We start from the raw sequence: 144,179 nt of genomic DNA on the forward strand, positions 1-144,179 counted from the left end.
TTCTAAAAGATTTCTTGATATTGTGGAAAAAAACACCAGTTTCAGTTCTGTCACTAACCGAAAACTTGGCAAAGTTACTTCTCTGGGCTTCATGGTTCTTAGCTTTTATAAGGATCTGAAATGGACCATTCCTTATGGTCAAAAATCTGTGCTTTTAATGACATGGTTTGTAAGCAAATTAGGGAATAGAGTAAATAAGGACAGAAAAATAAGGGAAATCATGACTTAAGAAATAAAGAGAAAGGCATGAAAATCCAAATAGTTTTTGACTGAAGTGTATGATAAGCCATCAATAAGCCATCTTCTAATTCTGCATTGTTTTCTACCAATATCATCAGTCCTCCAACACCAAATGTCCCTTCTATATCCTGCAAAGCAAACTGATCCTTCTTCCAATGGAAGTACCTCCAATTTACACTTTCTGGATCACAGAAGTTAAACATTATTTCTGCAGAAATCTATGATAGTTTTCAGCAGTATTCTTTAAAAGAAAAAAAATTTAAATAAAGTTTTCACTCAAAAGAAATAAAATATAAAGACCATAACAGCTCAAAATAAGCTAACAAAACATTGAGTAGATGACCCATATGTTATGATTGATAGGTACAATTACTTGGCATGACTGATAGGCAAGATTCATTCAAAAATATCTTAAATTGCTTCAAAGTTAAGTAATGAAGTAGTCATAAGAAATGTCAAATTACTAAAAACATGAAAAGGCTTTAATCCATACAAATAATTATACCTGGCTATATGCTTAATGGTTGTTTTAAGGGCTTTATATTTATTATTTTAATCTGTTCTTGAAACAAATCTTCACAGTAGTTATTGTATACTTTCATATGTAATAACTAACTCGTATTGAGTTCTTTCTATATAGTAGGCCATATCCTGCTATTCATTTAGACCTCATAATAACAATAAGAGGCAAATATTATTCTCCCCCTTTCACAGACAGTGACTCTCCTTACAAGTGACTTCTATAGTCTCTAGAAAAAAAACGCAAATGAACTCTGCTTTACAACTAATTTACTCTACCAGTGTTTTCCAAGTTGTGAGTCTAAAATAAATTTAACAGATTATAATTGACTTTCATAAAAAGAATACCATGTTTTGAATAAATTAAGATACTTTTTCAAATATACATGTATATATACATCTATGCATAGGTTTATATTTATGTTCAACATGAAAAAATTAGATTTCTCACTGTGAACAAATATTTTTCAAAAACACTACACAAGGACTGATGAACAGTGGTAGAACCCTTGCCTAGCATGTGCAGGGCTCTGGGTTTGATCCCTAGCACTCCAAGAAACAAAGAAGCAGGAAAAATAAAAGCCACACTAAACATTAGATCTAGTAATGTTAAAAGAAATAGTAATGTTAAAATCTAAAGTTGAGGTAATGGGAAGAGACTGGGGTCTCAAAAATAAACATTAATTCTGAAAACAAATTTAAAAAATCTTCTCCAAAGGCTATGACTAGCAATGATAGAAATGCCAATACCAATAAAAAACCAAATCAGTCATCTTTATACTTTGTTTCACTTAATCCTCACAAAAATCCTACGACAGATACTATTTTTCCCACCTTGTCCAGATGGGGAAACTGAAGTATAAAAGTCTAAATAACTTGGCTAAGATCACCCAGAAAGTAAAAAGACTAGAACTGGAGCTTTTATTAAGCCTGGCTGAAACCTAAACACAAAGTCTTTTTCAAATCCTATGCTTGCTAAGAGGAAATAAGCACTACTCTCAGTGTATATTTCCAGGAATAAATTAGTATTCTAGAATACAAAGTATCATGTAAAAGGGAAATGCTAGAACATACTAATTTACACAATCATTTGAATCATTCCAAGTCCCCTGAACAGATGATTGCCTACCTGGTAGAAACCCATCACAAAAATAACAACTAATTTTAAAACCAATATGAAAAGTTTCAAGGAAGATCATAAAGGGCAAAGAAAGTACAAAGCTTTAGTCCCCATGATTTTTTATAATAACATGGTTACTAACAGGCTAAACTAAAATATCCAACCATAGTATACCATTTTACTATATTTTAATATATATTAATACATTTTAAATGTACTTTAATAATAATAACCAATCATTTTTTTCTTTTCTTTTGTGGTGCTGGGGATTGAACCCAGAGCATTGTGCATGCGAGGCAAGCACTCTACCAAATGAGCTATATCCCCAGCCAATAATAAGCAATCATTTTAAAGTGATGTTGAAAAATGTTTAATGAGGGCTGGGGTATAGCTCAGTGGTAGCATGTTTTCCTAGCAAGCACAAAGCCTTGGGTTAGATCCCCAATGCCACTCCAAAAAATAAAAAAAATAAATAAAAAATAAAATGACATGGTAAGATTTAAAAAGATTGAAACTATTTCATTAAAAAACAAGAAGTATCTTTCACCATTTCTGTGATGAAAAGAAATCAGAGAGTGAGTCTGGATAGGGAGCTTCGGAGATGGCAAGTTACACAAATCTATTCACTTGCCAGGGCACATGCTCTTTGGTAGGTAGAATAGATTCCTGTCTCTATTTCAATTTTTCTCTTCTTTCTTAAAAGTTTTCCTGCGTATATAGTTAAATTTACCTAAGTTACGTGCAAAATACTATTGTATGTCTCTCTAGATATACATTTGTACATATAATCAGCCCTCTGTATCCATGGGTTCTGCTACCATGGATTTAATCAAGCATAGATCGAAAATATGCCAAAAATAATACTGTGCCTATACTGAGCAAAAACACATTGTTTTCTTGTCATTATGCTGTGAGCAATTCAGTATAATAACTACACACACAATTCAATATAATAACTACACCTTCCAATACCAAACTCACGGGCTGTCTGCAGTGAACAGCTAGAACTCTCTGCTGTCTGACACCAACAGCTAGAACCTGTTGAGTATTTAACACATTTTACCCAAGTATCCCATAGTTTAAGTTGTAAACTATGGAACAAAATTAGTTCTCATCAGATCATTTCTTTTTCACAAGAGTAGTTCAAGTTAAAGTGCAGCAGCCTGTTTTGGTTTCTTTGTAACAAAGGGGTTAATTAACTCCAGAAGTCTTGAATTAGCTAAAGGAGAAACCATAGGACTGATGCTCAGCGCTCACAGGCACTCTCAATTGCAGAGCACTTTGCCAGTGTATCTCTGCAAGTCCGTTAGGTAGTCAGGACAGGTTTTACCTTGAAGCTACAACTGGGGCTAGGAGCTGGCTCCCAATGGAGCAATAGCACAAAGCTAATAGCTAAACCTCGCCAGCCAAAAACTTTATGCGGTCATGAAGGAAAACTCCTCATTTGATATTTAAGCCCAGAGACACACTTACATCTGCATCTGAAACAAAACACTCCAAATTTGGAGTCCAGGAACCTCACACTGCAAAGTGCTGGACAGTTACATTCCTATGCCAAAGTCAGGGAATGAAGCCAAGATACCCTAGAAAACTTCCTCTCAAAACTGAAGGCAGAAGATTGCTGCACCTCCTGCAGAGAAGTCAGGCTAACCAATTCTCTTGGTTAGTCCTGGAGTTCTTTCTGGCTTTCACTTTCTCCCCAGAGATTGGCCCTCTCCCATTCCCCCCCCTCGCCACCCCCCCCCCTTAACGCTTCCGTTTGTAAACAAGACCTTCTGGTCCTCTAGACTTGAGGCGGAGGCTGTACCCCCGCTCCTAGTAAGACAGATCATCAAAAGCAGCGTCAGAGGGATCAGAATTTTCTCCTCTAGCACTTCTCACTCACCTCAGGCCCGGAAGAGTTTACCGCGAGTACTTCACTTCAATGTCTGCCTCCTGGCGCTTCAAACTCCACCACAAGATTCAAAACGAAGCCAATGGCTCTTTTCATTGGCTGCCGTCCTCGTGACGTCACTACGTCTGAGGTTGCCTCTTGGCGCCAGGAGGCTCAGTTGTGCAGCAGGTTGGAAAGGCTTTTCTGTGCGTTGTGGTGTCAACGCGCAGCAGTTTCTGGAAGCGGTGGCCGAGGTGGGTGGGGCTAGACCGGAGGTGCAGGTGGGAGGCAGCCACAGGGATCTTCACTTGGCCAACAGATCAGCAGCAGCAGGGCCGGGTCTCAGAGTTCAGGGTGTGAGTGAAACATTTTACTGGCAGGGGTTGGCGTGTGCCCTCTGCTATATGGAGAGGCAGAACCTGTTGGGTGTGGATTAATGGGTTTTGGATATTTATTTTCTTCTTTTCCCTCTCTGCTTAGTGAGGCAGGGCTCATGCCCTCCTCAGCACGTTCCTTCTGGGTTTTCCCAGCAATTTTCTCTTGTCAGAGTATAATTCTTGGGCAAAAGGGTGTATTCTTCCAATTCTTTAGAACCTCTTTCACTTTCTCAGCATTTGGGTGCCAGCCTCCAGGTTGCGTTATTTTATTTTTTTTTTTTTTTTGCATTAAGCATTGCCTTTTGAAACAGGATTTCCATGCAGAGGAAAACTGATTAATGATGGTAATTGTTAGCACTGTGAGGAAGTAGTCTTTACAGGCATTTTTGTTGTTGTTGTTGTTCCCACAATTAAAAGACTCACCTCGCCAATTTTGTGTCCTTAATTGCTAAACTGAATTTTGCGGTAGAGAAAAGTTCAATGAATTTGCTTTGGACATCATACAGTTTACTCCTGAGTCTAGATTTACTGATTGGGCTTGGTTCTCTGACCACAGGAAACTTAAAACAATCTTAAATAATTTAAAGTGCTGGGTTCTTAGATGAACACAGGAGGACTCTGGAAAGTCTAGTAGGACACTGTTACAGAAAATGAACTCCCTTTGCAGCTTTCCCTCTTACATTTAAAAGAAAGTATTCTAGGAAACAGCCAAAGAGGAAAATGAGTCATTTATAGCCCTTTCTCCATGTTGATCAAGTTAGTAGGCAATCAATTCATGGTTAAATTTTAAGGCTTTGTGCCTTGAACAATGAATAAATATATAGCTACTGAATACAGTAGAAAAGAATCATATGCTGGCTATAGTATTTTTTAAAAATCTATTCGTGTACTTGTTTTTTCAAAAAATCCCATGCAAACTGAGAAATCCAATCATGCCTAATTTCGACTATTTGGAGCAATTTAATCTTAGTAGCATTATTATCCTTGCATGTTCAAACATCTGCCCAATTTATTTTTGTGTGTGCATGTGTGGATTCATGGATTAGCATCCCTTTCTCTGGGGAGATGTATTATTTATGGACATAGCTTTAAAACAAATACGCTCAGCCTGCCTGTGTCATTAGGTTTTTGTATTATTTTGAGTATTTAAAGAGCAATTACATTTGACAAATGACTCTCATGTGCTGCTGAGCCATGGGGATGCATTCTCAGAAATGCATTTTTAAGGCAATTTTAAAAGAATATTTTTTCTGCTTTATGGCTTATCTTTCCTTAATGATTTGAATTGCATTTCAAGGTAGCAAATGCAAGAATCTATTCTTTGCTGGCTTGGTATTCTGTTCCAACACTCTCGCTCCCAGCATCTCCCCAGACGGCTGGAGTTCAGACCATAAACTAGTGCATGAAGGTTAAAACACGTAAAAGAGATGGAGTTACCCAAGAAGATGTTGGAAATGGTTCACAGTTGTAGGAACAAAGTGTGCAATGTTGTGCAGAGTTAACAAATCAATTACCCAAAGAAAGGGGGTGGGATTTGAAAGAAGCCACATTTGAGTGGCACCTGCTCATGGCCAATCATGTTCAATAACTTGCTATTCAGCTCCTGCATAACCCCACAAACCCCTTGGTTTGCAATATTCTTGGGGGGGGGGGGCAGCAGATTGCACGCCTGCTCCCAATTTGAAATAAGTTATCACCAGACCTGGGTCTACCTCGGAGATTTCTCTGCTGTATTCTACAGCATCCCAGGAGCATAGGGACCCTGTCCAAAGACATAACCTACATTCACTTCATTCGATTATTTAGGATGAAAGATTCCACTTTTGTGATCAAGTTTACATTCAATGCAATAACTGAAATAACTCTCTCTGCTCTCTCCCCAACCTCCCAAATCCAGATTTTTGTCTATGTTCATGCTCCTCAGTGAAAAGAAAATTTAACAATAATTTTAGTCACTTTTTGTACTTTTGATCCTCAATTTTATTTGAGACCCAAGTGGCGGTGGATGAAGCATGCCTTATCCAAAATGCACGAGGTCAAAAGAGTTTTGGATGTTTTAGGGGGCAGATGGGGTGACAGGGATTGAACCCTTGGGCACTTGACCCCTGAGCCCCATCCCCAGCCCTATTTTGCATTTTATTTAGAGACAGGGTCTCACTGAGTTGCTTAGGGCCTCCCTTTGGCTGAGGCTGGCTTTGAACTCGCAATCCTCCTGCCTCAGCCTCCCAAGCTGCTAGGATGACAGGTATGTATCACCATGTCTGGCTAATCATTTTGAATTTTGAATATTGTTCAGCTTTTAGAATTTTTGCATATACATCATTAGATATCTAGGGATTGGGACCCAAGACTAAAAACAAAAGTTCTTTTGTTTTGTTTGCATCTTATTCACATAGCCTAAATGTAATTCTGCACACATATTTTATACACCTGTGACCTGTCTCATAAAGTCAAGTGTGAAATTTTTTCTTTGTAGCATGAAGTTGAAGCTTAAAAACTTCCCGATTTTGGAGCATCACCAATTTAAGATTTGGGGATTAGAGATACTCAACCTGTAATAAATTTTAATTCCATCCTTCCAATGCAGGGAATTGTTTTTCAATGTAAATTAAGTGTATCTTAGGCACTAGATGTGTTTCTGGCTAGGTGCAGTGGCACATGCCTGTAATCCTAGCATCTTGAGAGGCTGAGGCAGGAGGATCAAGAGTTCAAAGCCAGCCTCAGCCAAAGTGAGGCCCTGAGCAACTCAGGGAGACCCTGTCTCTAAATAAGATACAAAATAGAGTTGAGGATGGGGCTCAGTGGTCGAGTGCCCCTGAGTTCAATCCCTGCTAATAATAATAATAATAATAATAATAATAATAATAATAATATAACAGCAAATTATAGCTATGGTCCAAAATGGACATTGGAAATGTTCTTCCAATATTACATTACAGAGAAGAATAGTTGGTTTTTATTTCTCTGGGAAATGGTCTGCAACCTCAATTTATCTTATCAGCAAAGGTGATCCGTGTCAAAATTCAGTCTAGCATTTGGTTGTGGGCTGTGTAATCAAACTTCACATTTCTTTCATTCTCTTAGGAGTCTGAACCCTTAGATTTTTTTTGGGGGGGAGGATTCATTGAATAGGAAGAACATCCACTCTGGAGCCCAAACTCACAGAATGTCTGAATTCTTCACTTTGGTCTCCTCAGCAAGATGCCACAGAGAGCCTTGTATCTAATTTCCTTATTTAACATCACAGACACTGAGAGGAAGATGAACAACACAAATGCAGTATTTCTAGGAAAAAAGCATCACAAATTGGTCTTTTATTATATGAATACAACCTGTATGCTGCGCTCCATGAGGCACTTGTGGATTCAAAATAGGAACTCCTTTATTATCTGAACTCCCACAAACGCCACCCTTGCAGCCCTTCCAGTAACACCACACACAGGAGACTCCTTCCGGCACCTCCCCAACTAATTCGAACTCTCAAGGAATCCCCCTGAAAACTCCAAAGTAGCAAGATGAGGCGGAAAGCAGGGATCTAATATACAATTAAATACACAGCTTAACATAACCATCATCATCTCAATGGCTCGCTGACTGGCACCTCTCAACCACTCCCTTGTGGCACAAATGCCATGAGTCATTCCCACTGGGCTGTGGCTCTTAGCACCTGTGATTGACAGAAGCAGATCTCCATGTAATCTCTTGGGTGACCTGAGCCTTTGTTCTTCAGAGATGAGGGACCCCTTGATCCATGCCATATCGCCTGGTGCCAATGGAACTGGGGACCAGGGTTTGACCGCAAGCATATTTTAAATCATTTCCTTTCGTGAGAGGGAGACAGACAGGCCATGTGTGTTTGTCCCCTAGCCCCCACGCTGGCTCAAATGGTGAGTGTCCTTACCCCTCCATGGGTTCAGCCTGCAGGTTGCTTAGCAAGGAGGCTTCGAAGATTGGAAGATGTCAATCTTCCCAGGACACAGACAGGGAAGCTCCTCTTGCAGTAGCTCTTCATGGGAGGGTCTCTGCTCCTGGATGTCCCTTCCAAATGTTTACCCCTGAGAGGTCCCCTGCACCCACTGACCCCCAAAAAGACAAGCAGGTAGGCTAGTTGGCAGCCTGTCACTCTCTGTGATTGCATGTCCTGTTTGGAGTGGCCAGGAGACTTCTTCCCACCAGAGGAATCCGGTGAAAATTTTGGACTTGGGTGCTCTGAACAGAGGAGTTACCCACAGGACCATGCAGTTGGTGCTCTGAGCAATCTTCTCGTAGGGGATTTTATATATTTACATATGAATATGTGCAAAATTATATGAAAGTAATAAAATATAAATATGTTATACAACTAAATACATTAGTTATACAATCATGTATTATTATAATAGAATTTTATATAAATAACAAAATGAGATTAACACAATTGCATATATTAAAAATGCAATTAGATATTGCATTTGATGTTTTTGGCACTGGGGAGATAATCCAGGGGTGCTTAACCACCTAGACATACCCCAGGCCCTTTTCTGTATTTATTGCGTTTGGAGATAAGCTCTCATTGACTTGCTTAGCACCTCACCAAGATGTTGAGGCTGGCTTTGAGTTCCTGATCCTCCTGCCTCAGGCTCCCAAGATGCTGGGATTACAGGCGTGCCCCACCACATCTGGGTATATATATTATCTTAATGGTAGAATTGTATATATAAAGAATAAAATGATATATTAATGCAATTTCATATATTAGTAATGAAATTATGTGTTATCTTAATAGACTTTTACATAAATAATAAAGTGTAATATTAGTTTCATCACATACATTAAAAATATTATAGATTATCTTAATGCAATTATATGTTGTATTAATTAGATTAAACACAATACTAATAATACAATTGCATAATATTAAAACACAATTATCTTGCCATAAAACAATAAAATATTCATTATTCAGATATAGAGTCATATATAATTGCATATGAGGTTATCATATTAATCATATGTGATTATCATGCAAAAATTCTTTATAATATTAACAACTTAATCAATGAAGATATTTTCTTTGTGGTATTTATTTTTATGCACTTTTTTTCTGAGGTAGAAACTGCAACACTTCATGAAAGCAAGCTCACTCCACCCAGAATCCACATCCCTGAACCATTTCCAAGGCACCATCAAGGTCACACTGGGGCAGACATGGATTCTCCTGAGAATCATGCAGTTACTCACTTGGGGTGTTCAGATGGAAGAATTGGAATCCTTCTTCCTTATTTCTCCTTTCTATACTTCCCTCACCCCAATTTCCTCATCTCCCCGCTAAATATCCTCTGAAGGTATCCCTGAGAGATGAAGGAAAGGAGGACATAGGTACATATTAGGGCATTTTTGTAAGATTTTTTTTTTTGCAGGAGGGTACCAGGGATGGAGCTCAAGGGCACTTGACCACTGAGCCCCGGCCCTAGCCCTATTTTGCATTTTATTTAGAGACAGGGTCTCCCTGAGTTGCTTTTGGCCTCGCTTTGGCTGAGGCTGGCTTTGAACTTGCCATCCTCCTGCCTCAGCCTCCCGAGCCACTGGGATTATAGGACTGCACCACCACGCCTGGTCAGAATGTCTTTTTAATGCTTAAGAGAATTCCATTCTGTAGCTATAGTACATTTTCCTTATTGTGTTATTTGTTGTTATTCTTGATATCAACATTATTCAAAGCTATACTATCACAGAAAACAAAGTCACTTAGAACATGTGCTGAGTCTCTCTGCATTAGCATCTTTGGGATCCATCTAGTGACACAGACATGGTATCATTCAACCCACAAAGAGATCAGTTGACACCTGTGTAGCAAATTCCTCATCTTCTCATTATTGCCCCAGTCACATAAAACCCTTTTTTTTTTTTTTGCTAATGTAAGAAGACCATAGTATAAAGGACCACTTGAATGTTCCAGCTCGACTGACATGTATGTCTACTCCTACAAGAAAACCAAAGGTGGTCTTCTCCTTCCTCTGGCAGAGGTGACTTTTAATGGCTCAGGGTGCCCATAAGCCATATCTACAGCTGACCACGTGCATGTGTGCAAGCGATCTAGTACAAGAAAAAAGCATATATGCCACACGAGGATAAATTGCATGGATTTACACTCATGCATGAATATATCTATAATTACATATGTGCACATATAATCATTGATAACCCCGTTTGTTCCAATGATTCAAAACGAAAGGTCAGTCTAAGGCTAACTATAACAAAAAAGGATTTCCTGGTAAAAACATGTTCTTTCTGCCTTCCATAAGCCAAAGCCAATGGATAAAGCAGAAGCCATTGGTGTATACATCAGGGAACAGAGTCTCACCTCTTGTGGGTCTGGAGGTTATTTTCAAAAGCCATTAAAGATACTTTGTATCACTTTATGCAGGTCCTTTAAATAGCTTTCCCAATAAGAAGATGGGACAATGATTTAATTCTCATCTCCCACATCTGGAGGCAATATTTTGGGAGGGAGGAGAGCGCGTGGTCTGGATCCCGCCTGAATTCCATGTTCTCAGCTGCTTAACTTTGGATAATTGACTGACCTTCTTCATTGATTCCCCATAAGATTTTAGGATAGGAATATCAATAAGACCCATAAGTGATATCAACATCCTATGCATATTTATCGGTTTCTATTTTTTCCACGCCTATACATCCATATTTCAATGAGAAACACCTTTTAGCAAAGAAATAAAACAAAACCCATCAATCAAACACCAATTCCATGCCACTGGTTCCATGAAGCAACCAGAGATGACCAGTAGGTGGCGCCCTCTTCTCTGTAGTGGTTACTCACTACACCAGAGAGTAACCTTCTGAGGCAGGAAAGGAGGCAATTGCAGGATAGCAAGATGGTGTGCCTGGGAAGAGTGTCACCAAGGATCACCCTAGCGGCCAGACGTCCGGTGTCCATCTTCCTGCACACTCGCCCCTGGCCCTCGCAACGCAGGAGAGTGCACTGTGGAGTTGCATGGCCCAGGAGCACCCTGTACTTCTGAAGAATCCCTCCCAGCTCCCTAGGCATCGCCTCCATCCCATCTTGGATCTTTTCCTCCATCAGTGAAGAAGTGGAGCTTTGGAGAAAGTCCACAAAGACGCACCTGGGTACACTCCCTTTAATTCACTGCACATCGTCCCGAGAGTATCACACCTGGAGTTGGCAAGGGGTCAGCCTGGGGTAATGGCCACTCTGCAGAACCCAAGGTGGAGATTTTTTTTTCTTTTTTCTTTTTTATTTGCAGGACTGGGCTTTGAACCGTAGACCTCGGGCCTGCAAGAAATGGCTTTATCAGGAGCTAACCCCAACCGCCCTATTAAGTTAGTCATCCCTACTGAACCCACTTGTAGAAAAAGATGGTGATGACTTTGAGATGATGGGACGTGGTGTATACAAAGGTATCTATACATATAATTTTTATACATATAGTTTATAATATGTAAATAGATAAATAGATAAATAGATTTTATACATATAGTTTTTAATATATAAATATATAAATAGATAACACATAAAATACATTCTATATTAAATATATGAGTATATATGATTTATAGATATGTTTATGTACTACATATCTATATATTTAATATAGAATGTATTACATATTACATATCTATACATTTGATATATAATATTTTATATATTCTGTATCTATATAAATGTATTTCTATATTTTATGAATTTATATGATATATAAAAAATACAATATATGATATTTATATAATATATAAAATCCATCAATGATAAATTTATCTAATATTTAAAATATATTATATATTTAAATATATAAATATATTTGTATATTTATATTTTATATAAATAATATATTAAATATATAATATAATTAATATACTAAATACATTTAAATATATAATTTTATTTATATATATTTATATATTTAATATATTGTGTATCTACACATAAAATATGGGAACATTTATATTTTGATATGTACACATTACATATGATTATATATGATGTATAAATGTATTATGATTATAATTTATACATGTAATACATAAATATGTATTATATATAATATGATAATATGATGCATTATATAAAATATATACAAAATTTAATGATATATTTTAATATATAATAAGTGCTATTATATATGAATACATGTTCATATATAAATATTACATATTGCTCAACTATAGCAATATAATATATAATATTGTACATTACATATCATATATATTATACTTCTGTAGTTGAGAAGTACATATAATGCATATTATGTCATATGTATCCTATAAATAAACATATATATATATATATAAAATATATATTTTTTTTCTCAACTGCAACAGTTACAAGCAATTGAGAACCAAAATAAGGATTTAGTTGTTTTGCATCACAATGAACTCTGATGTCAAAGTAATTTCTTTTCTCCTTTTATTAAAGATTCCACTTGAAAATTTATTATGTCTTATAATATATTGTTTTCCACTAAAGGAAAAAAATTTGCCTTGCATTAGAAAGTACTATGATCCTTTTTGATTCATTTTTTAAAGCTAAGAGAGCAAATTCCACTACCAAATGATTTCTTAGAATTCTTTTAACTTCAGTGCAAACGAGGGAAGTGGGTTCAAGTGTTTTTTTGTTTTTTGGAGGGGAGGATTAGGTACCAGGGATTGAAATCAGGGACCCTTGACCACTAAGTCCCATCCCCAGCCCTATTTTGCATTTTATTTAGAGACAGGGTCTCCCTGAGTTGCTTAGTACCTCACTTTTGTTGAGGCTGGCTTTGAACTTGCGATCCTCCTGTGTCAGCCTCCTGAGCCACTGGGATTGTCAGCATGTACCATTATGCCTGGCTCTTTTTCTTTCTTTCCTTCTTTTTTTCATTCATATGAGTGCAGAAATGAAAGGGTGATTATTTCTGCCATATGCAGATTCTCAGAATGTGACCACCCTCGCCCCAATCAAGTTTTTAAAAGAATCAAGCTTTTAACTCATTTGTGATTAAACGTGAGCCTGAGTTTCCTCAATTCACCTTTTGCAATAACGGAAAGAGTCTGGCCTCTCCCGCCTCCTGAATACCTCCTCATGGAGCTAAATGCTCGTGATGACACTTGTGGTCATTACAGATGTAGCCCCCTGAAGTATAAATGAGAACACTCTCCTTTGCTCTTTAACAGGTGGAACTGAGAAAAGCCACTCGCTGCCTTTCAGTTCTTTATTGTGCCCAAGGCATCACAAGCTTGGAGCTTGTTATTGCAGAAACCAACGAGGAAGGGAAGGAGGGTGATTGATGTTTTATTGAGCACTACACCAATCGAGTCAGCTTTGATTAAAAGTGTGAAATGCAGAGTAATACTCCATTGTGTATAAATGCCAATTTTTTTTATCCATTCATCTATTGAAGGGCTTCTAGGTTGGTTCCACCATCTAGCTATTGTGAATTGTGCTGTTATGAACATCAATGTAGCAGTATCCCTGTAGTATGCTCTTTTTAGTTCTTTAGGGAATAATTGCTCTGCACTAAAAAATGACAAAATCATGGAATTTGCAGGGAAATGGATGACATTAGAGCAGATTATGCAAAGTGAAGTTCGTCAATCCCTAAAAATCAAATGCCAAATGTCTTCTTTGATATGAGGAGAACAACTAAGAACAGAGCAGGGAGGAAGAGCATGAGAAGAAGATTAACATTAAACAGGGACAAGAGGTGGGAGGGAAAGGGAGAGAGAAGGAAAATTGCATGGAAATGGAAGGAGATCCTCATTGTTATACAAAATTACATATAAGAGGAAGTGAGGGGAAAGGGAAAAAACAAGGGGGAGAAATGAATTACAGTAGATGAGGTAGAGAGAGAAGATGGGAGGGGAGGGGGGATAGTAGAGGATAGGAAAGGCAGCAGAACACATCAGACACTAGTATGGCAATATGTAAAACAGTGGATGTGTAACTGATGTGACTCTGCAATCTATATGCGGGGTAAAAATGGGAGTTCATAACCCACTTGAATCAAATGTATGAAGTGTCAAGAACTATGTAATGTTTTGAACAACCAATAATCAAAATTTTTTAAAAAGTGTGAAATGATCATTTGCACTGGTAGATTGCAGAAATCCTAATCGTTACTACATCCCTGGGACACTCCTCATATATACTAGAAATACTAAAACAATGGCAATTGTATCAGAGAAGATTGTGTATAATTGAGTAGCATAGGCAGTTTTTGCAAAGATATTTGCATATCTGTGGTTTTCTCGTGGGTTTCCGTGAAATGCAATTGAAGATGTGGATATCGGAACACAGGAGATCATCAAGAAAACATTCTAATGCTGTTAGAGATCTAAAAGAGAGTGTCACCGTGTTTTACAACATGGAAATTCAGAATTTGCACCTGCTTATCTTCAAATATTACCTATTTGGGGAGATCAAAATGCACTCAATATTCAGGGGCGATCTCAAATAATTTATTTGTCAGAAACCCAAGCTGCAGGGTAGATTTCAACGTATCAAATATCTTGCAAAATGTTGTATTAATGATACCAATAAAGCTTACCTTTTTGTATTTTAGTTAGTTTTGGGTACTGGGGATGAACTGAGTGGTGTCCTACCACTGAGCTGCATGTTCTTTTTATTTTATTTTTACATTTTAACGCAGGGTCTTGCTAACTGTCCAAGGCTGGCTTCTAACATGCGATCCTCCTGCCTCAGCCTTCATGTCCCTAGGATTACAGCGGTGTACCTCCAGCTCTGGCCTCCAATTTTTAAAAGCCACTAGAAATACAGACATAAATGTAGAAATGCAAGTACAAAAATACAAAGTGTTACAACAAAATGAGACCTACTATCTCCCAATTGACAAGTCTTGGGGAAAAAAAAGAAATTTGTTCTTCTCAGGAGAGAGCACTACTGAAAAATTTCCTACTTCTTTTTTTTTTTGTAAGAATCAAACCAGCCATTCCAATTCTGAGATCATGTGAGTTCAGTTAAAATTAGAGCAAAACCTCTGCACACATCCTAGTTTTATCATTATTCTCTCGACCTCATTTTAAAATTCATTCTATCAAAATGAGTGTTCGTTCTTGTAATTACTCTAAGTTGCCTGTCAGTGATGACCATGTGACATCCCTAAAAGCTACGTCCATGATCCTGTATAATTAATGCAAACATAATTCCATCTGGGTCTTGTACAGTTTGTCGGAATCTAGTTAAATGTCAAATGTTAACATTTCTGCGGAGAATGGTATATTTCTACTAAATCATGAACTTAAGAGAGCCTCTAAGATTGGGGTAAGGAGACAGTGGATGCCATCTTGTATTTCTCTCCACAAGGAAAAAGAAATAATTCTGGGCTTAATTCTAAGAGATTGACACTGAGTTAATAATCGGCTCCAAATTGTCCAGTTCATTGGGATTTCTATATTATTTTGACCACTGTCCCCTTCAGGATGAACTTCTCTGATGGTGTACAATCTCAATCGTACACGATTACCACCCATGTGGAAGGTGAGGGCAGTATTAGAAATGGGAACTTTCTCTCCAATATCCTGAGGAAGGACAGGAATGGACACTTCCTGTTCATGGCGGTCACCAAAGACAGTCAGTTGACATGAATACTTCTATGGACCAGCCTCACAGCATCATGGGTGGAAGGAGAACCCTCCAAAATCCTTGAATTCTTTCACATGCCAAAAAAAATGTGTCACATGATGCTAAATATTTGTCTTTCAATTCCACATATCCAACATGGTACGTTGGGAAATCAAAATGAGGTCATTATTGCAGTTTTATTTCAATAATAAGAAAAGTTTTTAATAAGGTTCTATTATGTGCCTGAAAGTTTACTACCATGTCATCCATATATATGGGGATGATGGAGCTGTCCATAGATCTCAGATGAGATATTCAGAGAGAAGATATTGGATCTGAAGGTCTAGAGCTCATTAATAGCTATCATGAGATTAATTTTCACATCTGATTGACTGATTGATTGATTTTTAAATTTATTTATGGTCTTGGGAAATCAACCCTTTGCCTTCCAAGCAAGCCATCTACCCACAAGCTACACCTTTAACCCAGTGTTCACCTGTATGGCATCCCAAGGTTCTTCATATTGACTATGGTAATCTGTTCCCTAATGACTGAGGTGCCATCTTGTATTTTACACCAAGGTGTAAAGAAGAGGAAGGAGCTTAAACAATATATCTTGTGCCACGTCGTAGCTGTGACAACAAAGTCTACCATTTTTATTAACTCAGATACCAAAAACCTAGAGCCTTCATTTCTCCCAATCATCCAATTTAGACCTAGCAATTTCTATGCATGGACAGAGGCCGACCTGAAAATTAGAAGCAAGAACTCTTCATTGGCTTTAATGTTGTCTTCCATGCCTTAAGAGCCAGCTTGAAGGTATGGCTAATTTATAAAATTCTAGAATTATATTTATAAATCCAATAGAAGCAAAAAAACATACCTATCCCAATACCCTTTGAAGAAAGTGATAAATGATGCCAAATTCAGTTCAGGTACAATGAGTCTCTTAGTTTCACCCAAACTCCATATGGAGCCTCTGTGGCAAATGTGCTCAATGATTCTTATTTCTCAAGTCCACTTCCCAATGGCAATTCCAACGCTAAAGGGATAAGGTTACCCCCCAAACTCTGCATGTATTAGAAATGGTGGAACTAGCTAATTTCTCCAAGTTCTCTGGGATTTTTTTTACTAGCGACATCAGGTGGGATTCCCTACTTCAGATGAAGAGTTTGCATTGAAAACCATGTAAATATGCTCAGCACAGAGGTCTTTGGTTTTGCATATGGACTTTCAAAAGCCGCCACCTTGGGAATAAAAGCAACACCAGAAAAATAAAAGAATACAGAAGCCCAGAACTAGAAGAAGAGACACACTAGTCAACCAGACAACGTCACCACTGGCTGGTCTACTGTCCTCTCGGTGGCAATACCAAAGACTGTGAGATCCATTCTCTTTCATTCTATTTGTCTTTTTTCTCCCCCAAATTCTTGTGATTCCTTTTATCTCTGCTTCTAATTTATATTGGGAAATCATTCTCATCCAATCATCAATATGGTCAACATCACCCATGTCATCATCACCAACATTACCAAAATCATCTTCCTTCTCTCACCTCCCACATTGTGGAGGTCCTCATTGTTATCATCACTATCATCAGCATGGTCCACACCATTCACTGGCACCACAATTATCACCATCGACATTGCCAACGCCGTCATTGACTATCTCACTGTTGACATCCTTATCATCACCATCACCACCACCATCACCACCACCATCATCACTGTGACCACATCACCACCATCACCATCAGCATCACCACCTCACCACCATCATCATCACCATCACCACCATCAAAATCATCATCCTCATATCTCCATAATCAATACATGTATCATCATCTTCTCTACCACCACCATCATCATCACCAACATCACCACCATCACCACCATCATCACCATCATCATCTTCATATCTCCCTAATTGTTGTTAGCTTCATCATCATTTTCTTCACTATCACCATCTTCATCACCCCCATCACCTTCATCAGGCCTTTTCATTTCCTATTTTAAAACAAGGTGTCACCAAGTTGCTCAGGCTGGCCTCAAACTTGTGATCTCTTGTCTCAGCTTCCTGAACATCTGGGATTACAGGTATGCAGAAAAAGGTACACTCCTTGTGCTATGATTGTCAGTTATCTACTCTCTATGTTCTTAGGAGTAACTTACGTGTTAATGCATCATTGTAAACATAAGCCATAATCATAATTTTCTCCTCCTCCTCAACATCCTCACAGGGATCATCACTGTCCATGTTGACACTGACATGCTAATTATCATCGTCAACAGGGCTGATGCCTTCAGTAATGATCTAATGCTCAATATCTTTACTCTCACCATCATCACCATCACCACCATCATTATCATCATCATGATCACCATCATCACCATCACCATCACCATCACCACCATTATCACCATCACCATCACCACTATCACTACCATCAGCACCATCATCAACTGCTTTTCAGTGGTTTTATTGTTTCATCTCAGTAATTCTCAGTATAGGTGGGATTTGTCAAATTTATTTCCACAGTTGAATGAATTTTTAAAACTATATAACATCAGTGAAGTTCATTTGTAGACTAATAAAGATATTAACTTCCCAAACATCACACTGAAATTATTATTCATTAATAATTTATACTGTTTTTTTTTTCCCTGTACAACTTAAGTTGAACTAATGTACTTGAATCATTCCAAATTAAGGTATAATTTCTTCAACAATCCCAGTGTTTCTCAAAATTTAGAATACATAAAGGCTCCACTCCAGTTTATTAAAATCCAGATTTCTGGGCTCAACCAATAATAAAGATTCTTGTATTAGAGTATGAATTCAAAGTTGAAATTCAAGATCCTACATTAAACAATGCCAAGGAAATACAGATGCAGGTGAGTTGTAACAAAGATTTTTAGAATCATCAACATACATAAATACATTGATTAGATTGAAAAATAATTAAGTTGCCATAACATGATAGTTTGCTTTTCCAACTTACTGTTTATTGATCCTAATTGTATTATACTAGAAAAATAAATTGAAGACTTTAAAATTTATTCAACTTTTTAATACTGAGAAATTAGGAACAATGTAAAGGGCGATATTTTGGTTTCATGAGTCACTAATTCAAATATTTGCACGTATTCGATTTTTCTGCACTAAAACATTTTAAAAAAACAAAAAAAAAATGTTGATTCTGTTCAGTAGGCCTTTAGAATCTAAAAGGGAGGTAAGTTACAACCATACAGAAGTTAAGTCATGTTACTTAGAGTAAATGATTAAATGGTAAGTAATGAGAAATCAGAGGGGGTACTAGGAGTATGGGGGCAGAGAGGGGGAGGTAAGGCAGACCTTAAGACCAGGTTACAAAAAGGCTGGAGGAGTCATTATTTATTTGAGTGATTATACTTTTGGACTGTCAGAAAGACATGACATCTCAGCAATGTAATTTTGTCTCAGAATCTAGAGATGCCAACTATAATTAAACCCAGACATATATACAATCAATGATTAGTATAAAGGGGACAAAGCTCTATCTCTAGTTTTAGATCTAAAACTGTACAACTTTTTAAATTCAAAAATTTAAGCAAAGCTCATCTGTCCTCAGTATTTATCAGAAAATTACCACTTCTAGGGAGGAAAAAACCAAATATATTGTAGAGTTAAAATATAGTTATAGTAAATTTAAGTAAAAACTTAATTATTTAGTTTTATACTGAACAAAATTGCAGGAATTGAAGGGAAACAGTTATTCCCATTCCCATTATGTAGGTGTGTTGGTCAGTTTTTCATCCCCAAGATCAAAATACCTGACAAGAACAACTTGGAGGAGGAAAGATTGATTTTGGCTCATGGTTTCTGAGGTTCAGTCCATGGTCCACAGCTCCAAGGCCGAAACATCAGGTGGAAGAGTATATTGGAGAAAAACTGCTCAGCTCAAGGAGGTGGCAGGAGTGGAGAAGTGGGGGAGGAGGAAGGGGCCAAGGCCAGATACAGTTTTTTAATCTTTTTTATTTTTTGCTTATAAAACCCTTCCCTGAACCTTGCTGCATGGGGGATCATGATTTTACCACAAAAGCTTTTGGGGTACATTCCAGATCCAAACAATAACATCATACCAGATAATGTAAATGCATAACCTTACAGGGGCAGGATGATAAAGTAATTATCACTGCCGAGATGGGAGGCAACAGGCAGTGTTAAGAACTGTGTGTCTGTGTTTGTGTAGGGGGCTGGGGATGGAACCTCTGCCATTGTGCACATTAGGCCAGCACTCTACCACTGAACTATATCACCAGCCCTGTGTTTTTAAAATAGAAGATACAATGACATAAACAATAGGCTGTTTTTTCCCCCACTGACACCTTGAAATTATAGTATCTTAACATGCATTTAATGTGAAATCATGCATTGTTCTCTGTGAGTAATATTCTATTGGAAATATTTCAAACACTAGTTCTGTTTGGCAAAAGCATTATGCTGGATGAAACAGTCACACATGCACATTCATAACCTGTTTTAGCCTTGATAAATAATTCAGTTTGGTTTTAGTTTCTATTTAAGACCTAAAAATAAAGCTCTTTCTTTAATTAAATTCCATTTATATCTATGTTTAAATGGTCTTCTACCAAATGACAACCTATCATATTAAAGTAGAAGAATACCAAAATATCCAGTATTTACTAGAATCAACAAAGCCTAACTTTTAAATTTCTAGATTTTGAGGCAGCACTTTTTAACTTTTTATATGAAAATAAATTTGGTCTTACAACAGTTGAGCACATACTATTATTGAGAGTTTCCCTGCACCTTTCACCCATATTCCTCTTAGTTATAACCATGGTACATTAACACATAACCATGTATAAACATTTATATAACCAAGGCACATTTATCAAAACTAAGAAACTAACATGGCACAACACTGTTAACTCAACTACAGACTTCATTTGAATTTCTGCAGCTTTTCCATCTATGGCCTATACTATCCTGGGCTACTATACTGCTTTTATCTTCCTCCTAAGTCTTCTTTGATCTTCAATGGTTTCTTAGTCTTTACTTCTGGATCTTTTGTACTATCTAGATGAAACATTGTTTACCAAAGTTATTTAGGTTAAGTCCTTTATTCCATGTCCCTTCCAGAGAGGTTATTTTTGTAAGACATTTAGATCCATTTGTTAGTCTGCTTTCCATACTGGTTAATTTTTAAAATTTGCATGCAAGAAAAATTACTTTTGGGTTATACAGTTCTATGTATTTTTGAAAAATGCAGAGTCATCTAATTCAACAGAATGGCACCAGACTAGCCCATCACCCCCAAGACCCCTTATAAAATGGGGCAGGATTTTTATGCAAACACTTTACTCTTCAAAAATCAAATATAAAATTGATTATAATAATTATTTCTAGACTAATATTTTTTCACATTCACTACATTTAGTTTTTATCACAAAATATCATATTCTACTTAAAGGAATCTCCATTTATCAAATTCTAAAATTCTCTCTTGAAGAGATATCAAGACTTAATCACTAATGACACATATAGATCAAATAAACACACTTAGAATCCCAAAATAATTTCCCAACACATGTGATTTCTCTCTTGAAACAGTTATTGCAAAAATATTTTATGCTAATTCAGAGAAAATAAAATCATTAAATACATACAAAAACAACTTCATAATATAAATCACAAAGATAATATTTTTTATTGTCCAGTTCTCTGAATCTCTCACATCACTGCTCTTTCCTTGAGCTAATATTGACAAAAGTTGATTGTCACTCTGTTCCCCTTTCCTTTAAAAATTTAAACAACTATTTCTGGAAGACAGAATGTTTTCATTGCTTTCCTAAATTCTTTAATTCAAAAAGGGAATAAATGAAGGTGAGTCATTTAAAAGAAGGGGTGCCAAAAGCCAGACATGGATGAGGTAAATTATTTTCTGGTTAAAATTCTAGAGGAGATCTCTTAGGCAGCCAAGGCTTGCAGAACCACAGTAGCTAGAGGCCTAAGTTAGTGTCTTGGTTAGTCAATAGGTAGAAATCCAGAAAATGCTCAATTGGCAGGCTGGAAAGACTAGCAGGCACCAAGGGATACTTCTTCTCAGTCCATTGCTCCTTAGAAGGGCAAGGCAAAAGAGGATTTCTCCTATGGCCTCCATGAGTTTAAACCTATTAAGGGTTGAATAGAGATAATAATTCTTAATCCTCAAGCATATCACCTGTCCTCAGAACCCAAGCATTGTTTGTGATCTGATGGTGGAACCATACTTGTAATGTGGAAGTCCATTTAAAAGCTTGAGTGGGGATGATTTACGGGTAGTGGTAGTGTGAACCATGAGAAATTATAAGTGAAATTGCATATGTATGTGTACCCAGGTGCATTTTCCTAAGGATAGTCATTAGATTTCATGAGATTTTTCAAAAGGTTGTATGTCTCAAAAAGGCCAAGAACTACTTGGGTTTAGATTATGGCTAAAGGGATTGAAGCCTCCATAAATTTATCCAGTTTGAGTCCTGGAGATGGTGGTTCCTTCTTTGTGGATGCTGCTTCCCAGAGTATGTGTCACCAGAGAGAAACCTCACAAGACCCCTTGCCACCTGGAACACTAGTTCCGTCACATCTCTGCTTCTCAAAACACTCCTTTTTTCTGGTTTTTATACTTTATGCTGGCTCTCTTTCTACAAATCTTTTGTCTACTTAACTTCTGAATGTCTGCTCTTTGAAGGCAGATGTTGCCCTAATGATTGGTCTTCAGTCCTTTGTTCTTCCTATATATACTTTATTTTTGTAGTTTCACCTACCTTTTTTTATTAAGTTCTCCAGCATGTAGTGTAATTTCATATTTTTAAATCATGTTGCAATGTTTCCATTTGGATAGATGACACCCTCCCCAAATTCAGCAAGTATAAAACACACTTTTGTGATTAAACAAAACGAATTACTTTTGTTTTAGGTCTGTCCAACACAAAACAGCTAATCTCATAGAAATTCATAGTAGGATGGTGGTTACCAGAGGCCAGGGAGAGTAGGGGAGAGGAAAGGATGGGGAAAGTTTCAGATATTAAGTGCCATTTGATAAGAGAAAGATATTCTCATGTGCTACTGTATAGTAGTGTGACTATACAATAATGTACTATACATGTTAAAAAGCTAGAAGATTTAAATGGTTTTACCATAAAGGAATAGTAAATGTTCAAAGAAATAGATATGTTTACCTCCATTTGAACATGACACAAAGTGTGTGTGTGTGTGTGTGTGTGTGTGTGTGTGTGTATGAAAACATCACATGGTACCCCATAAATATATATGGTTTTATGTAGCAGTTATAGTTTCTTTAAAAATATTTTTTTTTCAGTATTGACATATTTTGATGTTAGCTTCTGTTAAGAATAATTCTCTGAATTTCTTGAAGTCAAAAAACTAAATTAAATCAAAGTATTATAAAATTTTAAAATCTAGAGGACATAGGTAACAATTATAGACCTATTAAAACAATTAATTATAGTATAACACAGCAAGCTTAGTAAGAAAAATACATAGGAAGCTTGATAATAAAAGAAGAGTCCCAACCCAGGAGAGTAAGAAGTCAGAGTAATCTCCAAAGAGATAATCCCCATATTGAGAGATTTGCTGATTGCTTTTAAAACTTCAAGTTTTTTGTTTTTTTTAAAGAGAAAGCACTAGAGTGGGCTGGGTTGTGGCTCAGTGGTAGAGCACTAGCCTAGCATGTGTGAGACCTTGGGTTCAATTCTCAGCACCACATATAAATTAAATAAAAGGTCCATTTACATTACAACACACACACAAACACACACACACACACACACAGAGAGAGAGAGAGAGAGAGAGAGAGAGAGAGAGAGAGAGAGAGAGAGGACTGGAGAAGCTAAAATGGTGAGGCATTCTAAAAAGACAGGAGAGAACTAAGCATAGGCACACAATTAAGGAATAATTGATAATTGGTCTCTTCTAGAAATTTTAGGAAGTTTGGAGTATGAGAAGTTAAAGTAACAAAATAGAGCTTGGTTAAAGATGAGATTAGAGAAACAGGGATACTTCAGTAAGTGGCTTTGTATTCCATATTGAGCCCTTTGGTAGAATGTGTCTCAGAATGAAGAAAAGGTGACAGGGGAAAAAAGAAATGATGGAGAGAACAAAGAGTTTCTTTCCCAAGATTCTAAACACTGTTCCAAGGGGTATATATCCAAGTAGGCTGAAAATCACCATGTACAATACTCATCGAAGGACCTGCCTGTGTTATACTGGTAAATGTTGTGGAGCCAGGAGGTAAAAAAGGATTGAAGATGTTTGAAAAGATAAAGGCAGAAGCATTTGACATGGTCATATTACTTTTGCTGGGAGATCACCAGGTTGCTGTGGGGAGGATAACTATGAGGGATGATTACAAGCAAAATGACTGAACAGGAAGTAATTCAAGTGACCTGTGACTACTGTCATAGTAGTGGGTATGGAGAGAAGTTATATTTGAAAACTTTTAAGACAGTGGTTTCTAAACTTATCTGCACATACTACTCAAACTGGCATTCAAAAATCTTAACATTCTGATTCCAACTTACTTTTCTAGTCCTACTTTCTATTAATACCCAGTATGACACCATTTTTTTGATGATTTCCCAAATATATTTTATACTTCCTTATCCTCTGAGCCCTGAATACTCTACCTATACCCTATAAGCCTACCATGTGCCTTTTTCTGCCAAGTCAAAATCTACCATCTTTCAAAATCTAGGCCTGGCGCCTGAGGGCTTCCTTGGCCACTCTTTAAGAAACTCTTTGCGATTAAAGCCCTCACCTAGCTGGATTTGATTCTCAGCACCACATAAAAATAAACAAACAAACAAATAAATAAATAAATAAAGATATTGTGTCTAACTACAACTATAAATTAATAAATAAATAAAATAATGTCTTCACTTTTTGAAACCATATAGTACTGCAACATTAAAGCCCTTCAGTATCTAGCATTCCCAAAGATGCTCTTAAGTACATTCCTCTCAGGAATCTGGAGAGAAAAACTGTACAATTTTTTTTTGGCACACTTTCATGGTTGGAAAGAAAAAGAAGAGAAAAAGGAAGCCTGGCAGTGACATTAAAGGTTGGGGGTGTAATGGCTGGAGTCCTCTGTCCTGATGAGGTGAAGTATTTATCAGTGACATCACTTAGAATTACCAGCACATGGTGATAAAGAAAGACCAGAATATTTTAGTCAGTTTATTATTTTCAAATTCTTTACACAGAAATTGACCCTTTATTTCCTGATCCCATAATGGACCCAGCCTCAGTTTGCAATCACAAGTACTTTTGAAATACTCTCAAGTAGCTCAATAATTTTGTGAACCAATAGCTGAGAAAATGTTAATTACATAGAACATAAGACTGTAACATAGGTTATGGGAATCAATAAAAGTGTAGTGGCCATGGAAATGGGAGTCTCATATCTACTGCAGAAGCAGTATTTTATCTGAGGCCACCCTGCCAGTGGCCTACTTCTTGCTTGTGGTTCAGCAGACAAGGGATTCTAAAGCAGGCCCATAACTGCAAGTGGACACCTCTGCAATTTTGGTTGGAAAACTCATCAGACTGGTGGAACTATTCTTAGAACTGCATTGTAATAAGACTCTTACTACCCAACTGTAATCCTTCTCTTCTCTCCTCCACAGGGACCAGACTAGCATTGTGGTCTCTTGGCATTCATTGGATTCATTCCCATTTACCCCCAGGCGATGACCCAAATAACCTCTTGAATGATTAATATTATTTTAGTGTCTGTTTCTTAGAGTATCGAATCAGACATAATAAGGTGACAACCTTTGAGAATTTTTTCTAATTCATTCTTATGAAATGTGAGAAATAATTTCCCATCATTTCCACCAAAGACAACTTACATGAGTTTCCAAGAGACATATTAACCAAGCATCAAATTTAATGAGGTAAAACAACCTAGTCAGAGAAAACCAACATGATCCTGAATTCCTTCATGAAATTCTAATGGAAGAGTACTACAAAATAAAAACAAAGAAACTGGTTATACTAAATGTTCTATCTACATCATTAAAAGATAGTCAATCCTTAAAGCATCACATATTTTCAGATAGATATCTGATCATGCAACTTCCAAAGACCCAATATTTTACAAAACAACAGCAAAATGACACTACAATTGAGTGAAGAAAATGTCAAATACTTGACAGTATTTCAAAAGCACTTGTGATTGCAAACTGAGGCTGGGTCCACTCTGGGATCAGGAAACAATGGTGAATTCTCTGTAACTGCACAAAATATTGGGAAAATTGTACATGGGTATGTCTGGTGAGCATTTTACTGATAGATACTTTCTCTGATTCACCTTTTAGATTTAGCTGTGTGGACACTTTGCATCTCATTGTACACCAAGGGAGGAAAGCCTTTGGCTGAGGGAGTGGGAGCTGTAGACAGGTAGGTGTTAGGTGATTGTTTTGGTAAATTTATTCAAACTAAGAAGGGCATATACTACTTCCATTATTAATAAGTACAGTCAAATGACATAATAAGCAATTCCATGTGCCAAACATTGTATTAGGTACTTTACATGATTAATCTTTGCATCCACGTATGGACTAAGCTTTATTGGGCCCATTTTTTTAAAGAATTAACTGAGGCTTAAGGGGGTTAAGACTTGTCTAAGTCCCCACAAAACATGTACTCAAACTCTGGTGAGTTGCTACTGCTCTCCTGAGTCCTACTACCTCCCGAGAGGAGCTGGGCATGGCCCATAGGAAGACTCCCGGAAGGAAGATGTTTTTATTTCACACATACCCTTCTACAAAGGAAATGCTGCTGCTCTCTCTGTCCTTAGTAGAGATTAGTAACCAACATCTGCACCCTAAAATTACAAAAAATAATCACTCAGAATAATAAAGTGTTAGCATACAAAAAGAGGTTTTGAGACCATCCAGGATAGGGTCTTTATTGAACAGATAAAACTGGTGAGCTTTTTACTGAGAGACACTTTCTCTGATTCACATTTTAGATTTATCTGTGTGGGCACATTGCATCTCAGCCTACACCAAAGGAGGAAAGCCTTTTACTGAGGGAGTGGGAGCTGTAGACAGGTAGGGGTTAGGTGGTTGTTTTGGTAAATTTAATCAAACTAAGAAAACATTCCACTCCCACACTACCCTTTGTTGCCACTAAAAAGGAACAATGAGAGATTCCATCTCCCTCTGGCCCTCAGGTGTTTCACAGGGTTGTAAAAGCTAGGCTGGAGAGGCTTATCCTTTTTCTCAGTTCTGTGATGATTCTATCAGCTAGAAGAACATGAAGGAGAAAAGGGAAACAGGGTGGGTGGAAGGGCTCTGCCGTTTCTAGGCAAAAAAGGGTAGTGTTCCTTGCCAACTTTTGCCCCTGCACAGCTTTCTTATGGTTGACAGATAATTTAATGTATTCTCAGTTTTAAGAGGAAATCCATGACACTGCTGTCCTTTCTGAAAAATATTTTCTATCAGGCATACTGCCATTATTAACAGTAGGCAGGTAAAGTAGCTTTAGGGGGGCATGTTTTTCTCAAGCCAAAATTTGATTTAATTTAGGATATTTATGGGCAATAGTAAGAACACAAATATTGTTTACTGTTTAAATAAAGAAAAATTAGTTTTTACTTTTAAGGTGTAATTGTTGTAAACTACTCCATATTTTTGTTATTCACCTGGTCCATGGGTATCATAGTAAGCAAGTCAATGAGAGTGTAAACACTGAATTGCCAATTAGTTCACTGGAAATTTGTTTTTCAAATAAATAACCCATTTTTGTCACCTCAGACTTTGAGGTCACAGAAATATACTATTTATATTTACAAAATATACTATTTTAACATCAAAAGCCTCAAAGTATATTTTCCCATGAAATGCTTTGGATTTTCTTTACAAATGACTAAGAATTTTCAAATTTCCTTTGTAATTTTGTATTAATATGTCAATGTGTGCAAACCCTCTGAAAATCCCTTTGTTCTTTAAAAGCTAACATATCATCTATGAATTTTTTGAAAGAAAAAAAGGTTATATGTTGAAATACACCTGAGTTTTGAGTCTAATACTAATTCTTCGAAGTTCTGTTTAGTTGGGTGGCTCATCCTGAGTCTGTTTAATCACTCTGAGGGCCACCTCCTCATAGGGCGAGTATAAGATTAATTTTTGTTAACTCTGCTGGAATGTAATAAGCTTTTACAGTTTTCAGATTAGGACAGTCTTGTTCACCCAGAATCCAGCACCATGTTAGGGATTCAGTAAATAGTAGAAGTTCTCAATCACTCATTCTCCCTGAACCTTAGCTTTACTTGATGCTACAGAATACCTTCTGCTCACCCTTTCTTAAAGTACCCACTCTCACTATAGGAGAACTCTCTTCATGTCCTCCTCCAATCACTTTTGGTGCTCTTCAATGGCTTTTTTCTCTCTGCCTTACATCTATGTTCCTTCCTCACATTCTATCCTACTCTGTCATCTTCTTGCCAGCACACAGTGGACGCTTGATAGTTACATGTTGAGTGAACAAATAAAATAATGTCATGCTTCAGACTTCTTGGGATATGCTTCAATAATGATATTAATCTGATTAGGTCTAAATATCTATCACTAAGTGAAATTTCTCAACTCTTGGAACATACCTCTACCTCTATCGCCACAAGCCTTTCTATAGCAATATGCTCAAAATAAAACTTAAGAAGTCCAATTAAACATAGCAGATTAATCACACACAAGTATCTCCTTTCTGTCCCATTCCTTAGGATAAGAGCTAAGAAATTTCCTGAAGGAAAAATATACAAATTTACAAGGACAAAGATTACAGAAGAGAATACAGTGGTTAACTAAAAATTCCAACAAACTTTTGTAAGAAAGCAGATAGAGGTTAAATGTCTGAATTAGAAGTCAGTATGAATGCAGTATTTTTTTCTCATCTTTAAGGACATTACAATAGTTGATTTTTTTCTTCTTTTTAATTAGTTGTTTCCACTGGGTGCCTTTTTCCTATCTTTTCTCATTAAGCATCTAAAGTTTTCTAAGCATTGATTACTAAAGGAAAGAAGAAAGAAAGAGTAGGAGGAGAAGGAAAAGGAGGAGAAGAACAACTAATTCTGTCTATATAACCAAGGAGAGGACAGTTTATGCACTTGCAAGACTGTAACCCAGATAAACTGACAGTACATAATGTATAATGAACTCTGAGACACAGAACCACAGTTCATTATATGTTATGGACTGTTAGTTTATCACATCCCAGGCCCTGGAACCAGGCTTATGTCCCCCTGGAAAATTAGAAGCTGCTTCTCTAAGAAACTTTACATTGCCCCAGGGGAAATGACTTCTAACACTTTGGAGGTACCACAAACAACAAAATTATCCACCACTGACAAGCCCTACATATGCCCACACGGCTTCTATTCAGCTCTTTAATGACCTGTTGCTAAACACCAACAGACAGGGATTTGTATTGTGAGTATAAAGACACACAGAGATTAAAAAACAATTGAGGGAAACTTCTGAATATGATAAAATGAAGGGAAAAGGGTACCCAGAGCAAAAAGAGCCAATTAAAATAGAAGAAAAATTGTAATTAATGTTTTTAGAAATGAGAAGATGTTATATCCATAAATAAGTATAGGATGCTATGAAAAAGGAACAAACAAAAGAATGCTTGGAATTTAAAAATAAGGTACCATAAAAATTTATATAAGAATTTTAAGATAATATTAAAGAAATCTCTCAGAAAATAGTCCCCTCACTAGGTAGAGAGTCATGGTGGTAGGAGTAAGATAGAAGAAAAGCAACATTTAAAATACCCAATTAAATCATAAAGACTGACAACTGCCAAACAAGATTCTAAGGGAGAAATGAACAAAACATATTATAGGAGAAAATAACCAAAGGAAAAAAATATATAATATCCTCCTGAGAGAAGAACTAAGAGATAGTGAGAAGTGAAACAAAATACTCTTTTTCCTAACAAAAAAAATAGTACTATTTGACTTAAAAAAAAAAAAAAGCTGGGCATGGTGGTGCACACCTGTAATCCCAGCAGCTGAGGAGGCCCAGACAGGAGAATCAAGAGTTCAAAGCCAGCTTCAGCAACACCAAGGCTCTAAGCAAGTCAGTGAGACCCTGTCTCTAAATAAAATACAAAATAGGGCTGGGGATGTGGCTTATTGCCCAATCTCTCCTGAGAGTTCAGTTCCTAGTACCCTCCCAAAAAAGACCTTCAGTTTCCTCCCCCCAAATCTGTCCTTCATTTTGGTGTTCTCTTTCTCTGCCAATATGATTACCAATTATCTTATCAAATTGTTCTAAAACAGCCCTGCAAGTTCTGCTACTGATGGATCTTTCAAACATCTCTCTCCAACCCTATTGGCCTTGTCTGATCCTCACTCACCTCTCCCTGAAATAGTTCCACAGTATTATTACTGGTGGCTCTGCCTTTGGTCTCTACCCATCCAAACCATCCTACTACAGGCATGCTTTTGAAAGTTGTTCATGCCTGTAGTAACCTCCTGAAAATACTGTTTTCCCTCTAAAACTTTGAGGCTTGATACTGGTAGATAGGTGTCTTCTCCCCCTACCTTGTTTCCAATATTATTTCCAAACAACTTTATCCCCCCTTCTTCCTTCAAAACTGCCAGATATTCTGAAGATTATTTCATCTGACCATACTAGCCCATACTGTTCCTCTTGACTGTCATTTGGCTAAGACATGACCTCACTTCACTGAAATTCTGGTACCTGGCTTACTGTCTTCCCCTTTTCCACTACTTGTGCCATATTCTCAGCAATTTTAGTACCCATCTTTAAAAATAATAATCCTCTTCCTCATACTGTGGCCTCCCAAATTCTTAATTTCCTTAACACTCTCTCTCTCTCTCTCTCTCTCTCTATATATATATATATATATATATATATATATATATATATATATATATATATTCTATCTGGAGCACCCACTGCCATGGTTATACTCTGGATACAGTCACTGCTACTCTCTACCGCAAGCTCCTGCCTCTCCAGTCTCCTTCCAGTTAACTCAACCTTTGTGACATCTTAACAAACACTTTTCTATTAAAGATCTCCTCCTCTGTTTCACCCCTCTTTACCCATCCTTTGTGAAACATCATGTTCCAGAACTATAATTACTCCCTGAAAACTCTTTAACTGCTTTGTTCCTCTTTCTCTCCATCCAACTGTCTACTTGTCTAATCCTCAATAAACCTTACTCTGGGCCTAAATACACATAGCTAAACTCTTCTCCATAAATGGAGAAAAACATGAAAGAACAATGCTAATTGGTTTTACCCTATTACCAAAAATATCAAATGGAAAGCACCATTGCCAATTGGCTCTTCTGATTTCTCTAAAATTCTGTTTTTCTCTCTCCAAAATGCTTATTTCTCTATTACCTTTTCCTCCAACTTATAATAACCTATTCAATTTTTCTGCAGATGATCTTGCCTTTACTTCATACTTACATCAACTTCCTATAATACTCTTTTTTAAATTAATTTATTTTTTTATTGGTTGTTCAAAATATTACAAATCTCTTGACATATCATATTTCATACATTAGATTCAAGTGGATAATGAACTCCCATTTTTACCCCAAATACAGATTGCAGAATCACATCGGTTACACATCCACATTTTTACATAATGCCCTATTAGTAACTGTTGTATTCTGCTACCTTTCCTATCCTCTACTATCCCCCTCCCCTCCCCTCCCCTCCCATCCTATAATACTCTTAATCCAGCTACTTTTCAATCTATGAAAAATGTGCTCTCTAATAAAAAAGAAGAAATTTCCTTACTTCTATATAGGCCACCATTTTTTGCTATTTAAGAACTGCATTTATCAAATCATCCTCTAATTCTCAAATCATTTCTCTAATCTCTCCTAAATCTTCAAGTCGCCTTTCAACTATAGCATTACCAACAGCAGAAACACATTTAATATCACTCATCTAATACAAAACAAAGTGACCTTGACCTTACATTTCCTTCCAGCTCATATCCCATTTAGCTTCTCCTTTCACTATAAAACTTTTGCAAAAAAGTGGCTTTAACTTGTGGTCTCTGCTTTCTTACTTCCGATTCTCTATGAAGTCTACTTCATTATAGTTTTATTCCAGTTTTTCTTCATATATATTATATAGGAAAGGAAATAAATCTGATTGTTAAGCTTGAAAGTTAACTTCTTGGGCTCTGATCCATGTTCCGTGATTTACTATCAATAAATTCAATATAACTTCTCTGTATCTCAGTTTCCTCAAGTATAAAATGAAAACAACGAAAGTAACTAACTCACAAGATTGTTTTGAGGATTAAATAGCACATATGAAAGCATAAGAATACCAGGACTGTAGAAATGATTCAATACATGTTCACTATTGTGTTAACAAAAAACTTCTTTCATCTTACCAAATTCAATAATGAAGGTTCTTCCTTGTCTTAGTTCTCAAGAGGCAGTAGACAGAGTTCACAACTCACTTCTATTCATGGCTCCTGTGACATCACACTCTATTGGGTTTCTTCTACTCTACTGGCTGCTGATTCAGGATTTGGTGACTGTTTAATGTCTAAAAATTAGAATATTCAGCCCACCCTTCTTATTATCTAAACTCTTCCTAGGTGTTCTGATCAAGTCTCATGTTTTTAAATACCATCTATGTGCTGATGTTGCTCAAATTCATATCTCCAATCCTGGCTGTCTTCTGAGCATCAGATACATATATTTAACTACCATCTCCACTAGGATAATAAGTTGGTACTGAAAACCTAACAAATACAGAACTGAATTCGTAAGGACCTCCCTCTTTCTTAATCTTAGCCCATAAATCTGCTCTATTAATCTTTATATTTCTGTCATAATTATCATTATTTACATAGTTATCAGGCCAAATAACTAGAAATCATATCTGATTCTTCTTCCTTCTCAATCTGATATCCAAATAATAGCAGGCCTGTTTGCTTTATCTCAAAAATATAACTCAAATAGATCTCTACTTCTTATTACTGTTGCCATCTTAATCCAAGTTATCATGATCTCTTTGCTAGATAAAAAAAAAATCTTCTAAACATTTCCCTCCTCCATTCTACCCTCCTCCCAATTAAGTAATTTTCTTCAGAGCAGCCAATGTAATCTCAAAGAATAAACCACACCTTATCAAATTCCCTGTTTAAAATCTTCAGAGGGAATTACAATTAAATCCAGGCAGAGTGGTAGACAGCTATAATTCCAGCAACAAGGGAGGCTGAGGCAGGAGATCACAAGTTTGAGGCTAGCCATTGCAATTTAATGAGGCCCTAAGCAACTTAGTGAAACAATGTCTCAAAATAAAAAAAAAAATAAAAAGGGCTGTGGATGTTTCTTAGTAGTAAAGCACCTGTAGGTTCAATCCCTAGTACTAAAAAAAGAGAAAGAATAAAATTCAAACTACTGATATCTATTGAACTCAGGATATACACTAAAATGATTAATGACTGAATGAAAAGTCTTGCTAGAATAGTTATATTTAACAGTTAATCTCAGCTGTGAAATAGAATGTTTATTATAACAACTACATGTGAAACCCTCAGAAATTCAGATACTTCAGATACACATCTCTCTCTCTATCTCTCTCTCTCTCACACACACACACACACACACTCACACACACACATACACACACACACAGAGAGAGAGAGAGAGAGAGAGAGAGAGAGAGAGAGAGATAAAGCTAAAATTGATTTTATATAGAAAATGCACATATATATTTTTTAACAGAAAAATATTGCTTCCAGAAAAATTCTACATTTTCTCTATAAAGGTAAATTTACTCAAATGGAATGATTATCTGGAAGTGTAACTATTTCAGGAATTGTAAGAAATATGGTCAAGGTTCACAAGGGCCAGAAACATAGCTCAGCATAGCTCAGTGAGTGTGAGGCTCTAGGTTCAATCCTTAGTACTGCATGAAAACAAACAGACAGACTAAACCTAAATCTCCCCAACATTTTGACTAAACAAACCATACTGATTGCTAACAAATTGTTCGATGCTTAGAAGTGCATTTTTCTAAAGTTGTGATTACATGATTATGCTTAAAAAATTCTGCTGTCCTTGCATTGTTCAACATACTACCTGATCACCAGAAACTTGGCCGGTGACTAATCTGGCAAAAATATGGAATATATTCTAAATATAAATCACTTTCAAATGAATAAATTTTCATTTCTTTCTCAGGCCCTAAAAAAGATAACAGGTTTTCCTAAAAAGCACATTTATTAAAATTTAATAAAAAATGTGTGCTATTTAGGTAATCATTTCAACTTTTATTCTTAAAATGTGTTTATTAATAAGATCTGTGATTTCAACCTCAGGAACATAAAACTTAACAATTAACATTTCGATATTAAAAAATAATGCAATGACAATCCTAATTTCAAAGCTAAAAAAGAAGTACAATTAAATCGTAAGTATTTTTACAAAATAAATCACAATATTACTAAGGTCTCAAGATTATGACACATCAATCTAAGATGCAGAGCATAAAACAATGTATTTAGATTTTCATTTGAAAGTCCCAACTCTTATTTCTGTAATAAAATAAACTTTTACTCAGTTATTTTTAAAATATCTAAATGGGAAAAGTATACTAAAAGCCATAAACAAAGACTGTTTTTGATTATTCTTGGTTTCTAACCCATTTAGAAAAGCATGCAGTTTAGAAATGCATATTTGGACAAATTAATCTTAACATTATGTTCTTAACATAAACATCAGAAAACAATTAGAGTATGAAATAATACAGGAAAAAATTTGGTTTTATGGTTATTACACTGTGGTTTTAATACAAGTTAAACAAAATTGTTAGATTTATCATGCAAAACAATATGCCAAGATCAATCTTAAAAGAAAAACCAAAACGTAAAAAATACCTTTCTCAATTAATCCTTCAGACTCCATATAAAATACAAAAATTAGTATGTCAATAATCACCTCAAGTACTAACTTGCTGATTGAGAAATAAAAAATCTTTTTGATTTCAAAATTAAGTAGCTTTAGGTAAAAGCATAGTATTTTCCACATATACTATCTTTCCATTTTCACAGAGTTCCAAGGCAAAGATTGCTTCTGGATTTATGAATTACCAGAGATGACCTGTGTGGCTCTCTTATCACAGGTGTTTAATTCTTCTTTCCTGATAGATCATTAGCTTCTTTGGGAGGTGGCATATGAATTTATTTCCATGGAATTGGATTATAAAAGGCTGGTTCTGGATAAGAAGTTCCACTGTAAAAACCTACAATCATTGAAAAATCAGAACAAAACAAAACTAAACTTCTTGAGAAAAATTACTTATTTTAAAATTCCTAGAAAATGTTAAACTGTCAAAAAAGCAAACTATCACTGACACACCAAGCTAATCTGAATACATTTAAAAAACTAACACTTTCAAATATAGCAATGTAGTAAAAGATAATTCTGAGAAGCCAAACAATGTTGTTGAAACATATACAAAATTTAATGCTGAGAATGCAAATAATATTGTTAAAATCTATGCAAATAATAATACCTGTAAAGTTTTTACTATGGAATTAATTTCAGAAAAAAAAAATTAATAAAATCTTCATTTTCTTAACCCTATCAAGGAAATGAGTTATTTGTGAACTACATTCCCCTTAGCAGAGACTAAGATTTACAGAAAAAAATTTTTTGCTTATACAACTAAAGTGAATCAAGATTTTTGTTTAGAACCAGGGAATTTTGATTTTCTGTTATTCAAGTTAATATGATTTCACAGAATCAGTGCAATCTTTTTACTAATTAGAGAGCATCTTTTGATGAACATACTGTTTAAAACTTGTGATGCCTGACAATAATAACTATGTGAGGAAGAACATTCTGTAAATTATCTTCAAATCCTTTGGTCATTATAGGCACACAAATTCCTTTATTTCATAATTCATAAAAATGATAGGATAAAAAATAAAGACTTAAGAGAAGTACAGCATGCAGACAAATATGTTGCTTATTAGAATGAAGAGAAGGGATGGGTATAGGAAAATAAAAGAGTGAAATGAATTCAAAATAATTTTTATATAATGTATATAAATACACCATCATGTACATCCATAAGAATGGTATGTCCCATATTTGTATAGTTATATCAAAATGAATTCTACCTTCATGTATAAATAAGAGAACCAATAAAATAAAAAATAATTAAACTCATTTAAAAAGCAAAGTAATTTAATAAAATAGTCCATTGTTTTAGCAATTAATTTCTAGTCAATATGTATATTCCCATCTAAAATCTTAGCTTTACTATCTAATCATTAGGTTAAAATCACTGCTTATTGACCTTTTTTAAGCAAGAAAGAAAGAGATGGAGGCAGGGTGGCAGGGAGGAAGGTGGGGGTAGAAAGAGGAGGAGAAGGAGGAGGAAGAAGCCATCCTCAGTTGCTAAAATGGATTAATGGATATAATGAATGACCTCTATGACATATAAGAGAGGCCTAATCCTGACAGCAGGAATGTGTCTCTCAGACCATGGCAGCCCACTTTGACTGCATAATATGTCAACGCACACTTCACCAAGATAGTCAAAACAAAGTCTGGAATATGTTCCATTGTGTGAACAAAACAGAATGGGAGTATTTTTAATAATAAATCATTTAAACAAGTGAAGGCAGCTGTCATCAAGGTATGAGCTTTCAACATAAAGCACAAAGAAAAACATGCAATGACATTTATCATCAGATCAAGCCTAAAGGCCAATTGGTTCTGTTTGATCATGTGCTATCTATATCCCACCCTGTACAAAGAATGTGCCAAAGACACTGGAAGCTCTGCGTTAGAGAAGGTTAGAAAAAGGGTAGGCAAGATGAACCATTAAAAACACCCCGAGTAAGGCTTTTAATTGAACCCAGGGCCGTATGCATATTAAGGACATGCTCTGTGACTGAACGACAACTTCATCCCTGAGAATTTCATTTATTTCCTAATGTTAGAAATCATTGCTTAAAAGTGTAAGTTTGAAGTTTTACAACCATTACATTTATATATCATTTATGGAGAATGAATAAATTCCTACCAACATAGTATAATTTTCTAAAAGATAGTAATTTGAAAGAAAAATAAATTTTATAAGTTTCTATTTCTGTGAAAAAGAAACAAAATGTATAAAATTTGCTTCTGCAAACCATACTTATGTAAGCCACATAACATATAAACTAACCTGTAAGTTTTCCATTGGCATAACCATCGCTCTTTACAGCTGGACTAGGTTTACTTTTGCATTTTCCAACCATTCCTTAAACTTTTTATCTGCTATTTCCTTTTTCTCTTGTAATTCGGCTTGCCGTTGTTTTTTTTTTTTTTCCTTAAAATGACAAGACCAAAGCATTTCCAAGGATATTCTATAACTAAACATTCCATTCAAATTCTACTGAGTCTTTTCTCCCAGTTGCTTCCTCTCTCAATGGCTTACTGGCCACAATATTGAATTATATTTCTATAATTTGAGAATAAAATTAAACATGATCAGGGATGTGATATTAATGTGTCTTCCTCTAAACAATTTAAGATATCAAACCCAAGAAAAAGAAAGCAATCCACCTTCCTTTTAAAGTAATTTATGATACAGTAATATGACTAGATAAAAGTATATTGAAAAATAGTTAAAACAACTTACAACAATTTTGAATATGACTGAAAAATATATAGGCTTATTGAAATTACTCAATGTAAGAAAACCAAAAATACATATTCATTTTGAAGCTTAAAGACAGCATAATCTAAGTAAAGATATTTTCATATATTTATGCTATGATACAGTCAATTTTCTAATCATATATTTGTTTCTAAAATATACTTGGCACCTATGAAGACTAAAAACACATATTCTAACTGGCTGCTTTAATAAAAATATATTTTCTTTCTTTTTCTTCTCACATCCTTCAGCAATTTTTTTCTTTAACCATTCTTGATATTTTTCTTTGGCTTTTTCTTGCAAATATTCTTTTCCTAGTTCTTTCATTGCTTTCTCCTCCATTTCTTTATTCATTTTTTGTTCTCTTTATTTCCTTTTTTTAAATAAAAATAGAAATTTTAATTGAAATACCTGTAATTATTCTCACATAAGGAAAGATCGTTATGTGCAATAATTTTCTAAACTTCTATTATTCTTAAAATAAGTGGTGTAACAGTGGTTGCCACAATATAGTTTATGAGAATATATAACATACTGCAATTACCTGTTCAATGTCAATAACAGGTAGTTACTGCTTGACTGTAAGTTTCATTAGGAACTGACAAAGATCTTGCTCACCAATGTATACCTGCGACTGGGATAGTGCTGAGTAAATAATAGGTGCTCCATAAATATTCTTTAAATAAATTAGTGAATAAATATTACTATCTGTTAGACTGCTGAATCCTATTATTTTAATGGATGTTTACCCTCATGTATATAAACATTTCCTAGATAGACAACTTGTCAATACAAATACTTGGATAAGTATTCACCAAAAATGAGTTATAGAGTTCAAATGAATAATGCCTGCTGAAGATTGCATATAAGGACATAATGGGGCAAATCTTTAGGTATACTGTTTTATATAGATCAGAGGCTTGCAAACAAGGCTAAATGTCAAATTCGGCCCACAGGCCATCTGTATTTGTAAACAACATTTTATATAAGTATGGCCAACTCATTTCTCTTATATATTTGCATACGGTTTCTTTTATTCTGCAATAGCAAAGTTGAATAGTTCACACAGAGACTGCATGGCAGAAAACCTGAGATGTTTAAGATCTGGCCCTTTTCAGAAAAAAAAAAATAATTTTTGACATAGACTATAACTCAGTGATAACCATCGGACTGTAGTTAAATTATAAATAAATAATGGCATGGATAGTTCTCTTTATCTAAGTTTTAGAAATTAATCTGAAAGGTATAAAAGGAATATGGAATATATATATATATGCCAGTTTTCATGGAGCAAAGAAAGATGATCCAAAAAGAGAATTTCCTTCCCTGAAAGTATTTTGTAAAATACTGTAATATGAATTAACACCCAATTAACAAACATCAGTTACATACAATATATGTCCTGTTCAGTGCTGAGCAGCAAAAGCAAGTCTTGAAAATCAGGGCTTGCACCATTCCTCAAGTTGATACATTTCTTTCTTGCTGTGCAGCCATTAGCTGTGAAAAGGAATCTTTTCATAACAAAACCTCAATAGACAATGGAACAATAATGGGTTTTAATTACTCCTCACTTGCAGAAAACCTACAAACTGAAAATGGTCTTGGAATATATCTCTCTTAATCTATGTGATGTATGACTCTCCTGCCTAACCTCACCAACAAGAAATCATCCAGTCCCTACAATGTTTTCAATGACAGAAACTAACACTTCATTGGTATCTATACCTCACACTATTCTCTGTACTTTATTATACATATGGACCATCAGTTAATTCTTACAATCCCAGTATAAGGTAGCTACTATTATTATCCTATTTTCAAAGGAGGAAAGGAAGGCACAAGAGGGTAAGTAATTTGTCTAAGATCACACAGTAAGTAGTAGATCACTATAGACCACAAAGACTTCGACATGGAAGAATGCCAAAAAGAATGTTATGCCAAAAAATTTAAATCAAAGTGAAATGTCAAAACTCCTTAAAACATACTACTTCTCAAAATTAATTCAAGAAGAAATAGTATCTGGATAACCATTTATTATAAAACAATTCAAAATTTACCACAAAGTACTCTAGCTTCTGATAGCTTCATTGGCAGTTTGCAATGTACATTTAAGGAAGAAATAATAACAAATGACTACACAAATTAATTTTATGTTACAACATAATATCAGAAACAAGGCAAAATAACTGCTCTATAGCCCAAAATGTAAAATAATTAGAAATACATGTAACAAATGATGCATAATACCATCATTAAAACTAAATAAAACTGATGAGAAATAAGACAAATAAATTGAAAGAAAAAACATATTCATAGAATTTAAATTTGATATTACAAAGAGTCATTTTCTCCAAAATGATCTACACATTTAACAAAATTCCAATAGTGCCAGGCACTATTCAAGCAGGCATAATCAGCAAATCTAAGAATCAGATGCTGAATTACATATAGAAAGGTGCAAAGAAAATAAAATAAGTTTGGAAAAGAAGACAAAAGTTGATTTAAATTATCTATTTTTTTAAAAACTATAAGTTCAAGAATTATAGAGCTGTAGTAGCAAGTTATTACTGCTGACACAGGATATAAATCAATAGAAGAGAATAGAATTCAGAAATAGATCTATGTATGTGTGTGTGTATGTGTGTGTTTGTGTGTGTGTGTGTGTATGGTCAATTGATTTTAAACAATGTGCCAAGGTAATTTGATAGGGAAAGGATTATCTATTCAATTAACAGTGGAACAATTGAATATATGTATAAAAATGAATGAATCCCAACATTTAACTCAACCAAATATTAAAATGATCTCAAAATAAACATACAGGTAAAGCTGAAGTTATAACTTCTAGAAGAAAACAATAAATAATTTATACTCTTGAACTACACAATGTTTCTTAAATAAAGACATACAGACCATAACCATAAAAGAAAAAAATGAAATATGGAATATTGTCAAAATTTAAAACTTGTGCTCTTTAAGTTGGGCACAGAGGTGCGTGTCTATAATCCCAGTGAATAGGGAGGCTGAAGCAGGAGGATCAAAAGTTCAAGGCCAGCCCCAGCAATTTAGGGAGGCCCTACAAAATTTAGCAAGATTGTTTCTCAAAAAAAGGATGGGGATATATCTAAGTGGTAAAGTCTACATGGGTTAAATCCCCATAGAAGGAAGGATGGAAGGAAGATCATTCTGCTCTTTAAGATATATTATTGAAAAAAATTAAATGGGCCATGAGTGATGGCACACACCTGTAATCCCAATGACTCAGCAGACTGAGGAAGGATGATCTCAATTTCAAAGTCAGCCTCAGAAACTTAGCAAGACCCTCCTAAGCCACTTAGTAAGACCCTGTCTCAAAACAAAAAAAAAAAAGCTGGCTGGAGATGTGACTCAGTAGGTAAACATCCCTGAATTTAGTCCTTGGCAAAAAAAAAAAAATTAAATGGGAGGAAATATTTGCAATGCATTGATCTGACATTGGACTTGTGGTCTGAATACATAAAGAATTCTAGGACTGGGGATTAGCTAATTGGTAGGTGCTAGACTAGCCTGAGTGAGGCCCTGAGTTCAATCCCCAGCACCACATTAAAAAAAGAAAAGAAAAAGTGAAGAGAAATGTACAAAATTCACCCAGTGTCACATGTACCTATATTCCCAGCTACTTGGAAGGCTCAGTCAAGAGGATCACCTGACAAGCCCAGGAATTTGAGGCCAACCATGGAAACAAAGTGATACCACCAAGATCCCCATCTCAAAAAAAAAAAGAAAGAAAGAATAATTCCTACATGTCTTTTGATGGAGGAGAGGAGGCTTGTTGAGGACTGAACCCAGAGCCTGCTAAGCATGCTCTCTGCCACTAAGTTTTATTCAACCGTGAATTCTTACAGATTCTTAAATCTTAATAAGAAGTCATATAACCCCTTCAGAAAATGGGCAAAAGACTTAAACCGATACAAAACAAATCCAAAAGAAGCTAACAACATATGTAGTTCAGTTGTAGAGTGCTTGCCTACCATGGTCGGTCAATAAGTATAATAAACTGAATTGTGTCCCTTCAACTCCTATGTTGAAGGCCTATCTCCCAGTGTGAGGAGATAAAGCCTTCCAAGAGTTAATCAAACTTAAATGAGGTCTTCATCCAATAAGACTGATGTCCTTTAAAGAGGAAAATACACTAAAGATATGTGTGCACAGAGAAAAACCAAAAGACAACCCATCTGCATGCAAGAGGCCTAAAGAGAATCCAAACCTGCAGACACCTCCATCTTGATTTCCAGTCTCTGGGATGTGAGAAAATTTTCGGTTGTTTATACCACCCAAGTCTGTGGTATTTGGTTATGGCATCCCTGAAAGACTAATATAATGAGCTTTTAAAAAGATGCGAAACAGCATTAGATCTCAGGGAAATGAAAATTAAAACAATGGTATATACTATACACACACTGGAAGAACTAAAATGAAAGACTGAAAATATAAGGTTTGCCAAAGTTGTAAAATATTTGGAACTTTCATAAATAGTCATGGGAATATAAATTGGTATAAGCACCTTAGAAAATACTTTGGCAATTTCTTGTAAACACATTCTTACCGCATAGCCCAACAATTCAGCTCCTAAACATTTACTCAAAACAAATGAAAACAATGTCTACAAAAGACTTGTATATATATGGTCATAGAATTTTATTCATAATATCTCCTAATGGAAAACAATCCACTGACCATCAACAATTCAATGGATAAACAATTTGTGCTATTTCATTGGAGACTACTAATCAATAAAAATGAATCAACAGTATATCAAATATCAGGATATATTTAAAAACAAAAGAAGTTCAACAAAAAGAAGTTCAAAACATTCTTTCATTCTGCGTTTAAGAAAGTATAGAAAGCACAATCTTATATACAGAATAGAAAGATTACCAGGATATTTGGAGCTGGGGATGGGTATTGGAAGGGAATGGGGGTTGGATGCGAAGGAAACTTTCCAGAGTAATGAAAACATTCTATTATCTTGACACTGGTGCATATTAATTATACAGGTACATATATCTGTCAAACTCATAAACTTAAAAAAGGTGTATTTTATTGCACAGCAGGCAGTCAGAATAGTCACTGCTACTGAGAAAGCAGTCAGCCATTAAGTGGCTTTGGATTTTCTAGCACACTGGTTCTATATCACAGAGGACAATAATTGATCTTCCTTTTCTAAAATGGTGCCCTGAAAGAACATTTGTTTCTTAAAAGTGAAAGAAATAAACAACTGGCTACTTAAAGTTTTTGACTTTCTATTTTAATTCCTCTAATAGGGCCTACTTGGCACATAGAAAAAGCTAAGTAAACATTTGTTGAATGCATGAATGATACACTGATAACAGTGTTATCAATCATACACCTTGTTGATTTGAATTAAGTCTTTCAAATAAAATATCAGTGTGTTTTGAGAATTTAAAACAATTTTATTTTTAAATAACTTTTAAAACACTGAAAGTAGAGGCCTTTTTCAAAATTTGTATTAATGTCTAAAAAATTAATTTGGAAAATAAATTAACATAACAACACAAATATTAAGTGTACTCAATGAGATAAACCAATTGTTTTAAAAGGATTTCACAATTTACAGTCATATTAGAAGAAAGCAATCTTACTAATGTATACATAAATTCTTTTTGTCTGATTTTTTGATAAAACACAGTGAAAATGACTTAGAGAAAATAGCACCCCAATATACAACTAAAATGAAGCTGGAGGCAGCAGAGGACCACACACCATGAAATGTAAACAGAAAGCTAGATGGCAGACAGGAAGAGAAGAACCAGGAGAGCATTCTTTACAAATACAAGTAAATGTAACTAAGGCTGAATAAAAAATCTGATAGTTTTTAAGAAAAAATAAGGAGGGATCGATTATTCTTTAACTTGCACAAGAATGCTGAAGAATAGGTAAATTAATTTTTCAGGGTTCATCTCTGAATCATTTTCTGCCTTATTGAATCTTGCTTTCAATAATTAGTGATTTATGTTATGGCAAGCCACTTACTCCAAAAGAATTTTTACCTCAAAAATAATTGGATTAGGTCTACTACAACTAACTAAAACAGGGAATATATATCATATATCCCTCAGCAGTATCTTACATTCTTAGAAAAACAACAATTATGTTTGATTGGCATGGTAAAATTAGCTGAATGAATTTAGAAGATAAGAGAAGCTTCAGAGGAGAGAGCACACCATACATGGAGCACTATTTTCATATAAACTTCAAAAAGGTGTCAACCAAAATTTTGTAATCATCATATAGACTTATTTTGATTGTGACATTTATTCAAAGTACTCTTTTGGGGATGAAGTAAACAAACACAATCCATAGTAATTGATTTCTAAACAAACATAATCCAAGTAAGAATCAAATACTTTTATGGTTATAATACACACACACACACACACACACACACACACACACACACACACACACAGAGACACCTCTCTAACCAATTTCCTTCTTCTAATGCCAGGATAATGAAGGTTATGTTATCTTCAACTTACTGAAATTATTTGATACTCATAATAATATCACTTGGCATCAGATTCAACAATAGGTAAGGACAAAAACTATAATTAAAAATTTAAAACTTTGTCCTATAATTTGAACATTTATCTAAATTCATAGTTATATTTTAATAATAAAATCAATATCATTCTAAACTTACAAAATCACAAAAAAAAACAAAGTTATAGCAGAATATTTTTTTTCTAAATGGGGGTTGGGGGGCAGTATTAGGGATTCCACTCGAGCCCTCATGCATGCTAGATAAGTAGTCTATCACAGAGCTATGCCCTCCCCTAGACTTTTTAAATTTCATTTTGAGTCAGGGTCTCAGAAAATTGCCCAGACTGGCCTCAATTTTGTGATTCTCCCATCTCAGCTTCTAAAGTAGTTGGAGTCAACAGGCATGTGCCACCATGCCCATCTATTTTAAAATTTCTAATGTATCAGCTTGGGGTTGTGTCTCAGTGGTGGAGCACTTGCCTTGTACATGTGAGGCACTGGGTTCGATCCTCAGCACCATATAAAAATAAATAAACAAAATAAACAACTTTTTAAAAAATTTCTAATGTGTGATCCAACATAAGAATGTATTAAAATTGAAAGTAAGGATATGAAGGATAGCTCTATGGTTGCATGCTAGCTTAACATGCTTAAGGCCATGGGTTTAATTAACACCATAAATTAAAAAGTAATAATAATAACAACAACAACAACAACAATAAAATTGAAAGAAAGAATAGGAATACAGCTCAGTGGTAAAACCCAGCATGAGAGAAACCCTAGGTTTGATCCCCGGCACTGCAAAAAGAAAAATAAAAAAAGAAAATTCATTCACTCATTCAATTAACAAATGCTTACTATATGCAAAGAATTATAAACCTTGTAATGGATAAAAAATAATGTAGAAAAGAATTCTTGTTCTTAAGGATCTTAAAATTACAAGGAAAGCAAAGGGATATACAAACTACAAAACAGCCATTTTTTTTCTTTTTTATAAAACATACACAAAATACAAAGCACCATAAGATAAAGTGCTATAAAAGTTAATACAAATTGAACAAAGATCCACAGGAAATAATCTCTAACATGTGAACATCCAATCTGCATGTAGGAAGTAATCTGAGTTAGATGACAAATGGAAAATTAGAACAGAGGGTATGATGAGATTCCATCCTTATAAAATACCATATGTAAAAATTAGGAAATGAAAAGTACTAAGAAGATAAGTATTCTCAAAGTTTCTCAAGAATACATACTCTTGAGGCCTTGGCCAATCTTGAGGCCAAAAGCTCAAGATTTCTAGGACATTTACTTGTATCTTAAAAATAATGTAAAAAAAATCAGTGCTCTCTTAGTATATACAAGTCCCTGGGTTTGATCATCAGCACTTTGAAATGTAAAATAAAAATAAAACTTACAGTCTCCTTCTTTATATACCTATGTTTGCTTTAACATAAAAATATAACATTTTCCTCTGAAAAAAATTTCCAGTAAAACTAATACTCCAAGAAGATGGGGGGCAGCTGTGATTATCATGTGTGAGCTCCCTAAATAATCCCAGTAAAAAGAATCTACATAGAATAAAGATAAAACAGATGGTATATGTGGCTGAAATGCTACTTTGGTTCAGGGAATAGAGTGGAGACTCTTTAACCAGTCAGTCTAGAGTTGGTAAAATCTCAGTCAGAAGACAGTACAGGTGTGGAACATGAAAAAAAATTTAAACATAAGGAATGACAGTCAGATCTATTCAGCAAAGTTTAATCTGGCAGAGACATACAGGAAGGGTTTATTCATTTAACAAATATTCCTGGGTACCTCTAATGTGTGGTAATGGATAAGCTGTTGGAGAACGGAAAAAAAGAAGCAAAATTCCTGATCTTATAAGAACTTATATCCTAGTGTGGAGAAGTAAACAATAAAGTTGAAGGAAGTAATGAGACCATTCAGAAAATAAAATAGAAACAGCAATTATATATAGTAAAGGAAGGGATGTTTTGGAGCAACATAATAATTATTATTATTAAGTGGCTGAAGACACAGTAGAAGTAATAGAAATAAAGGAATAATAGGAAAAAGTCTATGAAGAGGAATGGGGCAAAGGTATTTTTTTTAGGTGTACACATTTGGAGTTGCCTGCTGATCTAATGGATAGAAATCCAAGACTCAAAAAATTCAAGTCTAAAGATTCAGACTTGGTGGGGCTGGCATTGTAGCTCAGGGGTAGAGCACTTGACTAGCACATGTGAGGTGCTGGGTTCCATCTTCAGCACCACATAAAAATAAATAAATACAATAAAGATATTGTGTCCATATACAACTAAAAATATTTTAAAAATATTTAGAATTGCTGAATTCAGGCAGACACTAGTAGAGTTCACGGGGACAGAAAAGAATAAAATTAGAGGGCATCCAGGCTCTGTAGTGCATGACTTTAATCCCAGTGACTCAAGGGGACTAAGGCAGGAGGATGGCAAGTTAGAGACAGTCTCAGCAACTTAGTGAGACCCTGTTTCAAAACAAAATAAAAAGGGCAGAGATGTAGTTCAGTGGTAAAGCATGCCTGGGATCAATCCTTAGTACCAAAAAAAAAAAAGAAGAGTAAAGGGCAAAGGGAAGAAGACAAGAGACTTGATAAATATTCATGAGGGTAGGGGTAAAAAACAAAAGCAAAACCCCAAAGAAGAAAGAACCTAAGAGAAATATAAGAAAAATATAGCTAAGGACTAATTGGAAGAAAGACTTTGAAAAGAGATGTTAGGATTTGTGTATGCATTTTTTTCCTTTTTACCTGTTCATTCTTTTTCTGAACCCATTCCTTGTGCTTTTCTTCAGCAATTATCTTTTTTTTTCACGTTCTTCCATTTTTTTTCTTTTTTCTAGTTGTTGATTTAATTCCTGTGGATTTCATTTAAACAAAAGGCAATGTTTAAGGGAAGTTCCCAAATCACATATTTTTAAAAAGGTTGAGCTTAACCAAATTAAACAAGAATATAGTTTCCATTATACAATATATACCACTACTGATAATAACTTACTTAAGTAACTAGTCTACAATGAAAGAAAGCATTAGTAAAAATATAAGTCATTTTTTAGAAATGCAAATAATTGCTTGGCAGCAAAACACTAGTTTCTTAGATTAAATTTCAGCTAAATTACCCTCATTGAAATCAAATTTCCCTTACATAAATTTTGGCACCACTGTAAGCTATTCGCAGTAGCTCAAGAGAATTGCAACTTTTTTTTACAGTTATAAAAAGGTTCAAGATTCTTGCTGAAGCTACAGAATAGGAATTAAGGAATTCCTAAATTAAAATTTTAAATCAGAGTTATACCCAAGAAGAAATCTAAAAAAGGTATTCAGTTTTCCATAGAGAAAAAAAGAATCAGAGTTTTCTTCACAGATTTTATAGCTACTGGGATATAAAACAAAACCAAATTCATACCTCAGATTATTTAACTGTCTTGCTGTCACCAGAATCTACATGTCTGGGCATTTCCTCAGAAGAAAGAATGTGGAAGGTACCGCCAAATAAAACTACAAGTTGAATGCTACCACTCTGTCACTCACCGACTAAATTATGGCTTTAGTTGAGAAAGCTATTCAAACTAGACTTCTCTAGGACTCTACAATCATAATTACTTGTTAGTTTTCTTTCTTCCTTAGATACTAATAATCAGATACATTTATGAATCTTCCATTGTTCTCCCTTTCTCCTTCCCATCTTTCCTTTCTCTCCAAATACTTACCTCCAAGGGCAATTTTCCAACTCTCAGGTTAATTCCAGGGTCTTAAGTGAAGATAAAACTTTACACCAAGAACATATTTTTTTGCATTTTAGAATGACTAATCAAAAGATACTTGTTTACCATGACTTATGATCTTAAAATTCCACTGCAAAGAAAATAGTTGCCCTATCTCACCTAGAAAATCTTCAAACTTAGAAATACCATATCCCACAAAACAAATATCCACCTTGATAGGATTCTTCACTACCTTATAGCTGTTATTCCTTCATTACTCACTCAATACACTCTCATTGAATGCCTGCTATTGATCTAACAAGAACTGTGCATGTACACACACACACACACACACACACACACACACACACACAGAAAGATGAAATCTTAGAAGTCTCTCATCTAATATTTTCTCTATATACCAAAGAATAAAGTGCTACACTGTGAGTTACTGGGTATAAAAAAAGGAGTTTGGAGAAAAGAACAAAAAGGGAAGACAAAGAGAAATGGTTTGAACCAGGATAGTCAGAAATGAGCAGTTTCTTAAAATAGTGAGAGAAGATGACTTTAAAAGAAGTGAAAGATGTGGGTGGGGATGATGATTAATTTAAAGTGTGGTACTAATTTCCTCTTTAGATAGAAAGAGGTTTTTTGAAGACAGTAAATTGAACACTATGATGAAGAATAAAAGTCAAAAGGGATGATTTAGAGCTCTTATTAAGAATGAAGGCTGGAATTAAAATGATCAGTACTATTCTGAGGGAGATTGACTAGAAGGTTCTGACAATATACCCTATAAGGGGAAGAAAGTCTGGATTTGTGCCAGAAAACAAGTAAAAGGAGAAACACACAGAGTGTGTGTGGGTGTGCAGATACGCATGTGTGTATGTATGTGTATATACATGTGTATAAATTTACATATAGTAAAAGGCTAGATACAAATCTGACAACTATACATTCAAAATTTTCCAAACCAGTTCTAAATTTTCTTTTAAAGAAAAGTTTAAGTGTATGATTAAGCATAATTGATTATATTTATATACTTTTTAACAGTCTTCAAGTAACTCAAAAGGGGGACAATTAGGATGTTGCATTACTATTTTATGAATACCAAATTTTAGTTAATGTTGATATAGGTGATAATAAAGAAAAGATCCAAAAGTACCTAGAAAATGCTACCACTGACCTGAATAGTACTGTATTCTTATAATGTCTATTTAAGTATTTGCCTACCCAGAATATACATCACATTCTCATACACTACCCTCTCTTCCAAGGCTAGCTACTCTTAGAATTTCCCATGCTGAATGGCTCCATCTATTCACCACTGAGACAGGCCTCCTCCAGGATACAGCAGGAGTCTTCTTTCCAAAAGACCCTGTGTGTTCTTCTGGCACACCACTGAATTTCAACAGGATTATAGCTATTTTCCCTTAGAATAAACATTTGGTAATGGAAAAAAAACTCCAAAGAGGGTCCTAAACATGCATCATTATTTCAATACACTTTGCCTATTTTCAAATGATTTTTTACTATTGAAGGTAACAAAAACAAAAACAAAAAACAAACTGACAATTTTGAGTTTCACCAACTCTATATCCTACCCTATTCCTTCCTTAATGGCTGATAAATTAAATAGCTGAAGATAAAATGGTGAGGTTAAAAAATAACTGGAAAAAAAGTACCTGGACTAGTCACAATATAAATAATTTTTATAATTTTGAACAGATTACATTAAAATATTAAGTCAAATATTAAAAATTAGAATTAGCCAAAGACCACTGAGAACTTAGAAGAATTAAAGAATTATTTTAAATAATAAAAATGTATATATATTTAATAACCTACAAAACCAATATGCTAGCTTGCATAATGTCAATGTTAATTTTCAGTGTTTACCATGTTTATCATTTCAACATTACTATAAATGTATAACATTTTTAATAGGGTAACTGTAAAGGGTTAAAAAATTTTTAACTCAATCTCACAGAGATGTCTAAAACAAATTTAAATGTCTGTTACTGAAAACAAATTCATGAATGAAATGAGCTTTTTAATGATTCAATTATCCTTTATGTTTTCCTTTAAATAGGGCATGGTGGCATTTGCCAGTAATCCCAGCAGTTTGAGAGGCTGAGGCAGGAGGATTACTAGTTCAAAGCAATAAGCAACTTAGTGAGGCCCCCAGTAATTTAGTGAAACCCTGTTTCTAAATAAACTACAAAAAAGGACTGAAGATATGACTCAGTGGTTAAGTACCTCTGCGTGGTACTGAAAAAAATTTTTCTTTAAATGTTAAAGGAAGAAAATAAGAAAGCAGGAATAAGTTCAAAAAGCAAATACTAAGTCTGATCTATTTATTTCTAAAATGTTTCTTAATAAAAAGCACATAAATTGGAAATCTAAAGAACTTAATACCAGTTCCAGCTCTGCCACTAACCTAAACCTTGCCAAAGTTACTTCTCTCACCTTCATGCTTCTTAGCTTTTATAAGGATCTGAAATAAACAATTCCTTATGGTCAAAAATCTGTGCTTTTAATGACATGGTTTGTAAGAAAATTAGGGAATAGAAAAATAAGGGAAAGCATGACTTAGGAAATAAAGAGAAAGGCTTGAAAATCCAAATAGATTTTGGCTGAAATTTGTGATGATAAGCCATCTTTTAATGCTGCATTGTTTTCTACCAATATCATCAGTCCCCCAACACCAAATGTCCCTCATATATCCTGCAAAGCAAACTGATCCTACTTCCAATGAAAGTACCTCCAATTTACACTTTCTGGATGACAGAAGTTAAATATTATTTCTGCAGAAAGCTATAATAGTTTTAGGCAGTATTCTTTAAAAGAAAAAAAATAAATAAAGTTTTCACTCAAAAGAAATAAAATATAAAGACCACAATAGCTCAAAATAAGCTAACAAATCATTGAGTAGATGATCCGTATGTTATGGTTGATAGGTACAATTCCTTGGCATAACTAACAGGCAAGGTTCATTCAAAAATATCGTAAATTGCTTCAAAGTTAAGTAATGAAGTAGCCATAGAAATGTCAAATTACTAAAAACATGAGAAGGCTTTAATACATACAAATAATTATACCCTGCTATATGCTTAATGGTTGTGGTAAGGGCTTTATATTTATTATTTTAATCTGTTCTTGAAACAAATTTTCAGGGTAGTTATTATATACTTTCATATGTAATAACTAACTCGTATTGAATTCTTAATATATAGTAGGCCATATTCTGATATTCATTTAGACCTCATAATAACAATAAGAGGTAAATATTATTCTCCCCCTTTCACTGATAGTGATTCTCCTTACAAGTGACTTCTATAGTAGCTAGAAAAAAACGCAAATGAAGTATGCTTTACCACTAACTTACTCTACCAGTGTTTTCCAAGTTGTAAGTCTAAAATCAATTTAACAGATTATAATTGACTTTCATAAAAATGAATACCATGTTTTGAATAAATTAAGATACTTTTTCAAATATATATGTATATACATCTATGTATAGGTTTATAGTTATGTTCAACATGAAAAAAATTAGATTTCTCACTGTGAACAAATATTTTTTTCAAAAACACTACCCAAGGACTGATGAACAGTGGTAGAACCCTTGCCTAGAATGTGCAAGGCTCTGGGTTTGATCTCTAGCAGTCTAAGAAAAAAAAAAAGAAGCAGGAAAAATAAAAGCCACACTAAACATTGGAACTAGTAATGTTAAAAGAACTAGTAATGTTAAAATCTAAAGTTGAGGTAAAGGGAAGAGACTGGGGTCTCAAAAATAAACATTAATTCTGAAAACAAATTTTAAAAAAATCTTCTCTAAAGGCTATGACTAGCAATGATAGAAATGCCAATACCAATAAAAAAACCAAATCAGCCATCTTTATACTTTGTTTCATTTAATCCTCACAAAAATCCCATGACAGGTACTATTTTTCCCACCTTGTCCAGATGGAGAAACTGAAGTATAGAATCTAAATAAATTGGCTAAGATCATCCAGCAAGTAAAAAGACTAGAACTAGAGCTTTTATTAAGCCTGGCTGAAACCAAACCACAAAGTCTTTTTCAAGCCCTGTGCTTGCTAAGAGGAAATAAATACTACTCTCACAGTGTACATTTCCAGGAATAAATTTGTATTCTAGAATACAAAGTATCATGTAAAAGGGAAATGCCAGAATATACTAATTTACACAATCATTTGAATCATTCCAAGTCTCCTGAACAGATGATTTCCTACCTGGTATAAACTCATCACAAAAATAACAACTAATTTCAAAACCAATATGAAAAATTTCAAGGAAGATCATAAAGGGCAAAGAAAGTGCAAAGCTTTAGTTCCCATGATTTTTTATAATAACATGGTTACTAACAAACTAGAATAAACTAAAATAACCAACCATAGTGTACCAGTTTACTATATTTTAAAACACATTAATACATTTTAAATATACTTTAATAATAAGCAATCTATTTCTTTTCTTTGCTTTTCTTTTTTTGTGGTGCTAGGGATTGAACCCAGAGCATTGTGCATGAGAGGCAAGCACTGTACCAAATGAGCTATATCCCCAGCCAATAATAAACAATCATTTTATAGTGATGTTGAAAAATATTTAATGAGGGCTGGGGTATAGCTCAGTGGTAACATGTTTTCCTAGCAAGCACAAAGCCTTGGGTTAGATCCCCAATGCAGCTCCAAAAAATACAAAAAATTTAAAATAACATGGAAATATATTAATAATATAACAGGCAAAAAAACAGATTGAAAAAGATTGAAACTATTTCACTAAAAAAAAGAAGTATCTTTCACCATTTCTGTGATAAAAAGAAATCAGAGAGTGAGTCTGGATAGGGAGCTTAGGTGATGGCAAGTTACACAAATCTATTTACTCACCAGGGCACATGCTCTTTAGTAGGTAGAATAGATTCCTGTCTCTATTTCAATTTTTCTCTTCTTTCCTAGAACTTTTCCTGAGTATATAGTTGAATTTACCTAAGAGCAAAATTCTATTGTATGTCTCTCTAGATATACATTTGTACATAGCCCTCTGTATCCATGGGTTCTGCAACCATGGATTTAATCAAGCATAAATTGAAAATATGCCAAAAAAAATTGTGCCTATACTGAGCAGGGACACATTGTTTTCTTGTCATTATGCTGTGAGCAATTCAGTATAATAACTACTTAGGTAGTGTTCACATTGTATTAGGTGATATAAGTAATTAGAAAAGATTAAAAGTAGATGGGGAGATATATACATTAAATGCCTTTATATAGAAAGACTTGAGCATTGAGTATTTTGGAATCCAAGAAAGTCCTGGAATCAAACCTCTTGGACTCTTAAGATGACTGTTTTTATTTTTTAAAAAACTTACATAGAAGAAAGTTTAGAAGGCTATATTCCATAATTTTAACAAAGATTATTATTAGGTGGTGAAATTAAAAGAGATTTTCATTTTCTTAATTATATTTAGCTATATTTTCTAAATGTTCTTCTAATAAATATACTGCTTCTACAATTAAATTTATTAAGATTAATATAGTAAACAAATACAAATAAATGCACACACATTGTTTTCAGGAACAATAAGATTAACATTTTAATTTACAACAGCAACTCTACTCTGTGAGCTCACTGTCGTATAGAAAGAATACTGTCTACTTGTACCTCTAGAGCTTTCTGTTGCAGCCGGTCATGTTCTTCTTTTTCTTTGCCAACAAACCACACCTCCCATGGTGTCAGGCTGCTTTCTCCTAAGTGGACCTGTTTCTGTTCTTCTTGGTTATCTTCTGATTCAACTTTACTGTTATGAAAAAAAGGATACTGTAGAACTTGTACACGAAATACTTCTCTTACTAGTCAAAAATCATTTAACTATACAATGAAAACAAAATCTAACAACATATTTTCAATACTGTTATTTTAAAAACATATGAATCAATTATATAAAGCAAAAATATGAAAAATCAGGAAAAGGAAATCTAATTTTGAATTACTTTACTCATTTAGTTATGCCACTCTCTTCAAAAACCAATTTATTTAAAAACCCAATGGAATAGCTTGAGCCCAACCTATGTGCCTCAAGGTCACTTGAGGAAATTATTTATTTCTAAAATTTTATTTTTTTATTCTTAAAAATTCTATCTATACAAGTAATCACTAATCACTACTAGTACACATAATCTTTTGTAGGTGTGTGTGTGGTACCAGGCATTGAACCCAGGGCCTTGGACATGCCCCTGAACTATATCTACAGCTCCACTACCACATACACACATATACACATAACGTTAATCAGATCCTGGGGCAGACCTTTCCCTTTCCCTCCACTATATAGCATAGAAAAAAAGTAATGTGTACATATATACTGGGAGAATGATGAAAAGCAAATAATTTAATAATTAGGAATTCTGGGTAAAGGATGAACAAAAGTTTTTTATATTCTTTTTCTTTAAATTTGAAATTATTTTGAAATAGAAAGCTATAGAAAAAAATATACCCTTGTTTTTTTCAGTGCTGGGAATTGAAGCCAGAGCCTCATTCATGTTAAGTATACTCTGTATCAACTGAGCTACACCCACAACTGCTGTGGCCCTTCTCTCCTTCAACATTTAATATTTTGTTTGATGACCTTTTGCCAGTTCTTAGAGTATACAAGACTCTCCAATCTGGTTATCTCTAATCATTGTCTTCATCTCCACTTTGTACCTTCTATCAGTCTGACTTTTCTGGGTATACAGAAAATTAACTATATGAGTAAATAAAGAACAGAGGATTTGGCTGGATACATAAGCCTCACAAAACTTATCAAAAACTTAACAATCAGTACTCACAGATAGGAAGGTTGTTTAGTACCCAACATAGCTCCAGGGGCAAGTTTATTATATAGACTCAGGTCTGTGTATCTTCAACATTGTTCCTTCTAACAAACAATTGCCTCACAACTGCTTTGTACCACTTTTTCTACCTCATAGATTCAGTTTCCCTAATTTTTTGGGGGGGGTTATGTTATTTAATCATCCATTCATGTCTTTTCAGAACTTGTATTCTAAGTGGAAAAGAGACATTGTTAATATATTATTTCGTAGGCACATATTTCCTTTTCAGTCTTGCATTATGACCTCATCTGTTCTCAGCTTCAACTATCACTATATGCTGGTGATATCTGGATCAGCTATTCTGGGCCAGATCTCTATCTTAAGTTCCAGACTTATTTCCAACAATTTTATAGACAGCTCCATGATATTGAGCTCAGTCAATTGAAAAAAAAATCTAAGCATTTTCCAGCATCCACCACCCTCTTTCTTCCCCACTAAGAAAAATTTTACTCCTTTTATAATCCTAAATGGATGTTACCACCATCCACCCAGTTACCTAATCCAGAAATCCAGATCTGACTCCACCAGTTACCCCCTCCATGTCTGATTCCCCCTACCCTCATGCCCATACAATCACTAGTCATATCAGTTCTACATCCTTCAATTTTCTCAAGTGATTCTCTTCTCAAACCTTTCAAACACTCCAAACATAAACAGTGTCTAGCCTTCCCTTTTAAATCATTCTCTAAACCTGCTGCCAGATTTGCCCCTACCAATGCATCCTTTTATCATGTAACTTCTCATCTCAAAGTTCTTCAGGGCCCATTTGCACACAGGATGAAATCCAAACTCCTTAGCCTGACATCCATAAATTGACTACTGCCTTTCTTTTCATAAAAGGGTGATCCAGACTCTACATTTCAGTCATGTTGAACTTCTGTGGGTTGGTAAATGCACTATGGTGTTGTACTCTTCAGCTTTTGCCTAAAACTGAAATGCCTTTCCTCTACCTTCACATATGGCCAGATTAAGAGCTTACTTTCATGAGTAAAACAGCCTGGGGATAAAATCTCTACCAGCTTCTTCCTAGTTTCTGCACATATTTAAATTTCTCTGAAAAAGAGATCTCATCTGTAAAATGGAGATGACAGTAGTAGTTGCATGAAGAAGCGAAGCACTTAGTATAGTTCTGGGCCCTCATTAAGTACATTCTGTGCCATTTATTATAATTATTACTATAACTAACTCCTATTCTTCCTTCAAGATTTATTCTGATACTATATTGTCTGGGAAACTTTCTAAAAACTTCTGGATTAACTGCCTTCGGCTTCCTGTCACTGGTCTCCCTCTGCCACCTGCCATGAGTTCCTTAAAGAAAAGTACATGAATGAATGAATGAATAAATAAATAAACAAGAACATGGCTGGTTGTGATAGCATAGACCTGTAATCCCAGCAATGTAGGAGGCTGAGATAGGAGGATTGTATGTTTGAGGCCAGCATGGAAAAATAAAAAGTTTTAGGGCTGTAGATTAGTAGGCTGTAGATTAAAGCACCTTGGATTCAATCCCCAGGACTGGAAAAAAAAGGAAAGAAGAAAACCAAATATGTTTTGACTGAGGGTCTAGATTATGAAACACTGTTGAAAGAAGAAATTAGTCAAATCAGTTTTTTTAGATAACACTTTAAATACTTCCTGCCTTAACATTTTTAGCAAACGTGTTCAAAATGTATAGCATATAAACTACAGATATACTCCTAATAAAGAAAAGCTTCATAATTAGCTATTTATGAAAAGAAACTTATTAAGACATAACTTTCCTAAATATAGTTATATGAAAGACAGAAAAGAACTAAATAGAAAAGCAGTAGGCCCAAAGCATATTATAAAAGACTCCAGAAAAATACTTTTCATCATCTTGTCTTGAGGTCATCTTTGATCATCTTCTCAATCCCAGCCAATACACTTGAAGGTTAATCCTCTTTTAAGCATAAGTCTACTTGTACTGATAATTATCTTGAGGGATTGGGGTGTTACTGAGTGGCATAATGCTTGCCTGGCATGTATGAGGCCCAGCACACACACAAATCTGAGCACATAGATATGTGCAGCCAATGCCTGAGTCTATCTCAAAGAAGCCTTACTCTACTAGTATGCCACAATCAGATGTAGCTAGTAAGGGGCAGAGAGAGGCATAAAATCCCAGAGCTCTTGGTTTCTCTGTACTCTACAGAGGATGCTGATAGCCCAAAACAGTGGCTGGGCTATGACTCAGGCTGCCTTCCTTCATCTCATCCCATACAAGCTATCCAGAACAACAACTAAAGGAACACAGTCATCTTCTAAAAGAAAAGAAGTGCTAGTTTTTCTGAACCATTTGAAAATAATCATGGTATCTAACTATTCTCCAGGAAGGAGAAACAGGAATTCATTCAACACACATTTATTGAGTACCTAATAAAAATCTAACACTTGCCACACACAAGACCTAACAAATTCTGCAATCTTTCTAGACCCACATCCTCAGTATTCTTTTGACTCATGGGGAATGAAATGTGCTTAGGCAGCCTTAGCCCTATTAGCTCATTCAGGCTTTGGGTGAGACATAGATAGGTCTGGCTCCTCCCTTGACAGGTTCCATTTGATTAGCATTTTGGCTTGTGGGAGCTAATGCAGGGTCTCAGTAGTTGAGCTGCAGTTTTTCATGGTCATTTATTCCTCAGGCTGATAAACTATGTCCACCTTGTTTAGTCCTGTTAATTATGTTCAGAAGGTATTTCACACATCTTTAAAATTCATTTTAAAAATATCTAATACCCACTAAGTCCTAAATAATCTCTACAAAACATAGATGAAAATGGTCTCTTAAAACCCTAACTCTTACCACTGAGTCTATGAGGTTAATATGAGATGGCCTCTTTCTTGTTTTTTCAAGCAGCCTAGACAGCCTGCATGGTTACTCTTCCTGGTTTACATTTCCACCAACATACCACTCATCTTTAAAAGAGTAACTTTTGTAACCATGTATGGGTCATTTCAGATGGTTCCACATTCCATTCATTCATTCCTTATACAGAGAGGGGCCATCTTGTCACTCACACATAAAGTATGGATTCTCTGGTCTGCATTTTTTAGATCTCCTGTATTGTTCCTTATATAGTTTGATGATCAGAAACTTGTAAATTGGCTTCTGAAGATGACGTTTACCCCAAAATAGACCTACATTATTACAGTGATAGGCCTTTTGCTTCTATTTCTATATTCCCTAAAATAGTCATGCTGTAGAAGAGGGAACCTGATCAGTTTACCTCACTACTAGGCCCAGGTCTGCTAATAAATTGGTGTATGCCTTTGAGTTAGACTTTTTATTTGTGTTCTGTGATGCAGTTTTATCACATGTAAAATGAGTGGATCGAGCTGGGCTTTAATTTAATAAAATCTTGTATATTTTATTTATGGTCCCCAGTACCTAAACTAATATGTGGCAAAACATAGATGTTTGCTGACTGAATCACTGTAGAAATAAACATTATGATGGTTTTTAATAATCCCTTTGCTTCAAATATTCTTTGATACAACAATAACTATTCCACTGAAAGTTCGTCCTCAGATCAGACACAACCCTGCCTCTGCATGCTGTCGTGGACTAAAATCTGTGCTTCAGCTGTTTACACTATTACAACCTACTACATAAAACACATTTTGGAACTAAGATTATGGACAAGAGTTCTTCAGTTCACCATCTGGATTTCTGAGGATTCGTAAAACTCCTGAAATAGAAGCAGTTTCGTGTGTTTGAGACTATATACGGGTCATTTTTAAGGAAACTGAGATAGCAGCAATTAAAGAGCTAAGAATCAGAAAACATGTCATCTGTAAGAAATGGCCCAGGACTCTCTGCAGAAAGGGCTGCATTTAAGGATGCAGGCGCCTGCTCAGCCTCTAAGGTGGAAGACAGGAGATGGTTTTGGTTTGCTGAAGGTTCTTGGAAGGGTCCAAGAAACCTTGGGACCGGTTGTATAGGTCGGGCAGCCTCAGGTTTACCTGGCGCGCCCCGGTAACTCCGTTCCTCTTAGGCTCAACACCTCGGTCTCTACGTCATGGGCATCTTCGTCCACATCTTCCTCATTCTCTCCTTCACCATGTTCATCGTCAAACGAGAAGCTGTGGTGGCTGAGGGGAGACAACAGTGACATGGTGGAATTGCTGCAGCTCTGAGGCAGTGGCGACCAACAGATAGACGTCGCCACCGCCCCCAGGGACCCGTCATGAAGGCGGAGAAGGAGGCCACGGAGACCTCAGACTCGGAACTGCAGTCCGCAGAGAACAGGATGCCAGGAGGGGAAGAAGCAACACTCCACGGCCACACAGCCCGCGTCTGGCCCGTCAAGTTCAAACCTGCTGAGCTGAGGTGGGGACTGCTCTCCCAGCAGGCCCCGGGCGCTGGGCCTGGCCAATCCGGGCAGGCCAGGTGCCGCGTTGCCATGGCGACGCAAGGAGGATGCGACGGCTGTGTCTGGGCCTATAGCGCGTGGCTTCCTCTCTGTCTGCCCTTCTTCCTGTGTCTGGAAGGTGCCTGTTGCTTTTGAACTTACTCAATTCTGCCTTTCTTCCAGCTGACACCTTCGCGGGGACCTGGGCTTTTTTGAGGTGTTGTTGCAGACCATTTGGTATTTGAAATAACGTTATTACTGAATAAAGCAACTCCTCTTAAAGGGAAAGAGGCAGAATTAAGGACTAACATCCACCCCCCACCCCAACACACACATAAAATCAGGATTATGTGCACCAGTCTTGATTTCCTTGAACAGGTCATGCTTTTTTGAGGATGAGGTAATTTAACTTTACAAGTGTATCCAAGAAAGCAGGTTTAGGTGGCATGGGGATGTAGCTCAGTGGTAAAGTGCTTGCCTAGCATGCATGGGGCCCTGGGTTCCATCCTTGCTACCAAAAATAATGCAGGTTTAGGACAATCTTTTAGTGTTTTGATACATCTTGTTTGCCTGGCGTCTTAAGGCAACTAGTCTGTCTACACCTGCGAATTGTTTTTACTTTTTTAAGCCTCTATTATGTGCTAAGCCTCTAACCTTTGCTAAGCACTGGGGTAAAAGCTGCTGTTACTCTAAATTCCTCATCTTTTGGTGGCGAAAAATTTAATTAAAATATGCTGTGATGTGTATTTTATGAGGAAAGAATATTTTGTGGGAACTCAGGGATTGGAGATGGGGATAAAGGTAGCAAGAAAGATGACAGACATTATAAAGCTGGATGCTTTATTTATACTGTTGTAAATTTAGCTCTGTCTAGTTCATAATTTGTATAACTGGTAATGTGAAAATGGACAGTGGCTAAAAATAGCACATAAAGTTGTTACTGATCAAAGAGTAATACACCATCCTTGATGAAGTTTAGATCTACAAAATTTGACACAGGACAATGAGATATGATAAAAATATTAACAATCAAAGACAATTCTGGAAGTAGAAGCTATAATAAAACATGATATGCCAGCTAGAGGCATGGAGCATGGGAGACCCTGAGTTTGATTCCCTTACCACAAAAAAAATAAATAAATATGCATGCTTAAAACTTCTTAAATGAAATATTTTTAAATTTTAGTAACAACAGTGAAATGAAGAAAATCAGAGCAATCCAAATGAGTAATAAATTGATCAAAGAATAAAACTTATTTAGTTGAGTTTTTTTCATTCTCTACCCTAATAATTCAATATTGGCATGTCTGGCTGAAACCTTTCATTAGAACATTTTGAGAATCAGTAATATCAAAAGACCCTAAACTGTTTTAGGACTTCACAAGGAAGAAAGCTTTAGGAGAAATTTCCCAACAAACCTAATGCAAGCATAGTGGAAAACTCACAGGTTTTATCTATGAAAGAAAAAAAAATTAACCAATGGTTTTTCTCTTAATAAATTTCCATAAATAAGCTGTTGAACTTTCTGATCCTAATTTACTCCTCTATAATATTAAGAAAATAATCTACATCACAGTCATACTATCTAATTAATCCTCAAAATTTCTAGTTCAGGATCTGACAGATTTAAAAGTAAATTGTATTACCTGAATGCCAAAGCTTTTGCACTGTAACTTTTTGGTATGGGAATTTAAGATATTATATACTTCCCTTCCTCCTTTAGATGTTTTATTTTTTAAAAAATGCTTTATAAAAAAATCCCTTTCCTTCATGCTTTAGGGTCATCATTATGACAATTACATTATATGTTAACAATACTTGAGACCCAAAGACTATGGGGCAATTCCATACTGTGGGTACACATATTTGAATGTAGTCAAGTCTTGTGGTCTCTTATACTGCCTTTACATTATTGGGGCCAAGAAGTCATAAAGAAGGGTATTAAAAGCATTTAAAGATTTTCCCAATAAGTTTTACTTACTAATGTCTTTTCTTACTACTCATTTATTTTCACTTTCATGATATATTTGAGATTTTTTTTTTTACTGGTTCTGTAACCTGTAAGTGAAGAATGACTTTTCCTTACAAATTCCTGTATGACATTGTACAAAAATCATGCCATTTTCAATTAGTTTTAAAAATAATTATTCCTAGACATTTACAGATGAAACAATATGTCTTGGATTGCTTCAAATAATCTAAGAGGCAGAAGGATTGAGGGGCTAGTGAATAAGGTGAAGATGAAACAGGGTTTATTGTGTGTTGTGGTTTTGGTGGTGGGTATGGTAAGGGGAGAGGGAGAGGGGTACCTAAACCATTCTTTTTATTGTGAAAATTTCAAACACATATAAATTTTAAAACAGGAAGAGGCATACACATTTACTAACACCTACAAAATGTGTCCAAAATTAAGAGGAACTAAGTTTTGATTGGGATCTAATTTGCTGTAGTTCAGGGATTCACTTAAATTTCATTAAACCCTTTGTTTTCTCATTTGTCCAAAGAGAGCTTGGAGATTGTAATACTACATTTCTAGGCAACTGACTACAATTAATATCATGTAGATATTTTTAATCATTTGCTTTTAAATAAAGATTAAATTGGTGGTATTCACTTATATTTCAAAATATGTTTTCCACAATATATTTCAGATTTAAGACAGGATAAAAGTTTTAAGTTTAAGTGTTCTTAAATATTGACAGATAACTATCAAACAATATTTTCTAATGGTTACTTCCAACATTTTTCCTAATACTGTCTTTTCTATTTAAAACTTTTTAAATTTGTCTCCATAATAGTTAATAAATGCATTAACATACTTAGTTACAAATTAAGGCAAAATATATTGCTCTCTAGAAACTTTAATAATTCAAAACATAGAGTAGAGTATTGTATTTCATACAATATATAGCACAGTTTACCACAGATTTTATATATCTGCTTTCTATTTTTTAAATGAATGAAAAGTTTTCAATAACTTGAATTTTGAGAAAACAAGTTTAATTAAGATTACTGCCAAGTTATGATTTAATATTTATCAGATGTTTAAATATACAAACTGTGATAGAAAATTTTAAAACTTGTAAATAGTTGGCCTTACAAAATTACAACACACTGTAAATACGTTCCTCCCACATTTTATACAAACTACATGATTTTGATATACAAAGATTCTGTTTTTACACTGACAATGTACAACCGAGATTATTTACAATGAAAAAAGTATATAAACCACAATTTAACATTCTGCTACTGGCAGCCACTATAAGAGGTAGCTTTAATTAAATGAAATGAACAGAAACCATGTTACCCAACTTGTGTTGTAAAAATAATTTACATAAGATAAAAATTCTTTATATGCACAGTATGTACAGTTTAATTATTAAACTGTAATCTAGCTTAATTTTTTAGTATATCCAGGATAATAATATGGCAGTAGGTTTGCTATTTAGTACATTGTTCAAAAAACATATTGAGCAATTATAACTTTAAGACTCCACAAAAAAGCATGGCAGAAGACCCTATATGAGAATCAGGTAAAATTTTTAATTTTCAAAGACATAGGACTAAACCTTATCCTTCCCCCTCCCCCCACCACTTAATGATATGTCTGTCTAGTGTAACAAGAACTCAGCATATGAACTATTGAATAGGTTTTTTTGTAAGTCATGGTATGGGAAAATTTTATTGAAGCTTCCAAGTAATAACATAAGTTTAAGAGAATCCAGTTCACTAAGAAATAAATTTAAGTGCTTTGTGTTATATTTATTTTCAGCTTCCTCCAATTAAAAAAAATGACCCCAGTTTACTTTTTGTATAATCCATACTGTAAATAGATGACATAAGAACAAAACTGGAAAATATCAGTAGAACCAATGATATTAAGAAGCATTCATTAATGGGAACATTACATGGAGCCATCAAATCCCTTAGGTACTATTAAAATCTCATTAGTAAGTAGTGTAGCCAAAACTACTTAAACTAACACATCAATTAGCCATTTATTTTGTACTAGTAATATAATTGCAAAACACTGAAAATCATGGTAAGCATAATAAAGCAATGTAAAATGACCCCAAACAAATGTACTGATTTTTTTATTCTAACAGCTGTTAATATGGTTTTTAAAACATCTTCAGGTTTATATAGATTTATAAAGCAATTGAACAAAATTTGTGATTCTCATGTAAAAGTGGAAATAGAAAACAATGATACCTATGGGTACTCTCACAGTTCTACTTGGGAGACAATCCCTTTTTTGGCCCTGTAGTAAGTTGTCCTGAGATTAATGATCAAATATTAAGTAAAATTAGCAAGACGTTTTTGTCAGTTATATAAAGTCACATTTTGAACTACCTTTTTTAAAAATATTAACAGCTGTCCTTTATCTTGTGCTTAATTCAGAAATAGGTATAAATTTGCTCCTTATGGATCTAAAAAACCTAAAAGTTATATTGCTATACCACACCCAAAATCCTTTTCAAGTTCTGTTTTAAATAGGCCACCATTCCTTGGACATTGCATTTTTCACCAATTAATAATTTAGGCACCTGTTCTTTGAAAAATATCAGATTTGAGAAATAAACTGCCACCTTCCCTTCTATGTGACACCAGGCAGTGATTACAGAAGTGCTTCCCAGATGAAAGAACAGAATAGGGTTCACTCTATAAACACTGTGAATTTGGTTGATGGGGGAAACAGTTACAAACACAGTAGTTCAGTCTTTACCTCTTGGTAGATCGCTTTTTTTTGTTTGTTTGTTTTATTTTTTTAATTTTTTTTGCCATTTCACCAAGATTTTATTAAGTTCACTTAAATTAGTTTTTCTTTTTGATTGGTATTGTTTTATTTTTATTTTTATTTTTTATTGGTTGTTCAAAAATTACAAAGCTCTTGACATATCATATTTCATACATTAGATTCAAGTGGATTATGCCTCTTGGTAGATTGTAATCATAGCACACCAAAGGGAATCCTGGACTCTGATAGAAGCAGGCTTGTCCACACACCTGCACTTGGTCAGAACTGTCTGAGATAAAGGAGTCTTCTTCATCTGCATAGTCAGAGTGGGCTGACTGTGTGCCACAATCAGACCAATATTTCACTGGTCTTTGGCAAGAAGCCACTGCCAATGCAGGACAGCTGTGTGATTTTATTAAGTGTTTGCATGATACTGGTTTTGTCAAAAGAAAAGATTCACAGCAGTCACATACAGTCAGGTTACCCTGCAAGTGTGAGTACATGCCACAGTCATAGTAGAAATCCTGTTCCACACAACCACCTTGGCTACTGATGGAAACTGAAACTGATCCACTTTTCTTGGTAATGTGTCACTTCAGTAACTTCCAGTCTTCTTTAAATTTTGGATTGAAGAAAACATACAGGACCAGATTAAGGCAAGCAGGCAATGGGAAAAATATCAGAGTAACAGACTACATTATTTCAGGACTGATAGAGATTGTAGTGGTAAATGGTGCAAATGAGAAAAATGCAACAGGGCAAAAAAAGATGGAATTGATGAAAATTAGCCAAGCAACATGCTTAATCATGCTAGATTGTGAGTTTTCTGAGAGGTCTTCTTTTTCCAAGTTGCAGTAAAGTTTAGTGTAGATGATGGCCATTAATAAAAATGCTAGTGAGTTTAACAGCACTAAAATCACAGTAAATCCTAATGATGGCGTCTCTCCTGTGGGAAATGGCAAGCACAAGGGTGATGCAGAATATTCCCCTCTATGGAAAAGGGGGAAACCGCCTGATACTTCAGCACCCAGAAAAGCAAAATGGGCCGCAATCCGGAACTGCTTGAGATGATTGCTTTTCCCATTTTTCATGATATTTTTTGCAGATAACCTTCTTTTAACAGCTGCTAACATTAATAAATATATGGCACTTTCTGAGGAAAAAAATGTAAGGAACACAGCTGCTTTGCAGCCACTGCCAGTCTCCCACCAAATGCCAAATTTAGCAAATCTGCCCCAGGATACGACATCAAGAAAAGTTAAGATGCCAGTATAGATTCCCATGAATAAGTTAGACACAGAAATCAAGCCTATGAACAACTTGGAGGAAGGGAGTGATGTACAAGATGTGAAGGTTTTTAAAATGACTAGCAGGTTGAAAAACAATGCAACGAAGAAAATGAACCACATGGTGGGATGTATCATCCAGCTTCCCAGTAAATATTCACGGGGCTTAAAAGCACCTAACATTAAAAAGAAACAGAAACATGAAAGACAATTTAGAAAATACCATATTTTATTTAATATTCTTGATAGAATGACTAATGATGGTTGAATCTAGAATAAATCACCTACCTAATTGAATTGAACCAAACTGAAAAAAATAAATATTGCTTTTAAGATATTTCAGTCACAGACTAGGCTACTTTAAAAATTAAGCAGCTTAATATCTTGGGGTAGCTGGCACACACCTATAATCCCAGGGACTGAAGAGGTTTAAGCAGGAGGGGATGGCAAGTTCAAGGCCAGCTTCATCAAATAAGCAAGATCCTGTCTCAAACTAAAAACATAAAAAGGGCTCCAGGGAGGGTACTTAGTAGTAAAGCTCCCCAGGGTTCAATCACCAGTACTGAAACAAAACATAACCAGGATAACTTTCTTTTATTATTTGGTAAGGCCATATAGAGATATTTCCAAGAAATTTTCTACATTTTTTTTTACTTTATTCTTTTTTTAAATATTTTTTTTAGTTGTAAATGGACACAATATCTTTTTTTTTATGTGGTGCTGAGGATTGAACCCAGTGCCTCACACATGCCAAGCAAGCACTCCACCACTGAGCTATAACCCCAGCCCTCTACTTTTCCTTATACTAAATATACAAAGCACAGTATCTACCAAATAAAGTTACTTAAAATATTGAGGGTCTGGAATCAGATGGTTCATAACTTGCTACTCTTACCTTAAAAAAGCCACTTAAGCCTAATAAGTTGCATTTTCTGATATGTAGATAATAATGCCTACTTAATACAGTTGACTGCTTAAGTAAATTTGCATACATAAATACTTAAGCAGGCTTCTGGGCACATACTGGAACTTTAGTAAATATTAGCTTTTTTTTCTTCCTTCCTTATCCCTATGTACTTCATTTTTAAAAAAAATATTCATATTAGTTGTTGATGAACATTTATTTGTTTGTTTGTTTGTTTATATGTGGTGCTGAGAATTGAACCCAGTGCCTCCAACATGGCAAAAGCTTTACCATTTACCACTGAGCCATAACCCCAGCTCTCTATATATTTTATAACTGTATATGTATGTATATACACAGATTTGTAACATTTTAAACCCAGTTTCTTATGGCATTTAACAGCAAACTGCTGAAGTTGGTTATGGTAGATAATCAATGTTAAATATTCATACAAAGCTTGGCACAAAACAAAACCCCTATATAATAGTAAAACATATATATATATATATATATATATATATATATATATATATATATATATACACACACACACACACACACACACATACTTATATACATACATATATAGGATCGCAAGAATGCACTTAGTAGCTGAATTGCTGGTTCTAATAACTGACTTTGACATGCTGGTAATGTCGCAAATAAAAAATATTTCATTTATAATTAGGAAGTGAAAATGTTTGACTATAAAGAGCAAGATAACTATGTATTATGATTGCCTAAAAGATGTTTTAACTTTCCGAACTGTCATGAAATTTGACATATACAATAGAACTACAGTTCTGCATCATTTATCTGATTTTCAATGAACACAAAATTTTTAGTCAAATTTCTTTTCACTCTGAACCGTCAGGAAGTGCTAGAATGAAAGTTCTTTCTCACATTTTATTTGCGGGGAGGGTAGTATAGGGACTAACCCCAGGGGTGTTCTACCACTAAAGTATATACCCAGCCTTTTTCACTTTTTATTTGGAGACAGGATCTCTCTAAATTGGCAAGGGTCTCATTAAGTGGCTGACACTGGCCCTGCACTTGCAGTCCTCCTGCCTCAGTCTCCAGAATGAACCCAATTATAGATGTGTCCAGTACTAAAAAAATGCTGTTTCCTGCCAGGCAAAATGGCACACACCTATAATCCCAGAGGCTCTGGAGGCTGAGGCAGGAGGATCATGGATTTAAAGCCAGCCTCAGCAACTTAGCAAGGCCTTAAGCAACTCAGTGGAACCCTGCCTCTATAAATAATATATATAAAAAAGGGCTGAGACTGTGGCTCAATGGTTAAGCACCCCTGGGTTCAATCCCCAGTACCACCATCCCCTCCAAAAAGTATGTTGTTTCCTTCTCACTGATCATCAGTTCTGTGTAAAATCTCCAACACTTGAATCATTCATGGGAAAAAGAGTAAACTGCACTCCTAACTGTCAAAAATTAATATCTGCACAATAAAATAAATTACATAAATGATTCATGCTAGTTGCACTTACTCATCTGTTAAAATTAAGTTTGTTCTCCTTCTCCACACAAGGAAATGGGTTAAATATTCAAAGCATACATACATAGACCCTTAAGAAGCTCACAATTCAGCATCAGTTATTAGTGAATTCACAGCGCTGATGATTCTAAGTTATAAAATTAATGGCCAACCCAGGCATGGTGGCACACACCTGCAATCCGAGTGGCTCAGGAAGCTGAGACCAGAGGATTGTGAGTTCAAAGCCAGCCTCAGCAACACTGAGTTGCTAAGCAACTCAGTGAGACCCTGTCTCTAAATAAAATATTAAATAGGGCTGGGGATGTGGCTCAGTGCCTGAGTGCCCCTGAGTTGAATCCCTGTTACCCCGTCACCCTCCCTACCCCCAAAATTAATGGCCAGGTCATCCTGTGACATCATACTAATAGGAATCTGTTTGGTAGCACCTGATTTAACAAAAAATATTTAAAATCTTGCCTTTATGGTAAAAGTATAAATCAAAGTTCTCTGGTAGGCAAAGCAGAATATGACATTACAATCAAGTAAACATTGGAATCATTTAATAACTTTCCTAAAACTACAACTTCAATGAATTAAATAAGAAATAATAGACAAGATTGCATTTAAAAAAATTATAGGTCCATGCTTATAATCCCAGTGGCACAGGATGCTAAGGCAGGAGGATCACAAGTTCAAAACTAGCTTCAGCAACTTAGTGAGGCCCAAAACAACTTAATGAGACCCTTCCTCAAAATGAAAAAGTAAGACAGGTTGGTGATGTGGCTCAGTGGTTAAGAAACCTTGGATTCAATCAATACCCAAAAATAAAATGAAATAATAATAATAATAATAATAATAATAATAATAATAAGAAGAAGAAGAAGAAGACTGGGGACAAAGCTCAGTAATAAAGCACAAGCTTTGCATTTTGGAGGCCCTGGATTCAATCCCTGGCACTACAATAAATAAAGAATAATATAAAAACAAAAAAATTATGGACCTGTGACTTACTTCAGAACTAGTTCTAGACCTAAAGGACCATCAAGAAATTCCCTCTCCAACTTGATGTACATGACCCTCCCCTGCAAGAGCTTGTTAATATGCAGATTCTGATTCAGTGGTATGAGCTTGAGATTCTGCAAGAGATGCTGGTACACTGACCACACTATGAATCAGAAGGCCTTACAGGATCATCTAGCCCCACTCTTATAAAATAGAAATAACATCCATTGCCAGGAAGATTAGATATATTTGCCCAATGTTTACTTAAAGTAAAATATTACAGCCAAATGGGTTGATCATTACCTGTTGGGGGTGTACAATGGATAATTATTTGACTATGCTCTTCATTTTCAGCAGTGCTGGTGACATTTGCTGCATCAGTGGTACATGAATATACAACAAAGTATGTTGAATTAAAAGTGGGCAGCTCAAAAGAACCAAATGTTCCCACAATTTTCTCTCCCCTGCATGATGTTAAAGTTCATTGTATACAAATGTGGCTTTATAACACATTAAATATGCCAGTAACACAGGAAAGGCCATTTTTCTCACAGACCTCGTATTTATCCTTCCCAAACTGATTACAACACATGCATTTTGATTAATGCCTTAGGGAGTGTTCTGTTTCTAAAGGTTCATGTACTTGCCTTTTTCCTTTGTCACACTATGGTATCTTGAAGGCTGTTATCTTCTATGTTTAAATTTGCATAAGAGTCACAGCCCCAAAATGCACAGCACTGATAAGCATATGGTACTGATAAAGACCTGGGGGAAAAATGTAAAATACACTCTGAGTAGCAACTTCATAGACATAATTTTGTTTTGTAAAAAGCATTTTAATCTTTGAAAAACCCCAACCTACGTGTCAGAAAAGTCTAAGTATCATATAATTTAGTCTTGACAATTTATCCTCTAGGAACCTTATCTATGTTATACACTCTGGTAAAGCTCATAAAAATGATCATAAATATACACCACAAACTTTCTCCCTTTCAATGAGGTGTCTCTTATGAAAGGTGAATGCAAATCAAGTATATATAAAGTTTCATGATAATACTGCAATTTAAAGTAAAACTGTTGCCAGGTGCAATGACACAGGCCTATAATCCAAACTGTCATATCTAAAACAGTTTTTTTGGTCAATGATTTCTCCAGCCCTAACAATGATTCTATGGGGTGCCTGACATCCTCTCATGAAATACCATTTCTACTTAAAGCAGGTAGTATTTCTACCCCCAAACACTGGCTTTGGCTTCTCATAAGCCAAAGCCCATTAGAGCCCAGGATATTTTGGGGAAACATGCTAGAGACAGTGGTACAAGAAATTTATCTGGTTTAAGAGAGAGCCCCGGGCAGATGAGGTGGCACATGCCTGTATTCCCAGCTACTTGGAAGGCTAGGCTAGGAAGATGGCAAGCTTAAAGTTAGCCTATACAACTTAGTGAGACCATATCTCAATATAAATCCTTTTTAAAAGGGCTGGAGATGTAGCTTAGTGGTAGATTGCACATGCAAGATCCTTGTTCAATCCCCATACTCATATATTATATATATGAGTATATATATATATATATATATATATATATATATATATATATATATATATATATATATAGAGAGAGAGAGAGAGAGAGAGAGAGAGAGAAAATCTGTAGGAAGCCTGTATATTCCCTTTCCTTAGCTAATTCATGTGGTTAAACCAACTCCAGTTGGCTTCTCTGATTCTTCAGCCCAAACATTCACACTGGGTCAAGCAGGGAGGCAGAAATTTATGAGGGATAAACGCATCCTCCCTGCCATCTGGAGCCACCCCAATTCCTGTGAAACCTCCTAACATAGCCCTCTCCCCATCAGTCCTACTCAGTTAAGTGCTGTCTTGTTCTAAGCACTCAATTTGAGAAAGAACCTCCTTCATTGGCCTCTCACATGCTTTGATTATCTCTTTGATGGGTATAAATGGTCTTTAACTTGTCCAGCTCACACATCTGGTAAGTGGCAGAGCTGAAGGTTTGGACATTCAGGCTTTTAACCACCAAGTTTAATGCCATATACCATCTAGCCTCATCAAACTAAAAAAAAAAAAAGCAAAACAAAAAAATAGGGCCCTGAGCCAAACCAAAAAAAAAAAAAATGAAATCCCACTCCATATTTTATACTTGGCCTTGAACACACCTTGTAAGTATTGCTGAGAAATAAAGTTGATGGTGCCAATTTTGTAGAGTCTGGTAGTCATTTGCACTGCTCACCAATGACTTCTGGCTCTTCACCTTCTGGGAACCTGCAGGATTGCACTTCCAGGTCACGTGACTAGTCCTGACCAAAGAGTGTGCATGGAAGGAGTTTGTGCCATTCCTGGGTGGAGCATTTAATGCTAGTGAGAGATGAGCCTGAGATATGTCTCTCTGATAGGAAAACAATAATGCCCATTAAGATGTTTTCTCCATTGAGCAGAGCCCTCTACCAAACTATCATGGTCGCATAATGTGAGCAAAACACAGATCTTTTTGATTTTAAGCCATTGAAATTTGGGGGTTAATATCTATCATAGCCTGCTGTAGTCTATCCTGACTGATTTAACTAGCCTCCTATATCCATAGTTCAACCAGTTGAGGATCAAAAACTTTCTTTAAAAAATTTCTTTGAGGGCTGGGGCTATAGCTCAGTGGCAGAGTGCTTGCCTAGCATGTGTGAGGCACAGGGTTTGATCCTTACACTGCATAAAAAATAAAATAAAATAAAATAAAATAAAGGCATGCTGTTCATCGACAACTACAAAAATAAAAGTAAAAATATTTTTTTAAAAAAACTGCATTTATGGGATAGGGTGTAGCTCAGTGGTAGAGCACTTGCCTAGCATATGTGAGGCACTGGGTTTGATCCTCAGTCTCACATTTTAAAAAATAGATAAAACAAACAAGTAAAATAAAGGTATTGTGTCTATATGCAACTAAAAATATTTTAAAAATTGCATTTTTACTGAACATGTATAGACATTTCTTCTTGTCATTATTTCCTAAACAATACATTATAACAAGTATTTTCATAGAATTTACATTGTACTATTTTTATAAGTAATTTAGAGATAATTCAAAATATACCAAAAATAAGTATAGGTTATACAAATATTATGCCACTTTGTATAAAGTGTTGAACATCCATGGATTTGAGAGTCCAGGAGAGGTTCTGAAACCAGATTCTCAAGGATACTGAGGGACAACTGTACATACAGTATGATTGTTTACTCATTGATTCAACCATTTTTCTGCCCAAGAGTGAAAGCTCAAGCCAAAGTCCTGAAGGTCCTAGTTTAATACATCTGGGATGCGGAACAGACCTGTGCAGCTTTCTGGTACACCCAAGTGATTCTAATAGTCTAGTAAGGCTGAGATTCCTGCATGGCTAAATCTTGTGATGATAGATTAAAATATGGTGTCTACACTTGAGGGCTACCTAGACTGAGAGGACAAGCTCAGAGCCAGAATAATCACACTACTAACAGGGTAAATGACCTGAAATATTCAAAAGTAAGTAAGAATACATAAGCAATTGATGAACAATAAAGCTTTACATGTAATAGAAAGTAGATATGCTTCTTGGAAAATCCATTCATCCCATGTAATAGAAAGTAGAAATGCTTCTTGGCAAATCCATTAATCACATGTAGTAGAAAGTAGAAATGTTTCATGACAAATCCATTCATCACATGTAGTAGAAAGTACAAATGCTTCTTGACAAATCCATTCATCAACTCTGTGACTCCAGACCAGGTACCCAAGCTGTCAGTTTAACATGTAGACTATTATCTGTCACTATGCTTCCAGTTATGTAAAACAAAGCTTAAAAAACCTCTAAAGATGTGGCCCAGGGTCAAAATAGTTCGTACATGGCTGAATTGGACTCCAGATCCAGGCTTTTATCTATCTAGGGCCCAAGGCCTTGACTGATTCATTTAAGGCCCCTGCTTCTCTTTCAGTTTTCTCTCTTTTCTCCCTTTATCTTGAACCATGTATTCTGGCTGCATTAAACTGCCTGTCACTGCATGCCCACACCATGCTACTTACTACACACTACAGTGCTTTGACTCCTGCTGTTGTGTCTGTCTGGCATGCCTTACTTCAATTCTCACCACCTTGTTTCTGAACCCCAGCCAGGTCATTGAATACGTGATTGGGTTACCCAATCCCTGGTGCTATGACTGCCCCCATGAGCACATTCCTTTACTGGCTCACTGAGCACCTCTATCATTAGATTCCAGTTGGGTCTCAGTTTCTTTTCTCTGAGTCATGTAACTAGCATTGGGGACACTGTGCTAAAGCACCATCCATAGCCCCATGCATGCTTATTACTTCAGCTAAATCAAATCCCTGCAACCCAGAAGACAGATCCTTCCAACAAGACCACACAGTATCATATTTATGAAAGGCCTTTGTTTTCTTGTAGTTTTGTGATCACTGTACAATTCTCCACCTTTGTGAATCTCAGTTGTCAGATGTAAAATGGACTAATGGGAGTACCTGCCTCACAGTTGTGAGAATTTATTAAGATGAAAACTTAAGTGTCTTGCCTGTTCATAAGGAAGATGTGAACTAAACCCCAACCACCTTGGTTGTTATGAGTATCTTCTTATTAAACCACTGCTATTATCCCTACTCAGCATGACCCAAAGACATCATCATTAATATTATCACTCATATATCCCACCAAGTCTTAGTGACTGTGCTAAACATTCCTTCCTAGAATGTATAGTATTCTCAGAATCCTCAAAATGAGTTCTTCACATTCTTGTGATGGTTCAGTGTCCCAATCATGAATTATCTCCCTGTTACCTCCAGGAAGCTGCCCAGTGCATTCTCAGGAAGTCTGTGGCTACTAAACAGTTGCATTCAAGCTCTTTGGATATGGCTAAGAAAACATAGGTTCTCCTTAGGCTCCCACTTTCACTGACATTCTCCCCACTATGGGTGTTTCCAGTTCATTTATGGTCAGCCCAGGCCACTGTGTAGATGTCCCCCCACCTCTCCCTGCAAGAGGGTCAGGGTGGCAGTCAAACAGTTCTGTAGACTTCTGGAATCATTGATAACTCTAAAAGGAATAATACCTGCACCAAGCTTATTTTCTTTCTTACTAGAAGGAACTCAAAGAATGGGGATTTCAGTTGGGAATAATAATACTCCATAGGCCCTCAGAGAGATCTAATCTTGTTTCCCTTCCTTCCTCATTTTTCACATATCTGAAGCACAGTAGGCAAAATTTGGGTTTTGGTGAGGCATTCCAGTTGAGGTTCCCTGTTGAACAAGTCCGGGCTGTTTTAGAAGGATGGGAAAACAGTTAATTTTCCCACACATCAGAACAGGCAACCTATGAGGGAAACCAAAGCTCAAGCCACAAAATAAAGAAAAATGTAAATTTGGCTTTTCTGATTAAAAGGATTCTGAAGACCCAAGTTGATTCAGCGGTGTTTGCTGAGACCCCACACTGAGATGAACACTCAGGGAGTCTGTGGAAAAGGAAATAGACCCTCATTTGTAGGAAGAAAAGGAAGCAGCACTTATGTTGGGATTGTTGGAATGAGAAGAGACCAGAAATCAATAAAGAGATAAAGAGTAGCCCAAGAGGCAGTTTGCCTTCAGGGAGGCCAGTGGCCAAAGTGAGAGGACCTCAGAGTGGAAATTTTCCCCAGAGGACTGGAGCAAGAAATAACTTTTTTTTTCAGAACCATGTTGACAAATAACTGCTTAAATAAATTTTCAATCCCATATCATCTGTCTCATTTGGCTGGAACAATAAGTTTACATTCCACAGCCTGGGCTGACCCTTCTGCACCCCACTGCCAATAAAGCATAAAGAGTGTGATTAGTTCTTTTTGCATGAAGAAGGACCATTAAATCAGTTGGCTTCTATTTTATGTAGCTTCTTACAACATTATCTAGCAACCTATCTTGTGTTCTTGTGTCAGGCACAATTGAGGAACATTTTTCACAATTTAGCAATATGTAAGCAACAGCCTTTTAATTAAAAAAAAAGAAAAGGAAAAATGAATTCCACAGTCACAAGTAAGGAAAGAGGACATTTGGTGGGTGCAGTAGTGCAGACCTGTGATCCCAACTACTTAGGAATCTGAGGCAGCAGGATGGAAAGTCTGAGGCCAGTTTCAGCAACTTACTGAGACCCTGATGCAAAATAAAATAAAAAGGGCTGGGGTTGTAGCCCAGTGGTAGAGTACCCCTGAGTTCAATCCCCAGTACAAAAAAAAAGAAAAAGAAAAAATATGGTGTTAGGATGAACACTGTGGTGATGAATTGAAATTAGTAGTAAAAATATGAGCTAAAGATTTTTGAAGAAAGGAAAAAGAAAACAAAAAAAAAGAGATGTATGTGTATGCATGCATTTACAGATTTAACATAGTTCCAAATTCTGAACACTAAGAAGACTTAAAACTTTTTTCCATAGCAATGAGCAGGACAGATCTCCACCCAGATATGGCTTCTAAATACCATTCTCCAATAATAGAGACCAGGTCTCTTTAAGAAATGGTTGATCCCAGAACTGGAGCAGGGAAAATAATCCTGGAACTCGTTGTGGTGGCAGAAAATAGAGACATGCTTAATAAGGAATAGGGGATTGATTTTTTTTAAAATTGGTACATTACAATTACATTTATCAGGAGGATTTATTGTGACATATTTGTAATGCATTCAGCATAACTTGGTCACTATGATAGGGACTTATTGAAAGGATACAGGAAACAATCTGAAAGAGTTCCCAACAGCCAAGTTAGAAGAATTTGAGCAAATAAATAATGATAATATTTGATTATAAATCATAGAATTAAATATATAACCATAGCCTATATGAATAGAAAAAAAATAGGAAATAAAAGAATAGAGAAAGAGCAAGTTGTTTCCTTAAAGAGAATTACAGTTCATAAATAAAAAAGGATGAGGGAAATAAAAACAAAATAACATTTAGGAGACCATAATAATAACTGTTATGGATAAGATCTGTGAATGGATGCCAAAATTTAAGTGAGCAAAAGCAAAGTTGTTTTTTTTTTTCCTCTACTACTGGGAATTTAACCCAGGGCCTCACCAATGACAGGCCAGTTTCCTACCACTGAGCCACATCCCCTAAGTGAGTAAAAATTGAGGTAGAAATAAGATATTCTCAAGGTATCTCCCAAAATATATTTATTAATGACAAAGAGAGAAATAGTAAGTTCATAGTAAGAAATCCAAAAAGCATCACATTAATCAAATAATTGAAATTAATATTTCTCCTAACCAGTCATGCTGATGTGTTCTTCTTCCCACCAAATAATTCCATAAGGACCTTTCACCTCTGTGACATTTCCCTATAAAACCCATAACTCTGCCCAGTCATAAGTAAACACCAAACCCAAGAGGAGAGATCTTGTACAAAACATATGACCAGCATCTTTCTAAAGGGTCACAGTCATAAAAGACTAGGAGAGACCGAGGCATTGCCAGAAATTTGAAGAGAGTAAGGCATCATTATGACTAAGTGCAACACAAGATCCCAGACAGAAACAGGATCTTAAAGGAAAATTGGTGAAATTCAAATAAAGTCTATAGGTTAGTTGATAGTTTTGTACCCAGTTTGATGTCTTTGTTTTGATCATTATACTATAGTTCTTTATTTATGTATTTGTATTGGGGATAGAAACAAGGGGTGCTTTTACACTGAGAGAAATCCCAAGCCTTATTTAGTTATTTATTTTTTTATTTTGAGACAGGGTCTTGCTAAGTTGCTTAGGGCCTCGCTTACTTGCGAGGCTGGCCTCAAGCTTTCAATTCTCCTGCCTCAGCTTCCTGAGTTGCTGGGATTACAGACATGCACCATTGTGCCCAACCTATTTAATCTTTTTAAGAGTCAATATTAGAGGAAACTGGGTGAAGGGACTGTGGGAAAATTCTGTGGATTTGTAGAGGGGAGAAGGAAACTTCCAACAGCACCAAGACAAAACTAATAAATGAATATGTATTTTCTAAGATAACCCATTAAAGGTTATTTTTTATTTAGGTTGAACAAACAAAAGGTTAAGGTTATTTTGTCATAATCATAATATTGTACAACTCATGGGATTTATTTTGATAATTTTATATTGCTGAAAAATTGGTATATTACCTTAATTATTTATATTTTTTTTGTTAATAACTAGTTGCTAGTTATATTTAGTATATAGTGGGCATGGTTTGGCCACCATTCTTTGATAAAATCAATCATTTAATCATAAATATGGCTTAAGAATCCTAAACTGGACGCTTACTGAGGCTGGGGTATTAGTGGCAAATATTGAAGTATGAAAACAATAACAAGGACTTTGGAAAATGTTTACTTTTCTCTCTCTTTCACTGATTGATACAAGAATCTATCTATATGTCTATCCATTTATTTATTACATGTTTAATTGGAGATTGAAAAGGCAATTTGATATTATAGCTTTTTGTATGACAAGGGAGGAAACAGTCACCTTGTAATCTATGGAGGTCTTGAAGATGTGTGTTCTGTCATCTCAAGTCATCAAGATCTGAACCATTTGCTATTTGGGAACTGAGGCAATTTACTTATTTTTTTCTGTTCCTATTTCTCTATCTGAAAGGTAGCAATAAATATAACAGCTTGTTTATAGTATTTTCCATTAGTTTTAAATAAATGATGTGGAGACAGCTAACATGTAGTCAGTGCCCAACAAAAATAGCAACTCTTACCACTGTCATCCATCTTGTGGTCCTTTGTCATCATATCACAACAGTGCTGTAGGATCAGAGAAATTTAATCCCTGACAGTATCATTGATTCTCTGTGATCTAAATTGTGACAGCTAATCTTTTTGGGTTTGATTTGTCATAAATAAGTTGGTGATGAATGGTTCCTTTCCTGCACAGATGTTTGAAAAATTTTATGCATAGTTCATACACTGTTGGGTGATATTTTTGGAACACATTCTACTTCAGCTATTTGAAATGTTATTACTAACAGCCTCCCACATTGTCTTCATGACACCTATCTTATCTAACTTTTCTTATTATTTTCACTTACATCAGAAATTTCTTTCTAACAAATATTTACTCTTGTCACATTACTTCAGATGTAACTTTAGGATAAAAATACAAACAAAAAAGAAACTAACAAATATAATGAATTCCTTTTGTTAGTCAATAAGCTAAACATACTATAGAACTTCTCTAAGTTAGTTCTTCCAGTGATTCTTTAGTATAGGTGATTGTTTCCCGATTTTAACAGCTGAAGAGATGGGCAGAAGTAAGATGAATCATGTTCTAGTGGCATCATCTTCTTTTTCTTATTCAGACTTAATGAAGAATCTCTCAGTGATTTTCTGCTCCTTGCAACTTAGAACTTAACATGCTTTTATGTACTGAAAGTAAATACTAAAAATAAAAGCAATGTCATGTTACACATCTTTATTAAGGGAATATTATAATAAAAATCCTAAGTATCAGCAGTCAGATATAAGGTAAAAAAATCTTTTTAATATCTGCATCAGTAATTCTGGGAATAATTTGAAAAAGTGATCTAAGAATTTGAAAAAAAGCTACAGAAATTCACGGAAATAAATAGCACTGTTATTATTTTTGTGGAAAAAATAAACACTCAGAATATTTTGAATTAATAAGGAAGTTATAAAGTTAAGCTGGAAAGGATAATACTTAAATAGTTTAAATTTAACAAAAACATTTGTATAGGATGCATAAGTATTATCAAGTATAACTAATCATAATAGAGATAGCTAGAAAATAAAAAATGAGTAGTTGCTACCAAATATTTAACTGTATCATGATACTATAGTAAAGCATTTTAATGTGGACGCAAGACAAGATAGCAGATCTATTATATGAGAGTAACAATGGAGACCTAGAAAATTTCAAATTCTTAAAAAATGAATCTGATAAATTAATTATAGAACTTGAAATTTTTATACAATTAACTTCATTTCTAGAAATCTTGCCAGAAGTTACAGAAAAAAAGTTGTGACAACTTAAACAGTAGAACACATTGTATATTCAAGTTTTTACAGGCATGACACTAAGCACATTGCAGCAGAAGAACAAGCTATAGGTAAATTCTTCTCAGTGACATTATCACATTTATCTTTTGTATAACTGCATAAGCATCTCAATAAAGTTTACAATCAATGCACAATTAAAGAAGGCTGACAGTAATTTTTATGCAATTTTTCATTGGCCATATTTAGAAATGTAATTAATATATAATTTGCCTACAATAAATATAACATTAGCATTTCAACTATTTTGCAGAAATATGACTTCTGTCTCAACACCGTGAAAACTTTAAAAAGCTTAGTATAATCCTTAAAGCATTTATTCATATACATATATTCATATACAATAAGCAATGTAACTAACAATAGCTGCTATTGTTTATGTTATTGCTGTAACTGTTCCACTGAGTATATATCATGAAAGCTCTCAGACTTAGGAAGGTGATCTTCATGCTATAGGCAATGAGAAATCTTGAAAGACGTTTGAGCGTGGAAACAAATAAATAAAATCAGGTTATTTAGGTCATTAATAAGGCAAGTTAGGAAGACGATCTGAGAAGGGGAGAGTGGAGAGAAGAGCAGGAAAAAACTTAAGGATCTGATATAGTTTTTAAAGCATACAGGCAAAGAGAGTTAGGTATTGAGATGTCAGAAAAAATGGAAAACTATGTGATTGAGAAAGTACCAGTAGGACTCAGAGGATACTGAGACACTTGTGGGAGGTTGGGAGAGTGCTAGAGAGTTTCTAGACTGAGTATCTGAGAGAGAAACATAATGAGCCACACAGAAAAAAAAATAGTTAATTATCAAGGAGAGGTTGGCATTCAACTCAGGATATGCATTTCTCTGCAATGCTAAGAAAGCAAAGATTGAACTCTATGGAAGGATGAAGTGCAATCACCTCTTTTTGATTTTCAACTATGTCACAGCAAGTAGGAGCTCAAAAGTTATTTTGAATGAATAAGTGAATCAGCAAAGGAAAGAGCAAGTGGGTGAAAAAGCACAGCAGACAGTGTAATAAATGCAGATTTGGAGCCAGAGAGAAAGATCTGCCTAGAGGCAAAGAATCTGGAGCATCAATTCAATTCTGTCATAATGTGAGTGAAAATCCTATAGGTGAGAGGACATAGGAAAAAGGTCAAAGTCAAAAAACTGAGCCCTGCTGGGCACAGTGGGGCAAGCCTGTGATCCCAGCAATAGAAAGGCAGAGGCAGGAGGATTGCAATTTCGAGGCCAGTGTCAGTAACTTAGTGAGGCCCTGAGCAACTTAGTGAGAACTTGTCCCAAAATAACAAAATAGGGGCTGGGGACGTGGCTCAAGTGGTAGTGCGCTCGCCTGGCATGCACAGGGCACTGGGTTCGACCCTCAGCACCACATAAAAATAAAATAAAGATGTTGTGTCCACCAAAAACTAAAAAAAATAAATAAATATTTTAAAAATAACAAAATAAAAAGCGCTGGGAATATGGCTCAGTGATTAAGTGCCTCTGAGTTCAATCCCTGGTATGAATGGATGAATGAATGAATGAATAAATGAATGAATGAATGAATACTGAGCCTGAGGAAGCCTGAAAGGCCTGAAAAGTGATCGGAGACTAAAAATAATACAGGGTATGGTGTTATCTGAGGCATGTGCTAGTGAGTGCCAAGGAAGCTAAGGGGAAAGAATATTTCAGAAACAAAAAAATGTGTCTAATGCTTTAGGGTGTTAATAAAAAGATTGGCAAAATGTCCAAGCAGATCAGGGCCATAACTACATGTCCAAGGTCACAAATTCTCTTAATGATGAACAGAATGATTCAGGAAATTAGGTAGTGAGGATAAGAGGCCTATAGATTGAAAAGCTTATTTCCTAATTTGGCAATTCTAAGAACAGGAACTCAAGTAGTGGGGAGGGGGATTGGCTCAAGTTCAATACTGAGCATCGATGGATGATTATAGACATGGAAATTGCCGACAGGCACAAAACAGCTACCATGGAAAACATGACCCAAATAGCCAATGGCAGATGTGGATCCTTGGAGTCAGTGAAGTGCAGAGGAAATGAGTAGCTGTTCCACATGCTTTTACATCATTAATCTTCTAAAAAGTTGCTAATGCACCTCAATATTATAGGTCAAAGACAACTAATTCAAAATTCATGCCATGAACATTTTTAAAGTAGTTCAAAGGTGTTACAAGTGTCTCTAGATATTATATAATGTATCTTTCTGCACCAACAAAAAAAAAGTCACACATTCTGGGGACATACCTCCTTCCATGGCCTATAGGCTAAAATCAAAAGCTCAGAGAGAATATAAGGTTGATCTGGATGAAAATCTGTTTTCTGACACGGGTGTGGAACTTCAAGAAGTCACATCATTTCTTTGCCCCCAAATCACCATCTATTGACTCCTAGAACAGTTACACTCAAAGAGTGTTTGCAAGGATTTCATAAATAACTTAATGAAACATGTTGTCAGGGTGCTAAGAAAATCCTCTACAAATGGTAATTTTCTTTTTCTTATTCAAATATCCAACACATAGGAATTTCTTCTACCTTGCCACCAATTCACCAATTTCCTTGATATAAATGGAAAATCCCCATTGTGTATAGTAATTTTTATATTTGGATTTCTCTATTTTTGCTTTTTATTGCTATAAGTGTGTCATATATATTTAAAAATATTCACCTATAATAAATTATGTATTGTATATATAACAAATATATATATATGTATATATATGTATATATATATATATATATATGTATATGTATATATGTATATATATATATATATATATATATATATATATATATATATATATGTATATGTATATATGTATATATAAGCGCAATGATGTTTTAATAAATGTATAAATGATGCCATGGTCAAATCAGTGTTATTAGCATATTGAACACATTAAACACTTATCATTTCTTTGTGGCGAGAAGATTCAAAATGCTCTCCCCTTGCCACAAATAGACAATACATTATTGCTAGCTATAGTCACATACCATGTGGTAGATCACTAGGCCGTCTTCCAATTAGACCATTGTATCTATTGGCCAACCTCTCCCCAAATTTCCTGCACTTGTATTCTCCCCAGGTTCTGATAAACACCATGCTATTCTCAACTTTTATGAGATGAACTTTTTTAGATTCTACATTTTTTCTTCTTTCACTTTGCTGATTTTCCTTAACAAAATATCCTGCAGGTTCATTGAAGTCACAAATGCATATGACAAAACTTCATGCTTTTGTATGACTGAACGATATTCCATTGTGTATATGTGTGTATGGATATATGCATATAGATAGTCCTTAACCAAAGTGATCAGTATAAGTGCACATCCAAATATCATGTTTGCATTTCATATATATATATATATATATATATATATATATATATATATATATATATATATATATATATCACATTTTCTGTTTTCTTTATCCATTCATCTGTTGATGGGCATTTAGACTGCTTCCACATCCTGGCTACTGTAAATATTGCTGCAATAAATGCACTAGTGCAGATGTCTCTTCCATCTACTGCTTTCTTTTCCTTTGGATATATTTAATGGTGGAATCACTGAATCATGGTAGTTTTACTTTTAATGTTTTTAAGAGCCAAGATTATGGTTTTCCATCATGGGTATACTAAATAAAATTCCTCCCAATGGTGCATAGGAATACCCCTTTCTCTACATCCTTGTTAGCATTAGTTTTTTTGTTTTGTTTTGTTTTGTTTTTTGTTTGATAATAGTTTTTAGGGTGAGATAAAATCTCATTGCATTTTTTTATTTGCATTTCCTTGATGATTAATGATGCTGAACATTTTTCCATATAGCAGTTACACACCTTCACAAGGAAATGCCTGTTGCATTTTTTTAAAAAAGATATGTCCTCTCCCACCCCTGATGTGTTCTATTAATGTAGGTGTGTTGAATAAATGTCTGAAGGAGATGTCATCATTTCCATACCTTTCACACTAAAAAAAAATGAACTTGAATTTATAAGCCAAATTGGGTGTTGTTTAGTTTATTAATTTAATAAATATTTATTTTAGACATCTGCCTTTGATGTGTAATGTCCTTAGTGGAAGGAGGCAGTGATGAACTAGAATGGGCTCAGCAAATAGCTCACATTAAGAGCTAGCTAGTAAATAATTTAGGCTGTGCCAGATGTAGGGTCTCTTTCAAAACTACCCAACTATGCACTTGTAGCATAAAAGCAGCTACAATAATATATAAATGAATGGTTTGACTGTATTTCCAGAAAACTTTATTTACAAAAACAAGTGGTGAGAACAAAATCGAAGGATTCATATTTCTTAATTTCAAAATGCACTAAAAATGCTATCATAGTCAAAACTATGAGGGACTCACATAGCAACAGACATATAGCTGAATGGAATAAATTTGAGGCCAGAAATAAACCAATACATCTATGGTCAATTTTCAGCCAGGGTCTAAGGCCACTCAATAGAGAACAATCTTTGCACAAATGGTGCTGAGACAATTAATATTCATATACAAAATAATTAAGTTGATTTTCTCCCTCACAACATAAAAAAAACTCATTCAAAGTAGATCAATGACTAAGATGAAAGAGGTAAAACCAAAAATTTGTTAAAGGAAATTATCAGTGTAAATACGCATGATCTTAAATTAGGCAATAATTTCTTAAATATAACACCTAATAGCAGAAACAAAGAAAAAAAATGGACTTCATCAAAATAAAAGGTTTTGTGCCTCAGAGGAGACTATCAAGAAAGTGAAAAGATAGAACAAAACCCTAGCATTTTCAGGAAAGTGAATGGAACTTGAGAGCATCATGTTAAGCAAAATAAGCGAGACCCAGAAAGTCAAGGGTTGAATGTTTACTTTTATGTGTGGGAAATGGAGAAAAAAAGAAAAGAGAAAAAGCAGAGAGGATCTCATGAAAATAGACGGAAACCAGTAGAGGAAGAGAATCAGGGGATGAGGGGAGGAGAGGGAGAGGAGAAATAGTGTAGAATAAAATATCCCAAATTATGCTGTGTGCACATATATTATGCACTGCTGTGTATAATTATCATGCACCAGTAAAAAAAAAGAAAGTGAAAAGAGAAAACACAGAATGAGAGAAAATATTTACAAGCCATATTTCCAATAAGTATCTTATGCCCAGAATATATAAAGTACTTATAGAATTCAACAAGAAAAAGACAGATCACCAATTACAGAATCGACAAAGGATTTGAATACAGATTTTTGTTTTTCCAAGGAGATATAAAAATGACCAATCAGCACCTAGAGACAGATGCTCAACATCCATAGTTGTTAGAGAAAAACAAAAGAAAATTCTAATGATGTATCTTTTTCATACCCACTAAAATAGCTGTCATCATAAGAGACAAGCAATAATTTCTGATGAGAATTCAGGGAAATCAGAACCCTCATACACTGCGGTCATGATGTAAAATGATACAGCCATTGTAGAAAATGGGCAGTTTCCCAGAAATTTATTAGAGTTACTCTATGACCCAGCTATTCTACTTCTAGGTATATACCAAGAAAAAAGAGGTATATACAAATATGCAAATACACACACACACACATATATTCTTATCATATATATAAATTGCAAATGTTTTATCTTTTTTATTTGTGCATTTTAATTATTTTAATTATACATAGCAGTGGGCTTCATTCCCATTCATACATGCACATAACATAATTTGGTCAATTTCATTCCCCAATATCCACTCGTTCTCTCTCCTCCCTCCACCTGGTTACATTCCTTTAATCTACTGGTCTCCTATCTAGTCCCATGAGATCCTCCAATTTTCCTTTTATCTTTTCCTTTTTTTCTCTCTATAACATAAAATGTACATAGCAACATTAAAAGAGCCAAAGGTGAAAAATACCCATATGTTCATCCAGATGACATAGTTAAAATACAGTTTAGTCCTACAAGAAAATATTTTTTTAGTAATATAAGAAAGTTAAATAAATATGCATTCTCCAACAAGACTGAACCTCAAATCAAGTAAACAGGAAAAATGTATTTATGTAAGACCACATATTGTATTACTCCATTTATAGGAAATGACCAGAATAGTAAAACCTACCAAATAGATTTGTGATTACTGAGGGCTGGAGGCTCATTTACAGGGTGATAGAAATGTTCTGGATTTAGTGGTGATGGTTGAACCATCTTGTAAAATATACATAAGACCAAGAACTGTACACTCTGAAAGGGTGAATTGTATGTTTCATAATATACAAATTTCCAGGAAGCAAGGAAGAAAAGAACAATAACGGTGGTCAGATTCATCCTGTAAGCTCTAGTCCATTGCCTCCTGAACCAGATAGACATGTAACCAGCACTCTTTGTTGTCACTGGTCAACACACAACCATAGATGTCACCATTATGTAGCAGATGTGACCATGATATGAAATCAAAGCTACCAGGCAGGGCTGCTAGTCTATCTCTAGGGATCCCTGGAAGTATTGTTAGAAGATGTGACACCTAAATGGATATGCACAAAATGAGCACAATGTAATGACTTAGAAAGACAGTTCAACTAGCAGGAAGAACAGGTAAATAATGGGCATTGGGAGAGAGCAGAAGTGCTTCAGAAAATGGCACTGAGGTGAAGGCATTTGAAGAAGATCCATAAACCAAGTAAAAGAGTCTAGATTATTTCAGAGAGGGGCTGCATTGTGGAACAATTCCATCACTGACATTTTGTTGGAGGTATGGTGTGATATTTGGATGTGCACTTATAATGATCACCCTGGCTACAGGACTGATGATAGAATAATGGCTGGGAAATGGGAGGCAAGGAGACCGCGAAGAGTCTGATGAAGGAATCTAGGCAAGAAAGAAATTGGAGGATCAGCCTTGGGGTGGAGAAACATGCTAGAATCTGGTCCCAGAAAGGTTTCAGGCAACTGTAAGTAAGTTTCCACAAAGTAAATGTCTTAATCCATGGCTCAAGTCCCTTCTCAGCCCCATTCCTATTCCTCTCTCATCCTTATCATCAGCCTCACCAGATGGGATTGGGGAAGCAGGATAGTTTTCTAAGTAACCCACATGCTTTTCATTATGATAAAAACATGCTAATGGTATTTGGCCCATTGTTAGTTGTTCAAGGAGCTCAGCCACCATCCCACAGAATTTCCTTCCCTACCCTCTTGCTCACAAATGGTATCATTCTGGGCCAGTCACTACATCTCACAGAGTTTCAATTTCCTCTCCATTTAAGAGGGAACAATTCATGTAACAATAAAGTTAAGGGACGAATTAGATCACATTTCAAACACACCTACTAGAGTAACTGGATCAGAGAAAGATATTCAATAAATTATAATTACTATAATTATTTCATAATCACTATTTATACTTTATCAGACTTCATTAACGTAGACAGGCCGAGCTGGTGGTTATATCAGGTTATATCATTTAGTATACATCTGGAAATCTGCTCCAGAGAGAAATTATATCACTTGAATAGACCTATCCATAAAGCTAGTAGCTGAGGTGAAGGGAAGCTCATGTCTTCTAAGTCTGAATCTTGTTTAAATTTTATTGAAGGTTAAAATCTGGACACTGCTGGAATGGAATGGTGTGTGTTGTGGTATCACTCAAAAGCTCCCATGTGACACAATGCAAGAAGGTTCAGAGGAGAAATGATTGGGTTGTGAAAACCTTGACCCAATTAGTGATTTAATCCCTTGACAGGGATTAACTGAGTGGTAACTGAAGTGGTAGGGGGTGACTGGAGGAGGTGGGATTTGGGGTGTGGCTTTGGGGTATATATTTGTATCTGGCGAATGAAGTCTTTGCCTCTGCTTTCTGATCACTGTGATGTGAGCTGCTTTCATCTTTCAAATTCTCCAGTTGTGATGTCCTGCCTCACCTGGAGCCCTGAGGAATGGAGCCCTCTGTGGACCTCTAAAATGGTGAGCTCTAAATTTTCCTCCTCTACAATTGTGCTGGTTGGGTCTTAAAATCACTCAGCGAGAAAGTTGGCCAAAACAGTGTGGTTCCCCCAAACTTCTTTCCAGCAAATTCCCCATATAATCTTTTAAAATAAATGCATCTTTACCTTATTGGGCTGTTGGCAGCATCGGGATCTTTGGCATGCACTCTCCCAACCACCGTGCCAGTGGCTGCATTTTCTTGGACTTCGTGGATATAACTTGGGGCCAAGAGCATGGGGGGTTCATCAGCATCTTCTACCGCAATCTTGACTGTCACAGTGTCCTTGAAAGGTCCGTTGCTGATGAACTTTGGGTCGATGTGCACATTGGCTGCCTCTACCTTCAAGCTATATGCTCTCTTGGTTTCAAAATCTACAGGCTGGCAAGAGTGAAGAGAAGATTGACAACCAATTCCTTTAAAGGATAATGGAAGAGAAAGAGCTGATTGTTTCATAGGGCAAAGTAAATAGTTCCTCAAGGAGAGAAAATCAGTGTCTATTCAATATCCAATTACCTGTGCCATTTGATCAGAAAATCAGACAAATCAATTGTTGAAATGTTGAGTGTGCTTAGTGGATAATTCGAAGAGAAGGACAGACATGGAAATACCATGCCTTCTAACAGGAATCTCATCCTGTATAACAACACTATGGTTGTCCAAGTCTGTCATTCAAAGCCACCAGAAGAAGGGAATTAAGACAGGAAAAAATAAATTTTGAAGTCCATTCTATAAAGTAATAAAAACCTTGGTAATAAAAATACCCCCTGAAATTGAGCCAGTGTGATGAAATAATGTGATGTTCCTTTCAAGTGCCACACCACAAACACTAGACATCCAGCTTAAACATAATTGACAACCTCATGTTTTAGATTTCTGACCAGACTGTTTTTCCCAAAGCTTGAAACCCTTAAGGTAGTCCCCAAAATGTTACTTAAGGTAGTTGGTGGGTAACCTGGGAAGGTGGTATCAATAACTACAGTATTGATACAATTAATCCTTTTCCAATTCATTGAATCCTGGACATCTCAAAATAATGCTTATGTATCTATTGCGTTTCCCAATGTCCCTTGGGGGAGTCCATGATGCAACTCTCTAACTAAACTATAAGGATATAATTTTGTTTTGATTGCATTCATTTTTAGGTGGCCTTCTATTAATGGTAAGTGACAAGACAATGAAGATAGTGCTTCCCTTTGAAGAAATGTATGTATATGATAAATGCCTATTTAAAGAAAAATAAGTATAAGCACTACAGACGTTTTATACAGATACAAAAAAACTGAAAAGTAGCATTTGAATTAACAGAAAACACTTCTTAATTTTGAATGAGGAAGTAAAATGAATCAGTCAACAAAGGGTAAGAAGAAAAATCATGGCAAAAAAAGAAGAAGGTTCCATGCCTAGAAAACAACTCCTCAGCACTCTAGATGATGATGAACTACCAAATGTTTAGAGAAAGTTGAACTTTTAAGGCTAGCATATCAATCACATGGTTGTCATTTGCTTGGCAAACACTTATTTTTGAATGGGCATACAGGCTTGGAGCTTAGTCCCGCCCACTTCTGCACAACTGGAAACCAAGGACGATTCAGGAAGGTCATACACATTCAACATCCCTGGCGCTTCTTCTATCATCTTCCCACCTACATCTCAGCACTCAGGGAACACTTCCTTTTCCTGCAGCTAAATCTGTCCCCAGCCTCTCCATAATCCTGGGTGGGACCCAGCAGCTATTTTATCCTTGGCTATGCTCCTGAGAAGCAGAAATAAATGATATTTATAGGCTAACGATAAGAGATTGCTGTGGTTTCTCACAAATCTCTGTACTTACTAGACAGAATCAAGAACTTGAATATGATAGTTCTGAAACCAGGTAATATGCAATCAGAAAAGGTAACATTTTGTTCAGATAGCTGACTAATGCCCCTAAAGCAGAACCTTTTGAACTTGTGTGTAGGCCTATAGCTAAGGACCCAAACATATGTTCCCAATGGAAACAGGTTTTCTGTAGTTAACCATTAAATCCTGACACAGAGTCAGAACTCAAGAAACGTTTTTTTTAAAATTTTTAATCTATTAAAAAAATGAATTATGTATTTGCAAGACCATGGAGATGCTAGGGTCTCACTGATACATTTTATTCATATCAACCCAAGCTTGGACGTTCAGGACTTTTCCCAGGTTGGTAAGATTCTGATGAGACTTCTGGAAGTCAGAACAAGCCCCATTGCTTTATGAAGTCCTTTTCAACAAGCACAGGCATTTTGTATGGTCTCAGCTGCCATTCAGTAGCTCTCACAGCCGTCTTAGTTAGCACAGGGGCATTCCAAAGGAATCTATGGAGACTTGGTGATCTTTGCTGCTCCAAAGCCCAAGAATGGCTGTACCAGGGGATGATGTGCATCAACTGTTTTGACTGAATGAAGAGTAGAGCTGATAAATGCATAAAATTTAAGAATATATTTACAGTTTATTCCCTTCCTCCTCCCAAAAAGGATTTGAGGTAGTTTCCCATGTGAACATTTATATCCATGTTATGAGTAGTTGAAATAAAGCTAAATGAGGCGACACACTGTATAAGCCATAAAAATCTTAATACCCCCTAGTTTACTAATCCCCACCTCTGAACATTCTCCCCGAGGGATTAATTCAACAGAAAAACCAAACAAATAATATTCAAAAATGCATAATATTTGTGAGATATAACAGAGGGTTATATCTAATCTGGGAAAAATGTACATACAAAACACCAAATCCAACTGTGAGATTTTATTAAGGAAATAATGGTCCATCAATAGGATGGGATGTTATGTAGTCATTAAAAATGATTATGTATATTATATAACAGCATGTAAAATGTTTATGATGTGGCATTAAGTTAACAAATCATATCACCCTACAATTTCAACCATGCTAAATGTTATGGATCCATGGATCCACATCTAAATACATGTGGCCAAAGCACATAAAGAAAAAAAATCAGATGTAAAATATAGTTTCATTTAAATAAAGAGTAGTTAAGATGTCTTATAAGGATGCTTTCACACTGCTTCACAAGTTTATTTGATTGAAAATAAACAGCTTAGAAACTGCTGGGATTTCTTTGCATTCGATGGGATTCCCATTTGGTCAAGGTATTGTAGTGAACAGATTGGATTTTGACTCCTGACCCAGCCCAATGACTGCAACAGCACCTAAAATACTCATTTTTATTTTACACAGGTCTTTAAACTAAACATAGGGATCAGCTAAATACCCTGAGAGCAGGTTTTCTGTAGTTAACCGTTAAATCTTGACACAGAACTCAAGAAACATTTTTTTTAATTTTTAATCTATTAAAAAATGAATTAATGTATCTATTAATCATTTCTTGAATTCTTCTCCTTCACTACCAGCCCACTACCTTTTCTGTTTCTTTTTTTTTCTTTTTATAATGCCCTTGAATTCCAACAAACATTTCTCATTTGGTCCCTCTGCACCTGTCTCAAGACTCTAACACCAAATGCATCGCAGCCTCTTAACCATGTCCTGTTTTCATTGAAACCAATCCTTCATGAGCTCTCTGTTTTGCCTTTTCTCTCTTTATCTGTCTGGAAAAATCCTATTCAGTTATCAAGACTCAACTCATGAACTGCTTTTCTTTGAAATCATTTGAAATTGCAGTTGATTTTCAACTGGGGAAAGATTTTGCTCTCAGTCACTCCAGGGATATTTGGCAACGTGTAGAGCTATTTTTTTTGTTGTTGTTGTTATCATCCCTGTTGGGGTGAGGTGGAGTGTGTACTTACTGACCTCTAGTGAGGAGAAGCCCAGGTTCTCCCGACATCCTATAGTGCACAGAAGAGCCCCTTACAACAAAGGATTACCCAGCCTGAAATGTCAATACTGCCAAGGCTGAGAAAACCCCTTCTATTTTGATTATCTTTTCACTGAATGGTCCTGTTCAACTGTGACACCCCCCCCCAACCCCCGTGGTCAGGACTCTATCTCTTCTGTTTAGGTTTCTAGCTTTCCCCAAATCCCTGACTGGTAAATAATATGAACTCTGTAACTCTTGGTGGAAGAATATATTAAGAAATGAATTAAAATGCTGTAATAAAGAATATCCTTAAAATGCAAAAATGTCCCCATGAGCTCTTCATACTCTTTTATTAAATTGTATATGATAACTTCCACAAGGACCTACAGTTTTACTGTGTTAAATTGACCTTTGATTTTTTTTTTCTTTCTGGTGAACATTTGAAACATTGTGCTACAAGTTAAACCAAATGTTTCTTTACATTGTTTTAAACTTAAACATCATTGTTTCAGAGAAGAGTATTTCATTTACTGAAATAAATATAGGAATAAGGGGAGTGCACAAATAAATCATCTGTAGAGAGCTCATTTGCCATGTGTGAGATCCACAGGGGTGATTTAAATGTTTTAAAATTTTAGAGACACGGTGTGTGTTTATGCCCGGAATACACTAAAAAACAGGTGACAACCTTAGCATAACCAACTATCCAATTACTCAAGCAAAGGATGGAATGTTCATGCTAGTGTCAAGCAGGAGGGACAGTAATATTAATTAACAAAGTAAGTTGACAGCTTGAGGTGACACACACAATTGATACAGCTACTATTGCAAAGTGGAAAAAAACAAAAAAGAATAACCTATTCCCTTGGAGCTGCTAATTTGTCTTCCTCAATCATACCATTCATCATCATTCATGTAGACTTTTTCAACTATCCAGGGTTCACTCCACTTCCTTATACCCCAATTTCTTTCACTCTTTCAGGACAATCACCATTTCCTTTTTCTTTCTTCTGCATCCCCTATTTTCCCCAAATCCAACATACTTTCCAATGTCATGAAAAAACAGCTTTCCGGAACACACTACTTCTTGTTCCCCCAGCTGAAAGATTTTCTCCCAGCACCAGTCTTCTGCCACCCCACACTTGTCTTCTCTTCTCTCCAGCTACTGGCCCTTTTTAAAATTTTTTTTCTGATTCTTCAAATTAATTTTTTTTATCAGTGTTACAGTCCAATCTTTCTCTTTACACCAAGAAGTTTAATATTCATGCTACAAAACCAAGTAGAAAATGAACGCTTGATTAAAACCAAGGTAATCCCATCCTCCAATTCAGATTTAATGCTCCATACACTTTGATGATGGAGAGGTGTTGATTACTCAAGTGGTAAATCAGGGGGCAGGAGAGGGGACCATTTTAGAGTATGCGGTGACAGACTGCTTCTTCACTTGAGAGTGAATCTTATCTGAACTTCCTTGATAAGCCCTTTCTGGCTGAGTTATTTCCAACAAGTGTCTGAAGAAGGAAGTTGTACTAACATAGGCTAGGCGTGAATTCCACATCTGTGGCTGTGTGACTGTCACCAGGTCAAATTATTTAATGCATCAGAGTCCCAGTCTCTAAAATCAAGTCGAGGCATCATTACTCATGTTTTTTTTTCCCCATGTAAAAATAAATGAGAAGATGTTTGAAGAGGTTCAGGCTATGTCTGACCAAGAGCTCATACTGGACAAATGTTAGATTTATAAAAGAAAATTAGAGGAAATCATGAATTCCTCTTCCTAACGAATTAATCCAAGAGACATGTTTCTAATGATGGTCTAGCTGACTGTGGTAGAGGGTCTATTATTGTTTCTCCACGTTCAATGCTAAAAGAAAGTCAAGAACGAAGCTGATTGGATCAAGTTTCAAAAAGAGCCCAGCAGAAGCAGTGAACTTGGATGTTTGAAATAAGAGGGGTTCTGAACAACCTATGTTAACAGGCTCAGTGGGGAGGGCCAACGGAGCTCAGGGCTGCTTTTGCAAAATGCAGGCTTCGTCTAACTGTCTTCCATTGACTAGAGAATGGTGCCCAAACATAGGCCATCTAACCAGAAACCTCATGGAATCATGGGCACGATTTGTCAGCTCCCTGGGCAGTAACAGGAAGGAACACGGTTCTGTTATTTCCCCAGAGCTCAGCACTTGACTGCACAGCAAGTGTCTCTCACATCCTCTTTCTTCACCTTCCTTTCCCTGTCACCTTCGTTGTCACCTGGGCAGAACAAACCACATCACCAACCGGAGCCATCCCTCACCCTAACTCACCTTTTTCAGCTTTACCACGCCTTCCTGTGTTTCATAGTCCGTGGTGATTTCAAAGAGCTCCATACCGTCTCCATCAACGATGTTGTATGTGACTAAACTGTTTTCCCCAATGTCTGGGTCTTTAGCCTTCACTCTGCCTACTTCCTTTCCAGGGACAGCTGCTTCGGATACAGACATCTGGTATACACCTAGAGGTAGAAGACGACATCTACTCTTATTTCCCTTTTTATTTGGCAGCTGTAAGACTTCAGATTTCATTGAATCCCAATAAATTTCTCAAAGGGGTTTGAAATTGAACTTTCTATTGATTGAAAACATGAAAGAAGTGAATGGCTTGGAAGAAGGTCCCAGATGGCCTGCTTGCCAGAAGAATGCTCTCTACAAAGGATGATAAAACAATATTGGGGTCCTGGGTGTAATGCTGAGGTTACCTGCCACGTGTGAGGCAGGAGAGCCACACTCAGTTACATTTCTCAACAGACAATGGTGGAGAACCATACATGATTTCAAATAGCTCAGTCTTCTTTTAAGTGCCTTTAAGGACCAGTTATGGCATTGCCAATTGCCCAGAAAAAAAAAATAAACTAAAATACCCTTCACTATTTAAAAGACATTGACAAGCTCCCTATTTATTTTAAAATCAAATGCAAATTTTAACTTTCAAGGTCAGGACACTTTGAACTCAGAATGTGGCTCGCCTCTTACTTTTGCAGTTCTGCCACCAACTGAAGCATTACCTTCTCTGAAAAGTTTTCCCACAGTGTGGCCCTTCCATCGATATTTATTCAACATTTATTGGAAAGCTAATATGTGCCAGGCACTGTTCCATTCTGCACAAACTCAGTGGCAAGAGTCAAGATTTCTCCCTTGAGGAGATAGGCAAAAGAGAACAAAAATCCACAAATATGTACACACTAATGTCACTGAACTGCCAGGGGTTTAGTGTGATGAGTGGGTTGTGGTTATGTGTGTATGATTTATGCGAGGGCAAGTGTGTATGTGTGAATGGGTAAAGGGGTTGTGCAAGTGGGTGTGAAAGTGTGTGGTTGTGTGTTTGAATATGTCGTGAGTGTGTGATGAATGTATGACAGATATTCATGGAAGTGTGTTTGTGTACGCGTATGAATGTGAGTGAACACACAAGTGTAAGATAAATCTGTATGGGTGAGAAGGAGAAAGAGATTAATTTTGAAGAATGAGGCCAAATATGTTTAGAGGAAGATATCTAATCTCAACCAAAGGGACTGAGCAGCAGTAACAGTGGAGTCACTTAAAGCCAATGGCAGCACCCTGGTATATACACATTAGGTAGAAATCTGGTGAGTCAAGTGGGCCTTCTGTTAGGAGATGATAGTATGCAGGTAGGTTGTGGCTTAGTTGTGTAAAAAAGGCAGTGGAAGGCAAATGAGTTAAATTCTTTATGTTTTATTTTCCTCTTTCATAGTTTCCTACAATACTGTGTATTTATATTATTTGGCTTCAGATATTTTCAGTTCAGAACCAAATTCAATTTCATCTCATGTGCCTTTCATGTTAAAGGCACGGTGGGAATATCTATAGATAATCATCAACATAGGGAAATGCTTAGAAAACCTGGTATAAGTTGAGTTCCTACAAATCTCATTCAAGTTCATGACCATGAAACTGGTGCAGCTGGTACAGCTACACTGTAACTTTACTATAGGATTCTCTATGAGCAAGAACAATAACAGCTATGCATTAATAATCCCATGTGCCCTACTCCTTCCAGCACATCAAACAATATTATAATGTGGATAATGAAGCATGTGGCTTTTAAAATGTTATATGGGCCTTAATCTTGTTGACGATGCTGAATCTTGTACCTAACCAGGCAAAGCAGTTTTTCCCCATTTGGGAGACCCTATGAGAACTGATGGTTGCCTCTAATCTTCCACCTCAATGTTTCCATTTTCTATACTGTTCTTTGGACTGCTTTAAGTAACCATGGTGCCTCTCTGGGGCCACATTTGGTTTTCTTTTTTATTCTTCCATTTTCAGTGCCATCTCTCTGGTAATAAATTTATGGATTTCTCAAAAAAGAGATACCTTTGTGGTGAACCCCACTCCCTGCGACTAGCATTGTGATCCCACTCTACCCTTGTATTCACCTCCATATGAGTGGATTTGTGTTCAAAGTTTGACTTTGATACAGTCCTTTGGCAACTTATGCCACTTTTGATGGAAGCCAGTTTGATCTGTGAAATGTGGGGTTTTGCAGGGATTTATAATATTAGGGACTTATCATGAAATAATGGAAAAGATGGTGGTTGTAATCACAATTATTAATCACAACCTTCCAAAATCATTTTTTTTAATTCCCTCAGCAATTCGATAAACTTTTTAGAACAACCCAGATAACAGTGGCTGACGTTTGTTTGTCATTTTAAGACTTTACACTAGCTTTTGTAGTCCTAATTGTAATCCTACTAATTAGATACTGTGGAAGATGGCATTTTCTCAAAGAGCTCAAGAAATAATTCCTATCCCACATACTTTTCAACACGACTTTGATGGTTCTCCTATGGAAAGGTGTGGTCTATAGCAACCCCACTCTACTTCTGGGCTACTTCTGACCACACTGGAAAGGTTGCGATGTGACTTCAAGAGGCTAGGTCACACGAGGCAATGCAGTTTCTGTCTGATGTCCTTGGGGCTCTTGTCTTTGGGACCCAGCCACCGAAAGTTTACAGGGAGAGGAGCCAAAAATCAATATGGGCCCACTAGACATGTGAGAAAGCTATGTTGGAAGTGGATCTTCCAGCCTCAGTGGGGCTGAGCCCAGCTGATACTGTGGAAAACAGGGAAGAGCCGTGTCCTATAAGCCTTGTCCAAATTACAGACTCATGATAAAACAAACAAACAAAAAACTCATAGGCAGTTTGTTACATAGTAACGAATGATTGATTTAGATATTATCATACCCAGGTTAGTAATAAGAATACTAAGACAGAGGAAGGTTAAGTACTAGATCACAGTGTTAGTAGATAAAATCCCTAGCAAAACAAGTCATAGAAATTGTCACGCCTTCTCTTTGTCCCACTACCTTTATTCCACTGAAGTTTTGTGGTTGTTGTCATCTTGCCTTTGCCTTCTGCAAGAATGACATAAAGAGCTCCTAGTTTTCTGCATTTTCCTTTTCACAAGCTGAGCAAAGCAGGAAGGGGTCAATATAGATGGGGGGCTGCTGGTGGCAGTGAAGCCAAGCCCACCTACTTACTCTGCGGAAACTTTGGTGGGTTGTCATTGACATCAGTCAGTGTGATCGTCACTTTGGTTGTCCCTGAGAGTCCGCCCATGTGCCCACCCATGTCCTTGGCCTGGATCACCACATGATACTCCTCCTTGGCCTCCCTGTCCATGTTGGGAAGGGCTGTTCTGATGATACCTGGGCAGGTAAGCAGGAAACATCACAGATACTCATTTATAACATTAGAGCAATGAAATGTTTTAAGCACCGGATGAGTAAAACAACCTGTTTTCTGAAAGAAAAGTCATTTTAACATGATAATTGTAACTGAAAGCAACCACACCTGAAGCATCAGTGTCTTTTCAAGAAAATCATGAAGATTATGTAAACTGCATTAATTTTTATTTTGTTTGCTTCACTGTGCATGCAAATAATAACCTCATTTTTCTCATATGTAAAAATTCTGAAGTTTGAGTTCCCTCCCGCATGGCTGTCCATGGCTAAACAAATATCTTTGAACTTCTAGCAGGATTTTTGGAAATCTACCTCTACATGTGATCATTAGAAACATTTTTATTGCTCATATTCAATTTAAAGTGGGAGGCATATATTTCACAGAATACTGTAAAATGCTAATATTAATTTTTTGAAAGAGCAAAACAAATGATTTAGGAATATATGCAATGCTTATACAAATATGTACTGTCTACTATCACTGACAACAATAATAAATTCATGATTGAATTCATCATAATCCCTGGATACTGGAACATGATTGGCATGACCACTCTGCACTTCAATCTCAAGGAGGATGTGCAATGTTTTTCTCTCTGAAGATAAGGTAGTACTTGTCCTAAAAGTATAAAAGGAACACTGAAGAAACTCAGTCCTGATCTGTCTCTTCCTCCCCAACACTTGTCTGTTTCTGAGCAATACCTAGAACTCATTTTTTTCCTTATATGTTAAAAAATTTGGTAGGTTCCAACCAGTAGTTTTTCGTGCATCCCTGAGACAAAGAAGGCTCCAATTTTTAACATGTCGACAATCTAGATGAAGTCCCATATGTATTTTTGGTTATCCTGGAAAGGGTTATGAGAAATCCTTTGAGAAATCATAGCAACTAACTGCATAAATCATATTCTGAGCAAATAAATGAATACTTAGGTAAAAGGAAATTATACCAAGTAAATGAACAATATCTGGTAGGCTATGTATACACATACATATACATATGTTATCAAATTAGTGATAAGAAGAGGCACAGATTATTGGTAAATATCTTTTAAAATAATGGGACATACAGGCCCCTGAAATAATATTGTGGATGATCAGCTTTGTAGGATTGTAATGTTTATTGTAGTCAAGAGTTAAATTTGGTATAAATAAAGTGACAGATTTTGTTTTCTGTTTCAGTCATTGTATTGATTCACTTTTGGGGGTTTGCTCTTGTTTTCTGTAAGAAATGTATAAATTATTTATCTAGATGCTGATGTCCACTGGTAATCTATGCTCACAGCAGGGGATATCGAGAAAGTGCTGTCTCTCTCCTGAGGCAACATGAATATTAACACCGTCCTCTGACACTCCCTAGCTTGCATAGTGGTCTTCAAAGCATGCTTTGAGAGCTACTGGTATTTACACCAGACTCCAAGTGTGGGGGTCTCTTAATCTGAAACCACAGTTCAAGACCTTTCCGACATTCAAGTTGAAGTTTGAAATCATTTGTGGTAACCAGGTGAAACACAGACACAACAATAATAAATATGTCACACTGTAAGCCAACTGTTTGCCAGGCACATGCATGGAGTGTCTAATCCTCACAGGATTCCTCTAAGGTGGCCCTCTTTATTTTTATTTCAGATTTGGGAAAATTTGGGAGACCAATAGGTTTTGTGAACAGGTGTGAACTCCTTATTCCCAATGCATCACAAATCACAATGACAGTGACATTCTACAGTACCTGTCTGTGCCTCCACTGAAAAGTAGGGCTGTCCTTCAAGGATACTATACACTAATTTAGCACTGTTTCCATAGGTGGGATCATCTGCATCAGAAGCTGTCACCTGGATTACTGATGTTCCTGAAAAGGGGAATAAATTAATTAGAAACATCCCTTGGCTTTTCAAATTACATTCTTGTTTACAAAGTTTTATTTTAAAATGAAACTCAGAGCAGGGCCTCACAATCAGTCAACAGATTCTCCATTTCCTGGAGTTGAGATGCAAAGTGATCTTTATTTTTCCCTTTCTTCCTTCTCTCTTTCTTTCCTGTTCCTTTTAATTGCATGGTTTAAAACAAAACTTTCTATATTCCTATTACATTCCGCTATGCTTAGTAGTTAAAATAATAATATGAACATCTTTGCCCAAACATTCTAAGGCTCATGCATTTGAAATGCTCAGTATATCAAATAATTAAATAAAAATCTTCCCAAAGAGTATAATAAATGAAAATTAATGATGAATTGCATTTCACGAAAGGACAGAGTGCAACCTTCCATCTGTAGCCTGGCAATAAATATATCATTTATTGTAGCCTTGCATGTAATAAAATTGTGGCTAATACTACATTTTAATTAATTTATGGCTATAAATATTGTGCAGAACGTTGTTGCCTATTAACATGAAAACAGCATCTTTCCACCTCTAATCAGTCTAGCAGCCACATGAAAGGAGCTCACCAGCAGGCACCTAGTATGATCTGAGGCATGCATTCATGGGTCCCAAAAAGGATAAACCAGTGAACTGTTCTTTGCTGCTCACAAGGACCAAATATCTGGGGTATGGAACACTGGAGAGAGGAAAGAGGAGCTGGAAGTAGAAAATTGTCAATTTCCCAACCTCTCTGCACCAGGCACCATTTGGGACTCATTCCATGCATTCTGCCAGAATTCCTGTGTTGGGTGTTTTTTATATCCATTTTACTTGTGGGACATTTGAGTGAGAGGTATGATGTTTTGCAATCTCTTTCACAAATTGTTTATGGCCAGAGTCAGGAGTCTAGCCCCAATTCAGCAAGCAAAGAAAACAGCTGGTTCCTTCCGGACATTTTCATCAGAGAAGAAGGATCTGTGTGGGAGGCAAGGAGGCCCAGAGATGTTGTTTCTAACTGTTCTTACTTTACAGTGTTGTCAGAGACTTTCATCTCCTGTCCAAGTAAATCTCACTCTTTTCTGGTTACCTCCCATAATTCATTGTTTATGCGAACGGTCTTTTTTGAACTCTTCCCAAGTTCAAATCTCCAATGGAGACTTTACAAAGGAGAAAAGGATCATATCACAGCTAAGCAAATTACTAATTTTCATGACTAATTTACTTCTAAAACTTTTGCTAAGTGCTTTCCAACTCTTTGTATTTTAAATCCATTTTACTTAACCTTATTTTATGGATGATGAAATGCAAACTTAGAAAGGTATGAGAAGTTGCCTGGGTTCATGTGGCTGGTCAGAGATACAGCAAGGATTGTGTCCCAGTACTGTCTGACACTCAGGACTCCACTTTTATATGCCATTGTGGACAATCTGGGTGCTATACTGAAGCACCCAGGACCATAGTGCTCAGAACAATAAAAATTCCTGTGGGTTATTCTTTTAGATAGCTAGCTTTCCCATACCACCTCTCTGCTGTTCTCGCAGCTCAGTTCCTGACTCTGCCATCCCCTATTTATACAGATTTAGTTGATGTCTATTATTTCTCAGTAGAATCCAGACCTGTTTACTGAGAAAGTTAAAAAAAATCCTCTGTGGGAAGTGGGAAGGGAAGAGGTTGGAAAATGGCTTGACCTGATTTCACAAAGTATGAGAAGAGCTTGAATTTACTTGGAAGAGGAAGGAGGATCCAAGAGGCTCCCATATGCAGAGTGGGAGGGCCTTGAGGCTGTCAGAACACATCTAACATTCTTGAATTAGCTGACCCTCATACTTAGGACTTGGTTTGCTCATTCATCAAAATGGACTGTGTGATGCTGATGGTGCCTACATTCGTTTGAGCTCATGTGATCACATGCACCCCTGATCAGAACAGGCCTGCCCACTGTGTGAAAGACGGACCTTTTGTCATCTGAGGTGTGCTTGTCAAAAGACTACAACTGCATGTGTGCTAGAAAGCCAAATGGAAGTTATTACCAGAAAGTGGCCACTCGCAGAATGCCTTCAGAGTCTTACCACTTAGCAATGCAGTCTGCCTTCAAACACACTGGAATGACACACCTACTTCTAAATCCACAGGTATCATAATGTGGTGAAGTGAACTGTGCATTCTGGATCCACTTAATCATGCAGATGACCCTGGGTAAATTAGTTAACCTACTTCTGCCTTGTGTTTCTAATCTATAAAATAGATGCAGTTGGACCTGGTACATTGCAAATAAATAATTATGTAATCACATAAAAAATTAAATAAAGCTGGGCTCGGTGGTGCACACCTATAATCCCAACAAATCGGAAGGCTGAGGCAAGGGGATCACAAGTTTGAGGACAGCCACAGAAACATGACAAGGCCCTAAGCAACTTAGTGAGACCCTGTCTCAAAACAAAACAAAACAAAACAAAACAAAATTAAAAGGGTTGAGATGTGTCTTAGTGTTTAAATGCCCCTGGATTCAATCTCCACTATACCCACCCTGAAAAAAAATTAGATAAAATATTATTAGATGGTCTCCATCCAACAAAGACTACCATTGCTATTATTTACTGAACACCAACCAATATGGCCCATTCCCATTTCACAGAGGAGAAAATGAAGGATAAGAGACTAGATATAATTGATTCTGATTCAAACACCTGAGAATACAAAGGTCAGAATTACCCAGACTCAATCACATTCTTCCCTCTTCTCTGTCCTTTAAAAAACCTTCAGCTCTAATACCTCAAATCCATTTGAACTTCCCACTACACCAGTGAAAAATTGGGGTTTGTTATTTTTTCACAAAAGATACAGCACAAGTTCTACTTCCTGACTGGGGAGGACAGGCACCAATTTAGCCACTTGCAGGGACACCAGGTAAGAAAGTGGAGCAGGTCTTCCCCACTTACGCACCCACATTGGACCTCTCAGGCACATTGGCATGATAGGTCTCATGCAGAAACTCCGGAGGGTTGTCATTAATGTCCTGGACCTTGACGATGAATTCCGATGGTGGTTCCAGTGGCCGGTTGGTGTCCCTGTCCACTGTCTGAGCCATCAGTGTGTACTGGGCTCTCTCCTCTCGGTCCAAAGTCTTGGTGGCATGAATGTTCCCTGATTTGTCATCAATCACAAAAATGGTTCTGGCTCCTTCACCTGAGAGAATGTATTTAATGTTCCCATCACCAGAGTCAATATAGGAATGAAGCTAGGAAAAGGGAAACGGAGATTTGTAATTTCACAAGTGGTGGAGCAGGGAGAAAGTGACCCACTCTGATTGCTACAATATCTGCACACACATATGTGCATGTGCACACATACACACATCATAAGAGTTCACCCTTATTTTACAAATGAAGAGACAGAATCTTAGGGAAGATCTTTGCCTTGGCCAGGGTCACACAGCTGAGGAACATCCAGGCCAAGGTTCAAACATTTTTCTTTTTCATTCTAAGATTCATTCTCTTCCTTTTCTTCATTCCATACACATGTGCACATTCAAAATATACACATATACACATATATCATAATATTCATTTTGAAAGAAATGCATCATATTTTTAAAAATACATATATGCATTTATGTAATCATAAGTCTTTCTGGTTTCGTGCTCCTTATCCTTCATCTTCTCTGCTCAGAAGTCACCATTTTTTTTACCAGATTCATGTGAATTCTTTGGAAGATATTCTCATCTACACAGTTGCAAGTAGATCTCTACACTCACATGTGTCCTCCTAGCTTATTTTTACCCAATAAAAGTCAGAGCACACACTTCATTCCTCATCTTGCCATTTTCCTCTAACAGTAAATTCAGGTGCCCTTCTGCATGGATACATCTAGGACTACCTCACCTACAGTGTGCATATTATTATCACCTCTTTTGGGGCTCCTCTTCAAGGGACCCTTGGGGTGTGTCTAGGACTCTGTTATCTCTAACAAGTCAACTGATAAGATCTCCGCAGAATTGCTGTTGTGCAGCACTCTGATCTGCAGACACATCTGGGGATATGTCTTCATAGAAGAAAACTCCATTCTGACCACAGGGGATGGTCAAGTGGGATGGGGTAATACATGTGCAATTCCATAGACCCTAGAAACAACCTTAAAATCCTTGAGGTTTCTCCCTCTGGGCAAAGCCTAGAGACAAGGTGAAACCTTCCTAAATCCATACTTGCCAGGCTAAGAAATTACCCAGGTTCCTTGACTACCAGCCCTGTATCTTTTGACCTTGAGTCAGCCCTTCTTTTGGAACATGAACTACCTCCAAAGACCTCATTTGATTTTCCTGTGCAACGAACTCTCTACACTTTGTTGTTCCATTTCAATTTCGGAAGGCTTCATCCTAATTTGAGTAGTTTGACCCTCATGATGCTCTTTGTGGGAGAAGCATTATTTTTCCTGTTCTCATCGGCTTCCACAGCAGGCAAGTGAACAAGAAACCCTTGATTCTCCCTGCTACATAAGAAAACCCATGACAAGCTGAAATGTTTTATCCAAATGACATTTACAATAATAAAAAATAATTGTTATTACTAATTATATTTAATATTACAATGTTAATAGTATTATTAATTCTAATGGATTATTATTATTACTACTCTAATTTTAATTATGACTATGAAACACAAAGCATAGAGAGCCGGCCCCGTCACAAAGCAAGATTGAACATGAAGCTTTTTAAAATTTCCAAATTATTTCAGTTTCTGAAAAGATACCTAATGGATTCGTGGTGTTTCAAATACACCAAATATTTCAGTTCAGAGGAATACATGTGGGGAGGTATTACAAAGGTCATGATGTCTCAGGAAAAAAAAAAATAAAACTTTACTTCGGAATTTCTTATTCACCACGAGCTGTGTGTTGTTGTGAAATCGTGGCTGACACACTTTCAAAGAACAAGACCATTTGTGAATGACATAGGAAGTTATTTGATGGTGTATAGCGGATGGACAGAATTGCTCCAATCTTCATAACATTTTCTCGTACAGAGGCGAGGTTCCTCCCTCCTGGCCCCCAGCCCTTCCCAGGGTGGTGGGGGTGTGTTCCTCTGTATTCTCTGCTTCCAGAATTGTCAAAAGTTAGGGGATCTGTCCTGTGGCTGAGGAATGAAGAAACAAGTCAAAGTGGCCAGAGACTGAAAGTTTGTGGAGGTCTTCCTACAGGACACATGAATCTGACACCTTCCTTAGGAATTAAACCGAGAAATTTCATGAGCAGCCAAAGAACTGAAAATTTTACAGAATACACTCCTCCTCGCGTTTTTTTTCCTACTTTGTTTTCAGATTTGCAAGTCAGATATGAATTCCCTTTCTCTCTTACAAAGAGGAGTTCCAGGACTGACAATGATATTTATCAGGCTTCACACAGAAACCAGTTTGGGCAATGAGTGGACTCTTTCAAGGGATCAGTCGCTGTGCCACGCCCAGCCAAGCCCTGACTCACAGATGGGTGGTCTCCCTCCTCAGCAAGGCACAGCACAATGCAGACTGCATTTCCTACAAGACATCTGAACCTCTATGGTTTGCCAAATTTGACTTTTTCAGGGAATCTTGAAGCACTCAACCTTGAATGTCGTCAAATGAAAGGTTGTTACAGAACAAGACAGCTTCTCGATTGCTCTGATTTATGGGGAACTAGCCCAGCACCATTTCAAAAGGAAAATTTCTATGATGCAGCCAGTTTTTCCCACCCACATCCATTCTGACATGAGACTCATGCTCAGGTGTGAGCTGCGGACACACTTTGACTCCCCCTTTTTCCTATGTTCCCTTCTAGTAGCCATGATCATGGCTGCGTCCACAGAGATGATGACAGGGCTCCCCAGATCCTGCCCTCTGTGTAGCCCTCCCACTGTAACACATCATGGCTCCCCAGTGAGACAGTCCCACGGCAGCAGGTTCTGTCTTCTCGGAGCTATTTACATGGAACTCTGCACACGGCTCAAGCTACATAACCTCTGCCTCAGCTGAAGTCTCAGAGACTGTCTCTTCTACTTAATAGAATTTCCACCTCCTGGGGCTATATCCATAGCTTTTCATTTAAGGTACAAATGAATAAAATTCCTTTGGTACATTTTTTTTTTTCAAAAACATGTTCCCAGCCCTAAGCAATATTACTGAGGCTCCCAAATCCCCTCCAAGTATGCCAATGATATAGATATGAAATGTTTTCCTTATGTTAAGGAACAAAAGAAGATAACCTTGTTGGAATCCAATGGGTTCAAAAATGCCTCGGACCTCTGCCCTTGCCTCTTTCCCCCTTTGTTGAGTAACTTCTGCTGCTCTTTTAGATCCTAAATCGTCCTTTCATTGAATTTCATCCATCCTCCTTCTCATTTTAGTTTTTCTCTTTCGGCTGCTGAGGAGACTGTGTCTTTCCCCCTACACTCCAAACTCTTTCAAGCCAGGAATTATTTTTAACCTGGTTTAACACATGCCTAGCACTGCACCTACACATAGTAGGATTTCACTTCTGATGCTTATAAATAACAATCTCCTTGTCATTCTTATCACTATCATCTGAAAAATACCTGCATATTTTACCACAAATGAGAGTGGCGAGTCAGTTTCCCAAATACGTTTTGGACCCTCTACCCTTAAAGCTTTTTTGGTAATGCTACACAAAAGAGGCAGAACCTGAGTACGGCTAGGAATCTGAAACCACCTCCCATGGGATTTCCCATCCCTAGAGCAACAGGGATAAAATGATGCCCATCCTGTGACACCCCCTCACTGATCTCTTCAAAGTCAGGCTCAGAACCAGAACCCAGAAACACAAGCACAACCCTTTCTCTGATGCAAAGCATCTTGGGGTTTAGTGAGAAAGAGAGAAAAGTATAGATATGTATAATACAGCAAAGCAGGGTATGATAAAAAGCACAAAGAGAGTTATGAAAATACAAAGGAAAAGTAGCCGAGTTGGGGGAAGAACGTGATCAAGGAAATGCCCCTCAGTTGGAGAATGATTAAATAAATTATGATCAGTTCCATTACAGTAGACTATGAAGCAGCCTTTAGAAAAAAAATTATGATATTGCATTAAGTGGGAAACATGAGTAAGTTTATATCTTGGGGAAAGACTGAGAGGATGTGTGTGCATGATGTTGGGTTTTCACTGATGTCAGATCCTGTGTGTTTTCCCTATCTGTTTTTTATTTTTATTGTCCATATGGTATTGTTCCCATGGGGGAGGGAAACAGGTAAACGTCACATGAAAGTCAGCTTACCCTGCCCACGAGCACAGGGTCAGGCCCCGTGTACTCCTCTATCACAAAGAACTGGTTCCAGACCCAGCCTCTTTTGGAGCGCTGCAGCACCTGCCCCTCCTTGCCCTTCTCATGATGTCCATAGAACGAGGGCCGCAGGTGGCTTCGTCGCTCCAGAGCAAATGCCTGGCTGTGGCACAGCATGCTCAGGCACACCAGCGCGGCTTGTAAACAGTAGTTCTCCTTCATTTTTGGTTACGTGGTAGGCATAGGAGAATGCAGTTGTCACCCTTCCGCCAGCCCAGCCGAGTGGTATGCCTTTCCTATGGTAAGTCTCCGGGGTACGCCAAGCAGACCTCTCCTGGAACGGAAGGTCTTCACTCTCTGAGCACATCACGTCAGGGCTGCCCACTTCGCCAGGTGGCTTCTGCAAGCAAAGAGAGGTTTGATTAGCTGCAGGCTTCACCCTCACCTCATTTCATTTCCATTTAGTAAATATGTTTGAGTGTCAGTCTTACCACTTGTCAGCCTAGGGAAAGTTAATTGATCTCTTCTGAGTTCAACTCACTCATTTATGAAACGGGGATAAGAATCCTACTCATTGCAAGGTTGTTGCAGGGATTAAATGAGTAATACACATAAAGTCTCTTAGCACAATACCTGGTTCACAGTATTTATCTGTTAGTGTAATTGATTGTGCATGTGTTTGGTTAAGTTCTTGTAATAGATCAACCTGGAGTATTATGAAAGCCCAGGAGAGGAACAGATAATCCAAACTAGAGATGGCAGAGACTGGGGCAATTAAGGCAGATTATCTAGAGGGTAGAATGGATGAGCACAAGAAGGGAAAGAATGGGATATATTATGGTTTGGATGTAAGGTATCCCCACAACAGCTCACGTGTGAGACAACGCAAGAAGGTTCAGAGGAGAAATGATTGGTTTATGAGGTTAAGAGTTGGGTCATTGGGGCAGGACATCATGCTATATATTTTGTATCTGGCGAGGGTAGATCTCTTTGCTTCCCTCTGCCACACTCTTCTGCCATGATGTTCAGCTTCACCTTGAGCCCTGAGGAATGGAGTCTGCTATATATAGATTGAGACCTCTGAAACAGTAAGTCTCCAAATAAACTTTTCCTTCTCTACAATTGATCTGGTTGGGTCTTTTGCTCAGAGTGTTGAAAAAAGCTGACTGAAACAGGATACCTTACAGAAGGACTAGCATGACCCTAACCCTACAGGTAGTGAAAGGCACAACATATTCCAAGACTTTAGTATGACTGGAAAATGTAAGGAAAGCAGGCAATGGAGCATGATAGAGACAAGATGTCAGGTCCAATCCCAAGGATGATGGGCAATAACTGTGGAAGGTAATTAGACTTGAAGATCAGATAGGCCTGAATTGAAATACCACTTCTAGATCTTATAAGATGAGTGACCTTGGACATGTCAATCAGTTACTATGAGCCCCTGGGGTCTCCTGTGAATGACAAGGAGGACGAGAACTTTTGCACCCACATAAGACTGAAGACCGAGTGGAAAACTGACACATGTTGGCTTGCTTCCACTTTTCCTAGAGGGCCACAATCTACGCCTGCAGGTCTCCTTGCTTTAGGGGTGAGTGCAGATGGAGGTGCCCAGAAGAGGTGCTTTCTCTAAGGGAGAAATTGAAGAACAGGAATAACTCAGGATACCATAGCGATTTGGCCTTGGTAGTCTAAGAACTAAAGAAATTAGAGGAATTCTAATTTGTTCTAATTCCTTCCTTTCTGATGGTCTTTGACTCTGCCAAGCCAGGCCCCCTCTTTTTTTTTCCTTTTTTTTGTAATATGGCAAAATGATATTTGGGGAACTTATAGATACAAGATAATTTCAGGAGTCCAATCATTGTTCTCGACATCACTTGTGATGGTAGCATGATAGTTACTTCTCAAATAATAGAAAGTGTAATATTCAAGATTTGTTATATGCGGGCACTTGGGTGGGTAAAAGTGTAAGAGAGAAAAAAAGCAGGTAAAAAATGAAGTGTTTGCCATTTAACAGTTCCAACCTTAAACACAGCATTTTAATAAGACACTAAATGTTTTTTATATAGCAAGCCAAACAGACAATGTGGAAAGAGCACAGAGAGGCCCCAGGAGTGGTGAGATCCCAAAATGAGGAAAATAGGAAGCAACAGGAAAGTCTCTGGGACTACATGGTGAAGAGAGAGATTGGGTGGGAATCTGCCCCAGCTTATCAAGGAACCTCATTATTTTCCCTTTTGTGACAATCTGCTTCATTCTCAGCAAAATGAAGCCCTTGATTGAAATTCTCTATACAGGCCTCCATCTTCATATTCGTGGTTGAAGCTCTGGTGAGAGATGGCAGGGGCCAATTTTTCCCCCCAACTCATATTATGTCTTTACTAGACAGGAAATCAGCCTCTTAATAGTTGAGTTTATATCTTATTTGATACATACCTGGGATCTGAGCTCAAAACAGTCCATCCACAAAATTCGAACATATGATTTAAACCACATACTTCAAGTTCAAAATTAATATTGCCTCTATAGAAATTCAAGAAGCAAGAGAAAAGGCAGAACATATGGTGCTGTGAGATCCCTGCCCATTTTGTACCATGCCAAGTATTAAACGTTCATTCACATGGTGATAAATTATTCTTGCATATAAACTGTGAAGTGTATTTGAAAGAAAGGGTTTAATTAAAGTCGATATTTCTGCACCTCTCTATTCTGTCTGCCATTTTGCTGTAAAGTACAATTATTTCTGACACCAAAGTGTTGAAACTAGATGACAACTTTTTCCCCCTTTTTAAGCAAAACAATCTAGCTTAATGTTAATGCGTTTAAGAGTTTCCATATGACCAATAAACAATCAACCTTACCCTTTGTTAGACAGTAAAACTGTCTGCTTATTTCTGTTGGAAAAGACAGTGAAATCAACTTGCTTGTGAATGTCATTGTCCAAATTCATTATGTTAAGTGCTCAGATGACTATGCAATATATAAAAATTTTAATGATTCCTCTAGCTTTGTATAAGATGGGTTTTTATCCCTTTTTGTTTATTCACTTTGAGAAGGAAAATCTATTTACAAAAGTAATTTTATAACCATTATTCTAAAAGCTTTACAAATATTAATGTGTCTGTTGATTTCTATAGCAATATTGTAAATGGACATGCTTCTTGTTTGAAAGGAGAAGGAAACTGAGGTCCAGATTAAAAAAAAAGAAAAGAAAAGAAAAAGAAATTTATGCTAGGTTAGGCTTCTGGTAAGAGGTGAGCTGGGATTTGAACCCATGCCATCTGGGTCTAGTTAGTCTTTTGCTAATCAGCGAATTAATATCTCTTTCCATTTCTTTTATATTTCATAAGGAAATTATATGGACACTGTAATAAAAATGATAACCTAGCAGCCACCTGAATGTGGGAAGTAAGCCAGTAATTGGGTGTACACCAATAATAAGATTATAATGAAAATATTGAAAAATAGATAACATTTCTCAGGTGCTATCTGCTCAATGTTCTTGCATGGGATTTCCATGAATTGAGTCACCCAATCATTCCAACAACTCTACAAAGCAGTACAAATATTATTCCTGTTTTACAAATAAGTAGTCTGAGGTGCACCAAGAAAAACTAACTCACCCCAGGTTACACAGCTAGGAAGGAGGGGAGCTGAGATTGAACCCCCTGCATTTTGCCCAAGTACTTACATTACTATCCCTATGATTCTACCTGTCATGCCTATTTGAGAAAAGACTGAGGATCAGAATGTAGAAACACAACCCCAGGAACACATAATAGACTGACCATGACAATAATTTCAGTTACAGGAGCAGGAAGGCTTGGGGTAGGCTATGATAAAAATTATAAATTAAACCCAAAAGAAAAAAAAAGAAAGCATTTCATAGCAAGACCAAAGAGGAACAGGAAGTAATTATATCAGCCCACCCACACAAATGTACACCCACGCCTTAATGAATTCATAGTGCACAAAAGTTAAGCTTTTTTAAAAATATTTTTTCATGTTTCTGAATTTCTACATTTACAGGTTAAATATGAATATATAAGTTAAAATGTACTCAAGAATCCTTTCTTCAGGTTTTGTTTTTCTGTTCTTTTTTTTTTTAAAGGAAATGTTTCTAGAATCTGGAGAAGTGATTGATGTATTCAGTGGTAGAAACTTTGCAGGAATCTCGCATGAAAATTAATAGGAGACCTCCCTCCTAAGAAGACCTTGATGTTGGTAATGATTAGGAAAATATATCAGTGTTCTAATTAGCTTTAATAAAGACCCCCAGGGAAGTTCTTGAACAATCTTTCCATTAAAGTACTTTCCATAATGCCTAAGCATGGGGGTTCCTCTAAAACATATAGGAGGGCTTTATTTTATGAAGGGAGCATATTGCTTGGAGGGAAAAATAAATGTTGTTGAAAGTCACAGGAGTAATAACATGACAGAAAAATGGATTTGCAAAACCACCAGCCCTAGATGGAAAGCTCTCCCCTCTATCTGGAGAGCAGATAGCCCGTCATAAGCTACTGCGCCCTGAGCATAAAACTCTCTTGCTGTGCCTGCTTTTGTCTCTGTAAAAGAAAATGACATATATGGGTGTTTAAGTATATTTGGACTCCTGCTGGAAATTGTTATGGGGTAGAGAAGGAAAGAGGAAAGCACTTAACAAAAAGGAAACGGATTTGAAATTTCAGCTCTCTCCTCCCTACAGAGCTGGAAGGATCAGAGAAGACGGACCCATTCTTTTTATTTCCAGGTAGCTAAAGACAGGTTATCATTAATGAAGGATATTACCAAGGCCCGCACTAGAATCACAATCCATTCTGTACGGGTAAAGTCCCCTTGTTGGTGAGCTCTGGAGCTCCGATCTCCCCTTCAACAAACACAGCTTTGTAACCAATTTGATTCTATTATGCAAATTAATGCAAGCATATTTTATTCCCCATTTTGATCTCATCATTCAGCACTGAGCTGGTCTCTGGTTTCAAATCAAATCACAGGAATTATGTTTCGTCTGTGAAAAATCACTGAGGAAGAGAAGAGGAAGTATTACAAGAATTATCGAATCACGGGTCTTCTTCCCTGATTTCTGCACTGGCACGAACTCGAGGCAATCACTTCTTTTCAGGTGCAAAATATACAGTGTAGACTACAAAAGGATTATGGTGTATATTACTCCACAATAATACCAAATTCAAATGTTATGTATGCAGAAAAATGGCCCCTTGTTAATGACCAGCGAGTTCTTGAAAGATTAATGGAAATGTCACTACTTCTCCAAGGTAAGTCTGACTCTAGAGAATGTCCGGGAGCTCAGCTTTGGAAGTAGAAAGACCATTCCCTGCTGGTGTATCATGCAAACCTGGACTTAAAACCTAGTTCCACCATGTACAGTTTAGACAGAATTAAATTACAATAGTAGATACTAACTCTGGCCAGGCTCCTGGTTTTCCTGAAATTGGACAGCATGTTCTGGGCTCAGTACACACCATTTTATTGTGTTTTCACCACAGTTGTATGAAAATATTACTCAGATCTTTATTCATGAGAAAACTGAAGCTCCAGTTGTAAAGTAACTCATCCACGTACAGGCTGAATCACTGGCAAGGTCGCAATTCAAGTTCAAATTTATATGATTACAAAACCTGTGTTTGGCTTGGGAATATTTCACCTGCCTCCCAAACTCTGAGAGTTCACATTCCTGGTCTTCAGTGCAAGCAGATTGCATTTTCCATCTTCAAGGATCATCTCAACTATACAATTTTATTTGATATTGAAACTCATCTTTGTCAGATGGGAATTCCATTATGCTCTATGTCTGCATAATAAGACTTTATATTCTTGGGTCCCCTAGCCAGAAGGTATCATAGGAATCCAACGTAAGGCCCCTGATGTCATCCTTGTGTAACCATTTGGTACTTATTTATATCTTTAATAATTAAATCATCTTCAAGTGATAAGACGGTCATATGTTATGTGTGCACTGAAAAACTTAATATTGTCCTCTGTTCAGTCTTTAAGACAGACTTTTTCTCACTGCAATATTTTTCAATGTTAATTATTAAGATGAATAAAATATATCAACACATATAAGAAATCACACTGTCAGCAGTGTCAGCTTTGACTGTGCTCTCCATGAATGTGTGGAAAGGGAGAAGGATTTCATATTTCATTTTCATTTTTTTCTTCTGCATAAGTTAAACTGCCTGGGTGAAAATGAGGTCAAAGTGGCAAAGATATACAGATGCTTGACAGCACCTAACGTCACTGTTGATATGAAAGTCCTGTATAAAAATGCGCCATTGTCTCTGACCAGCAAATACGTATAAAACTTTATTTATTTGCCCATTCCTTCATTTGTCCATAACATTTCACAGTGCCAGATTTGGGTGGTACTTTGGGAATAAACTGAAGTCAAGTAGCACCTACCTGTAGGATCTGTCACTGTCTTCTGCTAATAGTGAGAACATGACCTATGCAGATGAGTGATGGTAGGATAGGGTCAATGCAAACAAGACCCTGTCAAGGAGCAAGAATGAGTCAGGGACCACAGCCCTACAGATGAATGTGTGACATATCAGCTGACATTTGCCTACTCCAGTCTCTTCCAAGTAAACCCCCACACCCACACCCACCAATGCCTGGAGCATCCTCCCTCATACTCTGAGGAATGACCACCCCTACTCCTGTGACAATCAAGCCATAAACCGACCACTGACTGCCTCTACCTCTGCCACGTGGCTCATAATGATAAGCTGGGTGAGTCAGATTCTCTTGAGAACTTGAATGCCAGAAAGCAGGAATCCTTTGCAGTTGGTAGAGGGGGCTGAACAGGTAGGTTGGGAAGGAACTGAGGAATGGCACAGCCTCTAATTGACAACCAGTGGTGGCTCAAATTTTAGTGAAATTAGGACAAGAGCAAGTCAGTCAGAAACCAAAGAGAAGTAAAGACAGCCTCTGTTCCTATGCTATGCCATTGGAAAAGTGTGGGACCCTGTTTTCTGAAGACCTAGGCAATCGGGGACTGCCCTCTAGCTGCTATCTCCAAGGGTCCCAGCCCTGCTGATTTGTTTCTGAAGTTGTATGAAGTCACATGCAATACTGTGTCCATCAGATGACAATACACTGCCTTTTTGCTGCCCTTATGAAAACAGGACCTAAACCAGGCACGGTGACTCATGCCTGTAATGCTAGCAGCTTGGGAAGATGAGACAAGAGGATGGCTAGTTCAAAGCCAGCCACAGGGAAAGCAAGAAGCTAAGCAACTCAGTGAGTCCCTGTCTCTAAATAAAATACAAAACAACACAAAATAGGGCTGTGGATGGTCAGTGGTTCAGTGCCCCTGAGTTTAATCCCCAGTACCAAAAAAAAAAAAAAAAAATCAGTGACCTAGTAAACTATGAGAATTAAGACGAAAAAGTCAGGCCTGTTCAAAGGTACATTACTGTAGTTGAGGAGATCACTTTTTCAGCTGTAGAAACTGCCATTTTCTTTGGTGCTGGGAATGCTAACAAGTGTGAGGCACTGGGTCCATTCCCTTAGCACCACATAAAAATAAACAAATAAAATAAAGGCATTATGTCCATGTTCAACTCAAAAAGATATTTTAAAAAAGAAAATGCCATATTCTCCTATGAATTTCCAAGGAAGATGAGGCAAAAAAAAAAAACAAAACATCCAGATCTCTAGACCAAAAGTCAAGATAATGTGGTCTAGCATAGAGGTTCTACAAGTGAACTAATGTGTAACTTCAGGGAAAAAAATGCTTCTTTCTCAGGGACTAAGTTTTCTTTTCATAAAGTAGAAAGCTGGAAATTGCCTATTAAAGGTTCTTCCATAGCTACAGGAAACTGTGAGTCTGTGCTTCACTAGACTGAGGGACCTTCTGGGATGGAGATTTTCATCTCATTCTAAGGTCTGTGCCCAGCTGATGGGATAGTCCGCTGCCCATCTCCAGGAAGTCTCACAAACATACAACATGATGGGAGTAGTGCCCCCTCAGCCTGGGCAATGCAGAGCCCTGTTAATGTGACAAGTCTTGAATCCTTGCCTTAGGAATGAGTCTTTTCTGATGGACAATGGGAATCCATTAAAGATTTCCAGCTAAGAGATTGGCAGGATTCAGAATATCTAAGGCATGCAGGAGAAACTAGGGTGAGCAGTAACATCTGCTAGGAAACAATGAACAGCAGGGGCTCAGGAAGAAGGGCTTAGAGGAATGGAGCTCAAGTTACTACTCACTGGATGTATGACTCATCCTCTGTGAGTCCAGGCTGCCATGTTGGAAATGGGAAGCACACTAGCATGGGTCTCAAAGTGGGAGTGCAAAGATCAAAAGAGGTGATGCCTTGAAAGAACTTTGTAGGGTACCTGTCATACGGGGAACATTCAAAAAAATGTTAAGTTTGTAAAGGTAAGAGCCATTTCTTTTCTGATCACTATTGTAAAACAGTAGACACCCTGGAACACAGTAGGTAACTAAGCTCAGTGAGGGATGCTGCTCCTTCCTCAAGTAAACAAATGCCTATTGTAAGCCCAGGATATGTGCATTGGCACAGCATGGTGCTTGCCCCATGAAGGGCCACATACTTCTAATAGGAATTGCTAAATGTAAAGATAGATGTGCATGAGGGTGCTGAGATAAGTAATCCAGTGATGTCCAATCGAAATATAATGTAAGTCACATGCATAATTTTTAAATTTCTACACAATATGTTTTAAAAGGTTCAAACATGGATGAAATGAATTTTAACCACATATTTTATTTAGTCCAGTATGTACCAAATGATATCATTTTATCATGTATTCAATACATAAACTATTGAGATTGCCTGATTTTGTGTGTGTGTTTGTTTTGTCTGATGTCCTGGAACCACTGAAATAGTTCAGGGAAGAGGCGTCCTAAACTAGAAACAGAAGGCTTAGGAGGAGGAAAGGTTCTAAAACCCCTTTCTAGAGCCTTGCAGATGCAGAGGCCCTTGGGACTGAGCAGGAGGAGAGAAGATGAGACAACTTTAAGGGGAAACTGAAATCATAACATTGCTGACCCTGACCTCCTCAGGAGGAAGGCAGGTTTGGAAAGCAAAAGCACTGAGTATTAAGCATTTTAATCTTTGTGAAGCAGGTGGACAGGAGGACAGGTAACTCAAGTTCTTCCAAGGGTCACCATCATGAATGCAATCCTTTGTGTTGAAGCGTGGAGATTTTGTTACATTACTAAACTAGAACCTCAGAAGTGGATGACCAGGGAGGGAACTTCAACTATTGATCGTGCACTTCAATAGACAAGTAGGAAAACTGAGACACAGAGCTGATCAATCACTTATCCAGAATGAAAGGCAAGGTGAGGAAAAATCTCAAATCCTCACTGTACACAAGAAAAACAAAGGAACAGGAAGAAGTTACCAACAGGAGAAAATATTCTAACATCTTCCTTTCCCACTCTCCCCCAAACCTGGATTAAAAGCAGTCTTCTCTTTCAAACCATTTTCAGAAAACAATGCAGCCCAGGCTCTATAAGGGGAAACAGAGAGACTGTCAGAGGGAAGGGAACAAGACCAGGGCCAACCGTCTGCATATTCTCCCTGGAGTCTGAAATCCTGCAGAGAGCCACTGTGTGTGGAACAGTCCATTTTTATAGGTGTAAACAATGTGGAGGAATCATGCTAAGGTGGCCTGGATAACTAACTGACAGGGGCTGGATGTAGTCTTTTGAAATAATTACTAAAGCCAGGAGAGAGAGAGCACTCAGACCCCCAGTGCTCAGAGCCTTTAAATTCTGAGAAATGCATCCTGTGACCCGAGTTCACTCAGAGCCACACACACACACTGGTCGGGTTTAATCAGAGTGTCTGGATGCCAGCGAACAGGAGTGGGGTGCAGTCAGGTTCTCCCAATTATTGGAAGCCTGCTTTTCACTGGAGTGTGGGTGAGTTGTTCTGAGAACTCCTTCCTGGTGCACTTCCCAGGTCCACTGCATCCTGCCAAAAGCAGACTAAACACTGCCACATTTTAAATGACATTTTTGTATCTACATATAGTACAGAGGGTTTCTTACCCCCCTTTATTTTTAGGAAACAGACACCAACTGTAGCCTCATAATTATCTCTTTGAAGCCCAATCCTTTCTTTTCAATGTATTAATGTCATTTTATCTAAAGAAATGTGGGTTTTTTTTTAAATGAAGGATAAAAGAAAAGTAATGGGATACAGCAAATGAGTCAAGTGCTTGTATGTGTTCAGAGCATTTTCTGAAGCATATGCCAAGCCCTCTCAGACAGGCAGGACTTTCAAAGACAACGTTAAGTGTCTTTTGTGGGTCTCAGATGATATGGTTCACTTAATTAGATTTTCTGTAATCCCAGGTTAATCCTATTGAGAATTACAGACGTGAATTTTGACATGCCTGCCAGAAACATCTATTGTTCCAAATGTATTTCTGAAAAAAAAAAACTTATTTTTAATTCATTACCAGAAGCATTAGCACCAAGACACCCTCTCCCTCTCTCCTCCCTCAGGTGGAGGTGACCATTTTGTTTCCTTTGGATCACACTGTCCTTTTACAAAATTTAAGAAGGGCAGTTTTAATAATTCTTTGTCCTCAATGACATCACCTCTTCCCCAGGACATATTAAGTCCTCTTAAGATTTTGGATGGCAGCTAACTCCTCACTGAATTCCTTGCCACTGGGAACAATGGAGTGTGGAACTGACATTGTATCTGCCATCGTTGACTGGACTGATGGCTCTCCACCTTGACTGAGCATTAGAATCCACTGGGGAGCATTAAGAATTCCATTGTCCTTACCCTAAGCCACATAAAATCAATGAAAGTCAGGGCACAGTATTTTTTTTAAGTTCCCTGGGAATTCCAATATACATCCAGAGTTGATAGACACTGGTTTAGAGTTACACTATACAGCGGGATAGCAACTAGACAAAGGTGGCTCTTAAAATTAATTAACAGATTGGAAATGGAACCACCATATGACCCAGCTGTCCTACTCCACTCCTCAGTATTTATCCAAAAGAATTGAAATCAGCTTACTATGGCAATAACATGCATTTCACTGTTTAGAGCAGCATAATTCATAATAGCCAGGTTATGGAACCAGCCCAAGTGTTCATCAACGATGAATGGCATGAATTCCCACAGTGGAGTTCTCTACTCAGCCATAAAGAAGGAAGTTATGCTATTTGTCAATAAATGGATGGAACCAGAGAAAATCATGCTAAGTGAAATAAGCCAGACTGGAAGAACTGGGAAATAAAATTGATGAAATTATGCTATCTGCATGTATGAACATACTCCAATAAATCCCATTCTATGTATAATTATAATGCATTAGTGAAAATGCATATATGTACATAAATAGAAGGAAGACCCAAAGAATAGAGGAAAAGGGAGAGGGGGAAGAAGCATGGGGTGTAAAAGGGAAGTACTAGGAAACAAACTTGAGCAAATTACATTTTGTGCATATATGACTATTTCACCCAAACCCCACTATTATGTATAATTATAATGCATTAATGAAAAACATAAAAATTTAAAAATTAACATAAATTTTAAGACAGTTTATCAATGCAATAATCCCATTTGAAGTGTTCAGCCTACTCATTTCATTTCAAATGGTTACTTCTATCACTGCTGCAAATGACCCTATCTGCCAGTGTGGATTTTAGGATCTAAAAATCATCATCTGAATCATAAAATATCTGTTTGATGGCTGAGTGTGTACAAAGAACACAGTCGTGGGTATTCAAAGACCTGCCCCTATTTCATGCAGTGTCCAATAACTGAGACCACAGTTTTCCTATCCATGCAATGAAGGGTTGGGCAACATGGTGGGTGTTTCTCCAAATGAGATCAGCAGTGTACCCTGAAAACTCAAGGGATGACGGCCTACAGTGGGTAGGCTAAAACCACTGGCTCTGATGTCCACCACAAAGAGAACAGATGGCGAGGCTCAACAAAATTTCTCTTTGAAAAGCCTGTCTGCTATGTTATAAAAAAAGAGAGAGAGAGAGAGAGAGAAAGCAACACTACGTGTGATATTTTGATCCCTAACAGACTCTCAGCAGCAAGTTCGTAAATTCCTGCTTCAATGCCCATAATCTCCTGGTACGGTGAGGAGACCTCAGTTCAGGGAGCCAGGAGCACTGACAGCTGACAGCTCACTTCTCCTCGCACGTCTTCTTTCTCTTATGAAGAAAAGGACGAACGATGCCTGACCTCCCTCCTTCCGGAGTTAATTTGAGGGTCAAACGAGATAATGGATGGCGAAGCTCTTTATAAAAGCATAATGTGGGCTACACAGGCGAGGAGAGGGATGAGAGAGGCTGAAAGCAGTGGCAACTTAGATTTCTGTAGCTAATTTTAAAAGCTTTGGCTTTTAACCTTTGGTATTATGGACTGTAGATAAATGTAAATTATCTTTTGTTATTACAAGAAAGGGTATGGGATTCTTTCCTTTTCTCGGATAAGGACATAAAATCGGCCCGGATGCTGCAAATGGGTCCCTTTCATGGATGTGGCCACCCTTTTGTTGGCCCCAGGACATGAAGGGATTCTGTAGCACAGACATGTGAAGGATGCTGAGCTCCGGTCCTTGGCAAGGGGATGGGGTGCTTGGTGGGGAGAAGCAGATGGCTGAGTCTGATAAGGAAAGCTGATACAAAGCAGTGACAGACTCAATGGGGAAACAGCTTAGAAGACCCTCTGCAGAAACTCTAGGCCTCTCAATTATCCATGATATGGGCTGATAATGGAGCAATCATGGGAAAGCTAACAAAAGCCACCGACAGATAGAATGGGCTTCCCTGGCCAGATTATTTCTAGGAGGTCATCTTGTCAAATCGCTCATCATCCATCAAATTTCTATTTGAAATAATCCCATCCATTGGTGGGCAGGTCTATGACTGACTTACCATGTACCTCTTAGCTTCTTTCCAATGAGGACTGGGCCATGTCACAGACACTATGCCATGTGATTCCTGTACATTCTTGATGACCTATTTCTCTCCAGCCATCTTCATGAAGTTGGTGTCATTGCCTCCATAAGGAATTCAGGTAAGAAAACAAGGGCATGAAGCACTCTAGTTTGTATTTAGTTTATTTCATGGGTTAGCCATTGCCTAAAATGGAATTTGTGGCTATATAGGGCCCACGGGGAAACCCTTTCCCTTCCACCCTTTGACATTGAGCTAATATCTACTTCTCTGCTAGTCTCCTGAATTTTGTTCTCTGGAGATGCTCAGAACTCAGCCAGCCTTCTTTTTATATAGCAACCTTTTGAAACATACTTGTGAGCACTAGGATTTCTGCAGTAGTTAAGTGCTAAGAATTTTGTGAAACATGTTCTTTGTCTTCAAGGAACTTACAGGTTGCTGGAATTTTTAGAGCATAAACCTTCCTCTTAGGGTGCTGCATTCCCCACCTTAGGCATGACCAGCTCCTTCCACACTTGCTTAGAGGAATTGTCCCATTATTCCTCAGATGTCCCTCATCCTGCCCACCTCTTTCTCATAGTCCCTGAATGAATGAATCCTGATTTTCAAACCTGTCTCCCATAACCTTCTCTTACTAGAGCAAAATTTTGTTCTACCTGTTTCCCTGCCTAAGTCTCCAAAGAAGGTGCTAATAAGAAATAAAAAACAAGGTCTGCAGGGAACTGGATGAAGGCAGCAGATAATAAATATCTTCCAGCAAATGGAGTCAGCCTAATAGGAGACAGCTCTGTGAGATGTCATAAGCTAATGGCTGTGGAGGAGAGTGGATATGTTGCTCATGAGGCAGTATGTGGTATCAAAGGCGTAAGTTCTACCTAGGAAAAGCATATGCAGTCAGGGATATATTCCCTCTGCTCTCAGGGGTCTTCCATGTTACTGACCAACTGCATCTTCTTCTAAACAGGTTACTAGAAGTCTAAATTTGCATTCCTTGGCAACACTGGCTGGTTGGACAGTACTCTTTGGCATTATTCCCTGAGGGGAAACCTCTTTGAAATACAGGTGCCTGAATCAATCAAGGGGCAGATGAGGAAAGATCCCCAAAGCATGGTTGCTAAGCATGAATCTGTCAACAAGGACTCGCTACCCTCCTGCTAAGACATCCGTGACAGAGATAACTACTCTTTCCTCTTAAAGAACACTGCCCAGGACATCACAAAAATATGGCTTGGTCTCCTGCTTCAGAGTCTGTTCCTGCCTCTGAACCCAACCAAAGCTTTAGCTTACACTGTCTGCAACCCTGAAGACTTTTATCCTCTATCTGTTTCATGCCTAGAGATTTTCAGATATCTCCCGAGTTAAACCCCAGCATTCTAATCTTGCTCGCATAGCACCCACAAAGGGAGGAGGAATTCATCACTTGATAGACAGTTGACGTAACAGGTATTTACACAGAGAAAACAGCTAACACCTCCAGAGAAAGTCAGTTCATTAAAATGAATGACACATGTAAATATTAAGAGAGGTCAAGGTATATTCAGAATGGCACAGAATCTTCACAAGGAAAGGACCTAGGTCTGAAAGAATTTAAGTGGGAGTTTTAAAAGGTAGAACTGGAAGAAAGATGCTGTAGCCTTTCCCATGCCCTGGCACTCATCTGTGGCCATCTTTTCTGTATCACAAATTGATGGCTTATTTCCTGGAAAACCCACTGCCCGGTCCTCACAGTGGCTGAAGCCCAGTTTGACTGCTTAGGGCTTTGAAGTTCTGCTTAAGACATATCAGGCTTTTCTCTCTCTGCCTCTGACATTTTTTTCCCTGAGGGGAGGTACTAGGGATTGAACTCAGGGACACTCCACCACTAAGCTGCATCTGCAGCCCTATTTTGTATTTTATTTAGAGACAGAATCTCACTGAGTTGCTTAGCACCTCGCCATTGCTGAAGCTGGGTTTGAATCCACGATCCTCCTGTCTCAGACTCCTGAGCCACTGGGATTATAGCCTGCCTCTGACATTTTGACCTACCACTTGGAGTCTCACTTCTGTCTGGACAGAGGAGATAGTACATGATGCTGCTTTGTGCCCTAGTCTGTCAATCTCTGGTGTGATTGTCCAGCCTCCCCAGATTAACACAGATCAAGGACTCTAGGATCTTAATAGTGTCTATACTCTTAGGTAGGGTTGTTATAGCTCTACCCTTACACACACAGACACACCCAAAAGCCTAAGCCTGACCTTCCTTCCACTCCCTAACTCTGCTGCTGGCCCTAGGACTGAATCTGCAAGAAGCTTTACAGAGCAAAGAATGAACTGAGCTCACCATGGCTACATAACTGAAATCCTTTGCTTATGGCAGTATTTCACCAGCTCGCCCAACTCCCTTCAATGGATACTTGATCCTCAGTACTGGGGTAACCATTAATATCTTGCTGCTGAACATGCAACAACACTGTACACATTGAGAACGTGACGCAGGGTAAAATGTCATGCAAAGACAAATCCCGCATGATGCCACTTATGTGAGGTATGTAAAATATTCAAATTCAAAATGTCCAGGAGTGGAATGGTGGTTGCTAGGCCCTGCTGCAGAGGAAATGGGGAGTTAGTAATTTACTAATCAACAGGTATAACGTTTCAGTTAAACAAGATGAATATGCTCTAATGATCTGTTGTACAGCATTGTAGCTACAGTAAACCATGCTGTATGGCACACTTAAAAACATATTAAGACGGTAGATCTCATATTAAGTTTTATTATCACAATAAAAGAACATTTTATAAAATGAATTCAAAAGCTGGGCACAATGGTGCATACCTGTAATCTCAGCAACTCACAAGGTTGAAGCAGGAGGATCACAAGTTTGAGGTCAGCCTCAGCAATTTAGCAAGACCCTCACCAAATTAAGAGAGACCTATCTTACAATAAAAAATAAAAAGGACAAAGGTGAAGCTCAGCAGTAAAGCACCCCTGGGTTTAATCCCTAGTACTGAAAAAAAATTATATATTTATTTGTTTTTAATTTGCAAGCTAAGGAGGAAAAGTGTAAGTGTTACACAGCTGCTAATTGAAAAGTTACTATCAAGTGAGCACAGTCCTGGCTTGGTGACATGACAAGGTGTGGAGATGTCACTTTGAGAAAACTCAGCAAAAAACACCAATACTATCAAAACCAGGAGCCAGAGGAAATGTTCCTGGGGACAGCAGAGGAAACAAGCAGACTTTTTGATGAACATATTTTAAAAGAAGCAAAGTCTCTTTCAAATAATTACAAATTGAAAACTTGGCCCCGAAACTGAACTTTGAGTTGACGGATGAGAAAAGATGAAACTTTTTTTTTCCCCCTGCAAATAGTACTAAGGATCTTTTCACAAAGACATGATATTTTTTCCCCCACTGAAGCCCCATTGGAAAAAGAAAAGCATGATGAGGAGAAATTCAGATTACAGAACAATAGCGACAATTCTTTCACTTGTTCCTGAGGGAAAATTTTCAAGTTAGCTTCTTGGTGAGTTGGAGAACTACAGGTTTATGTGGGAGACCACTGGACATCTTAGACACTGGTAGATGGATAGCTTTAGAGTAATGGCTTGTCCTTATTTTTTTTATGTGACTTTGGTTATTCTATGCAGATTTCCTTTGGTTAGCTTTCCAATGTCCTATTCAAAGACCATCTTCAGTATATTTTTAGAGAGGTCCTGGTCTCGATGGGAACTTCTCTGACATTTGCAATGAGGTATGTGGTGCATCAAATGGGCAAAACTTTGACACAAATGCTCTTCGTGCAACCTTCTTCTATGGCTTACTTCTCTGAAGTTGGCTCCCAGGGTGAATTAAACTCTTGCTTTGCTCACATGAAACATTTCCAGAAATAATCATCCTGAATTTGAAAGAAGCGCTTTGTGCTAGAATAGGAAAATTTCCATTCCTAATCACAAGACTTTACAAGTAAATACTGGTTAGGATCATTTATATTTAGAAATAAATTTAGAAATTTGATCAAACATATTATATAAAACCTTTCATTCAATAATAGATAAATCATTAATATGTGGAAACTAGGGTTAGAGAAATCAGATCTAGAAAATAAAAATAGAAGATCTCCAATTCAATTTTAATTTCTAACAAGCAAATATGTATGTACATATTATATGTGTGTATATATATTATGTCTCTGTGTATATATACATATATACATACGTCCCACATAATTTGGAAAACTTGTACTAAAACAAATATTTGTTTATATATGAAATTCAAATTTAATGGGAGTCCTATATTTTTATCTAGCAATTCTATTGTAAACTCATCTGCCAAAATAATGAACTGCACTAGGTAAGTCAATCCTTAAACTCCAAGTTATTTTTACTCTAAATCCCAGAATCATTTTCTTTGCAACTATCATCTCTATGAACTGAGAATGTTCTTGATGAGTCTCCACAGAGGCAACATCATTGGGCAGAAGAGATCCAATTTACAGAAACACTGACAGTTTGAAAACTTTTCACATCCATGTAACTGAGGTCAGAGAAATCCAGGTTAGGATCTTTGATTTCCCCAGAGAAGGCAGAACAGGCCTCTGATGCTGACAGGTGACCCACAATGTAAAAGGCCTAAGGATGAAAGGATTATCCATGGTGCTAATTGATTGAGGAATTAGGGCTAATGTTCTCTTTCATCCTCTGAGTTGCCACTGGTTTTAAGAAAACAACTAAGACCTAAATCCTAGGGTAAGGATCATTTATATTTGGAGCATGTACCAAACTGGATTAGTGGGTAACTTTTAAGATCTTTTCAGAATTCAGTCCTCATAGATGTTTGTTAACACATACCAAAAGTTAACCAGTGCATTCATCACACATTCCTGAGGCTTGGGCTGGGTCGTTCAGCAGAGGCAGTATCAAGAAGATGTTGTCATGGTATTAGAAGAGAGTTTGCCCTTATTCTTCTTTGTGGCTTTAATATCCTGAGTAGATTTCCTTTTGTTACCTTTTCAATGTCTTATTCAACAAAATCCTCCAGCATTTTTTCAAGAGGGGTCCTGACAGTTTGGTGAGCAGCCCAAAGAATAGGTAAATGCAAAAGAATATTATGAAATGGGCTTTGATAGGGTCCCTAAGAGATGCAGAGAGGAGTCATACAAATCAAGGTATGAAGGAGTGGTTGTTCAGTCTTAGTGAATAAAACAGTAAGTCTGAAGTAAGTCTTGAAATACACGAATGAGTCAGATGTTCAAGGTGAGGAACAGCAATCCAGGCAGAGGGAACAGCATGAGCGAATACCTAAGACATGAAATTAGATCCTGTGTCCAGGAAACCATAGGAATTGCAGCTGTGAAAACACAGGAACCATCTGCTTAGGAAAGAGGAAAGGAGTGAGACTGGAAATGTAGGCAGGTTTTTGTATATACAAACATACACACACAGACGGATCATATATAAAATAGACAACAATACCTTTCATTGTTTGGCCAATATAAATGAAGAAATTGCTTAGTGTCGTACCTATATGGAATCATGCAAAGATATAAAGACAACAGTAAATTAGGTAACTGTGCAAAAAAAAAAAAAAAGGCCAAATGTTCATAATTTTTGTGTCCCTCAGTCAAAATAAATGGCTTGGTGTTTCAACTATTCGGTTTGTATTTGGATGTGTTGAGTCCTTAAAATTTGAAGGACCGTCATGCCTGTGACTGATATTTAGGGTGGGTCTGTGACTGTTGTGGATAAGGTAAAATACCTCTGTCCCACCTTACAGAGCTGGTGGAGAAGAAGATAAGGAACCTAGGGAAAGAGAAATAACATTCTATTTTCTACCTATAGCACTAGCTCCTGAACTGGAATCATGAGAGACACTTAATCCTTACAGACATTCAAGGTAGGGATAATTATTTTAACTTGAAGAACGAAAAGAGAATCAGAGAACTTTAAGTTCTCCAAGTTCTGACATCAGATAAAGTGGCATAACCTAAATTTGACCCCAACTACAGGAAATGAGCCCACATACACGTGCCAAGCGTTCTTTAAATCTTTAGCGAAAACAGTCAAAGAAAAGTGGCTCGTGATAGAACAGAGGTGATGCCTATGCAAAGAAGGAAATTAATTTCATTCTGATTTCCCCTGATTTGTACTCTATGTACCAAATCACAGCCCTCTTTGCAAAATTAAGGGCATTGGTTATCTTCGCATTCAGTGGTGGTGGCATTATACTGGCATGCAAGCATTCCTGGCTAAAGAGGAGGAATATCAGGTTTTTATAAAATCATTCATCAAGAGGTGAGACCTAACCCTGATTAGCATTTCAATAAGAAGGCTGGGACTAAATAGAGACTAAGCACAAGATCACAGCAGCAATTAGGCATCTTCTAGACAGCCACGCTTTCCTCAGACCAATTGAGTTTGAGCAAATGAGATTTTCTTCCCCTTTTTCTCTTTTTTCCCCCTGCTGTGAAATGAACTGCCTTAAATCACTGATGAAGTGACAGCAAGCCTGTTAAAGGAAACGTTTGCCCATTAAGTGAGGCTTTAATTAAGCAGAGCAGAGGCTAATCACTCTTCCATCTAATAAGTGATACAACCTGGTTAAAATCACCCTGCTTACAGGGCACAGTCTAGACACCTCACCAGTAAACTAGAAGCAAAGCAACCATAAACTTTGAGAAAGGACAAGACACTTTGCAAAGCCATGGATGTCATTGGAGCTATGTGCATGCAAATAGTTAATCAAACATTAAGATTTATCTTCTGATTACTCTTTCTTTAGATTTATTTGGAACTATGAAGCTATATTCACTTTTCCTTTAGATAAGCCACTTGGAAATTAATGATAAAAAGTTTGGCTCTAGGACCATGAGCAATTTGAAAGTCCCCAAGTGTGCATCAGCAGCCCCAGGAAAATGGGGATTACAGGTGTCTTGTTCACCATCTTATGTCCAGTGGGTAACAGGGTATTGAGCATGTCAACATTATTCAAAGAACACTTGCTGAATGAGAGTGTGAGAAAAAATGATTTATACTTGTACACACTCGTGGCTAAAGGTATCATCCTAGAAATGGGCTTGGATGGCATTACAGGTTTCATTGTGTCTCCCAGAATGATGTTAAAGTCCTAACCACCCCCTTTCCCAACCTCCGAATCTGTGAATGTGACCTTATTTGGAAATAGTTTCTTTATAGATCTTCATGTTAAGACAAAGTCATTAGGGTGGGCTTAAATGTAATATGGTTGGTGCCCTTTAAAAGGGAAGTTTTTGACACAAAAAGATCATACACAAAGCAAATAAATCCAGAGACTTCTGGAAGCAAGGAAGAAAGAATGGAACAGTCTCCCTCACTGCCCTCAGAAGAAACCAGCTCTGTCCACACCTTGATTTTGGACTTCAAGTCCCCAGTAGCTTTGGGACAACGTATGTCTGTTAATTGGGCTACTAGTTTGTGGTAATGATTTGGTCCCTTGGAAGGAAACCAGTCTACTAATAACAGGGAAGGGCAAAGTGTGGACTGATCCAGACTGGGGAAAGTCCACTGTCACGATGCCAGTCACCTCCTGCAAGTCTACAGGTACTGCTGCAGCCAAGAGGCCACAGCCCACCTCTGTTCTTCCTGACCGTGAGGTCACATTTGAAAAATCTGACAAACAGCAGAATACACTTCTCCTTTGGTTAATGTGAAGATCAAACGAGATGATTCTTGTGAAGTGTTAAATATTGTGTATAGCATGGAGTGAGCACTCAATGAATACTACCTTTATGATTACAGTTTTAAAGCTCTGACCCAAGAACTTAATGACACTAGGTCAATTTTACATTTTTCAGGTTTGTCATCCAAGCACCATGGACACGATTATATCTGGACGGAGCAGATGGAGCTGGCTGGTAATGCAGGACTTTAGGTAGTTCCCTCCAAATCCAAGGGATATGACCACAATTTAGGCTGCTTTAATAGCTGGCTTTAACAGCTGCAAATCTCCCCACTCTCATTCTCTCTCCCACTCCCCAAATTTATCAAGAGGAGGTGATGGAATATGAAAAGACCTAGCTGTGTTGGAATTAAGCCTGGTGGCCTGAAGGTCAGCAGAGCCAGCAAAGTGCTGGAAGTGGGGCTGCAGAGGCTTTGGGCGGTGATGATCTTCAAGCTCCTGAAAATGCAGTTGGGGATGAGAGCTTGTGACTGTGATCAGTGTCCCCCCCCCCCCCCAGAGGCCCGAAGGGAAAGAGAACATCTGCCAATCACAGCCTTCTTGACAATTAGGAGGCTTCTTCGTCCTCTACGCTAGGGAATGTGACCTAGGCTTTGATATCCTTCTCTTGTTTACTCTTCAACAACTCGGTGACACAGTTATTACCACCTTTATCTTAAAAGTGAAGGAAGTGACATTCAGAAGACTTTTGGAAATTCAAAGTCACAAAGCACATCAAGAAGGTAGTATTCCCATCCAGTGTAACCACAGGCTGACTGAGCTAACCATTGAGCTCCACTGCCGCCTGGCACCCACAGCGCTGCCCCTGCGAGAAAGTGACTCTTCTTAATGGGCTGTTCCTAACATTGAAAGCCGAGCACTGCATTATCAAAGCCATCTGCTGATTGTTTATAGCTATGTACTTAAAAAGGCATAAATACTTTTTGAATACCAGTAGTATGTGTCCTTAATTTTCTGTATTGTTTATGAAATACCTGCAGTGGAGCAATCACAATAATAATTCATACTTTATAGCACTTTGTAATTTACCAAGGGCTTTCATGAACATTAACTCGTTTTATACATCACTCGACTGATAAAGGTGAGGGTTATTATTACCCTCATTTTATTGATGGAGAAGGAAGCAAGTCATACATGGTCTTTGGCATTTGCAGATCCTAATGAACTGAAAGATGCTACTTGGGAGGAAAACTGAGGCTGAAAGTCCTTTCCTGAGAAATGCAAGTACTTCCTTCAGGGAAAATACAGCCCCAGAATGAGAGTGGATGTCTCCAAAATCGGTCCCAATCTAGCTGCCTGCTGAATGCTTCTTATCCAGGAGGACGTAGCTGATGAATCATAGCCAATAATGACAGTGGCAAATAACTGTGTATTTATTACATACTTACTAATGTGCTAAGCATTCTACACCATTTGCTTTCTTTAATCTGCACATAGCCTTGTGGGATTTTTTTTTCAAATGATGTTTTTCCCTTGTTATTGGTGAAGGAATTGTATCTTCAAGTAGTTAAGTAACCCCAACAATAACCTTGACCATCTGATTTTAGATATTTTAATTTTAATAGTTTGAGTTTTCCCCATTAAATCCCAAGTTTTCAATTCTGCAAACATAATTATTTCAAAGTTATCCTCAGTTGTATATGTTCTGCTCAATTGAAATTTTTATAGGTGTTCCACATCTGAGATAATGGAACAAAATGGATTATGAGAGACGGCCCAAATTGTGCAGCCTCTTTAAAAGCTGTGTTCTTTCTTTCATGTTCCTCCACTCCCAGAGTCTCTTGATTTTCCCCTCTGGCTTGCACTAGGTCAGAAATATGACTGGTGGCCTGATTCAGAGGTTTGGCTTTGGACTGCTCAGTACTCATGAGGCTCTGGGTTCAGTACTGCACCTGCCTGAAGGAAGGTGCCTGTTAGGTTCATGTCCCATAGGGACTGCAGTTTGCAATTCAAGAGATTGATTTTGTGCAAACACCAGAACCCATGCATCCAAATATCCTGGTGGAGACAACTTTGGAGGCACAAAACAAATGCAGGTCTATCTTGTTAGGGTCACAAATCACTGTCCAAGACAACACGTGTTCAGGGCACATTCTTGCTTCCATCTCATCTTTGGATAACTTCAGATGGTTTATTTCCTCAAGACAGAATTCTTGCCATTTCCTAAAGGATTACAATCAGTGTTCCAGAGAGATCATAAGCCAAGGCAGTGTCAAAGGGCACTAGAGTACAGCCCTCAGTGGGAGATTAACTTTGAAGGCCACAGAATCACTTGGGTGCTTACATCCCAATCTGTTTGCACTACTCCATCCCTTGATGCTCTGTCTGAAATAACTTGAAAAGGAAGGAATCTGAGATGAGAAGACAAAGGGCAGAAAGAAGATTGGGCAAACTTATGTTGAAAAAGAAAATGCAGAGACAAAATATACTATGGCCCTGGATTTATGTTAGAGAGAGTGGAGTCATTTAAGGGGGGTAACCAAATTTCATCATGGGGGTCTGTTATGTGTACCATCACTGGACAGAGAAAACCCGACAGCTCAGGCTGAGGCAAGGCCCACCATTAGGTCTACGGTGCTCCATTTTGAATTTGAAGTATTAGCTTTATTCCCTTCTGCTCATGTTGCTCATCAGCTGTAGGACACCAGGCATATCATTCAAACTTTCTTACATGCCCCAGCATAGGGCAAAATGGAAGGAACTAAATAGGTCCAAAACTACAAAATAATAAAGTACTTCGTGTTATAAGCACTAAGTTTGTGGTAGTTTATTACAGCAGCAATAGCAAACTAATAAACATATTTAAAAGATGAGGAAACTGAAGCTCCATGGGGTTAAATATCTTGGCCAAAGTCACATAGCTAGCTCACAAAGACACTAGAAAGATCCACGCAGGCCATTTCACAGCTCTTGCACCTATGTGCTAGGCTATATTGCTTTGAAGAAGGAGGAAGAGACACAATTGCCCCAAGTTTACAAATAATGTAAACCTTCCACAGCCCTGCAAGGTCGTAAAGACCATCACTGTTTTTCTTTTTCTCTTTTCTCTTCAAAAGGAGAGCGTGGCCCAACAGACTAACTGTTCTGTTTGAAATCTCACAATTAGAAGCAAATATGAAATGGCAATCTAGTTTGGCTGGCTCTTTGTGCAGTTCACCACGGTCCCCATGCACTGTGCTGTTTCTGTGTTCTTTAAGGTGTTTTAATTGCCACAGCCCTTTTGCAAAGAGAAGCATGTGCCAGGGTGACCAGTGTGCAGAGCCTGCAAAAGCCCAAGAGGAGCCCAGGACCTTGCCACTTTCACAAGCTGAGATGGCTCCCACCACAGGCTGCAGAGATAGAGATGTGACTGGATTCTATCAATCACTGGGGATCTCTGTCTATTCAGTCCTGATAAGTGGAACTGTATAGTCTTATGTCTTCCTGGGACCATCATGCCAGCTCCCCATTTTGGAAGCCTCCAAATGAGACAGGCAATGGTCTAGGCACATCAGAGGTAACTCAGTCACACAATCCCTATTGCATAAGCACTGATCATTGCATGATTTTAGTGATCACCCCTTTGTCAACCACTTTTGACAAATAAGCAGGGAAACAGCAGTTACTAGTCTAGCAACCCATAGATAAAAGATAAAAAGTAATGTTGACCCAGGCAACATTTACTCCTAGGTCAGGGCATGTGTCCAAAAATCAGCAGGAGTATAATTCAAGAAGAATTCACCATTTTTTCTTTTTTTTTAATCCCATTTTATTGTTTAATTTCTTTAAAGCTAACGAAACTACAAAAAATGGAGAAAGAGGATGTCTGCTCCTTAAGACTTCCATTTCCTAAGTCCCAGCTCTTTTATACACAGAGAAGATCTAATTTTATTTGTGCTTCCTGAATGCCACCTAACAGTGGGGGAACTGGGGCTCTGCTGGGGGATGGCAAACAGAGCTTTTGTTCTGATCTCACTGCTTAGGTTAATGCATCCTGACTCCTCCACTGTTTCCAGGGATGCTGGGATTCCACTGTCTGTTGGGGAAGAAAATGTCCCTGTGAGAGAAACAATGAGATGAAGCAGTATTTACAAAATTTGAGTCAGATTCCCATCCTGTCTAACAGGATGGGAATTTGACCCATTATTTACACTCGTAAGCTGAGAATGACTTCAAAAGCCCTCTTGTGAACCACAGGGGAGAGAATGATTTAAGCAGCTTTAATGTAGACATGGACTTAACAATAGAAATGTGTGTCTTCTTCTACAAAAGAGAAAATTGACAACATTTACTTCCATGGTTAACAGGGCATTTAATTCTAAGCCTTGTTTCTAAATGTCTGTGGATCCCACGTCTCTAGGATTTCCCAGAGAAATTCCTCTTGCATTGGGGAAATAAGGATGCACAGAAAAGTCTAGGGAGAGATCAAGCTGAAAATAGAGAAGGAAGCAAAAGGGAAAATACTTTGAATGCCTGGAAAAGAGAATGTAGCATTCTTTATACAGCCTGAAAAAGCAGGCTGACTCCCTCCTCCCCATACCCTCTTTTCCTAAGGCTTGCCCCACCTCTGTAGCCGCACTGCACCCAGCTCACAAAGAGATTGTGAGAGAAGATGAGAGTAAAGAGGTGAGGGTGATTTCTGAATTTTGAAATATTCTACAGAAGCAAATCATTGGTTATATCATTCCCATTTAAGTTATTCCTAAATTCTAGGGTCTGTCTTTTCTGAGAGCCAGCAGGATGGAGTGGGAAACATCTGGACATTGGGGCTAGAAAAGTTAGTGGTGATGTCCCAGCTCTAGTATTAACTAGTTCCATGGCCTCTCAGGCAAGGTGCAAGCTGATCTGACTTTTGGCTTTCTCAACTATAGAATGGGCATGTGCTTCCTCTCTTACCCCATGAAGGAAGTCCTCAATCAAGTTCGGTCAGCTCTATTTTTTCTATTTAAACTAAGCCCATTTCTCAGAACATTAAAAAAAAATTGACTATAGTTTAGTTTGTAGAGTTTGCAGAGTACTTTAAAATAACAACAACTGAATTGGAATATAATTCACTTTCATAATGCCCACCCCTTTAAAATATACAGAGTTTACTAGTATTTTTATAGCATTGTACATAGACTACCACTACCTACTTTGAGAACATTTTCATGATCCCACAAAGCAATCACTTAGCCACTAATAGCTAGTATTTTTAAGACACATTTTACTAATGAACATCTTCCAATACCCCAAGGCCAAGGGAAATCTCTAAATCACACAAGGAATTATTTCTAAATGTGCAGTCAGACCCTAAGTGCAAAGCACTTGTCTTCCCCTCTGGGACTTCCAGATGGACAGGGGAGATCTCCCCAGCATGCCCATATAAACAGTAGGTTTTTGGAGGGCAACGACCAAGTTTCCTGACCATTCTTTTCTTCTTACACCTAAGCTCAGCACTGAACACACAAGTAGGTGCTTGATAAACACACGGGTGCCAATTGATTGGCCAAATGCCACTTCTTCTGGAGACCAACACGTTTGTCATTTGTCTGCTTCTCTCAATGCTGAGGTCCTTCACAAGCTGTCATGTTCCATGATTATTCTCCCCAAAGCATGTGCTGTTAATTTTTCATCTTAATGAACTGTCCAATGAGTTTAGCAACAGGAATAGTGATAAAACATAATAAAAATGGCTTCTGCCTGGCTATTGTCAGAAACCTTCTCTCTACAACATGGGCACATAATTGAAATAAAATATCTCAATGGCTACAAACACCATTTGTCAAGAATAAAGGAGAATAAGTGCTATTTCAAAAATTCATACTAACAGACTTTATAAACATGGATTATTGGAACATTTCTCCGATCGATACCCACTCAAGCATTTAAGTGCATGGCTATTATTCTCTTTTGTTTGCTTGAGTGAAACCACTTTGGGCACCAAGCTACATGTCAGCCCCAATTTTCTAAAGGATTATGGATGCATAGTCTTTCCTGTTGGAGAGATGGGTCAGGCAGGCAGTAGCAGGCCTGAAAGGCCCATGTTAATGCACAGATGCACACCTAGGAACACTATTATGCAGCTATGAGTTTCTCAAGAGAGGAGTGTTCCCAAAAGACATGCCATTCAAATGTGAGCGATGGTCAGGAGGAACTCAGAGAGAGAGAGAGAGAGGGGGGGGGGGGTTGAAGATTCTGCTCATTCCAACAATGTGCAGAAGCCTGCACTCCAGCCTTCTGCCCCAGGATATTCTCTAAGGCAGGCACATTGACCACAGTATTCCTGTCTACTCATAAGGGAAACATTCAATAATCATGAATTTGCTTTGTTATTCCACTCAAAAAATATTTACAGAGCTATTACTGGTGTGGACAGCCCTGTTCTTGACACTTGGGACATAAAGAGGGCAAGGCACATCACGTCTCTGAACATCACGGGCTTATAGTCCCATGAGGGAAATAGACCAAAAGTCAACCATGGAATGAAAACAATATTCACTAATCATGGTAACTACCATGAAGGATTAGACAGAATGACAAAATGATGAAGGACTGGAGAACATGGCTTTAGAGGCTATGAGGTCAGAAGAGTGTGTCAAATGGGGACATCTAACATGAGCCCTAATTGATGAGAAGGTATCTGTCCCATGCAGAGACTCCACCAAGACTGGGAAAGCTGGTAACGCAAAGCCCCTGGGGACGGGAGGAATGACTTGTGGGAGGGGTGGCAAGGGTCCTGCACAGCTTGGTGGATAAACTAGAGGAGAGGTAGAGAGGCAGGGAGTGACCACAGCAAGGACAGTACTGGCCGCACAGTGAATCTGATTTGATTCCAATTTATATGGGATGCCATTAAGTGGTGTTGAATAAGGACCAGGGCGATGGCAAGAAAACCTCCACTTCACTTATTCCTGACCTTTACCCCATCCTGCTGAAAAGTAAATCTAGACCTGCTTCTCTTCTATCCCGTCCTTTTAATTTCTGATCCTTTGCATCTGCACCTCAGTCCAACCTCTGAAAACCCATCCTGGGCAGACATGCCAGGCTCTTTTTTTCTTTGCCAGCCTGAGTCCCTCCTATCTCTGATGGTACTACCTGAGGGGACTCCTAGGATGGATGAGGTAAAGACCATTTAGAATAATATTCCCAGTCTCTAGGAAGCAGTATTTATTCTACAAAGCAATTATCAGTGCTCAGGCAATGGGAGACTTCTTTTGTTCCTCCATCTAAGGGCTGACACAGCTAGGGTGCTCTGGGAGATGCAAAATTAAATTGAAAAATCAAGAGTAAAATGTGTCTTCAAAGTAGAAGTCATTTAAGTTTCATGTAACCAGAGATCCTTTACCGTCTTGCTCACTCTGCTGTCTTGGTACCTAGCCCCGCACTGAGCATCTGTTGAAGAAGCAAGCATTTAATGAAAACAATGAATGAACAAGTGAATCTGATGTATTCATGCAGAGACACAGGAGGCTTGTTGCAAAATACTCAATAGAGGTTGTCGCAGCTTGGATTATCTGGAAGGCAAACTCTGAGATGGAGTTTGGCAATGGGGATGCTTATTAGGGGGAGCCCTTGGAAGGAACAACTAGGGAAGGAAAGGTGAGGAAAACAGAACTCTACTAAAATAGAAGGTGATGTATGATGCAGCCCAGTGACAGCTCAGACTGCCCTCACGGTCTTCTGGGCTAAACATGACCTTTCAAAATCACCCCAAGTACAGCTGAGACGGACAAACCTTTACTGGTCAGTCCTCCAATGGAAGCTAACTGAACAAAGGGCATGACTTTCAATGAGCCAGAAACTGCACATGGAGCAAATCTTGGGGGTGCTGAGCTGGAAGTTATCTGCCAAGAGTACCCCCAGAATCCAGGACTACCAGTCCTCCAAAGAAGCAGAAACTGGTTCTTAGAGTAGTAAAGTTTGGATCAAAAGTGTCAGTCCTCCAAATGTCCATGGGCAAAAGGCTTGGTCACCAGCCTGTGGCACTATTAACAGGTAATGGAATCTTTAGGAGATGGGAACTGGTGTTAGAAAGTTAGGTAACTGAAGTTGTGCTCTTAATGAAAATATTGGGGGCTGGAGATATAGCTCAGTTGATTGAATGCTTGCCTTGCATGCACAAGGCCCTGGGTTCAATCCTGAGCACCACACAAAAAAGAAAATATTGTGACCCCAAGCCCTTTGCTCTCTCCCTTTTGTTCCCCAATTGCCATAAGGTGACCTGTTTTGCTCCACTACACATCCCCACCAAAATTTTGTGCTTTACCACAGGCCCAAAAGCAATGGAACAAACTTGGAAAGAGGGAAAGCTCTGGAACAGTTACCCCCCAATAAATCTTTACTCCTTTAAGTGGATTTGTCTCACGTATTTGTAATAGTGATGGGAAGCAGGCAACAAAAAAACTGGTACCTGGAGTGGGTCCATGCCATGACTATAAATGACCATGTGGTTCAGAAACCTTTGGGATTTGTTTATAGAAGGAATTTGGAAACGTTTGGAGAAGCAGGCTAACAGAAGCCTGGAATGCTATAAATGGAACTTAACTGGTGAATCTGGTGAGGGCTCAGGAGTCAAGAAATGCTGATGGAAATACAGGATGCAGATACTAAATGGCAATGAGGTTTCAGATGGAAATGAGGAGCTTACTGCGAACTGGATTAGAGGCCACACATGTTGCATTCAGGCAAAAAAAATTATCTACAATTTGTTCATACCCTGAGAGCTTGTGGGAACCTGAGTTTGAAAGTGATGGACTAGTTATCTGACAGAGGAAATATCAAGGTAGCACAGCATTCAGGCTGTGGCATGTTATTACTGGGTCCTTTCAGCCAAATTTACAGTGAATCTCAGGAGCAAAACTCAGAGGGAGAAGATTTTAAAATCTTGCAACTTAGCCAGCAAAGAAACACCCTTAAAGTTCTGTCCAGGGGAGGTGCAGATGTTAAAAGAGATTGGCACCATTAGAAAGAAACTAAGTGCTTTGCATAGGGATAGGAAAGATGCCTCTCAGGAATCACCAGGACTCCACCCCATCACAGGCACAGAGGTAGAAAGGTGTGAACTCCTTTCAAAGATTATCCTTTGAGAAGAGAGCACCAGGGTACCTGCATACACTGGACCACCTAGGAAATTGTTTCCCATGTTCAGCAATCAAGGCACTCAGAGGCTGCTATAGCCACAGACTTCACAAGTCCTGGCATAGTCAGCAGACCTTGGCATTGTCTACTTTTACAGGCATACAGAATATAAAATTTATGAGGTCACAGAGACCTCCATCAAGATTTCAAAGGATAACCGGGAAGACCAGACCATATGTTGTAGAGTCAGAGTTTGTGCAAGCAGCTCCTGAAGGGAAATGCATTAGGCTGTAAGAATAAAGCTGAAATCACAGTGGAGACCCCAGGAAGGATGAGATGTCAGAAACATGGAACACCTGGCAAGAGATACTGCAGGCAGGGACATGAGCAAGTCTATAAAGATGGCCATGCAGATTTTAACCAGCATGCCCATAGGGGCAGGGCTCTCCAACACTTGGGGAACTCAGATCACACTACATCATTTTATTTTAGCTTTTTTGAAAGTATCAAGACCTAAGAGACACAGTAGATACCAAATAGGTAGAATTGCTTCTAAACTGAACATTAAATATATTAGTCAGCTTTTCGTTGCTCTCACAAATAATTGAGATGAATCAATTTATAGTAAGAAAGATTTATTTTAACACATGGTTTCAGAGGTTTCTTTCCACAGTCAGCTGGTGCCCTTGCTTTTGGGATTATAGAGATGTGATGTGCATCTCTGACCCTACATCATGCACCCTAGATATAGAACATGGAACTATAGGACTTACAAGTTTTTTTTTTTCTGTTGTGTTTTGACTACGCTTTGGTCCCACCCCACCTTTCTGTCTCTATTCCTCTGTTTTGGAATGGGAATATTTACCATGTGCTATTGTATCTTAGAAGTATGTGAGTTTCTTTTTATCTTAGGTATTCACATGAAAGTGTTTGCCTTGAGTGTCAGCAGAGACTTTGGACTTGGACTTTTGAGGAATGCTAGAACCAGGGACTGTCAAAGTTGGACTAAATGTACTTTGCATTGTGAAATGGACATGAGTCTTTTAGGGGCCAGGGTGAAGGGTTATGATTTGGATTTTAAATCTCCCCAAAAGATTATTAGCCTATGGTGCTATTTGGAGACAGGATGGCAGAAATTTTAGGGGGTGGGACCTAATGGGAGGAAGTTAAGTCTCAGGGGTGTCCCGTTGGAGGGGACATTGGGACCTCTGTCAATCTTCTCTCACCCTTTGCTCTCAGGCCACCATGATATGAGCAGGTTTGCTCTTCCACATGCTCCCACCACATCTCCACAGACCCCAAACCAAGGGCACCAGCTGGCCATCAAATGGAACCTCTGAAACCATGTGTCAAAATAAATTTTTCCAACGTTAAGGTGGTTCATCTCAATTATTTTCTACGGCAATGAAAAGCTGACCAATATATTTAATGCTCAGTTTAGGAGCAATTCTCTCTGTTTGGTTTCTATTGTTTCTTTTCGTCTTGATATTTTCCAAACAACTGAAATAAAATGAAGCAATCTCTGCCGTGATGTGGGATGGTTGCTGTGTGATTTGATAAATGCAATGTAGTGTTGGTTTTATGTGGGGAAAAAAAAATCTAGAATTCTGGTTTACCATGTATCCCTGGGTAGGATAACTCCTTTTCCTATGCTCTGCTTGACCTCTTTAAGCCTCAGTTTCTTCTTGCATGGAATGCAACTCAAGTGATCACAGTAGATAATTTACAGGGAAGCTATGTGCAAACTTTAAAGAAGTGTGCCTTTAAAGGACAGGCCCCGGGCCCTGAGCTTACTGTTCCTAATGGGGAAGGCAGCATTGGTGCATTGGCAGAGACTGGGCTAAAGATTACTGTTCCAAGTCCATTTTCAAAAGGAAAAATATTTGCCCCATGTCTGCCAAAATTCTCAGCAGGGAAAGGCCAGGTAGATGGAGACAATATCTCATCCCTCTGAAAGCCTATTCACCAAAACTGCATATATACCCCCACATACCACAATAGATGGCATGAGATTGATTCTCTTCTTAAGGATCCTGCAGACTTAAAGAGAAATGAACAGCAATGTGTCAACAGAGGAACATTAGTGCTGACTTTTCCATTAGTCACAGTAAGCACAGTGCCTGAGGCCCACAGTGATTTTAGATGGTTTACAGAAAAGTTTTAATTTCTTTTACAATGAGAAAAAAAATGACCTTTTAGGATAGAAGATTATATTTATCTTTATACCAACATAGCCATAAATATAAATTCATATTTCTTGTATGGAGAAAGTGGAAGTCATAGGAAGACCCTAAGGAACCATGACCTCTGAAAATAAGGGGAAAAGAGATATACTATCTCATGGGGTCTGGGAACCCCAGTTGGATGACAGCATTCTTCTCTGTGTACCCAGACCAATCAGGCCAGAGAAGAATAATGTGAGAAAGTCAGGGTGTGTAGCATTACAGCATGTTCAGGGACAACTAGCAATAAGCTATGATTGGAGAGCCAAGTGGAAAGATGGATGGGGGCTTCCAGTGATGAGAGGACGTGGGCACTGGATCTTGTCCATCGTAGAAGCCAGGCCAAGGACTTTGCTCTTTTTATCCTCAAAAAACTCTAAACTTCTGAAGCTTGCATCTCAGGATGGACCAACTTGATATAGTGTAGATTAGAAAAAACCATGCTGTGGCTCAATAGAGAGGGACTGGGGACCTGGACATGCCTCCATGACCTTGAGCACCAACTACCTTGGCCAGTCCTGAGTGAACACAGGCTGCTTCTGCCCTCTTATCAGGGTTGTTGAGCAGGTACCTGCTCAAACTCCTCATGGGAATGAAAATTCACATGCCAAAAAAAAGGCTTTTGATCACTGCCCAAGTATGATACAAATGATTTGGGGATGGTGGATAACAATATTCCTGGGTCCTAGAAATTCTGAACACTGGTTAGAAGTCTTAAGAGCTTCAAAACAGTATCTGTTATGCATAGAAATATACTTCAGGAGATTTTCCAGATATTCATTTAAAGAGGTGCCTACTCATTTGCACTTTTGTACATATGCAACCAAAATTTAAAAAAAAAAATTCCTTTAAAATAAATAGTATAAGAATCGTTGCTGTGGCAACCCAACCCAGCAGAATTTGGAATGGTGTTTTGATACTAAAATTCAGAGAGTCTATCTAAAAGATGAACTCACTGGCCCTTTCACAATTTTTTCTAATGCTTCCAAATTGAGGTACCTGCCAGGTGTCTGGGTGCAAACTTCTGGATTCTCTGCAGACACAATAAATTGGTGGCAGATTTTGGTATGGCTTCTTACGTTTCTATCCTTGCTTCCTCATCTCACAATGCTTTGATTTCTGAGTTCCCCAAAGGGCAGAGGGCAATTTTTGTTAGTAGCCTCCCGATCAAATGGTGATTCTGTGTCTTAGGAATGATGTGGAGTCAGGGAGGACTGATGGACCATGGCCTGATTTCTTCATAAAATACTCTGGAGCCAGCTGGATAGACCCAACTGAAGGAAACAGGATTAGAAAGTGGTCAGAAAAATACCTCCATGTGGTTTATGAACTTCTTGAGAATAGGAACTGTTGTGGTCAACTGCACCTGTGGATTTAGTACAGTGTAAAAAGACAATAGGTGTATGTTCACCTGCATATGAAAATGAATAAATGAATGAATGGCTAAGAAGTCCTTTCATGGAAATTCCCTCCCACCATGCTCAGAAGAACTGCCTTTTTTAGCTGAGATATGTCTAAAGATATGCCTGTCACCTTGAAGATCCTGGGGAACTACCTTACAAATAGTGTGCACACGTCTTGGCATAGAACATGCAAGAGTTTCATGGAAGCCTTCAGGAATAATTTGATGAGAGAATGAAAGAATGAATAACTGAAAATAATCCTCCTGGTCCCAGGCCCACGAATGTGAAACCCCACCACACTGTCTTATTAAGTTACTTCCTGCCGGTCGCAGGATTCAAAGACCCTCTGACTTTGAGAACAAACTATCCCTTGCCATGTAATACACAGAGGAAGTGCACAGATAACTTGAGCAATGCTCAGGTGCTTTGATCTTGAAAGGAGAAAATCCCACACCAGCCTTTGAGATACCGTGTGGACTCTGACAAGAAGAACAGAAGACATAATTCTATCTCAATGGCCAGTTGTTAGAAATGAAGTGATCAGATTTCGATTGGACTGTCTGTTTTATCCTGGGCCTCTGGGCCCGGAAGACAAAAGCATGGAGTATGTTCATCTGCCCAAATGCTGGTTTTTGCTGAGCACCGGGAGACACAATCCTTTCCCCAAAATCAAGTGACACAAAGTCAGCCTCCTGACACCTGGGGGATAGAATGGCTGCTCATGGCATCTCAGGGAAACTGACCTGAGAGGAACATGTTCTCAGTGGCAAATACATTTATCTCCCCAAGTGAGCAGCAGGGAAGGAGGCTTGCTGGGTTCTCTGGGTAACTGACGTCCAAACTACACCTTAAGTTGAAATTAAATTCACAGAATCATTGCATGGAACACAGCAAAGTAATTTTTAAAAAGTCAATGACTTTTGATGAAGGGTTTGTTAAGAATTCGTTGTATTATTTTTGGAAAATTTCTACAGGTGGAAAATGTTTTAACAGCAAAAAGAAGAATCACAACTTTTAAATCAAACAACAGGCAAGTGAAACAAGAGGAAAACTGAAAAAAAATCCTTTTTAAAATCAAGGTGTAGGACAGTGTGCAGAACTGCATTTGTAGCTGGGTCTCATCCATGTACGTGTACAAAGGTGGAGGGAGTGGCCATGTGGATGCATGTTTGTAACTGTCTGGAAGGTCACAAAGGAAACCCAAAATAGTGGTTGTCTCTTGGAAAGGAAATAAGAGGCCAGGAATTGGAGGAACTGTCTCTGTAGGCGTTTTTCATATTTTGAATTTTAAAAAGGTTTAATCTATTTCAACATCTTGTCTGTTTAAATAAAAATAAAAATGAAAACCAACAAACATTTCAGGGGACACTCTACCTAGTCATCACAGAGGGCAGCTCAACAACCTCTCTTCAGATCCCCTTGACAGGTCTTGATCTCCTCCTGCCAGTCAATTCCTACTCACGCTCCTGTCTATACCCAAAGGTGAACTCCCCGCTGAGGTCTCTACTTCTACCAGAATCATTCCATCCTGTGTTCTTACAATCTGTGAAGATGTTTAGAAGTGGCTTTGTGCCATGGCTTTCTATCTGCCAGCCTGGCTCCAACACCAAAAAGCCAGGGGTGGGGGGTCACGATAAAATCATAACTTTGGTTTCACTGTTGTATTGAGACAGGTGCATCTCATTTATGACCCAGTTCAAGGCCTAAAACAATGATGGTTCTCAAGGGAAGGCTGATGTGAGAACATATGCAGACCCCTCTTGTCCTCTAACTCAATCTATACACATTGGGCTTCAAACTGCGCCTAAAATCCATTAGGTCACCTTTAAAACTCACGATTTAGGCCATACCAAAACAATGACAATATGAATTGCTTTCCAACTACCTCCCATGTACATCGGTCCAAGACTGAAAGTCAAAGTTCAAACGAATTAGAAGAGTCATATTGATCAATAGGAGGCACTGGGGTGTGGCACATGAGAGTGGAAACTCTGCTTCCTTTTTCCATAGTTAATTATGTGGTCATAAGAAACTGCTCTCACCTCTGAACTTTAGTGTCTTCATCTATTAAAAAACGCATTGCTACTGCATGTAGCCATCAAATTTTGGGTGACATCCAACAAGACAGTAACTGTAAAGCATGAGGTCCCATGCCTGCCACACGGCTTTGCTTAACAGGTATCAGCTACCGTCTAATATCGGGAGAGATCTCTGTTCTCTGCCCATCATTCATTAGAGAAAGTAAGATCAGAGAAGCATAACGTTGGCAGAGGTATTTTCTTTCATATTGATTTCATGCAGCAGCAGGTTATTCACATGCCTGGCATGTAGGAATTTCATGCAACTGTCCATTGAACATGGTAGTCACAGTTACATTACTCATTGAAGATCTGCAATGGATGGTCACCAAGCACACTGAGCAACTGTTTATGATTCTAGTGACACTAGCTACAGATGACCTGGCCTCCTTCTCCACAGTGGCCTACATCCATAAATAGGAAAAGTGTATTTGCAGACAGTCCCAGCAGGCCCAGAGGCTTACAAAGCAGACTGCCAACACTTCAAACTGTCAGAGGCAACACAGAGCTCATGGATTTCCTAGCACAGGTGAGCTGTCCCAAACAGCTTCTGGGATTGACTTCTATGAAAATGAGAGATAACTGGGTGACCTGTGACCAGGAGCCCCAGATGACTATTACTCATCAGGGTGTCAATGTGTGCACCTTCTTCTTTTGCAAAGGGCACATCCCTTGTACTTCTCCAAGGCCCATTCGTATCTGGGCTCTAGTGCCCTACTAGAAACCCAGCAAGGTCTCAGGGCTGAGATCTGTCCTGTAGCTACCCAGGTAATTCCTCCACTGCTCTGAGAAGGTACCTAAGTGAGACAGGTATGCCAGGAATGGAAATTCATGTTCAATTTGATTTTCCTGCAAGTCAGGGAGGAAGCTGACTCTGTGATCCCAAGCTGTTTCACCAGGATTTGTTAAGTCCTTTTTTCCTTCCACTCAGAGTCTGGCTGCTAGATACAGTGCCACTTAAATGCAGACTCCTTAGGACTAGGGAGTCTTTAGGAAAAGTTCCTTTTCATTCCTATGCCTGGATTGCAGAGACCTGATCAAGAAACAATGGCATCCTGAACTCACTGGCTATCAGGAATGAGACTTGAGCTAAAGTTGTTGATAAGTTCTGTTTTGCAATTTCCAGACCTAAAACTAAGATGATCATCATGAATGAGCCTTCTTTTCCACAAGGTCACAATATTCCTCTCCTTAAAGCAATAATCCTATCCCCAAGATGAAAGCATGATACATGTCTGTATCATGCTGTTTTTTTGTTTGTGTACTTCTATTTTTAAGGATGATGGTGACCAGCAGCTCTGGGTCACAATGCCTATTCCACAGGCATTGGAATATTTGACTTCCTCTTTTTGGAATAAAAGCTATGCAAAACTCCTCAAAATAGGCTATTCTTAATTTCTAGTTGAAAAAAAAATCTAACAGATTTCCTAGAAGTGAAATTAAATTCAAGTATTTTCTATTTAACTTTTGACTCTGTTTCATTGCTACCTCATTCTAATTGTCCCTATTACCTAGAAAAATCAGAAATGTCACTCTCACCTCCTATTGAAGAATTGAAAGGGCAGATGCAATGAAGAGACCCATTTAGCTTGGCAGAAATGAGATGATCATCATTCACAGACATACCCACGAGAGAGACGCGTTTTTGTCTGCTGAACCAGGTTTCAAAGCAAATGACCAAAAATTATGCACAAGGGAGAAAAGTGGATCCTACAACTTCCAAATCAGGCTGGTGCATTTGCAAGGAGGGGTAGATCTGCTTTCACGACAAATGTTTTCATTCATTGGATTTTCTCCTAACAACTACTGACCAGAGCATGGGAGAAAATGCTGGGAGCTCCCAAAGTTGAGGTTGTCCCCCCAAACAGACCCTCATCAATATAAGATCAATATATAAGTATCTGGGACATCTCCAAAAATCAATGGGTCTAGTTGCAGCTGATGCCCATCTCTTTAACAAGAGCTTGTGTGGACTGCGGAAAAGACCTCTGGCCTTATGTGGAAAAAAATGATTTTGTCAACAATTTTGTGGATTTGTTCAGGAAAAGGAAGAAGAGTGCCAAAAGACCCAGCTAGAGGTAAAGTCAAACTTTTAACAGATACAGATGCCAACCATAAAAGTTATGGCATATCACCATAGACAACTTACCTTCTCTACTGTTGGGTTCTCTCATTTATACAATTTTGGATATTAATAGTACCTACCGTATCAGACTTTTGCAAACTTTAAAGGAGGTGATGAATTTAAAGAAAGTCTAAGCCTGACAAGGGTCAGCATGCAATATCTGTTAACTGATATAATTATGGCTGTTCTCTCCCTTCATTTCCTGTTCAAAATATACTATAGATCTCTGTTCACTTGTTTAATAAATACCTTTTACATGCATACTTTGGGCCAGATATGTGCTTGAAACTAGGAGCATGGTGGTCCCCAAAAAAACCCTGCCCTCTAGAACCTCAAGGTACAGCTAGGAAAGCAGACAACCACATAGACAACAATGATCCAACATGGAAATCACAGAAAGGGGTGTCATCACTGTCTGGTAAAGTATTGTCCAAAAGCTGATCACAGCTCAGTCTTAGGGGATCACAAATAACTCTTCAGACACAGTGAGGTCCAAGCTAAGCTAAAAAGTGAGTAAGAATGCTTTTAGAAAGAGAGGGGTTATATGGTTTTAGGGAAGTGAGTGTGTGATGTGGGTAGATTCTAGAGAGCTTGTCTATCAAGAGAGCTAGGTGTGGAGAGAGAGGCTGAGAGGTGAGTCTGGAAAGCATTCAAGAGTCCTAGAAGCTCATTCAGGAGCTTAGGTCTATTTTTGAAAGGAGTTAAATGGGAGAGTGCTGTAAAGTCTGGATCAGGGATAATGTTCACAGAGTGTGTGGAAGATTCTCTTATTGGAGCTGATGAGGGAGAACTAATCCTTGAGGCAAAAACAAAATACTAACAAACGAAAACACCTGTTAAGTGGCAATTCCAGTAACATTGGAGAGAGGCGATTGGGATTACATCTGGATGGTGGCAGGAGGAAGAGAGGAAAACAGAAATATTTCTGAGATAATTGCGAGTTCACAGTAGGAATGAACGAACAGGAATGCATTGTCATGGGAGGAGAGGAACTGAGAGGCATGAAGTATTCCTCCTGTGTTTCCGGCTGGGGTGAACTATGATGCTGTCACCCAAATGTGGGACAGAGGAGAAAGCTAAGGGCTAGAGGGGATATCATGATATGCATTTGGCCTGGCATTCAAGGCACCTGCTGACCGTGTACATGAGCATGAGCCACAGACGTGTGGGTAGGTGAGTCTAGATCCCTCAAATGTGGGCTGTCCTGCTGACAGAGCTAATCCTCAAATTTCTAGCCTGATACAGATGCCCTATGAAAATAGCTGCAATCACCACTGACCAGATGGAATGCAGGCAAATGGATTGTAGAATTCTAAAACTTGAGAACTCTTAGACCCTAAATTCAATCACCGTGTGACCCAGAAAAGAGCTCATTAACCTAAGGGCACACAGACCCTGACTAGCAGAGCTGGGTCCAGGAGTTAAAATCAGGCCTGCTGGATCCTCACCAAGGCTCTTGGCTGTTGAGATCTATAAGGTTCAGTCTCCCAGAAATCTCTTCCTTGTGGGATATAAGCCACCTTATTCTATTTTAAGAATTCTTTTCAAAACAAAGAAAAGAAAAAAAAATACAACATGATAATCATCTC

At 37.4% G+C, this 144,179-nt stretch overlaps 1 protein-coding gene and 2 pseudogenes across 1 annotated transcript; all 3 read right to left on the reverse strand.

The window, feature by feature from the left end:
• Positions 1 to 34,834: 34,834 nt before the first annotated feature.
• Positions 34,835 to 59,049, reverse strand: LOC143410735 (coiled-coil domain-containing protein 34-like; annotated as a pseudogene).
• A 4,849-nt stretch (positions 59,050 to 63,898) lies between these two features.
• On the reverse strand, positions 63,899 to 70,469 carry LOC143410736 (leucine-rich repeat-containing G-protein coupled receptor 4-like; annotated as a pseudogene).
• A 16,073-nt stretch (positions 70,470 to 86,542) lies between these two features.
• Positions 86,543 to 105,309, reverse strand: LOC143410737 (cadherin-11-like). The gene is made up of 6 exons (XM_076871491.1): positions 105,082 to 105,309; positions 100,769 to 101,063; positions 97,693 to 97,812; positions 95,763 to 95,930; positions 92,525 to 92,712; positions 86,543 to 86,800 (listed from the first exon to the last, which is right to left on the reverse strand). Exons 1-6 carry the CDS (start codon positions 105,307 to 105,309, stop codon positions 86,543 to 86,545), a joined length of 1,257 nt encoding a protein of 418 aa, XP_076727606.1.
• Between the last annotated feature and the right edge of the window lie 38,870 nt (positions 105,310 to 144,179).

Source organism: Callospermophilus lateralis, chromosome 11 (assembly GCF_048772815.1).
Source record: "Callospermophilus lateralis isolate mCalLat2 chromosome 11, mCalLat2.hap1, whole genome shotgun sequence".
NCBI classification, from domain to species: domain Eukaryota; kingdom Metazoa; phylum Chordata; class Mammalia; order Rodentia; family Sciuridae; genus Callospermophilus; species Callospermophilus lateralis.

Bases quoted from the DNA above. Each gene is read 5' to 3' on its own strand.
- LOC143410737 (XM_076871491.1), bottom strand. From the start codon at position 105,309: ATGAAGGAGAACTACTGTTTACAAGCCGCGCTGGTGTGCCTGAGCATG. The intron at 92,713-95,762 runs GTAAGTAGGTGG...TTCTACCTCTAG, and splicing joins CCCACCAAAGTTTCCGCAGA to GTGTATACCAGATGTCTGTA. The intron at 86,801-92,524 runs GTGAGTTAGGGT...CACTCTTGCCAG, and splicing joins GCGTGGTAAAGCTGAAAAAG to CCTGTAGATTTTGAAACCAA.